Source organism: Peromyscus eremicus, chromosome 5 (assembly GCF_949786415.1).
Source record: "Peromyscus eremicus chromosome 5, PerEre_H2_v1, whole genome shotgun sequence".
NCBI lineage: Eukaryota > Metazoa > Chordata > Mammalia > Rodentia > Cricetidae > Peromyscus > Peromyscus eremicus.
In genome coordinates, this window is record NC_081420.1 from 62,395,461 (window position 1) to 62,539,639 (window position 144,179).

At 41.8% G+C, this 144,179-nt stretch overlaps 2 protein-coding genes across 2 annotated transcripts; both read right to left on the bottom strand.

Moving 5' to 3' along the window:
- Positions 1–3,802: 3,802 nt before the first annotated feature.
- LOC131910525 (serine/arginine-rich splicing factor 3-like) lies at positions 3,803–4,263 on the bottom strand. Its single transcript, XM_059262439.1, has one exon. It carries the CDS (start codon positions 4,247–4,249, stop codon positions 3,803–3,805), a length of 447 nt encoding a protein of 148 aa, XP_059118422.1. The 5' UTR covers positions 4,250–4,263.
- Positions 4,264–14,392: 10,129 nt separating this feature from the next.
- On the bottom strand, positions 14,393–99,007 carry Bend7 (BEN domain containing 7). The gene is made up of 9 exons (XM_059263569.1): positions 98,602–99,007; positions 96,292–96,375; positions 72,487–72,789; positions 68,760–68,882; positions 65,321–65,589; positions 52,899–53,124; positions 26,997–27,116; positions 18,268–18,321; positions 14,393–14,581 (listed from the first exon to the last, which is right to left on the bottom strand). Exons 1-9 carry the CDS (start codon positions 98,660–98,662, stop codon positions 14,520–14,522), a joined length of 1,302 nt encoding a protein of 433 aa, XP_059119552.1. The 5' UTR covers positions 98,663–99,007; the 3' UTR covers positions 14,393–14,519.
- Between the last annotated feature and the right edge of the window lie 45,172 nt (positions 99,008–144,179).

Consider the following 144,179-nt stretch of genomic DNA (forward strand, 5'->3'; position numbering starts at 1 on the left):
GGAGCCATGGGAGATGCTTATTGTTGGTGTCTTGCTCACTGGCTCAGACTTAGGTAGCTTTTTTATACAGTCCAGTCCCACCTGCTAGGCATGATGTTATCCACAGTGGGCTGCACTCCCTTCATCAATTAATAACCAAGACAATCCCCCAGCAGACTTGCTCAAAGGCCAATCTGATCTAGGCAATTCCTCAATGGGTAGACTGCGTCAGATTGACAAGTAGGTTAAATAAGACATTCACAAATATGTTTTTCCAAATCTTGACACTTGTGGGGCCAGTGCAGAATTGCATAGATAAGCAGCCGGAAGAGAGCTACCCCAGGGTGAGAACAGATCAGGTCCCTGGTCTCATGGGTTACAACCACCCAGCTCGTGTTTTTCTTGCATTGCTTTCCAGACCCCAAAGGCCCTTGTGCCATTGGCTTTTGACTAATGTGTCAGATGCCTCCACGGTTCCGAGGACTTTCTTCTCACTGTGCACCTAGTACATTTTTTATAAGGCCTAGTCTCCAGTTCCCTCTCAAGCTGCAGAGGATCTCCTCTTCCTGCCACGCTGCAAGCTGACTGCTCTTCCTTCAAGGTAAAACATTAACTTCCAGTTCCCTGAGAACAACTTTAATGTACATGTCGTTGGAGAAACAAGGACCTGGAAGACAAAGTTTTCACTGGAGCTTATGTGATACCTGAGAATCCTGGACCGCAAGAGTTTCAAGGTATTTTGGGGGCTTCGTCACAGTATCCAAACACCAAGAATTTCTTTTCCCTGATCTGTACACCACTCAACATTCTATTATTCTATTTTTCATTTTAGAAAAGCATACATGCATTCCTTTAAAAATAGAAAACATATGGGGTTGGGAAAATGATTCAATGGTCAGATGCTTGCTTGGGGAGGACTCAAGTTCAAATCCCTAGGACACATGTAGAAGTTGGGATGTCTAAGCATGCCTGTACCCCAATTGAGGTGTGGAGACAGGTGGATACTGGGAGCTCACTGGAGAGCCAGACTACTAGAAACTGCAAGTTTTGAGTTGAGTAAGGAACCCTGTCTCAAAAAATAAGGTGGAGAGCATTAGAGGAAGACATCCACAGCCCTCCTCTAGTGGCCAAACCTGCACACACGCACACATCTACAAGTATCCACATTCACATGTGCATCTCCCTATACAGAGACACACATATGCACATCATTAAAAATAAAAATAAATCTTTAAAATTTGAGTTAATTTTATCATTAAAGTTTTTATGTTTGCGTGTATGTATCCATGTGTACCATGTGTATGTCTGGTGCCCATGGAAGTCAGAGGAGGGCATCAGACCTCTTGGAATAATAGTTACAGACAGATATGAGCTGTCATGTGGGTACCTGGAACTGAACTTGGGTCTTCTGCAAGAGCAGCAGGTGCCATTAGCCACTGGGCCGTTCTCCATCCTTGACTTTACCACTTACTTACTTTATTTTTGAGAGGTGGTTTTATTATGTTGCTCAGGTTGGTATTGAAAGTGACCCTCCTGCCTCAACTTCCCATGTACTGGGATTACAGGGGTGTGCCAGTCTGTACAGCTACTTGTAGCATTTTTTGTTTATTAACCATTTGATTTATGATTTGAATAATATATATATATATAAGTTTTCAGTACAAATTTTATCTTGCAAATATGTTTCTCATTTTATAATTTACTATTTAATTTGGCAAACTTTTTGATACATGACTTAAAACTGGTACTGAATAAAGTGAATTAACTTTTACTTGGTAATTTCTATTATGTCATGTTTTTAATTCCCTTTCCCCCATAGCTTATGGAAATATTAATTATAACATTTTAAACATATTTTTATGGCTTTATTTTACTTAAATGCTTGGAACATTTGGAATAAACTGTCAGATGGAAGGAGAACTTAACATTATTATATTTCCAACAGCCTCGTCGAGAGAGAATGAAGACATCATGAGACTTATGCTCTTACAGTTTCCATCTAGTGTTCTAGAAGATATCGACAGTGCAATGGTCACTGTTACTTTATTTCAGACATCTTCATCATTCCAAAAGGAAATCCTGTGCCCATCAGCAGCGATCACCTCCAGCCTTGCTTCTCCTTTCAACTATTAGCACCACAGATGCTCTGCGCCTCTCTGGACTTGTCTGTCCTGGTGACTTTCGAGAACTGCACTTACACAGTGTGTTGTTTTATGTGTCTGGTCGTTTAAACTTAACACCGTGTTTTCAAGGTTCATCTGTGTTAGTGTGTGTCATCATTTCCTTGCTTTTCATCATCAAATTAATATTCAAAGGCAGGGACATGCACTTGGTGTCATATTCATCAATGGACAGGCATTTGAATTGTTTCCAGTTTTCAGCTTTGGTGAACATCTTAGTCAGGGTTTCTGTTGCTGTGATGAAACACCATGACCAAAGCAACCTGGGGGGGGGGTGAACGGTTTATTCAGCTTATGCTTCACCATGACTGTTCATCATCAAAAGAAGTCAGGACAGGAACTTAAGTAGGGCAGGAATCTGGAGGCAGGAGCTGATGCAGAGGCCATGGAGGAATACTGCTTACTGGCTTGCTCCTTGTGGTTGGCTCAACCTTCTTTCTTATAGAACTCAGGACTACCTGACTAGGGGTAGCATCACCCACAATGGGCTGGATTCTCCTCCATCAATCACTAATTAAGAAAAACGCCCTATGGGCTTGCCAACAGCTGGATCTTATGGAGGCATTTTCTCTGTTGAGACTCCCTTCTCTGGGATGACTCTAGCTTGTATCAAGTTGACATAAAACTAGCCAGTACAGGGAATAATGTTGCCAAACACATCTGGGTACAGGTCTTTGTGTGGCCATATGTTTACATTCTCTTGCATAGATGACTAATGTTGTTAGATTATATGGTTACTGTCTACGTTTTTGAGACACTTCAAAACGGTTCCCCAATGCTGCACTCTTCACATACTCAGCAGCCGTTTCTGAGGAGGGCTCCAGTTTCTCCAGTCTTGCTAACGCTTGTTAATTTCATTTTGTTGATTATAAACAACCCAATCATTATGAAGAGGGATTTCTTTTCTTTTCTTTTCTTTTCTTTTTTTTGTAACCAAAACTTTAATCCCAAGGATTCTCACAAACATATTACAAATGACAGCATGAAAAAGAAATCTTGCACGGTAACTCAAAGGTTCAGTTCTACAATGTATCCTTAAACTGATAGGACACTGCTAACTTAAAGCCTTCCATTTCCAAATAAAGAATGTTACAAACAGCTATTCATCCATCTATAGTGATCAGTGAGGAACCTCTTTGCAAGCCTTTGGAGAGCAGTTCCCCTCCTTTACCTGTTGGCTTGTGTTTGCAGCAGCATTTAAAGACTGCTTATCATTTCCCCACAGCTCCACACATAGCCCAGCTACTAGAGAGACAACAGTCTTTTCCATTTCTGCCAGTGGTTTCCGTATCATTAGCACATCACACTTTAAGTGGGCGGGATCTAGGTTTATTTCAGTCTATGAAAAACTAAAGTTCAAAACAAATTCAATCTTGCTTAAGGGGACATTGTAAAGTAACAATTCTTGATGTTACATGCCTCATAGGATCCATTTGGAACCACAAAGAATTACATCGTTATGTGTGTGCCACTGGTCCAGGAGACAAAACAAATCTGGACAGCTAAAACATCTGAAAAATGCACCAAGCTTATGAAGTCTCAAACCAAACTTGAATTTCCTGTACCTACTCCTGTCAAATGAAGCTATTTCCTGTACATCACTTCTTTTGCAAACTGGTCTACTTCCTTTCATGTGACCTAGATCAGCTACGAGACCGAGAGAAGGATTGAGATGGCTTGTGATTTCTGTCACGAGACAGAGACCTTTCTCTTCTCCTATCTCTAGAAAGTGACCTGCTCTGGCTTCGAGAGAAGCTTCTCCTTCTTGGAGATCTTCGCCGAGGTGGAGGATGACGACGACCCCAGGAGGGAGGTGGGCCACGGTTCCGACTTCTTTTTTCACCATTTGAAAGTTCCACTCTTATGCGGCAGCCGCATAGTGTTCTTCCATCTAACGCTGGGACAGCATCAACGGCATCTCGGGGACCCTCAAATTCAACGAACGCAAAGACAGGAGGGTATCGAGCAACCCACACATTTCGGAGTGGTCCACAATAGCCAAAAGCCCGTTCTAATTCAGACTTGTTCCCATTGTTTCCAAGATTACCTACATACACCTTACAATCTAACGGGCAGGAATCACGATGCATTTCGAGATCCTGGGTTCAAAAAGCAGAAGCCCAAATCCCAACACTCCAGCAGGCCCACCCACGCCCTTTGGAATCTGCTGTTGCATATGCTCTCTGTTCCCTGTTATCCACCAAATGGCGGGTAAAGAGGGATTTTGTTGTGATTTTGTCTTCCATTTCTCTGATGGCCAATGATGGTGAGCATCTTTTCACATTTATTGGCCATCTTGCCCACTGTGCATCTTTTCTGGAGAAGACTGTTCAAAAATCTTGCCCATTTTAAATTAGGTATTTGTCTTTTTTACTTCTGAGTTGCAAAAGTGCTTTACATAGTCTGAATACAAGGCTTTTCTATGAAATGATTTGCAAATATATTCACCCATTCGGTGAGCTTTTTTCTGTCCCGGATTATTTGTTTACACTGTGAAGATGTGGTTTTGCCAAGGCGCCCTCTGATTGGTTTAATAAAGAGCTGAATGGCCAATAGCTAGTCAGGAAGAGGGTAGGTGGGACTTCCAGAGACGAGAGAGTCTAGGAAGAAGAAAGGCAGAGTGGCCAGCCAGACATGGAGAGGAGACAGAAGGTGAAAGATGGAAGAGAGTTAACACCATGTACAAGAGATAGTTGAGACAAGCCTAAGCTAAAGGCCAAGCTTTCATAATTAATAACAAGTCTCCAGGTCATTATTTGCGGACTGGCAGTCCAAAGATAGTCCGACAGGAAAGCTTGCTACATTTTTCCTTTTCCTTTTTTTTTTTTTTTTGCATGTCTGCACCTGTGTGTATGTTTATGTGTGTTCACATGTATGTGTTGTGTGTGTACTCATGGAGGTGATAAGCCGATATCAAGTATCTGCTTCAGTTGTGCTCCATGTTACTTATCAAGGCAGGATGCTTGAAGACTGACCTGAAGACTGACAATTCGGTTACTTTCCCCAGCCAGCTGGCCCCAGAACTCCACAATGGCAGTCTCCCAGTGGCTATGGTTATTGGTGGGGCCACTACACATGCCTGGCTTTCCTGCGGCTTCTGAGGAACTGCAACCTTCACACCTGTACAAGTGCTTTTATCCACTGAGCCGTCTCCCCACCCCATGCTGCGAGTTCTCTTTCAGGTTCTTGAAATTCTCCACAGCATAAAACCTTTTTGTTCCTAACATGTCCAACTTACTTATTTTTTCTTTTGCCATTTGTGATTTTAGCATCATCATATAAGCAACTGTTACTTGACCCCCAAAGCATGAAGATATGTGTCTGTATTTTCTTCTAAGAGCTTTATAGTTTTAACTCTTATTTTGAGTTGATTTTTGTATATGTTTAACTTTATTTTTTTTTACAAATGACTTTGTCAGTTGCCCTCAACAATATCCTCTTCCCAGCAATTAAAATGGCATCGGTGACATGATTAATATCATGCCAGGCATTAACTCTTCTCCTTCTTGTATTACTAGAACCAGTTTTTTTCTAAGCATGGAGCCATCCAATTCGAGGCTCTGTGTCTTTGCTGCTCGATGTAGCCATCTGATCAAGTTCCAGCCCAGGAATTGTAAGCACAAGTGAGACATACAAGCCCCGGCGGGAAATTTTCACAAAGAAATCGCTTCTTCTTTGCTAACCTTTCTTCTCAAAGGCTTTGGTATACACGCACGGGAGCCAGTTTTGAGGATGCACACATGGGTATCTCTAAAAGGTTGACAGAGAAACAAAATGGACCAAATCGTGTTTCTGGATGACCCCCAGGGGTCAGCGAAGTGCTGACTACTACTCATCCACTCAGCTTTGGCCTATTACAAGCTAGAGAGGAAAAGTTTGCAGTAATGCTACCTCTTTCTGGGGTTGGGCTTTGTCCTAGCAGCTTACACATGATGCTGATGGTTATGTCACCTTTAGTGTATATTTATATAGAATAGGTTTTGTCTTCTGTCTCCCTCTCTTCATCCCTCTGTGTGTGTGTGTGTGTGTGTGTGTGTGTGTGTGTGTGTGTGTGCACATGTGCGCACGCACGTTGAAGCCTGAGGACAGATGTTTTCCTCAGACGCTGTCTACCTTGTTTGAGACAAGGTTTTTCATTGGCCTGGGGCTTGTCACATAGGTGAGACTGGCTGGTTAGTGATCCCTAGGGATCATCCTCATCCTGTCTCTGTCTCCCAGTGCTAGGATTCCAAGCACACATCACCGTGCTCAGTTTGTTAAATTAATTTTTTTTTTGATAAACATGGGTACTGGAGGTACAACCCAGGCCTTCCTGCTTATTTATGAAACACTGGAATGACCGAGCCGTCTTCCCAGCCAATGTCTGTCTGTCTTTCATACGGCGATCGAAGTTTCCACTTCTGCAGTTCCACAAACCACTTGACTGAAGGTAGTGGAAGTCTTTCACAGTCTTAAAATTCATTTGGCTCTTTACCTGCATAGGCCAATAGACTTTCAGACTAATTTTGTTTACTCTGTCATCCTCTGCTTTCTGCTCCCAAAGTTTTTGGATTTTCATTTTCCAATACTCTGTATTATCACAAGAAATAGCTATAATGGCACAATCATGGTGTGTGTCACAGTCTGTGGCCCATGTACAGGAGTCAGTCCAACATTTATAGTATGGTCACACTCAAGACTGGCTGGCCAGTCCCACTGCAGGAAGGCACAGGACCTGCCTCAGACACCCTGACATTAATGGGATGGGGGAAACAAACCTGGACTACACACCCATACCTCTTGACTACTGCTGTACCTCTCTACTCAGGAGAGCCAAAGCTTTCAAAATTACTGGTCTGTTTTACGAGGGGCATCGGTGAAGGGCAGGAAAGGAGGGAGTGGGTGTGGTTATATGAGGTGAGGAGCTTCCCCTTCAGGATGGGGCAGCATGATGATGTTCATAACCAGAGTGGGGTGGGGCCAGTCCAGCGCTTGTTAATTGCCTTACTTCTGACTTTCCTTATGAGGTGGTTAGAAATACATCGCCGTGGGATGCTATTTAATTTGGTATGACACTGGGTGAGTGCCCTCTATTATAACAGCCTCTTTCCCATTCCTGCTAGAATAGAGCAGAAAGCGGTTTTTCTAACAAAATATGCAGTTGGCATCAGTCACTTAGTTGTAACAATTTAGGATGCTCCATTTCCCCTGTAAAATTGATTTTCACTTCATATTCACCAGGGCCCTCCACCTTTTCGAAATTGTCTCAGCCTTGAGTGGAAGAGTTCACATAACAGGAAGAGAGGGTTGGTCAGAAACCGTTCAACACACCTGCATCGGCTGCACTTCCAGAGGAGTGGTTAAAAGGAATGACCTAAAGTATATTATATGTAGGCTTTAAAACGGAATTTTATCTGTCTGTATGGGTGTTTTGCCTGCATGTATGTCTGTGTACACCCGGTACCTGAGGAGGCCAGAAGTCATCAGATCTCCTGGAACTGGATTTCCAGGTGTTTTGAGCCACCATGTGAGTGCTAGGAATTGAACTGGGTCCTCTGGACGAACAGCCAGTACTCTTAACCATGAGCCATCTCTCTAGCTCCAAATTTTAGTATTTAAAATGTCTAACTTCTCAATCTACAAATCCAAACGATACCAAGTAAAACAATGAAAAAGGCCTTTGAACATCGATACCAAGTAAAACAATGAAAAAGGCCTTTGAACATCGACTTAATTCGGGTTATAAGTTATATGTAAAATGTACTGGGGCATTACATCATCTGAATTCTGTTTCTAGAGCATTCCTTGGCCTTTTAACTATCATTCTTTGAATGTTCATTTTCACTAATAACAAAATAAGCACTAAATGTATATACATATGCATGTAATATACATCTCTATATATTGCTTTTTGGGGGATGCCCAATTTCATGCACTTTGAGTTACCAAATATAGGAGTTGATCTGTGTACACCCAGAGCACTGGTTGAAAGTCTGAGTTGTGCAATCCTCATCAAACATGGCCAGTGTCTCTTTGGCCACCAATTGTCACAATTTTGCCATTGTTTATGGAAGCAGTAGGTGGGTGACAGAGTAGCCCACATGATCTAAACTATAGGATGAAAAAGGATGGACAGTGTTGTGTTAGGTCTCTGCCTTCCTGGCCTTCCTGCAGAGAAACCAGCATAGCGTAATGTTGCCAGTGGTCTGGTTCTTCTTGGTTCTCTCATAAAAGGTTCAGCACTTGGGTTGGTGAGAGGTGAGCTGCTTTTTTAATGGGTGGTACTGGGGGTGGGGGTGGGGTCTAGAATCTAGGCTTGGACCTCAGAGCAGTTTTCAGAGGTGGAGGTTGCTGAAGGGGTGGCTGGACCTCCACTGATGAGTTTATAGATGGATAGGCTAGTCAGAGTGAGCCTAGGTAGAAGAAGGTCACTGAGGGCATGCTTTCTAAAGGTTTCTCCCTCCATCTCTCCCTTTTCCTGCTTCCTGGCTACTATGAGGTGAGCAGTTACACTCTGCTATACACTCTTTTTTAGAGGGAAGTTTCTTGGTCCTGCCTAGATTTGTCCCCAAGGTCTGGATGAATCTCTCCCCTGAGCTCTCGAAGCCACTTATAAAATACTAACTCAGAGGCTTATATTAATTACAAACTGTATGGCCTATGGCTCAGGCTCTTTATTAACTAGCTCTTATAACTTAATTCAACCCATTTCTATTAATCTGTATGTTGCCACATGGCCATGGCATTACCGGTCTGCTGGCACCTTGTTGCTCCTTGGGCGTCGGGTTGGCATCTCTTTGACTCCACCCTTTCGCCTCCACCTTCAGTTTTACTGTACTGCCTAATGTAGCATGAATTGTTAGAAGGTCTTATTAATAAAATCAAACCCGGTGCCAGTTATTGGGGTGAATGCTGGAAGATCAGAGAAGCAGAACAAGCCACAGCCACCTCACCTTGCCAATTCCTCAGCTGATCCTGTTTCCTCAGACTGGAAGCCCCTCAGTCCCCATCCAGAATGAATCTCAGCTGAACTGTTGCTCAAAAGCCTAAAAGCTTAACCAGGCCCTAGTTCCTGGTTTTCACACCTTATATACCTTTCTGCTTTCTGCCATCACTTCCTGGGATTAAAGGCATGAGTTACCATGCCTGGCTGTTTCCAGTGTGGCTTCGAACTCAGAGATCAGGATGGATCTCTGCCTCCCAAGTGATAGGATTAAAGGTGTGAGTGCCACCACTTTCTGGCCTCTATATCTAGTGGCTGTTCTGTTCTCTGACCCCAGATAAGTTTATTAGGGTGCACAATATTTTGGGAAACACAATATCACCACAGCCTAACCTTATTCTGCCTCACCATTGGCCAAACAGCTTCATTTATCAGCCAATGAGAGCAACACACATTCACAGAGTACAGAAAGACATTCCACGGCACTCTCTCCCATGATCCTCTGCATCAACACAAGCCACAGCAATGTGGGATCTGTTAAATGTCTGAAACTGTGAGCCAAAATAAAAATTTCCTTCCCTAAGTTGGTTTACCCCAAGTGTCTTGTCAAAGCCAGGGAAAGACGAGTCATACACCAGAAGACAACAATTTGCTGTGGGCAGGATGACTAGATTGCATGTAAGTTTCTTAGCCAATTCACTCTTGCTGGGAAAGCTGGCTACGAATGTTTTCAGAGGGCCAAAAATCTTAATGGTCTCCTAGATGAGCTCCCTGACATCATGAGGCCTAGATTCCAGCAGAACATTAATAACCAAGTACACACAAATGATTCCAGAGAGCATTGAGCAACCTGGGTAAAATCTGATTAGATGGAGCTTGGTGGCTACTTGTGAGTGGATAGTCCTTGACGATTAGCTAAGAGATGAATTGAGAGAAATGAATGGTACTACAGATTGTAATTGCTCCCACTTTGGGACAAAGCTTGCAAGTTGAAAGCCCCTCCTTTCTGGTAAAGTTGTTTAGGAATACAAACAGGGCTTAAATGTAGCTGTTTCCCACAGGGTTCCTCTGGATGTCCCAATGGGTAACATGGTGTTGAGCGAGTCCTTAATGAGGGCATCTTAAAAAACTATTTTTTTTAACTAATTCTCTGAGACTTTCATACAGTGTCGTTTGACCATATTCACCCCCTCCTCCTCTTAGATTTGTCACTACCTTCCAACCCCCTCCCAACCTCATGCCCCCCCCTTTTTAAAAAAAATAACCCACTTAGTCCATTTGTGCTGCCCAGATACTCATGGGTGTGAGGTCCGTTCCCTGGAGCCACGCCTTTAAAGGAAACAGACTCTCCTTTCCCTAGAAGCCATCAACTGCCAATCAATAGCTCCTCAGTTGGGGGTGGGGACTTGTGACCCCCCCTCCTCCATGCTAGAATGTTGACTGGTTTAATTTTGTACAGGTCTTGTACAGGCAAGTTCATGGATACAATGGTCCTGTCATGTCCGAAGACAGCTTGGCTCCAGTCTTCCCTCCTCAACCTCTGGCTCTTATTTTTTGTCTCCTCTTCCAAGAAACGAGGACCTCTTCCCCGTCCCTCATTTTCATGATCTTGATATAGTTCCAAGCATGTTGTCAATAGTTACAGAATGAATCACTGTGTTTATATGTAGATGAGACTCACCTGTCCTTCTCGGAACCACTACCTTGTGGTCTGTATCTGGGCACAAATGAGAGCCCAGCTAGCACCTCCCTCCACTGTCCAGGCCCAGCTAGCACCCCCCTCCACTGTCCAACCCCAGCTAGCACCTCTCTCCATTGTCCAGGCCCAGCTAGCACCTCCCTCCACTGTCCAGGCCCAGCTAGCACCCCCCTCCACTGTCTAGGCCCAGCTAGCACCCCCCTCCACTGTCCAACCCCAGCTAGCACCTCTCTCCATTGTCCAGGCCCAGCTAGCACCTCCCTCCATTCTCCAACCCAAGCTTGTCACTTTTTGTTTCCTCCTCTTGCGCACGCACGTGGCTGGGTTTGCCCTGTGTTCCCTTTCTCTCTCCATAGCTCTTCCCACAGTGGACTGACCCCTACTTCATTCAAATGGATCAGCATAAGATACTAACCAGGACCTTTTATTCAAACTGTTCCAGTGGCTGACCTGATGTCCTAATGTCTTGGGAGGGAAGGAGCCTGGTACAGTTTGGTGCAAGGTACCTCTCCAGTTTGGCCCTTGCACCTCAACCTGGTTGTCCAGAAGCCATCACAGGACTGACCTGGTTGTGATGGGTACATGGTGGCGATGAACTTGGGTGGAGCTGGGAAATAAGCCCATGGAACCAGTCAATCACTTGGTAAGGCTGGGGCACTGGAGGAAGACCACTGACGAATCTGTTGGCCTTCCTCTGCTAGGGGGTCCTCCTACTGTGGACACTCCCTTGTTCACACCAGATTAGAAAGGCCATTAGAGGCCCTCTGCTAGGACCAGTCCTTGCCAGCGTAAGGGAGCAAGTGCATCCCAGTGACTCTGGGCACGTAAGCATCACACGGCTCCTTCAACAAGTATTTTCATGGATACAGGAACCCACAAAGGAGAGGGTGTATGGCGGGAGCGGATGGCTTGTGGAAGGCTCCCAGCTTCAAATAGCAAGAAAAGGGTGTGAAGACTTATATGGACTGCAGATTTTCTTTTGCCAACAGCTCACTCTGCTGCCTCCTCTCCTCCGGTCCAGCTGTGTTCTTAAGCAACAGCTACCCCGTGCCACCACAAGTCACCACTCCAGTTCTAAACAGCTCAAAGCCTTCATTTTGGAACAGACCCTGAAGTAAATCCCCAGTGGAGCCAGATCCTAGCCTGGAGTGCCACATGCTCTGAGCAGGGGATTGAGTATGCACTTGGGAACAAGACTGGAGCAGTGCCAAGCGAGGCACAGCGCCCCCCTGTGCTGAGAGAAGAGAACAGCGCAGTCCGCTTTAGCGGCCACTTTACATTGGCAGAGATTGATCTGGCCTTCTGGTGTGTTGTTTCCATAGAAGCAGGGCTTAACCTTTTAAGTGAAGATTATAAGGCTACCTAATTCATTTAAAATTAGGCTGTGAGCCTCTCACTACTTAATGCCCGAGTGTTTCAGTGGGACTTGCTGTAGCCATTGATTCGACTGCCAGACAGAGCTGTGACTCTAACATCTACCAGACTCTCACTCTGCTAGAAATCTGTTTGCATGATTTGTAAACATAATTTTCCACAGAGGCATAACTCCTAAGAAAAATCATCAGAATATTCATAAATACCTTTTAATTAATGAACAGCATAGACTTCATAAACACAGAAGACTGGGATGCAAGCAAGACACGTGTGTATTCAATTAAAGTAATTTATTTTATTTTTCCAGAATGGACATAAAGGGCATCTTGGGAGTTGATATCACAACACAGTGTTACACACCATTTTCACAACTAGCTTTGCATTGAATTCTTTTTAAAAGAACATAGTAATTTTAAAAAATCTGAATATTTACATATTAATAAAACATATGTACAGAAGATTGAGACACATCCATAGATATGGACCTTTTTTTTTTTTGCTAAGAAAGCCTATAAAAAGGGTTTCTGAACAAAGCTGAACAGTAGTCACAGTAGGTTAACACAAATACAATTTAAACTTACAAAATATGATTTTACTGTTGCAGTTTTGATCTGCCTTTCCAATTTGTGAATCCATTGCACTTATCTGTGAATTGAACGATGCCTACCCTCCTCAAGTGTCAACTCCAAACTGTCACCGAGGCTCCGAAGGAAGTGTGTTCTGAAGGTTTATAGCGCATACTGAACAGGCCTACAGTGGTGAGTATATGTTCTCCCTGTACTGAAAACAAATTCACCACCATTTCACAGACTGAAGGGTACTAACTCAGCTTCTCTATTCCCTTGAGGAGTAATTCATTCTAGAAGGCAGATGACTCTTTTTTTTTTTTTTTTTTTCCTTTAGGAACTGTTGCAAAATTAAATGAAAGTCCTGGTATGTCTGCCACTCACCAGTCCACTCAATAAAACAAAAGGTTTAGGGCCGGCTGGAAACAGAAATCAGTAACTAAAGGATGTGATAGGAAATTTCCAAGCCATCCCTGTTGCTCCAAAGGAGGAGACATAGAAGGAACACATAGGAGATGCCGCTGTCTAGTTGCTAAATGGACTACAAGCAACACCTAAAAGCACATGTCGTCACATTCCAGGGATATCACACATCATCCTCATTGATTAGCTGGTCTCAGTGGAGTACTGCCCTAGTCCTCCGATCTTTAGTACATGTTCAGTATGAGGTAATACGGTACACTGGATGTCCAGGTTCTATGTCCAGCTGGCCAGGAAGGGTGAGCTGACCCCAGGCAACCGCATCCCTATTTCTCAGTTCTGTCGGGCAAAGCAGGGGGTGGGACTCAGCCCCAGCAGCACTAACTGGTGGTTCTAACCTGCGGCTGAAACAAACACTCGGGAAAGGCTAAGCGTCTGTCATGGTAGTTTTTATCCCTGGGGTTTTGTGGATTGACAGTCACATACATGACTTTTATGGCAATTTTGGCTTTCTGTGTCAAGTGCCCAAGATTCAAGGCAATTGCTTTACATGATAAATATGGTGTAAATGCGAGGTTTTCTGAATGAGTCGTATTTTCAATGCACTATTTCATTAGCAAAACAAATGTGGAGGTAAATATTTCTGTAAGACAAATTTCCACACAACAAAGATTTCTTTAAAATAAACCCAGATTTTTCTCATATTTAGTTTTACATAAAGTGGAAGGCAAGTGTATGAGGGACCACATAGGCTATAGAATGAACATGAACACAGGGTCAAAGCCACTCCGTTTAAACCGCAGTCAGATGCTTGACGGCTGGTTACTTTCACTTTTTTGCCACTACATCATCATAAATTATGTGAAAGTGCTTTATTTCCTAAAAACTCCTACATCACTGGTACTTCAGTTCTGAATGACTGTTTTGGGTTACTATGACTGACGTCATACATGACTTCACAGACCAGGTCAGAGCTATCCCATCACCCAGAACGGCCTTTCCTTCTCTAAGCTGAAGGGTTAGTTAGGGCTGCTTCGTAACCTCCGTCAGTCCTAGAAAGAGGTTTCCTCTGCATGCAGCTACGCAATTACAATCAAATAAATATGTTTAAAAAGACTGTGTATCACACAGAGACTGTGAATGAATAGAAACGGGAAGAGAACTGCTTCTTTATGATGGGTCACACGCTGGACTTTTAAAAGGTAACAACTCTAAGCATGATTTCTTTTAAGAAAAGATTATGCCAAATCGGAGTTGTGATACCACATGTTACAAAGATTATTCAGACAGGACAAGCCACCACAGAACACCCACACTGCAGGAACCTCAACTCCTCCGTGGACCTTTGTGGAAACGCAAGAGTATGCTACAATCCAAGTCTAGGCGTTGGAACCTGGCTCTGGGTCCTCCACGGTGTCTCTCCTGGTGACAAACACACTACCTACGACAGAGACAACACAGTGAGGGAGCTGTGTCTACAAGGCAGAGCTGTGCATTTTCTCACACAGCCAGGGCTGGGTGGAGAAGGGATTGGGGGTGGGGTACACACCTGTGCTGTCCAGTTAAGTCACTAAAGCATCAGCTTTAATTGTGCTAAATGAATAATTTCAAGAATTAGGAATTTGTGATGATTTTAAAACAAGAAAGCCCATGACTAGATATTACCATTAGTGATGTATTGTCCAGCAATAGAAAATAGCTAAGTATGACTTACCTGAAACACTATTAAATAGCTAGTAATGTGTGTGCAGACTTGGAGGGTGGGAAAATGCTTCTTAGATGAAAGCCAAAGAACTCAGGAGACAAGCTCCGTATATTTGATCTCCATTAGAGAAATAAACCAAATAGAGAAAAGTTGAATGTGGGGGAAACAGCACTAACAGTGTCTCTGAGTAGTAATGTTAAGTGCATTTTCTTACTCGGGCTTTCTAAAACACAAAACCCACAAAAGAACGCTGATTGGTAATGTAAATTGCTAAGTCCAGACACACATTACCCTGTCAGATCCAGAGGCCTAATCTTCAAACTGAAAAGGAACTACTTTGATTCGACTTTACACACTTTTTCTTTAAACGTCAATTGTTCCCAGATTCTGGGAGCAGTTCCTGCTCCTGCTCCTCCACATCTGTCTCGCCCCTGTCTGAGGGCGGCATCAGACCCAAGGACGGTGCTGACTGCTGCTCACAAGGCTCACTGAACAGGGTAACACATTTCAGCAGGGTGTGATGTCCATGCCTATGTCCCAGCACTCAGGAGGCGGGGTAAGAGGATCAGGAACGCAAAGCCAGAGGCTAGCCTGGGCTACATGAGGCCCCCTTTGAGGCTTAACTGTGGCTGGAAACAAAGGCCATCTGACAGACTGAATGTAATTCTGCCCTGATCATTACAGGCTCACAGCAACATCTTCCCTCATCTCTCCTTGATACAAAATTTAAAGGAACAAAAAGACATTTAAAGTGAAAAATGTCTGAATCTTCACAAAGGATCAACTTTTGTCAGCTCAGATGAATGAGGAGCTGGGGATGTAGTCTGAATGTGTTGTTTCCACAGTTCTGCAGGTGAGGCTGAGCCATTGCAACTATGTGTATATGACAGGCATCCACTGCTTTGGATGGCCCTGTCAGAGCATGTGGAGGGGTGATGTGCAGCAACACTGTAACCATGGCAACCCGGCCACATTGTGGATTTTACTTTAGAAGGCAACCATGAAGTGTGCTATCAAGATTATTTGATACTCAAAATTTAAGAACCAATCTATGACCTCTTTCCCTCTTCTTCCAAAATGATAAATACTTTAAAAACATATACTGTGCCGCTCAGTAGTTTGTATCTGTATTTATCAATAGTCTACTTCCTTCTTTATCACCTCCAAGCCTCAACAGAACTTAAGAAAGGAAGTGAAGAAATGAGCTTACACTGGAATGAACTTTGGGTAGACTGATGCCAAACTTTGTAATGTGAAGACTGAACCACTAAAAATGGAACCCTAATGGGACTGCACGCCCATCGTCTCCTGGGATCTTTAAGAAACACAGAGAAAAGCTGGTTTTGGGTTAGGTATAAGAAAGCCCTATGCTACAGTGGCTGGGAGTTGAGGGGACTAGGCCCAGCCATGCTATCACCAGATGTGACACCTTGGAAAAGTCATTTAATGTTTCTGGGCCTCGGGCTTTTTTCCCTGGAAAATAAAAGGGCTGGATAAAAAGGAGGGATTGGTCCAGATGAACTCCCAAGTTCCCTTCTGTACAGGAATAACGCTCCTGTACACTGTAAAGATTTGTCACTTGAATTGGTTTAATAAAATGCTGATTGGCCGGTAGCCAGGCAGGAAGTATAGGTGGGGTAAACAAACTAAGAATTCTGGGAAGAGGAAGGGCGGAGTCAGGAGTTGCCAGGCAGATGCAGAGGAAGCAAGATGAGAATGTCACACTGAGAAAAGGTACCAAGCCACATGGCTAAACATAGATAAGAATTATGGGTAAATTTAAGTGTAAGAGCTAGTTAGTAATAAGCTTGAGCTACTGGCTGAGCATTTGTAATTAGTAAAAGCCTGTGTGGTAGTTTGGGAAGCAGCTGCTGGGTATTTGGGAGTTGCTGGCAGGACAGAGACTTCTGACTACACCCTTCATTTTCAGGTTCCTTTGCAGCTTGTCAGTCTTGTGAAACTCCTCTAGCATTACTGGGCTGTCTTTTCCTCTGAAATATCTCTGCCTCAATCTTCAAACAGTTAAATGCAAAGGTATATTTGCAAGATGCACAGTCTTCAATAATAAAGCAAAAGCCCACTATGTCATGTGACACAGGACAGCTGCTACAGATGCCCAGGGGACAACTAGAAAGTATGACATTCCTCCCCAAGGCCCCTGAGCCATAATTTCATCATTATGATTAGTATTTCCTTCACCTGCTGGGAATGGGTCAAAGATGATAGAAGTATTGTCAGTATGAGTTGTCCTGGTACTCAGAGGGTGGTAAGGAACACTAGAGATCACACACTCTACTCTCTTCACTCACAAGTACGGAAACACAGACAAATGAAGAGAGAAATAAGAAGATCCCAAGAACTAGATATACACAGATTTTCTGTGCACTGTTGTGGCTCATTTATCTGTCCATTGATCTGTTATTTGGCTACTCAAGGCAGAGAAGCAAGGTGTAATTTACATGGCTGGGGCTTCTGGCAGCTCTGAGTTTACCTATGAGCTTCACTTTAGCGAACACCCCAAGATCCATGTTATCAAGACCACGTGACCACTAGGGACTCTACCAAGAGTTCCTGAAAATATACTACATACTCCATTCATATTTTCTCAATTTAATTCAAGTCTCACTGCCACAGATCTAGGAAAAACAGACAAAAAGCCACTGAATTGAGCTTTTTTTTTAAAAATAGCTTAAGGTTTGTTTGGATTATCTGGATTTTATGGATGGAATATTCAGAGAATCTTTGCAGGGCAGCGAATAAGGAGTCCCGGGACTAAGTGAGGGATACATGGTTTGACACATGGCTCACTGAGCAGGCACCTATTCTTTTACTCTTGGGTGTGAACTCATACACAGGCAGGAAGTCAGGGTCAGAGGCATCACACCAGAGTCTTGTGATGAGGTCACAATCAAGCCCACAGTTGAACACAAGTGTGCAGCGAATGCTTCAGTGCTCTGTTGCATTTTCTGATCTGGTTCAAATACCAGGAGTGTGCCATTCACAATGGATGGGCTGGCTTGTTCAATCACACTTAACTCAGGACTTACTAAGCAAAGAGTGTGGAGGATGCCTCTGAAAGGCCTTTTGGTGGAATAAGATAAAATCGGCCTGAATTTGGTCACACGAAGTTGACAATCCTGGTTTAAAGCTAAATGTTGTTTTATATTAAAAATGCCTTTTAATGTCTTAGGATTTGCATTTCTGAGATTTTTATGAATATGAAATAGGGTGTGAGAAAAACATTGCTTTTCATATCCAATGTAAAAACAGCTCTGAACCTAGGCCCCCAAGAAACTGGGGACTGTGAGGGCGTGGGCCTGTTCCAGAAGCAGCTTGCTCAAGCCCTTGCACCCCTAATGGTAAAAGCATTTTCAATGCAAATGTTTCCTTGCAGCGGGCGATGAAATGGAAATGTGTTTTACCTGTTGGAGGTAGAGAAATGCCGTCCAGTCTTTCATCACCGTCAGCTGCCTCTGCTGGTCACAAACATAAAACACAAATCTCATTAGGTGTAGGGAGCACATTCATTTTGCTGAATACAGGAACACAATTAAAGAGACTCCAGTGTACACAGTGCCTTTCATCTGTCTTTTCACCGTTCACTTCGCTCGGTTCACATTACAGCTTTGAGCATCATTATTTAAACACAATTTCGTTTGGATGATCATGACAAGAAGTCAACCTTCCTGTATTAAAACTTGAAAACTCTCTGACCTTATTTTGTCAATCATGGGTGATTTCAGTTTATTTTGTCTTGTTCTCATATGCTTAAACCTCCAAGCAGCAGTGGATGGCCTGTTCAACCACACACCGAAGGCCCTTAACCTACTGCCTTCTGGCTGCAGAACTGTAATTTTCACACACACCCAGCCCACACAACTCCCCAAGCCACTCATAGTTGGAATTCTCAGAATGAACTTTCTCTGGAGATGCCTGGTTCTGGAGCTGTCAGTCTAACTCCTGGATCCATTTAGTCATAAGGAAACCATGGAGAGAAAATCTGTATTTTTTCAAAAGATTCCTCTCTTTTGTGATTTAAAACACAAGCCTTGCTCTACTGATATGTTTCAGTCTCCTTAATGGTTTTGCAAAGTGTGATCCTTCACACACACACACACACACACACACACACACACACACACACACTCACACAAACCTATTAAATGTAAAGAGAAGCAGTTTATAAGTCTCCTGGTAACTCAAGGGAGTACCTTTCCTAACATACTAGGGACAGAGGAAGCATTCGCATATGGCTCCTGGGATCATTCTGGTGGCATCCTCTATATCCTTTCCGCGCCCCCCCCAAAGTCCCTGCTGACTGTACTGTGTGCCCTGAGGTTGCCTTTTGTTCCACCTTGCTGTGTGGAGACAGCAGGAAAGCCAGAGCAGCGCTATATTCTCATTTCACTGTTGGTGCTTTAAACACACCAGGGACAGACACAGCCAGAGATGTTCCAAGCGCTCTACCTCTAGTTTAGTCTCTAATATCTTGTCCTTAGGTGAGTAGATCTGGCATCAGTGTCTGCTGGCCCACGTGATTCACCAGAAAGAAAACAGAGAAGAGATGGAATAGTCACAGCCAATTGTGATTGGAGTAGAAACTATTAAAAATGATGTTGATAATATTTAATAGCTGGGTAAGGTGATTCACAGAAAATTTGTGAGACATACCAAAATTCTCTGGATAAAAGGCATTAGGTATTCTGGTTGGACTCTGTGTGTGCACATGCGTGCATACATGCCCTTGCACACTCGGAGGCCCCAGGTTGTCGCGTGTCTCCCTCTGTCATTCTTGACATTAATTTTTGGGATAAGTTCTCTCACTGAACCTGGAGCTAGCAGTTTTAGCTAGACTGGCCAGTCAGTGATCCCTGGGGTTTGCCTGCATCTACCACCATCCGAGTGCTGGCGTTACAGATGTGCACCATCACACCTGGCTGCTTTATAAGGGTGCTGCTGGGGATCCGAACCCAAGTTTTCCTGCTTGTGCAGCAAACACTTTACCCATGGATCCAGTTCCTTAGCTTGGTTCTTAGGGTTTTTGAAAAAAACTTTTTATATGTTAAGAAACAATGAATGCCTTTTCTATTTAGAAATCATCATTTCCTTCTGACTGGTTTCAATGAAGCCGAAAGGCAGGTGGTTTACATCGTAGTTGTCTTATTAGCAGAGCTTAAAAATTCTTCAGTAATAATAAATGGCCTCAATAATAATTGAGTACTTTGTGTGCAATTTGTCATCTGACTGACAGAAAGTCTTATGGGGTATGTCTGATGCTATGCTTGGGTTAATACTAGGAATCGGAGGTAAGGAAACCAAATTATGGCTAGTAAGGGACAATGCCAAAGCTAAGACTGGCTTTGATCTGGACTCTCAACCTCCGGCTCTTAATAATACATATATAGCCCATGTGCAGTTACAAGCTAATTTTTTAAAGTCTTCAAGTTCTAGTTCACTTTATATTTTAGTAATTTCTTCTACCTTAACATACATCTGCTTTTTGTTTAGTTTTGACAAAAATTAGTTTGGGGTCTGAGGTGGCCTTCCTTTGTAATTCAGCTACCCTTACTTAAAAATAATATATTTAAAAAAATTTTTTTTAATGTTTTGCTTGCATGTATGTCCATGAACCACTTGTATACCTGAGGCCTGTGGAGGGCAGAAGAGGGCAGGGGATCTCCTGGAACTGGAGTTATAGCCTGTTGTGAGCCTCTATGTAGGTCTGGGAATTGAACCCAGGTTCTCTGGAAGAGCAGCCATAGTCTTAATTACTGAGTCATCTCTCCAGCTCCTACCCATATTTTTTGTGAGCCGTCATGTGGTTGCTGGGAACTGAACTCAGGACCTCTGGAAGAGCAGCCAGTGCTCTTAACCTCTGAGCCATCTCTCCAGCCCCACTCATACTTTTTATATGCAAACCTCCACGATCATGTGCTTTTGTTAGAACAGAACGTATATAGTTTACGTATATAGTTTACGTTATATATTTTGTCAGAATGTATAACCTAAGTATATGTACATTCATATACATTCATATACATTGGCTGCATGTGCAGGGCAAGTGTCGTGGGTGAAGAACGTCAGGGTGTTAATTATAACACCGTCTGCAACATCAAGCTCACAGCCTCTCTTCTCTGGCGATGATCAAGTTGTAAAATTTGGAAAAGACTGAGCAAGTCCAATAAAAATTTAGTAGCAGTGACAGCTTTACCCCTGGATCTAACGCAAACAATAAATTGTGATTTCAGCTCTGAGGAAGTAATCTAATAAAGATGATAAAAATCCACACCAGGAACGGAATTCTAGTTATAGAAAAAAATTATTACATGTGATGAGAGCCCCAAATGAATTTGTTTGGATTTGCATAACGACCTTTCCAGTCGTGTGGGACATCGCTTTCTCCTCCAGGCAGCACAGGCTTCCCTACGTGGTGAGCTGATTAGCTCCGTCTGGTCGGAGTCTGGACCCAGTTCTAGGAACTGAGCCAAGGATGATGAATAAGGCTGGGGAAGTTGTGGAATACCTTTAACACACTGTATTATCATTTTGATGGAAAATAATCAAGATGAAAACCCCAGAGCCAGTCACATTCTAGAGCCTGGCCTCATTCAGGAAGGGCAAGTGGTTCTCATCTGTTTGCTGGAATCTCAGCTTTGTGCTACTGAGGAAGTGGACCAGTGTTTCACACACAGAGACAAACCCTGTCTGCCATGGCTGAGTTTTGATCTAGTTTGGCCTAGATGTCAGGGTGGTTCTTAGAGGCACCTTTCTTCTCAGTGGTTAAGACAGTCTACTCAACACATCATAAATGTCCAGGTAGAGCATGTGTGTAAACCTGCTCATCAAATGTTCCAATGTCTCAAGTCACATCCTTGTGCTGATGTCTCAAGTCAGTCTCCTGAGCTAAGCAGTGAAGGGCTTCCATAGGAAAGGGGGAGTTAGGGAGCATGCAGCAGTCTGGGTCTCTTTCTGGAGAAACAGGTGTGTGTGTGTGTGTGTGTGTGTGTGTGTGTGTGTGTGTGTGTGTGTGAACATTTGGGATGCAAATTATGAACAGAAATGCTGTGATGCTTAAGAAATAGTCACTGGCCAGTGTGGGGTAAGGATGGAGGAAAATGCAGGGGCGCATCCCTTCTGTGTGCAGATGTGTGTGCTGGTGTGAAGAGTGGAAAGGCAAGAGAGACAAGGACCCCTGACCCTGGTCTTAGCATCTGACAAAGGAAGGATTCAGGTCTGCAGCCCCCTGCCCCGCACTGGCCTCCTGTGTCTGAATACTTGCTTCCTAGCTGGTAGTACTGTTTTGGGAGGTTGTGACACCTTTAGGAGGCCTGGCCGGCAGAAGGAGGTAACTGGGAGTAGGCTGATGGGCTAGAGCCTGGGCCTGGTCTCCTGGTTCCAACCTGAGCGGCTCTGCTTTCTGTTTCGTAGAGATGTGAGGCGATGAGGAGTCCCAGTGACATTCCTGCCATCAGAAAGTCACCTTCCTCATCAAGATGGCTACATCTCTTCAGACTGAACCCAAACAAAGCCTCCCTTGAGTGGCCTTTGTCCTGTGCTTGGTCACAGTGAGGAGAAACCCACACAGGTGACATGGAGGATGCACTAGAATGAAATTTAAATGAACAATTTTCACCTTGTGGTGTAGCAGGACTGTGCATCTCTTTTCCATAGGAATAGCCTCCTCCAGGGTCCTGACTTTCTATAACTCCCGCCTTTACAGATTTTCTTAAAATGTACCATTTTTATGTCTGACAGGAATTTCTTTTCCTCCAGAGGTGCCAGCCCTGGGACACAAAAACTCTGTCTTTTTCCAGGCAGTCCTGTAGTGTTGTAGCTAGGAGCATCATTAGTCTGGGTCCAGATATTTCCTTTTCCTTAAAATCTCAAGGAGCGATCCAGGCCATGGTGGCCCACGCCTTTAATCCCAGCACTCGGGAGGCAGAGGCAGGTAGATCTATGTGAGTTCAAGGCCAGCCTGGGCTACAGAGTGAGTTCCAGGAAAGGCGTAAAGCTACACAGAGAAACCCTGTCTCGAAAAACAAAACAAAAGAAACAAACAAACACACACAAATCTCAAGGAGCTGACACAATTCTTACAGTTTCCTTTTCATTCCCACCAGTCCCCAGGAAATGGAAAGGGAGCAGCCGCATGCGCAGGTAGTTGCTGGCCTATCCGGGGACGTCTGAAGTCAGTATTCATCTGGCAGCAGGGTGTGCGAGGCAGTAAGGGGGCTGACTTGTCGCTCGCTGGTCCTCTCTTGCCTTTGGCTTGCTGATACTAGATTTATCTCTCTTCCTCATGACATGTTTATATTTCTCTCAAATCTGAATATTTGGTGTCTTTGTATTTTGGGCCAACAATTTCTCCTTTCAGATTAACAGGTACATGGATGAAGTCCTTACATATCCAACAGCTGAGCCGTTCAAGGCAGAAGCTAGGAAACACAAACCAACTTCATACTTACTGGCACAGGTGCCTCTCAGGCCCAAGGCGTGACACCTGCCTTCCTATAAAACGGAAGGAACACATCACTGCTCAGTCAGGACTAACACTGGGTCGATCCAATGGACCACTTACGGGTCTCTCACCTGTGCGTTTCCTCTTTCCTTTCTTCTTCTTTCCTTCCTATTCCTGTCCCAGTCCCTCCCAGGAGTGGGAGAGGGGTACAAGTACTACAAGGGAGGGGCTTTTGTGATGTGACTTAGGGCAGAAGCATGCACTCGAGTGGAAAGTCACGGTAGGAGGTTCATCTCCTGTGAGGTGAGTCCACGGATACGAGACTCTGAATCTCTGGGGGAGGACGGGAGAAGAAAAGAGACCGGAAAGGAAGGACAACAGCTGAACCGAGAAGGAAGTGAGACAAAGTGCTGATGAAGCAGAACAAGGAGGATTCTAAGATGACGCCATGAAGTGACACTAGGAGTCTGAAGGACTTTCCTCCAGGGGCCAGAGTTCAGGACACTGCTCCTCGTGGTCTACAGGGAACGGAATCAACATGTGAACCGTAAGTGAGAAAGGGCACTGCTCTGCAGGATTTCCTCTTCTGACCAGGAAAGCAAGGTGTTTGTTGTGGACCACTGTGGATTCCTTTTTGTAATTACTGACGTGTTCTTGATTCACTCAAATATTTCTTGAGAGTCAGCCCTGGCTCACACTGTCATGCGGGACACAAACCTTACTTAGAAGCAGACCCTGCTCTTTGGAGGAGTTCATCATCCAGGGAACAGCAAAGGGACTCTACAGGCGACAGGAGTCAGTGTGTTGGAGCCTCTATCTACTAAAGGTTCAGGAGAAGGGAGACTCTGCAGTGCTTGTGAACGGCGGGCGAGAGCAGCCAGTTTTAGTGTCACAGAGAAGGCCAGTTTGGCTGTCGAGTCCGAGGCCGGGGGACAGGGCTGCACTGGGAAGGATTCGACTAACATGCACCTGTTACAGATTGCTATGGTCTGAAAGTGTCCCCAAAGACGAGGTACTGGGGGCTCAATCCCTGGATAGCAGAGCTGGGAGAAGGCTGGTGAGAGGTGGCAGGACGCAATCCTGCCACTGAGGAAGGGTGAGTTTGTCCTCCCTTGTCCTTCCTCTCTCTCTCTCTCACTTTCTCTGCACCTTTCTTTCATGGGCTGATGCAGCAAGAAAGCCCTCCTCAGTCTTCGGTTTCCAGCCCCCGGAACTGTGAGCCAATGAACTTCTGTTCACTAAAATGAATAGACTCGGTTGTTCTGCTATGGTAGCGTCAAACACTCAGGGATGCGGTGTGTAGCAGTACCCTCACACACCTCCACAGCATCTCAAATGAGGGGCACCTCAGTCCCCAAGTCTACCTTCCAAACTTTCTAACGCTCCAGCCACGCAGATCCCCAAGGCCTGCTGTAAAGGTGATCTGAACTTCATTTTCATTTGACAAATAAAAATCATGCATAAATTTAATAATAATAAAAAAGAAATAAACTAAGTTCATGTGTCAAGGCAGTTCCTTTCTGCAGGAGGCCAAATGGTACATGAGTGTGGTGTTAGCTTGAACTGTCAATGTGACACACCTAGATGAGCTTGGGAAGAATCTCAAGGCACTGTCAAGATGATGTGGCCTGTAGGAGACCACCTTAATTATGTGGGAAGATCCACTCTGAATGTGGGCAGAACTTTCTAGTAGCTGCTTGGATAAAAGACACAAGAGGAAAGTTTTTCCTCTCCTGGCCTTCACTCTCACTGGTGAATTCATCTACCTTGCTGCTGCTGTACCTTGCTGCTGCTGGTGGTACTGACTCCTTTTGCTGACATTAGAAACAGCTTCTTTAGGATTCCCACGTGGACTAGGGATGAGATGCTCTCCGGGAATCCCCAGCCTTCATTCAAGGTAGGACTATGAGGGCTGGGTGGATGTGGGGGTGGGAGAGGGGAACCTAGCCCCAAGGACCGAATAACCATTGGGTTCTGAGACTCTCTACTGTTGAACCATTCTAAACATATTATGGAAGCAAACCTAATAAATTCTCTTTTAATATAAAAAAACATGCATATTTATGATATACAACATGGTATTTTTGAAATCATACACATGGAGAATGGGTAAATATGTGAATTAATCTATGTATCATTCACATACTTTATGAAGATACATGATATGAGCTCTATTATTTTCAAGGATATTATAAATAACCCTGTGAGTCATGACGTCACATAATCACTCTCACTCCTTTTGTCTAACTGAAACTTTGTTCCTTTGCCCAGCATCATCCCAGACCCCCAGGCTCTTGGTGACTGATCATCACTCTCTGCTCTGCTTCTGTGAGTCCAACTTTTTCAGATTCCTCAGCGCGAGTCCGTGGTACCTGCATTTCTGTGCCCATTCACTATCCTTAACATAATGCTCCCCATGGTGACGCAAAGCAGGGCATTCCTTCTTTTGGAAGATACATATATACAGCACATTTCCTTTATCAATGATCTAGTAAAGTGGATGCTTATGTTGATTCTATGTTTTAGAAGCTGTTAGGAAAATGCCTCCATGAACACAGGAATGCAGATGTCTCTTTAAAACACTGAGTCTGTTTTACTAAAGTTTTTGTGTGTGTGTGTGTGTGTGTGTGTGTGTGTGTGTGACCAGAGGACAACATCAGGTACTGTCTCTCACTGGCTCAGAACTCATCCAGTGGGCGAAGATGGCCGGCCAGCCAGCCCTATGGATCCAGTGCTGAGATTACAAGGACATGCTTTATTATTTACTTATTTTCTTATATGGGTTCTGGGAACTTAACGCCTTATGCTTACAAGGTAAACAAATTACCAACAGAGCTATCTCCCTGAGGCCCTATTTTTATTATTTTTGAGAAATCTCCCTATTTTTTTTTATAACAGATATACTAATTTACATGAAATTTAGAAATAAAACCTAGAGACTTGTGATCTAGTAGAGATAACTATTCTTGAATGATAGAAAACTGACTCCAAAGGGATTTCTAACTGGTAAGATGGTATACACAGTCAGATTTGAGAGGCTGAGACACACACACACACACACACACACACACACACACACACACACACACACCCCTTAAATTCCTTCCAACTTGATGTGGTATTGCTGACAGGATGAATTTTGCTTATTTTGGATTTTTGAAACAGGGTTCCTCCATATAGCCCTGGTTGTCCTGGAACTCACTATGTAGAACAGGCTGTCCTGGAACTCACTTTGTAGATCAGGCTGGCCTCAAACTCACGGAGAGCTCTGTTTCTGTCTCAAGTGCTGGAATTAAAGGCGTGCACCATCCTGCTACTCCCCCCACCCCTTTTTAAACTTTGAGCAATTAGTCCCTTAAAAAACTCATGTAGATATAAACAAACAAATCAATAGTAAGATAAAAGCAAACCACAGAAGACTCAATTCTGCATGTGAAACATATTAGGCCACAGATGAGATTAGCAATCTTTTCCTCTTATACTATTAAAAGCAAATGGTCTACATAATTTTTACTATTCAATCTTAAGATAACTTTCAAAATTCACTCGAGCCAACCAGAGCACATTACATAGAACATCTCCTTCAAGAGGCAAAGGACGCCACAATGCCCGAGAGAGGAAGCTCTGTGCTTTAAAAGGCAGATGGTTCAACAAAGTACTTCCACAATGGCTTCTTTCCCAGCTTATTCATACCTGAGCCTCTTTTTAACCTTCTTCTGGCCAGTTTAATCTGATCCTGCAGAATCTGTACCCAGTCTCTTGGGCCAGGAAGTTTATCCACATGGTTCGCAGTACAGTACTTTTCTGTAAAGACTGAAAGAAAATATGAAATGCCACTAAATACCTTAACAACAACAAGAGGATGCAGAACAAAATAGGAAGATGGTGTAAGGACAAAACAAGTCTATGTCTTTTGTTGTTTCTTTCCTGGTGCTGGAAATTTATCCTAGGAACGAGCACATGTGCTCTACCACACGCTTCTTCCTCAGCCCTGCCCTGAACTTCTAAGGATGTCAGACCCACAGGGCACATCGTCTGCAGTGGCACTATGCTCTTTTGGTGAAGATGGCGAGCAGCTGAGCACTGGCTATCTATGATGGCTTGTGCTTACCATGAAACTGCTGGAAACACTAAGCAGTTTGTGTGCAAACTGCTCTTTTTGTGTGTGCACGTGTCGGATGGGCAGAGAGGACAATACTTCATGTGGCTCTGCCAGGCCCATTCATAACAGAATTGAGCAAATGTGCTAAATGACTTCGTCTGTGGTGTCAATTCAAAATCAAATGCAGCACTGCACAGAGATGTTCTCACTCTGATCCCTAAGAACTCAGTACTCAACGTAAATAATGTTGCTGTCCATCTTGCTGAAAGAATTCGGTCTAGGTAGGACTTAACACCCTGCATACTGCATTAGATATGAGGAAAGACTGGCCCTACTAAGTGCTAAGAATCACAGGGCAGGACAAAAGAGAGGCAGAAAATGATCCCAGGAAAGCCACATAATATGTGAGTTGTGGAGTTAACATTTCTGCCTGGGCTTTGTTCCTGAGCACTAGTCAATTCTTCTTTTTACCTTGCTGCCTGTGAGGTCAGTAAGCAGTCCCAGCACACTGCCTTTGTGATATTTAAAACATTGCTAATTTCAATGTGTTAAAAAGGTCTCTTTCAAAAAGAAATGGCACAGGAAAATATTGACAGATTTAACTATACAAAAATTGAAATTCCCATTCAATGAAAAACGAACATTTTAAAAGAGCTACAAAACCTGGTCACATTATATATGCCTCAGAATGTTCAATATCTTTAAAGAGTGCACTCAAATAAAAGAGCAAGTTCAATAATCCCATAGATCAATAGTGTATTTGAAGTATAAAACACTAGGGAAAACGTTCAACTAATAGGAAAATCAAAGAACTGAAAAGCACACATTGTATACCTATCCTAAGTTAGAAAAACAAGGTCAAAAAGGCTGTATTTGATAGTAGCAAAATTGTGGTGACCTGGCCCAGTCAAACATTACTATTAGCATAAAAATGGGATTTTTTTCTTGAGAAATAAGAATAAAATTAATGAGATCTATAAAATGGTTACAGCACTGATCAGTAATGTTACTTCTAAAATCATGTCCTAAGGAAATACCAGGAAGAGAAAAAAAACTGTGTGTGAACTCAGATGCAAGCAGTTCCAGTGTCCAGGGTAGATCTGCAGGCCACAGGGAGAGGGGGTTCCCTTTCAGAAGCTAATACTTGTCCCAGTTAATCAAGCATCTAGGGCAGGTAACTGACACTCTGTGGCAAAACACATGACATAATCACCACAGAAGGTGAGGTAAAGGTGGAACACCACAGACTTTGGGTGGACTGTTTGTGGAGCAACTACATGATGTGGCCAGAGGAAAGGTAGACAGAGCAGTGCAGGGAAAGAGGCTGGTCAAGGATGTTGCTATTTCTGCGTCTATAGGAATCAGTTCCAAGACCCTGGAAGATAATCTTTTTTTCCCCATTTTATTTATTTACTTATTTTTTGAGACAGGGTTTCTCTCTGTAGCTTTGGTGCCTGTCCTGGATCTCACTCTGTAGCCCAGGCTGGCCTCAAACTCACAGAGATCCGCCTGGCTCTGCCTCCCGAGTGCTGGGATTAAAGGCGTGCACCACCGTCACCCGGCCAGAAGATAATCTTACAAATGATGTATCACCTATGCCATCATCATATACTTTAAATCAAATTTAGATTACTCAATGTTAACTAATACAATGTCAATACTAAGTAAGTTATTGTATTGTTGTGTTATTTAGGGAATAATCATGAGAAAAAAGTCCATATTCTTGGAACTCTCTCTGCAGACCAGGCTGGCCTTGAACTCAGAGATCCATCTGCCTCTGCCTCTCAAGTGTTGGGATTTAAAGGTGTGTACCACCATTGTCCAGCGAAAGTCGACATGTTAAAACATGTACTTTTACACTGAGCTATGCTGCCAGCATCAAGGTAAAGTCTGTGTATGTGTGTGTGACATGCTGGGTTTTTTTCCTCCTTGAGTATTTTCAGTCCCTGATTGGTCAAATCTGTGGATGCGGAACTCACTGAACATGAAGAGCCCGTTGTACATGTGGTAGTTAAAACAATGAATAGAAAAACTTAAGAAGAGAGAACATACGGAGTGAAGGGCACCTGGCTGAGCACAGGCTGTGGAGAACAGTGCTTAGGAGTAGATGATGGAGGCAGAGAAGCCCACAAGGAAGACCAGGATGACTGCAAAGCCAAGGGACTCAGGAACAGTTTTATCAAGGTGACACGTGGCTCCAGAGCGCAGTGAAACAGTGGCGTGGCAAGTGTCTGCTGAGGGCCTCTGAGGGAGGAGCCACCAACATCACTCCTGAAACACTGGACTCAGGGAGAGGAGGGAAGGAAGGATAAGGGTGTTGGTAGGCTGTGTGAACAGGCAGCATGGCAGATGGGAAAAAGGCGGGGATGACTCAAGGAGCCATCCTGGAGGAACTGGGGTGATGGGATATAGGAGTGAAGCAGAGAGGCCACCTACAAACAAGATGGAAAGCCAGAGGATGAGGAGATGTGCTGATAAGAAGTGGCTCTAGATGGGAGGATCTAGGCTCCAGAGACTCTGTGAGCTCGGTGCTGAGCCGCCATGGAGATGAAGAGTGTGGGAAGGTTTGAAATTGTTGCTGACCATGGGCCAGTAATAGACTGAGGACAAGCAGTAAGGTGCTAAGCAGTGAATGGGGTACAGCAGTCTACAGGGGGCTATTAGGTGGAAGGGATGGCCTAGGGTTAGGATTAGCTGAACAGTTTCAGCAGCAGAATGGGGGCTTAAAGCACTTGAAGATGTTAGGAAAATGACAGCAGAGAGGGACTGACAGACTCTGAGATGCCACCCACATCACAAGTGGAGATACCAATGGGTTGGCGGGTAGGGGTTATACGGTAATAGCAAACACTCAGAATAGTCTGATGGGATGCTGGAGTATGAAACAGCAGAGTGGTGTGGAAGGATGCTAAGGTATGTTGAGTGACGTGGGCTAGCAAACAGCAGTGAAAGGCACGACTACTGAGCTCCTGACACCATGTGGCCAGGGATCAGACGGATTTTCATGTGTGCACGGGAGTGAGTCATACCGAGTGACACCAAGTTGTTGGAGGGAGATGTACAGATCTCCTAAGAACCTTCATGGAAAGGTCCATCGCAGCCTTACATGAGTGGGGGCTGGAGCTGGTTAGGAAGCAGAATGAAGGAGTAGGGCAGCAGGAACCAGGTGACCGACCCACTAGAGGTTCCCACCGTAGGGCAAAGGAGAGCAGAGGAAACAAGCCACGTTCCCGGGCAGAGATGCACTTTCAACTTCCTACACCAGCTCCTTCATTTCTCTGTCTCCCTCCAAGTAGCCAGCATAGTGAAGAAGCTCAAGAAACATGTGGTGAATGAATCAATAGAGTTCCCAGTCTTGTTTCTAATGTTAACAGATAACAGAAACTCAAAAATGTAGACTAATTAGAAAATGACCTATCGGAATTAGCAGGAAGTCTTAATTAGTCAAACCTATTTAAATAAAAAGGTTTTATTATACTCAAATGCTCACAATAACATTTACTAACTGAAGAACTGTCAAAAGGTGCTTGAAGTTCTGTTTTAATAAATAAAATTATGAAAACAATGCGTTTGTATCTAGCATTCTATTCACTTATATGAAAAAGCATACTACAAAAACGACTGAATAGACTATCTTAATGAGGTAAACATCTTGCCACTTATAATGCTATGTATACAATTAATTTCCATAGCAACCTCTTTTCTTAGATTGTGAAATGCTTGTGCTCAAATTATCACACATTAGCAAGTTGTGGTTCCAAAATAACAAAGTAGTCCTGGGCTATGCCAGTGCCCGCAGGGCTCCATGTGTGCCCACAGCGGTGTGTAGGAGACCCGAAGTGAAGGCTGGGGATGCTCTCTCTCACTCCACGAGAACTTTACACTCTAACCTTGAGCTCAGGAACCCATCGTTCAATTAAAAAGGCAACAGCTTCTGCTCACCTTTTTCTTCTTTCAGTTAAAACTTTTCTGCTTTCAATAGAAAAATGCTAGAAAAATCACTGTCCCCTGGGCCTGTGACTAAGATCTTTGAAGGCACAGCACAGACTTCTCAAAAAAAAAAAAAAAAAAAAAATGCCTACACAAACAAATACTTCCACCAGGCACATTATTGACATTCTGATTCATGGATTACATCCAAACTTCAAAGGGACTTTTAACTAGAATTTACCTATTGAAGATGAAATTCTATTCTCTCCATTACAATCGCAGATGAGACCTTAGAACAAGGCCCAAAGACGACATTGCATTGATGTAAAAACAGCTGATATGCTATGGGAATAGAGGTATGGAGTAAGCAGAATATATTTTGCTATCAGAATCCATAGCTAAAGGTCAAGCTATTATCCTGGTAACAGTTCCATTAGGAGTAATGATGTGAAAAGTGGCATTGCATTAATGCACTGGGCTTCCTACTATGTTAATAGTGGGTCATTAAGAATCATAGTAGGATAATTTGCATTCATCCTCAGAATGCAATGGGTTCTAAAAAGAAATTTCCCTCCTTCCTATTTTAATGCATCAAGGAGACAGGAGGGCTAATTTGAAATGAGCCCAAATAATCTGAGCAAGTGGAATGAGACCAACGATTAAACTAAATAAAAGAGTTTAAGCATCTACTTTGCTTAATATAATTTGAGGTCCCAAGGCACAGGGAGGATGTTAAGTCACCAGGGAAATGACAAATGCTTGAGTAGATTTGTACATGAATAATGACTTTCCCAGATGCTTGCATTCATTTGAACCATGCCCTTTAATTGTTTATAAATAATGAATAAGCTTGTGGTGGCTGAGCAGATCCTACCCTGGGAATGCAGCTTTTAATATAATTGTCAGTGAGCTTGGTGCTAGGGAGCGTGTCTGACACACCAAACAGAGAAGACTGGCCTTGTTCCCCCAAACCAAGTTCAAGGGACTTCTTATGTATATTTTTCTGAACTGGAACAACAGAGTAGAGTGTGGCCTTTTAAAGACATCACTGTGTTATGCAGACACCTGAGGGAGTGCGAGATTGGTAGAGATTCAATCTCTCTGGGGTTTGTTTAAGAATCCTAGCCAGCAATGACAACATGCTTTCAGCTATAATGACTCAGCTATAACTCCAGCAGCCAAGTGGGAACTAAAGTTTGCATGGAGATCTGAAAAGTGGGTCTTCATTAGACACCAAATGCCCTAAGCCTTTGAGGGGCTAGACCCAACGGCCTATGTAGTAGGATCCCGACTGGGGACCACTTGTAGCGAAGGGTCTTCAGAAGCAGAGTGAATCTTAGGCATTGATGTTAAAGACACTATATCCTTCTGAAATCTTCCTCTGTTCTCTTAAGGCTATTATTTTAGCATCCCACATGCTAAGCAGTTTATATAGTCATTTAATCTTCACAATAACCAGTAGGGTGGGTATCATGATCTTAATTACAGATGACAAGATCCAAGTATGGGCAAGTGAAACAACTGATTTGAGATTGCACAGCCAGAAAGGACTGTTTTCCATAGAAATAATTAGGTTTTTAATCTTTGATTTTTGTAGGTGAGTATACAGGTAGTATAAGAGAAAAATGGTCAAATCCTAAACAGAAATAATGCAATGACTAAGTAATTATTTCCATGCTGAAGATGAGTGTTGATGTTATTTTCAACCTCACAAAACAGAAGTGTGGTGACATCTAGGGAGAGAACACTGGCAGATCTCCTGTTCCTGTGGCCCACAATCCCCAGACCAAGGAGGCCAGTCAAGTTAATGAGGACAAGCCACACATGGGTACTGGACCCTGAGGGGACAGATGTAAGGAGTTTTGAACTCTGAAACGTGATGATGTGCTGCAGATGTCCAGTGAAGCAACAGTCCAACACTCTAGCAGAGGGTGAGAGCTGGACCTACTTCTTCTACCTTCCCCTCAGAATAGTGGGCAGTGATAATGAAAACATGGCATGCAGAGCTGAAAAGTCATGGTGTGAAGAGTCCTGTTGTATCAGATGTAAAACCAGAGCTGGGGGCTGGGGGTGGGGGAGATAGGAGGAAGAACCCAGCTGATAGAGAAAAGAAGGAAGGAGTTGTGCAGAGAGAAGCAAAGTCATGGAGTTGCAGGGAATACAAGATACAGAATGCAAGCACGCAGACCAGTCCTAGGGCAGCCCTTGTCCTTCCCATGTTTATACACAGACTCACAAAGACAGCTTGTCCCCAAGGGTACCTGAGCAATACCCACTTCTGGAAACCAAAATGCCTCCATGAAGAGTGTTTCATATAGGTTGGGGGAAAGCCCAAGTCTTCATGTACCATCAATTACATCAGAGCACACACTCTACTGCCACCGGACCTCTGGATGCCCTAACTCTTTCCTATCACTGGCCTCCATGCATCACGAACCTTAGAAGCACATCATGAGACACACAGTCACAAAAGATCTTCTGAGATGTGATTGCTTCAGCATACAGTTTCTCTCACCCGTTTCTGTGGCTTGTTAGGGCCAGTTAAAGTGGATGATGTTGTCTGACCCTGTACACAAACAGGGTGATGCTTTTTATCTTGACTCTTGACACCATGTGGCCTTATTATAAAAATCACATGCGCTCATTCAGGAAATAATTATCCAGTACCCATAATGTTCCAGGATAGACTAGGTGCTAATGAATAAATGGCCTCTTGTTCTCAAAGAGTCTGCAGTGGAGTGGAAGATGAAGGCAAATAAGAGGTCAAGAACAGCAGAGGGCTGGGCATGGTGGTGCGTGCCTAAGAGTTAGGCAGAGGGATTGCCAGTTCAAAGCCAGGCTGAACTACCCAGTGAACAACACAGCAGAGACCAAACCAATACAACAGACACCTACACAGGATCAGAGAGAAGCGGGGCATCTTACCATGCTTGGGCTGGAGGGCAAGCAGCTGGGAAAGCTTTTGTATAAAGTGATGGCTAAGCTGAACCTTAGGGAAAAGTAGATACTAAAGAAAGACAAAAGCAGTCAATGCAGAGATGATAACTGATCAAGTGACAGTTGAGTGCTCAGCCCTAAATGGGACGTGTCTAGCCCACCCTGCAAGGCCCACAGAACACCACAGAAAAGGTAGAAAGCATATAAAAGTGCCATGAAATGCTATCTTTTGGACATGACATGACCATTCCACTCAGGAGCCCACTGCAGCTTGGGTTACCTGTATAAGACCTAGCCAGTGAACATTCCATCACGATGGGAAAAGGCTCATGAGGTCTCATCACCAGAGGAGCTATTATCAGTTGATGACTGCTGGAATAGATGACCCCACACCCATGAGCACACAGGCAGCGTGCAGGGTAGGGTCGGGGTGGGATGAAGGTGGGAGAGGGGATCTGGGTTGGCTATGATCAAGATACATTGTATACATGTATGAAACTGTCAAAAAATAAAACCAGTGTTCGGAAGAGTTAGGAAGGAAGGATGGATGAATGGGTATTTCAGACACTGGGAAGGTTATGCAGAGGTGAAGGCACACCATGAGGCTATCCCAGGTGGCTGCAGTCTCTATGGGGGAGCTCAGGTTTCATGCTGATGAGGGAGAAGGAAATGAGGTCCTGGGAGCATGAGATAGAACCCAAGCCTTTGCATGAAGCTGTGAAGACAGTATGAGAGGCCAGTAACACAGGGAAGGAAGCACAGGCAAGCTCCCGCTAGCCTTTGCAGGCAGGAGACTCTTCTCTTGTAAATTATAAATGCCAGCTTTTATCTTAGAGAGGTCTGGGGTAGGAGGGGATACTGAAATTATCGAGGAGTAGAAGCATTGCTGCTGGTATTCCTAGCTCCAGACAAAAAGGAGAGAAAGGGAGAGAAGAGTCACTTTGAAGAGAACTTCTGCGGTCAGTGTCACAGAGAGAGGGGAGAGGAGAAGCAGCCCACTACACACAAGTTCTTCTTAAACAACGAAGCATGCAGGAAACAATCTGGCTGGAGCCAGACGCAAGAAATCAGAGTTAGACTCCCACCAACTTAAGACAAGGATAGTAAGGAGGTTTGTTTAAGACGCTGAAGGAAGGACTTCATTCATCAAGAAAACAGCAAGGCCTGACTGGAGAAAAGGCTCAGTCTGTAAGGGAGCTTGCTGCCAAGCTGATAACCTGAGTTAGATTCCATATGGTGGAGTAGAACCCCTGACTTCTGTAAGATGTCCTCTAACTGCACACATGCACTGGTTCATGTACACACACACACACACACACACACACACACACACACACACAGAGAGAGAGAGATAGAGATAGAGAGAGAGAGAGAGAGAGAGAGCAATTGTGAATAAAATATAACTTAGAGAAATTAAAAAGATGAAGTAGTTGAAATAAAAAAAAAACAAACAAACAAACAAAACCAAAAAACAGAATGGGGCCAGCAAGATGGATCAGCCCGTTAAAGGACTTGCTGTTCAAGCCTGATGACCTGGGTTTGATCTCTTGAACAAAAGAGAAGAATTAACTTCACAAATTGTCCTCTGACTGACTCTCTCTGTTTCTGTCTCTCTCATAAATAAAGAAATACAAGCTTAAAAAAATCAAAGATCGGTTAATTAAAAACTTAATTATTACTGAGACGGGGGCAGAGCAGACAAACGCTCAGATTGTAATGCAGCAATGAAGAGACAGAAAACAGACAAATGAAGATTCAGGAAAGAATGAAAAGGTCCAACAAACACAGATGATTCAGAGGGAGGGAGATGAGAGAACAAAAGAAGGAAAAATAAACTAAAACATCCAGATCTGATGACTCATAAACTCTGGGTCTCAAGAAGCATACCTACTAAGCAGATTTTACACACCTATACCTGGAGTAAAGAAACGAAACAACACTGACAGCAGAGTCGTTTTGGAAGCAACTAGAATGGACAGAGGCCAAAAAATGCCACAGGCTGAGAGCAGCCTCACAGCAACTGATCTTAGAAGATACTGGAATATCTCTGGTCACTCTAAGAAAAGCCATCTAAAAGAAAGAGCTCACTGGAACACTGTTTGATGGGGATGATGAAATAAAGAGATTCTCAGAACAAAGGAGAAAAGTTCATGTAGATTCCTGTGCAAAGAGATACTCATGTATCCCACGATGGTCTTAAAGCCACCGTGTGATCAAGGATGACCACAAACGTACTCTCCGCCTCTACCTCCTTAAGTGCTGAGGTCCCAGGCATGTACCATTACATGCAGTTTTGTCTGGCACTGGAGATCAACCCCAGGGTTTGTGCATGCTAGGCAAGCACTGTACCAATCGAGAGACATGTGAACACACACACACACACACACACACACACACACACACACACACACACACACACTTAAAAAAATCTCTAAATGTTTGCTGGGGGAAAAAATAAGAGAATATATTAGATTGTATGAGCAGAGGTGATTTTTCAAAAATGGGCATTAGGAAACACAAAGCCTAAAGGGAAAGAAACCCGGCGGTCAGATCCCAAATCTGCTATGACAAAAGGTAGCATGTGCCGTGCTTTCCCAAGTGGAGAGATGAGTGGCAGTGTTTGCATCACATGTGACTTCCAGAAGAACTCAGAGAAGACAGCGAGAGAATGATGACCTGACAGAAACAGGAAAACACTGACATTCACCCAAGAGCAGAAGCAATAAGGGAAGTGGACGGCTAGCTGACTCATTAGTAATCAGGGCCTCAAGTGTCAGCTGAACTTCAGATGACAGGTGGAAATGAAGTCTGGCGACACCGGATATCGGTAAAGAAGAGGGCCAGCAGGATTTCTTACACACTGCTCGTGAGACCACTTGGTAACGCCCAATGAGGCTGACAACCATGTTCCCTGTTAGCATTCTACTACCCAGTGTATCCCTGAGGAAAACTCAGCTATAAACTCCAGGAGACAAAAGCTGACCATCGACACTGCAGGGGAGGGGAGGGGACTCACTCACTGTCTCAAATAAAGGCCACAGAAAGGAAAGGCTTTACTGTGCTGTGGCTGGAAGTTGAAATCAACAATTTAGAATAACACTGTTAAAAATAACATATATTTTTAAAAACAGGACTTTTGAAGTAAAATCTAGTGGTGAAAGTCCAGTATGAATCTGTTTACATCAGTTTGTTAAGTATATAAAACAACAGTAATGCCATGTGTGGATACACTGTTACATAGTAAAATTAAAACCAGAAATGGGAAAGATACTCATGAACCTCAAGTTACTTTGAGACAGTAAAGAATGAGAATGGAAGATACAGGAGCATTCTGCTTCTTAAAATGTAAAGAGAGAGAGAGAGAGGCAGGCGGATCTCTGTGAGTTCGAGGCCAACCTGGTCTACAGAGTGAGATCCAGGACAGGCATCAAAGCTACATAGAGAAACCCTGTCTCAAAACAAAACAAAACAAACAAAAAACAAAACAACAACAAAAAGTAAAGAGAGGCTCTACAGTAACTATAACATCAGTTCCAAATCTGGGAGGAAAGGCAGAGAGAAACACAAACGTCCACAAATGTCTTCCCTATGTTTAAGATGAAGACTATTAGTTTACTTCTTAGTCTCAATACTATGCTAATGGGGACAAGTGTTATACTTCAGTCTACGAGACAATCAAAATTTCTCCTAGGATTTGCCATAGAAAAGTTAATCTTGACCAACCCTCAGTCACACACGGTATAGACATGGGTCAGGAGAGAGCACGGAAAACTATCTTAAGAGGGAGCTGGGAGAAGGCTCAGCATTTCTCTATCGGGAACACCAGGAGCTACAGTGTCTACCTTACCCCTCAGAGCTCCGGCTTTCTCAGATAAGCCACCCCCCAGTTCCTGTGCCAGAGGGTCCCCCCAGCAACAATGTCTCTTGTTCATGTAGACTGCAAACTCAACAAGGGTGTCTCTCATTCCCTGTTGTCCCACAAGAGACAAACATGGATGTACTGCTCAAGAAAGAATATGTATGGAAAACTTCTGGCTCTGGTGTATTACTTATCCCGAAAGAACTAAGTGGGGGGGTTCTTTTATCAATTTTCACGTTTCTATTTGTATGTGTGTTTTGTGTATGTGCTCATGTGTGTGCAGGTGCATGAGCTTGTGTGCATACACACAGAGGCCAGTGGGGGACAGCAGGTACCCTGTTCCATTGCTCCCAGGCTTACCCCTTATTTAAAGCTGGGGCTAGGCTGGTGGCCAGCACACTCCAGCCATTCACTTGTCTCTGCCCCTACAGTGCTAGGGTTATAGGCACACGTAGCCCGCTCCAGCCATTCACTTGACTCTGCCCCCTACGGTGCTAGGGTTATAGGCACATGTAGCCATGCTCAGCCTTTTATGCAGGTGCTGGTATCAAACTCAAGTCCTTATGCTTGAGCAGTTAGTGCTCTTACCTGATAAGCCACTAAGCCACCTCCCAGGCCCAAAGGAGGACTTCTTCACTAAATGCCATAGGTCTCCAATCATACAGTGTCCAGAAGCTCATTTCAGGTTTGATTAGGTAGCAATGATTTAGTATACTTCACACACTAACATATCCTAAAATTAAGCACTGTAAGCAATCATTAATTTAATGATATAAGAATGTTCTCTGTATTATATAACTGAGATTGATGGAGGAACCAGCCATGTAGTCTACTGTACAAGGCCAGCAGGCAAGTATGGTAAAAGCTGGTCCCAGTGACCACCTACCACTCACAGCTGACTGCTACTGTATGGGACTATTAAGTTGGTGGCCATTATGAAAAGGGCCTTAGACACGTATAACATTGATTCCCAGCCATATTTAGTTAATTCTATAGGTTTACTACTGAGAACTGGATCAAAATTTCTGAACCATAGAATTACTGACTTGGAGACTTTAAAGACCAGTCAACACACACTCTTTCATAGAAAAGGTAATGTTTCCAAAGTTTAAATGGTGCCCAGGAACAAACCTGCATGCTTACAATGCTCCTTCCACTGCCCTCAACCTGGTGGGAAATGTGAGGTTTAGACAATCTTGTTTAATCACAGTGATTCTCAAAGCCCTGAGACCACAGACCTGGAGGAAAACAGCCATATCCTCTGCCTGCCCTTCCTCTCTTTACTACAGTTGCATCTCTGTCTGGAAGGGCGGGCTGAGAAGTGCCTATAATGAGATCTCAAATTAAAGAAAGCTAATTTAAATTTATATCCAGTTAAGAAAGCCCACAGCAGAGCTCATTTATAACACAATGATTGGGAAATATGATTAACACTTTCCGTTGGCAAACTGTGATACAGCATACCGTTGTTTAACGCATCTGGTACAGTTCAAGGGAATAATATCTGCAAAATGTTAATACCTAGAATAATAACAAGCTTTGATGCATGTGTAATTTACTGTTTAATTCATTTTTTCCTTCAGCAAAGAAAAATGTTTCAAAATGACAGATTTATGGAACCTTCCTTGAAAAGTACCTTGGAAATCTTGAGTATAACTCATTTATTTTATAGACCAGGAAGTCACATATCAAGCAAAACAAAAACTTAAAGACTGAGAATCATCAAAAAGGCAGGCAAGCGGCAGAAAATGGAATGCATCCTACCATCTCTTTTTGCCCAAGCACTGCGCCATGGAACTCGCCTATGCTTGTCTGCTCTTGAGACAAATGTCTGAATGAGAATGTAATGAGTTTTTCTCACTTTTTAAAGCTAGGGCTTCCGGGTAGACGAACTTATGAAGTCAGTCCATGGGTTAGAGTTCACATCATAGCTAGTAAGTCTGCAGTTTGACTCTGTGAGAAAAACGGATCACCAGCTGGTCCTCACAGCCATGCAAATGCAAATGTGGGCTGGAGGGATGCACTTAAAGAGTACTTGCTGCTCTTGCAGGGGACCTAGGTTAGTTTCTCACCACCTGTCCCTAAGTCCAGTTCTAGTGCATCCAGTGACCTCTTCTGACCTCCACTGGCTTGAGGCACACATGTAGTGTACATATATACATGCCACTAACATACACATTCATTCTCATTCTCTCTCTCTCTCTCTCTCTCTCTCTCTCTCTCTCGTAACTGCAGATGTGACTAGGCCAGAAGAATAAAACACTGGAAAGGTTCAGCCCCCAGGACAGATGAGTGTGCTCACATCATGTCTGTGCCACATCGCTGCACGGGGGATGTTAGAGCAAAGACAGTGCATCTCATTGGAGGGAATTTTTTTTTCTTTTTTTCACTTTTTTCTAATTGAGATTGGCTTTAGGAAAATTTTGGGTTCATATTTTGAGTCTTACAATCAAGTTCCCACACTTTTTTGTTTGATACCCTGTCTTTGAGGCACTGATTTGCTATGATGAGGAGTGCTAAGGGAAACACGTGGCTGCATGTGTATAATGATACATACGAAGTCCTGAGACAGAAAAGACAGGAAATAACCAAGTAAGCCTGACTATGGACACCATTATTGGCTTCACTCAAACTCAAACCCTATAGTAAAGTTACTGTATATCACCTTTTCTAGATGATCATTTGCAAATGAGAAGAACAGACTCTCTTTTGCTTATGATAGAGCTTGTTCTTGGCTCTCACAGAGTAACACATTTTCAGAGCCCTTGTTGGATACAAGTTTGGTTTTATATTTGGATTTCCTTGATGCTTTTATCAATAAGATTTATACATACTTGATCAAGATACATCATGTGATCTTTTGTGTTATTTCTTTTACTCTTCACACTTACATTCCACCTTTTAGAATTTCAGCTGCCCTTTCCAGTTGGGTATGGGAAACTATATTGCCATCTATACTCAATGTCTATGTATCTAATGTGGAGTTGTGTTTGACTGTGTATGTGTGTCTAGGGTTCATGTGAAAGGACATCCTTCTTAATCACTTCTTCACCTTTATTGTTGTCTTGAGACAGGGAGCTCGCTGAACCTGGAGCTCGCTGTTGGACTCAACTGGCTAGGCATTGAGACCCTGGGATTCATTGGTCTCTGGAATTCACTCCTCACAGTGCTGGGGTCACAGACACACCACTACCCTGAGCTTTTATATGGGTACAGCAGACCCAAATTCAGGTCCTCAATCTCACAGAACAAAGACTATCAGCTGAGCCATCTCTCCAGCCTGTGTGTAAAAACAACCCTTCTGAGGGAAGATAAACTGAGTGCTTGGTTCTTTCCTTCCTTTCTGGGTTTACTGGGCATTTGTTATATGAGTGTCACAGTTTCATGTATCAAAAAATTTAAAAAGTAATACAAAAGCATTCTCTGCCAACAGGAACTTCGAGTCTTTATTAGGAAGACCACATGCTCAAACATCAAAAGGATGACCACAGATCCTCATTTATCTGTTTTCCCAATGAAATTACAACAGCACAGATTTGATTCCTGAACTGTTCCAATTTAGGCCATCTTCCACACACGCCATTAAGACTTACAGCTACAGCACATAAAGGCTCCAGTACTACTGGGATTTAGAGCAGGCTGCAAACAGCACAAGTGGACGTCTTGAGAGAGTCTCACGGTTGACATGATGATACCTGGGCCTGACCAGGAAAAATGACTCGATCTGTCCAGAAAGAATTGAAAGAGAGAACCTTAGAGAGACTATAAAATCCAGAGTAAAAACCCAGGAGTGTGCAGTATCTGAAGGATGGTGTCCAAGCTTAGGTGGCCCTCCCAGTAGGAGGCACTGGGAAACACAGTTACAAGGAGAGAGAAATGGAGTGAGACTGGACTGGACTTGATTTAGTCTGGAAATGAAAGCTGAGTATGGAAAACAACATCACAGAATTTGGTTTTACAAGTACGACTTGACTGTTAGTATGCAGTATAAAAGAGAAAAAGAACAAGGGTAGATGCTGAGATTTGGGGGGGAGCTTTGGAGAACAAAGTGATGTACAGATAGAGGGGGTCAGCAAAACTGAAAAATAAAAATGAATACGAGACAGTGGACAAAAAGATTGAGCAGACTCGGGTCAGGAAGCAGGATGAGTTGCAAATGGACAGAGGCACTAAACGTGACTAAGTTTTCAGCCCTGAAGGGTAGAGCACGTCAGTGCTGCTGCTAAAAACAGCGTGGCTGAAGCAGGTGTTAGGAAGGACAGCTATGTCAGAGGTTAAAGCAGGCCCTAAACACTGTGATTAAGTCACAGTGTCCCGTGTGGCTTGTGCTGGGCTGTCAGCTGGCTCATTTGCTTCTAGCTATGGCCACAGGTCTAACTGGGATGTGGTCCTATTTAGTTGTACCCAACTCAGCTAATTCAACATGGTACATTAGGCTACAGAAGGACAGGGGAGGGAGGCACTGAAATATCAGACTGGCTCCCATCAAAGGAACAGGGTAGGTAAGAAGCCGTTAAGTCTGAGGATGAAAAGGGTTCTGAGAACTACTGTGAGCTGACCATTGAGAGGGGCCAAAAGCTAAGGCAGAACAGCGTGCAAGCATGCAGGATGATCCAGCAAACACAGCCTGGAAGTCGTGTTTGCAGAGAACTGTAGGTAGGGAGCAGTGGTGAGAAGCCCAGAGTCCTTACAGAAGGCCGCGGTCTTTTCTTCTATCAGGGCTTTTAGCAAAACGGATACAGCCATGCTTCCTCTTATAGAGAGGTAGGTGTGTTTTAGGGGCAGCCCTCAAGTCAATGACAGACTTTGGTTCCATTTTAAATGACTATGGATTTTAAAAAGGTTTTCTTATTCAAAGCTTACATACAACTGTAGTTTTTCTGTGGATTTACCATCAGTCTGTAATACTAGAAAGACAACAAATGTTCCATGATCATTTGTATATACACTTTTAGGGCAGAAATACTAGCAAATACCAGTTTTTCTGAGTCTCATATTTTTGATGCATATATTGTACGACCCAGTCAACACTGGCTTATGAAACTGAACTTAAAATGTTACTGACATCTGTTTTTTAGGTCCCAGATAAAGCTACAAGGAATGTGACTGACCAATTCAGGACTTACTATACAATTCTGCCAGGAACATCTCAGCTACACAGACAATTCAGCAAGCAGCAAAGAAAGGTGGCTGGCTGTGTGGGAATGTCTACTGCTGATTGTTTGGGACCACAGTTAACCCATGTGGGAGGTACTCTATGCAGATAAGAGAAGAGTCCTTCTTCAAGACACTGCTCTCACCTATGGGGAAACTTTTATGATAAATATACAAACTGGCAATGTTAACAAGAGCAATGGTGCCCACCATGCTATGCAACTCAGCCATGCCTCAGTGGCCCTGTTTATTTGATGGAAACTTCTCTTGGCAGAAGGTGGTCTCTGTGAACCTAACAGTAGTGTTAAAATGCAGGCTTGGTGAGAATTCAGCAACTGGGAATTACAATAGAGATTTTGGAAATTAACTGTGGGAGACAAGCCCCCACACTTATTTACCCCAGGAACTCTTAAGGATTGAGGGATAAGAGACTTACTTAGAAATAGAGGGGAGAGAAACAGAAACGCAGGATAGACTCGGGTGGGTCTAGATCCTTATCCACCGGCCCAGAACTTTATTCCTAAAGTCTATTTATAAAAATACCAAGGGGTGAAGCAAAAGACCTCCCCCTTGCTAGTTACAGTCACCTGGTACCCAGGCCCATGGTCCAATCAACCTCTTATGCAGACCTGCTGGTTACAGCAACTAGGAAACCAACTAGTGGGCTCCAACAATTAACCAAAAATTGTTTCTAGCCATGTAAGAAAGGCTGAAGAAAAATCAAGAAGAGATACCAACTTGTTAAGTTTGTCCACATCTCCAATGGCTCCTTACACAGGGAACAGGTGGAGCAATAGTTAAGGAAGAGGAGAGTGCCCTTTGAGCTTACAGAAGACCAGTTATAGAGCAGGACACACACTGAGACTCACTGTAGCCCCAGTCTCCAGGATCCTGATTCACTAGGGATGAGATGGCACCTCTGTAACTTTAAGAAGGACCACTCAAGGAAAACTTTTGTAGGTAAACTATGTCTGAGTTCATTCCATTGGTCTTATGTTTCTGAAGTTAAAATAATTTACAGTAAACTGGTTGCTGAGGACTCAAGGTTCAATAACTAGAATCAGCGTTAACTAGTTCTGGAGGCAAAAGGCTTTCATTGCATGTTATTGATAAGCTTTATTAAACAATTCCATAGCTAACTTCACCCATTCCCTTTGCATTTGACAGGTTGCTCATCATTCAAGGTCTATTTTAGAGACACCTATTTGGTGAGTCTTCTACTAAGGCTCGCATCCTTTGTGCTTCTTTCCCTTTAGACAATGGGCATGTGGCATTTATTTTATTTTGGCTTGGAATATGGGTCTATGCTATTGGATACTGTTGACATGCCTGTAGCTCTACCAAATGGAATGTTCCCTATGGTCAGGGGCTAGGATTTTACTCATCTTTATGTGGCCCGCTCCTGGCTCACGGTACTGGGTACTAAAACTAAAGGCTTGTGTTTTAAAGAAATTCTCATGTATGCTGACGATGTCATAAGGTTTATGAAAAGCTGTTCTTCTCAACTTCTACAGAGTGTGAACAGCAACAGAAACCACTACTCTGCTTGGTGAAGAAGTCAGGAGAACAAGTGCTTCACAAGTAATCAAGGGAGCTTGGTCAAGAGACTGCCAAGGATGGAGAACGTGATGTTAAGACCAGGAAGACTACTACTGACATGTGTTTGCCGATTCCTACATCCGGATCTGGAAATGCTTTTCCTTCTTCTTGGTGAAATGAGGGAAGTAGATATTGTAGAGTTGTTCAGTCTACTCCTGGAGAGTCACTTCAAGTGTGCTGAAATCAGGACCTTTGTGTAACACAAGATTAAATAAAAAATCTCTTTAAGCCAGGTGGTGGTACATAGATAGTTCCAGGCCAGTCAGGGCTATACCATGAAACCTTGTCTCAAACAAAACAAAACAAAACAATGAAAAAGAGAATCCTTAAGTTCAAAGAAGGAAGAAGAAGGACTTGAAATAATGCTATGTTATCATTTACTCCAGATGAGAAAAAGAATAGTCTTTTTGTTGTTGTTGTTTATTTGTTTGTTTTTCGAGACAGGGTTTCTCTGTGTAGCTTTGTGCCTTTCCTGGAACTCACTCTGTAGACCAGGTTGGCCTTGAACTCACAGAGATCCACCTGCCTCTGCCTCCCGAGTGCTGGGATTAAAGGCATGCGCCACTACCGCCCGGCAGCAAAGGAATAGTCTCGAACAGCTAGGGACACTAAGTTTCTCGGGTGAGCTGATGTGTGCTGCCGTGGTCATTTTCTCAAAATCAAGATTTGAGGACTATCTCCCATTTACTGAATTAATCTCTGAGGGTGGAGCCCCAGGACCTAGATTTTGAACCAACACCCTAGATGACGTTGATGTATATGGAAATATAAGAACCACTCTGAAAGGAACTGAAAATTGAGGGCTGCCCATATAGGACTGTTGGGATTCAGTAGGCCCCATTTGTCACCGAGCCTCCATAAAAGGTAGGAAAATATAAACAAAAATTAGGTGAGGGCTGCATATGAAGCTTCCGGGTGGAACAGTTGCCTAGCATTCGTGATGCCATGAAGCCCTAGGCTTAAACCCCAATAATGACCCACCAAAATAAAATGCAACAAAACATCTCAATGATCCAAGCTTTCTACATGTAATACTGTGACTGCTATATAGTTATGTCCTGTTTTAAGCAGATTTGTATATCAAAATACCAACAGGTAAATTAGTAGTCGATCACTCATCTTCCAAAAGGATTCCTGAAGCAAAGCATTCATTAACTGGCTCTTGTTGCCTAACATTTAACCAAGAATTTAATTTACATACAACTTGGGGAGATAAGCTTTATGCAGTATTTGCTTTCAAGCTTTTGTTAAATTCAGTTCTATGCACCAGACAATATTAGAAGTGTTTCTTTCACTAGAGAAGGAATCAACCTTCTATTTTCTTCCCTAGCCTCATAGGATTAGTTCTCAATATCGTCAAGAAAAGGCCTACACTTGAATCTAGGAAATAAATGGAAACAGAGCTATTGTCTAACTGGAAATTCACTTTGAATATGCTTTGCATCAATGGTACCTGACTGGTTCTCTTAGACCACCAGTAGAGCCACCTTCCCAGCAAATTTTACAAAGATCCAAAATGCTCAATTTTAAGAGAGAAATGTAAGGGTGGGATACTTTATTTTCAAACATTTCTCCATGAAGAACACATGCTAGAAAATGACTTTGGAGTCAGAGAGGACACTCTGATGTGGAAGTTCAATAAATTTACTTAAATGTCTTATAGCCTCTGTCCTCTGTACAAAGAGAAGTAAGATCATCACCATAGGAATATGCAAATTAAAGCCAATGTTTCAGGGAGTTCTGAGAACACAGGAAAGTTACCATCAAAAAATAAGAATAAGCCAGAAACAAACTCCATGTCCATATTATTTCAAATCTTTTGAGGTCAAATAATAAATAATAAACTTTAAAAATAGTATGTTTAGCTAGAGAAATATGACAAAGAGTTAAGATATTTGTATCCCACCTATACTCCAAATAGCTTTTCTTTTCTTTTTTTTTTTTAAAAATCAATTCACCATAAAATGAATTATTTGCAGTAACTGTGGAAAATTGAGATCCTATCAAATAATAGATATGGACTGCAAGTGTCTCGAGTCATGGGATGAAGTAGGAGCTTTTGATGGACATTCCTGTAAGTCACGTGACAGAGCGACATAAAAGATACTGGGCATTCAACTTTGAATTATTTGGAATACCAAATCTATAAGCTGTCTCTCCCACAGTTCTGGGTCCTTGAGGCTCCCTAGACAGCCCAGTGCTGACCTCTCAGGAGAATGGCCGGGTTGTTCAGGGGTGGAGTGATGGGTACCAACCATCTCTTCCATTTGACATACATAAGTGGTATCAGTTGAATGCAAGGAGATTCAAAACTCCAGCCCAGTTACATAGCAAAAACTTTCTTACCTGATTACTAAAAAGCCAAATTAAGAATCAGAACTAGGGTTCTAAAAATTGCTTTGTTGTAATTGTTTTTAAAGAGCATCCAGACAGTTAACGTCACATATAGGTAACTTTTAAGTCAAACTGCATGGTCTGCTGATCATACCACAGAAACAACTAATAGCAGGTCAATGACAGCCTTAGCAGGGACAGAGTGCTGTGAGGCCAGCGAATGGAGTAGAAACCTCCACTCTAGGTTTTGGGTACAAAACCAATTATGAATCCCATCTAAGCTACTCAGTTTTACTCAGCACTGCCCCTAAGTCTCTAGTTCATGAGATAAGTTGTTTCCTGCTGCTCAAAATATTAAGATGAAGTTTTTATTTCTTTATTTGTTTTGTTTATCATTCTGGGGATCAAACCCAGGGCTTCACAAATGCTAAACAAGTGCTCTACGCTCCCAGCCCTCAGGTGAATTTTTCCTAATTAAGGGTCCTTTCATTAGCAATACCCTAGTTCATACTTATCCATTAATTTTTAATAGATTATCATTAAGTCGAAGTCCCTATTAACCCATAAAATTATGTGAAAAGTACCATGTCTACAAAGAGGCTTATGTTTTCCTTTTGAGATACTGTCATGGGGAGAATTATCACACAAAAAGCTTTGTTAATCATCCCCTAGGAACCTTATTTCCCTGATGCATTTTATTTTTAAATGAACGACGGTCAAAGCTAGTTTATTTAAGAAAATAAATATCACCTTGTATAATCCCTCTCATAATCTGGACTTCTCTTAGGAAGGTTGCGTAATACCAACAGTGAAACCAGAAAGATACACAATAAAAAACAAAACTATAGACCAATTTCACTGACAAATACAGGTGACAAAAATCTCACTAGAATGCCTGCAGATTGGAGCCAGACAGAAAGGCCAGAGGTTAAGAGCACACCTACTCTTACCAGCTCCATCTGAAACTCCAGTTCCAGGGGACCTGACGCCCTCTCCTGAGTTTCACAAGCACTGCACACATGTGATGCACATATATAGACAGAGGCAAAACACTCGTAAACATATAATAAAATAAATAAATCTAACTTTAAAAAACACTTATGTGGTAGTTCCAATGTAATTGGCCCCCATAAGCTCAGGGAGTGGTACTATTAGGAGGTGTGGCTTTGTTGGAGTAGGTATGGCCTTGCTGGAGGAAGTGTGTCACTGTGGGGATGGGCTTTGAGGTCTCATATATGCTCAAGACATGCTCAGTGTCTCAATTCACCTCCTGTTGCCTGTGGGATCAAAATGCAGAAGGACTCTCAGCTCTTTCTCCAGCATCATGTCTGCCTGTGTGCTGCCATGTCCAGCCATGATGATAATGAACTACTAAACCTCTGGAACTGTCTCCGTTAAATGTTGTCCTTTGTAAGAGTTGCTATGGTCATGGTGTTTCTCCACAGCAACAGAAACCCTAAGACAAATTGCAAACTGAATCTAAGAACACATTAAAAAAGATCATCCATCATGATTAAGTTGGCTTCATCCCAGAGATGCAAGAGTTGCTCAGCATATGTAAACCAATACATGTAATCCCCACGACATCTCTGTTCCTACTTACAGGCATTTTACAGAATGTCATCATTTCACAACTGCTGTTTTAACCAATCTAATCACTTTTGCTACTTTTACATGTAAGAGTCTATAAAATTATCCACGTATCTCTTCCTAGTTTGTACAATTTTTCAAAATAACATATAGCTGGTTCACTATCTTATAAGGGATAGAGTCAGAATGCATACTAAATGTACACAAAATTCTTTCTCAAATATGAGGCAGACAATGACAGCAGCAATCCAAAGAACCTCGGGATTGGTATGTAGGAAGAAATCATTCTACTGCTTCTCCAGATAACTCAGATTTAAAAGACTTGAGTTCGGAGAATGTTTCTCTCTACCGATAGTAAGAAAAACTAGAAATAGCTATTATTCTATAGGATTTTCAATACCACCTACTTTCAAATCATTTATAATATGTATACTAAGACCATATAGAGAGAAACATGGCAAAGAAAGATGTATGGGGGGGGGAGGCTTAAGAGATTTATATTAAAATTTACAATCCATTTTGCTTTCTACTTTATAATTTTCACTGGCAATTTATTAGATAACTTGATTAGACATTTACAAGTATACTTTGATGTCTCTGATTCCAAATTGGTTATGAGAAGACAGAATACTTAGCACTAAACCTATTAGGTTAATAAAATAAGGCATAAGTCAAGATGAAAAACAAAAACCTGTGTCTACTCACTCACTCAGCGTGTATTTACAGTGTGTAGAGGAAGGAAATGTTTCCCTATATCCCATTAAAATTCAACGACTGAGGCTATAAAATCAACTGATAACAGGCAGGTAGGTTAAGAGGACAAGCATACACAGAAAGAAGAGTGAATACCCCACCCAATGGGGCCTAGAAGCTTCTACCCATTCTTCTTAGGAGAGAGAAAACGATTTGGGGGCGAGTCCAATAGACTTAAAGAACAGTGCTAGCTTGTCACTGTTTGGGTGTGAGGTCACTCTCTAGTCCTCTTCTATGACCTGACATAAAATTATGAAGGAGTTACATGGACATAATGATAATGGACTCCTTGTGGGGGTGCCTGTCTTAAGGCACTTGACGGAGTTCCCACAAAGCTCTTGCTGGTGGGTGCTGCCTGCCAAGTGCCCCTAGTTGAAGCCACCAGAGAATCAACACATTTGGCAGTGGTATAGTCTGACTTCCTGCGAGTAACACAGGCAATGCGAACATTCAAGACAAAGCTTGTTTTCAAGGTGCTCGTAAGAAATCAGAAAGGATAAACAAACGAGATGTCTTACAAAGCCCGTAGATGCCACCATCAAAGTTGAATAAAGACTACAGGAGGCCGCAGGGTAATCTCTGAAGAGGGAAGCCTTTCAGTTTTCTGGACTTACGATTTTTGTCAGCAAGAATTATTTTTTTAATTAGAGAAAGAAATAAAATTGGTCTATAATTAGTTATGTGTTTTGTCACAGCAACAGAATAAAACCAGAACAGAGTTTTAATAAAAGTAGTATATGGGAATTTTGAGTTATTTGATTAAAATAATTTGCTTATTTTGTAGTAGGAGTAGGGGTCTTGTTGCCATATTTATTGATAGCTAAATGTAGAGCTTGGAAAAAATTAAGGCATATCTTCTTTTTTTTTATTATTATTAAGAAAGTTTCTATTCACTTTACATATCAACCACAGATTTTGCCCCCTCTTTTCCTCTCCCCACCCCCCAATCTTCCCCCCAAACCCACCCCACATCCCCACATTTCCCAAGTCAAGGTCTCCCATGGGGAGTCAGCAGAGCCTGGCATACTCAGCTGAGGCAGGTCCAAGGCCCTCCCCCCTGCACCAAGGTTGTGCAAGGTGCCACACCATAAGCACTGGGCTCCAAAAAGCCTGCTCTTGTACCAGGGTTGGATCCCGATCCCCCTGCCTGGGGGCCTCCCCAAACAGTTCAAGCTAAACAACTGTCTCCCATGTCCAGAGGAAGGCATACCTTCTTTAAGGATCTGTAGTGTATTTTAAACTTTTGTCTGATGTCTAGTCTATTACTCGGTAACAGATTTTTAAAGTCTTGTCTGATGTATCAGTCTACTTGTAATGATGTATTTCATTACCATCTATTATTAATCTAGCTCTCCTAATGTCACTAAGATGAAATGTGGTCATTTATAGTTCCCCAATTTCAAAATGCCTCTATAATGTTAATATGCTGTCCTGGAAAAAGAAAGAAAGAAAGAAAGAAAGAAAGAAAGAAAGAAAGAAAGAAAGAAAGAAAGAAAGAAAGAAAGAAAGAAAGAAAGAAAGAAAATCAAACCAATTCCTATGTGTATTTTGGAAATGCATCAGCAGCCTTGACCCTCATGTTTGAGAGGCCCAGTCTGTGGAGATGGAAACAGCCCCTTCTCTACTTCAGTGATCCTAGTTATATCATTGACTGGTTTTCAAATTCCATAATCTTGTTTTTAGTGTCACTGCAGGCTGAATCATCCTTTTCATAAATGGCAGGGACTGTGATCCTCTGTGGCGCTTTTTATTTAATAGAACTCAACTGTCATCCTAAGTGAAAAAAATTTTGATGGACTATGAGAAATTCCTGTTAATGTCCTTCTGGCCACGAACACAGGGTGTCCAGTACTTGCTAGCTCCATTTAAAAATTGAATTATTTTGTAAAGTTAATTGTGAATTTCCAAGTATCCTTTAAGCATTATTGAATTCATTTACTCATTCTGCAGGGTAACGGCCAGCAAAGGAGGCGGGGCAGCTCTGAGTCAGTCTCCCTGACAATCACAACAAAGTAGAACAGAGTCGGTGAAGAACACTCAGATGTTTGAGTTTAAGTGAAGCCCCAATTTAAGGTTTCATTTTCATGGTAGTGTTTACTGAGACTTGGAGTATATTTTTTTAATAATAACATTTACATCCTTCTCTTCCTAAAGTTATAATCATCAGAGTCCTGAATACAGATACTGAACAGTGAAGAACTAGGTGTAAGATATGGAAATGGCCAGGGATGAAGACATACGTATCCATATACTTCCCTGCTGTGAGATGTCCTGTATGCTGTAAATATATGTTGCTATGATTGATTGATAAATAAAACGCTGATTGGCCAGTAGCCAGGCAGGAAGTATAGGCGGGACTAGCAGAGAGGAGAATTGGGGGAACAAGAAGGCTGAGTGAGACAGATGCTGCCAGCTGCCATGAAAAGCGAGATATAAGGTACCGGTAAGCCATGAGCCACGTGGCAACTTATAGACTAATAGATATGGGTTAATTTGAGATACAGAAACTAGATAACAAGAAGCCTGAGCCATTAGGCCAAACAGTTTAAATAATATAAGAGTCTGTGTGTTTATTTTATAAGTGGGCTGAGGGACTGCCGGGGCTTGGCAGGAGCTGGAGAGAAACTCTTCAGCTACACTTCCCAAAGCATGGTGGAACACAGACACACATTCAAAGGAGGTAAAGGAAGAATGTAGGAAACAAAAGGAACTAAGTTGGTTAGGAATGTGTGGGAGGGAGTTAAGTGGCTTCATGCATACATATTTAAAATATTTTCAGATGTAATGTCTTGATAACACAGTTTCTGAACTTTTCAAGAAATGTACTCCTTTATTTATTTACACTTAAAAATTTAAGTTTGCCGGGCGGTGGTGGCGCATGCCTTTAATCCCAGCACTCGGGAGGCAGAGCCAGGCGGATCTCTGTGAGTTCGAGGCCAGCCTGGGCTACCAAGTGAGTTCCAGGAAAGGCGCAAAACTACACAGAGAAACCCTGCCTCGAAAAACCGGAAAAAAAAAAAATTTAAGTTTAAAATTTGCCAAAATCATATTTTAATGAAGTTCTTAGAAATTACTAGAAAAAGTACTTTCACTTCTCAAGTCTTTTTGGTTCTGCAGCAGATAAAATTGGCTCTGAGTTCAGCAATTACTATTATCTTGAGTAGTATTCTAGTAGTATCTGGGGTGGGGACTTACAGACAAGAGTCATACCCAAGGGTAAGTTGCTAACAACAAATTAAATTAACCTCTAGTTAGCTCAGCATCATTTTGCCTATACCTTAATGGCATAGAGGCAAAACTCACCAATAACCCATAAAATGAAATGGCACAGACCCACCTTTGATTGCACCCACGATGTTCTGGTCTAGTCCTTTTCGGTTGTCATTGAGTCCTCTTTTCCTCTTCCCATTGGGTAAGGAGTTAGCCAAAGTCTTGTCATCAAAAAATGCACACACCAGTTTTCTAAACAGAAGGCTTCCTGAGCGAGTGTAGTTTGACAATATAGAGTCCAGCTGAGACTTAGGCATAAACACATCGAAGCCTTCAGCAAGTTGCACTTCTGGCTACCAAGAGAACAGAAATGTTTCATTAAAAGCAAGATTGTGAAACCTGTAACCTTGGGCGTAAGTGCGGCAAAAATACCAGTGGCTACTGAAATGTCCATATCCAGTAAATTACACAGTCCCAGTTATGTGTGCTAGAATTTACAATTTATAAAATCAATGACCACTTATAATTTGCAAAATGGGATGCTGTAATTCCAATAGAAGTCTTATCCAAGTACATCGAACACACGCTTCTATTCACACAAACATTTCAGAGAAGGCTGGATAATACACAGTAATACAATTCTATAGCTAAGGAGACGTGAATCACCTACACCCCAAAGCCTCATTTTGTAAATGAAGAAACCAAGGAGAGTCTACCAAAAATGACTTCAAAATAATTTAAATGCCAAATAATTTCCTTCACTTAAGGTTACAAATACAGGACTACGCCCACAGGTCCCCTACTCCTTCTATTAGCTATAAATTTCATTTTACCACAATGTATCACTTTACATAAAGTGATAATGCAAAATAAAAATGGCAGCTGGTCCCACAGTTTCAATCTACTCCCCACACTAACTTGTGGGAGCAATGTCCCAGCACACCCTGGAACACCACTGCACCGGCTTCCTTGCTTGTCAGGAACTTCCTAAAGTCCTTTAGAGAACATTCTGGATGTCTTCAACCTGCCTTTTCACCTTGCACTTCTGCTCAGGGCACTTCCTTCCCAGAGCTTTTAACTCCTTCCTGCCCACAGATGTAGCCACGCACTGTTATTGTTTGCTCTTTAACATAAGCACATTGGTATTTATTTATGCTTTGTATGTCTGGTGTCTACATAGTACGCACTTAGTAAACTTAAAATTTCATTAGCCATAATCTAAATTATTTTAATATTTATATTAATAATGTTTATGTTGTTTCAATGTTTGTATTATTATATTTATGTTATTTCAATATGAAAACTGCATTTGGTAGATTTAATCAGAATGAAAGGAATGCCCTACTTACACAAGCTGTATATATAATCACAGCTCACCCCTTAATGTTATATTGGCAACTCTGTAAAGAAGTCCCCTTAGATGAGAGGGTCTGGGATCAGTTTCTCTCCTGGTCAATGGAAGTTACTCTTTTTTCTGTCTTACTGTGTTCAAATGCTCAGCACATTGTAAAGTCAAGAATGTTCAGAAGACAGCCCACATCATTCTGATAGCGAAGGAAGGTGCCTGGGCCTTGCCTCTTGAAAAAGGAACTTTGGACTGGATTAGCTGGAAAGTGATCTCATTCTTCTGCTCCACTCTGCCATTTAATGTCTGGCTTCTGAACCCCTGGCAAACATCACTGTGAGGACAGAGCTGTCAGACTGTCCCTGGCTTCTGCATCTTGCTGCTTGCTGGTCAAAGGTACAGAGGGAGTCTGACAGGAGCCAAAGGCTGAACACCTAATTCCTGCAACGGAACGGGCCTACACCGAGCATCAGGAAACACTTGTCAGGTGATCCAATGTGGAATTGTAAGAATGGAGAGAATTCTCTCATAAGGCTGACATGAGGGTCTATTCAAAATTGAAATTTTATTTTGCATATCCTATGAACTTTAATTCTAAATAAGCTTATCTTGAGTTTTAAAAGGAATTCCAGGATCATGTAGACCCCATGAGACACCCCCACGAGTGTATCCTGCAGTTATTTGACCACCGTGGGTGATACAGGAGCTCTTAAGTTGCAAGAAAGGAGAGGGAAAGGCCTGCAACTTATTTAATGTAACTCTGGGTTGGATTCTGTAACACTCACCTGGTGCTTAAAACTCAGTCACCTGACTTCTGAGATTTCCAGAATTTCCCCTGGAGGACTTGGACCCTAGCTTCAGAAACACTGACCTGAATAAAACGCCAGGCAGCACAGCCACACCCTTCTTCATGCCTGCGGAGTACTTTCTATGGAATGTGTTTACAGCACTTTTTCACTGCATTGATTTAGTTGGGATGTACAGCTCTGAAGTTCCCTGTGCCAAGAATCTAGTTGGCATCCAAGAGATGTGTACCAGAATAAACAAAATGCTCCATAGGAATTCAGCACAAAGACTAGGTCAGAGTTTTCTTTCCCTCTATGGAGGAAGTGGTCTGCAAGTCTCGGACATGCTGTGACTAGGCACACACCAGTGTCTTAGATCGCTCACGTGCCAGCTCCAAAAGGAGGAGACTTGGAGAAACTGACCACCTGACTCAGTACCTACTAAGTACCTTCTGTGGGGAGGGATTCAAGGCTGGCTCTGCAGCAGAGACTCACGCAAACCACCACACACACACACACACTGCACGGTAAGAACACTAGCCGAGAGGTTCTGAGCAAGGGCTCTAAGTGCTAACATCAGGCAGGATTGGCTCCTGGAGCTGGGGGCAGAGGGGATACTGGAGGCTGAGGAAGGAGTGGGGCAGTACCTTAATAAAGTCTTGAAGATAAGCTTTAGGAGACTACAGTATAGTTAGTGTTTGTGGCACCTTCTATGACGCCTAAACTAGACATCTGGAGGTTTCTGAGGAGCCAAGCCTTCTTATGACACTGTAATCCTATGGTGTGTGACTGCAGAGGGGCCATCAGGGGCCAAAACCGTCACTACTTTCTGTTCTGTCTCCCACTGCCAGGCTAACACTGTTGTTCTGAGCTATCTTTCCAGTTCCAGGAACATGAACTCACCCACTCACCTACCTTACGGAGGAGTAAGTAGTCTGATTAGCCTGATGAGGGCAAAGATAGCTGAGCCAGCTCCTCCCTGCCCGACCCTGCCTCCTATTCAGACTTCTTAGCAGGTAACAACAGAGCACTAACTCTTGCTTAAAGGTGCCACAAATCACCACTTCCTTTAGAGGAAAAAAGAAGAGGGGGAGGGCTGGCTTTACGCTGTGAAACATGATACTAATGATCTTGTTTTCACTATGGAACCTTGCTGTAGATGAATTGCTAAACGGTCTTATTAATAAAACCCAGAGCTAGATATTGGGGTAAAAAGCTGAGCAATCAGAAAAGCAGAAAGAAGCCAGCCACGTTCTTACCACTTGGAGACCCTGCACCAAAGAGACCCACTTCCTGTATACCTACATCTATGTGTCTTTCTGTTCTGCCATCTCACTTCCTCTGTCCGCCCAGCTACATCACTTCCTCTTTCTGCCCAGCTCTGTCACTTCCTGTCTGTCTGTATAGACCTCCAGACCTTTATGGTTAGTGCTGGGATTAAAGGTATGCACCACCACGCCTGGCTCTGTTCCCAGTGTGGCCTTGAACTCACAGAGATCCAGACAGATCTCTGCCTTCTGAGTGATAGAATTAAAGGCATGTTCTACCATTGCCTGACCTCTATGTTTACTATAGTGGCTGGCTTTTTCCCTCTGATCCTCAGATAAACTTTATTGGGATACACAGATAAAATATCATCATATTTCCCCTTTTTTTGTCTAAATAAAAGTTATAACTAATGTAAGAAAAACTATGTAAGTACAATAACTACATATAATATATACAAGCAATAAATACATCAACAATGTCTAGTCCATTTGCATTTGACAAATTCAGTGAAAATATTCCATTATCTATCCTATTTTTGTGAATCCAAAGGATTGTATCTAATTTACCTTCTATCCTAATTTGTATTACCAAAACTATTTTTTGATGTCTTTCAACTTAAACACTTTACACCTCTTAGTGAGTTTCTTTTCTGAATTTCTTAACAAAGAAAACTATAACTATCTAATCTTCAAGTCCCCCAGAGACCCGAGAAGGAAATAATATTACCTAGTAAAACAGGAAATGCAAACAAGTGACTTCCAAAAAATGTGAGTTATGACAGAAACAGCCAGCTGTTTCTGGACAGTCACCTGAGGTTTGGTCAGGCAATGGTAGAACATACCTTTAATCCTATCACTGGAAGGCAGAGATCTGTCTGCATCTCTGTGAGTTCAAGGCCACACTAGGAACAGAGCCAGGGTGGTACATACCTTTAATCTCAGCACTAACCATAAAGGTCTGGAGGTCTGTACAGACAGACAGGAAGTGACAGAGCTGGGCAGGAAGAGGAAGTGATGTAGCTGGGTGGAAAGAGGAAATGAGATTGCAGAACAGAAAAGCATATAGGTGTAGGTATACAGGAAGTGAGTCTCTTTGGTGGAGGATCTCCAAGTGGTAAGAATGTGGCTGACTTCTTTCTCTGATCTTCAGGTAAAATATCACCACACCTTGCTTGCCCTTTATTCTACTTTATAAGCATAGTCATAGTACATTATTACCATATAAGAAACCACAACTCTGCACATATATTTGAAAACAGGTTAAAACTTCTCTAGTTGTAGAATCATTATCTTTTTGTTTATTGGCTTCAGTTTAAATGAATCTGTTTACTGATAATAGTTACAAAAGCAAACACTTCTAAATAAGCATAAAAAAAACCCCTCTAGACTTTCCTTGATAGATGCCTTATTTGATGCTCAAGCCAAGACAGAGAGCTAATATACTAATTTGCAGAGTCTAATGTTATGGAAATAAGATGATGATTAAATGAAGACATCCAAATTATGAGCACAATTTACAATGTTTACAGTAATTATTTTTAGGGTTCACTACAAATTTCCACTATGCAGTATCTTACTTTAGGTACCTCAGCCACTGAGTTCACTATATCAGTACTGGAAATTCCTTATCCAGTGCGATTTCATCTTACACTGGTGATGTTCTGGAAGCAAAAACTGCTCCATCTTAATGGTTCTTGAAAATGTCCCTGGACCAAGGACAGCTACATTGACTGTGTTGTTTCTTTGCATTTCTGGTGCAGTGTTCCTTCAGCTTAGATGTAGTTGGGGTTAAGATCCAGTTTAGGGATAGATTTTCCAACCAGGTAACTGGAAAGACACCTCCCCACCCCTGCCACCCACAAGTCCCTATGAGCATATCAGAAGATACTTCAAGAGATCATATAAATGAATCACTCAGAGAACATATCTCATACAGGTTATTTTATATAAAATATTAAGAGCACTACAAAATTACAGTAAGACATTTAACAACTTTCATATTATAATTGGTTAAGAGGAAAAAGTAGTGCATAGATGCTTATGTTTGGCATTAGCCCCAGGTTTTCAACTGTAAATTAATAAATGATACACAATAATTTTCAAGTTCTATGTTGTACAAGACCCACATTTATAGGCAAGTGCACAAGGCTGTGTGAATAAGGTGATGTGAGATGGGGACTGGGGAGTCAGGCCAGCTGGTAAGTCTCTGAATGGCTTAGGATAGACTTTTAAAGAAAACTACAAATTTGAGGCCAGCATGGTCTATAGAGTGAGATCCAGGAAAGGCACAAAGTTGCACAGAGAAACCCTGTCTCGGAAAAAAAAAAAAAAAGAAAGAAACAAACAAACAAAAAAAAAAAAACAAAAGAAAGAAAACTACGAAGGTGAAGTCTGCTGAGTACAATGGATTTATATAGTGAGCCTTTGTCCTTTTTATGTAGTAGTATATTTGATATATTTCTAGGAAAATGAGTTTTAGCTTATGAAAGAAAAAATTTTAAACAAATAAAACCCATAACATTTGTTTTTGTTTTGCTCGTAAGTGTTAACACTGTATCCAACAAATCAAGTTGGCTGGGGTAGACTCACTATTACCATTTTTTAAATGCTACCTCAAAGCACTTGGCCAATGAACATCTGAGACGGGGGTCAGGTCTGCTCTGACTGGCTAGAGTCGGTCTGCTGTTGTTAAGCAGTCTAGCACAGGTGGGGCCTAAGGCTGTGGCTGAGCAGAGAATTCCCAGGGTTAATGGAACCGAAGTCACTGGCTGTACTCCACCAAGACCAATACTGTAAGACAGGTATTAAAAAGTGCTTAGCCAAATTTCTATGAAAAAGCAAGTGTAATAACACAGTATAAAAAGAAATCATTAACGTTCTAATACTTTTAAGTTTCTTTGATAGAATTCTGGTAGAATTAAGAATTTTAGAAAAGATAATACAATTTGGTATCTTCATGCATTTGCATAATGAGTTTCTAGCTTTTCAGAAATGTGGCTAGCCTTTTCCTTCTCAGGCAGTAAATTCACGATGCTGAACATTAACTCCTGATTTATGTTAAAGATGACTGAACTAAATGGACAAACGTGTAAGGTTTTAACACCACACTGTAGCTTCTCCCCCAACTCTACTGAAATTGCTCTTCTGAGAAGATGGCCATGTTGAGAGCCCTGTCTTTGACCTTCCAGGTAGAGAAGTCCCAGTCTCCCCAGTTTTCAGGAGACATTCTGACTGCCTATACTGCGGCTACAGCCTAAGGTACTGCAAGGACTGCTTGTGAATTTCTCCCTGTGCGCTTTAAAGAGCAAAGACTATTATGTTCTCTTTAGAGCACCCAGGAAAACAGTGGGATAATTGATATTTATTTGTTACTTACTATATTCTAGGCCTAGGGCAGTTGTTCTCAACCTTCATAATTCTGCGGCACTTTAATACAGTTCCTTATGTTGTGGTGACCCCCAATTATAAAATTATTTCACTGAGACTTCATAACTGTAATTTTGACAATGTTATGAATCGATGTAAATACATGATACGAAGGACATCTGATACGTGATTCTTGCGAAAGGGTTGTTCGACAGCTAGGTTGAGAACCTGCCCTAGAGTAACACATAACACATCAATTTTCTAATTTTTCTCATTCTATGAACTGGCTGCCATCATTAGTCCAAAGTTTCACATGCGAAGGCCCAGGGAGGTTGAGCAACTTGTTAAAGACCATCCAACCAGCGTGACGAGGGAAGCACTTGAACCCAAGCAGCCTGCCATAGAATCAATCCTAGGCTCTCACACACATGCCTCATGTCAATGAGTAAATGGAATAATATGATTTCCACGATTTACCTTAACTGATCCTAGCAGAATATTATATCTATTGAGATAAGATGGTATCAAGAAAGCACTCTGAATTAAGAACCTATTTTTGTTGAAGGCACCAATGCATTTAAAATTATTTAAGAAGCATACAAAATCAGAATTAACAAAATTATCTTAAACTGATGAATATTCATCATTTGTCTTCTGTTAACTTAGAATTTTTACCATCTAGAATTACTGGAGAGTATTTATAATAACTCCACCAAATAAAAACATTTTCTATGATTAAAAATTATGAAATAGTTTTTAAGAGCTTCTCTGAGTGGTTCAATAAAGGAAAGCAAACAAAACAAAGCAGAAGTCAGCCGTCAACCAAACCAAAGCTAACGTAGTTCAGGTCCACCTGCCTTAAACAACAAATCAACAGACCCAGCATCGAAAAGCAGGGGCTATAAGAAATGAGCAACTGTTTTGTCTCAGTACTAATAGAACACTGTGCTGTGAATTCAGAAAAAAGAATTAAATAATGTATTGGAATCTCAGAATTGGTTTTGGGTTTTGCCTCTGTGTAATTTAGGTCTGAATTCTATTTAAGTGCTAATTTTAAAAGGGTCAAATAATCATGCTCTACACGTGAAGCCCCACCCCCTAGCTATTTCCTCCTCCGAAGCCCTATTTGTTCACGTGCGTCTGATCATTTATACAGACAGCTAAATTTACTTAACCGTATTTACATTTGTTCCTCTAAAGTTACTTAGGTAGGAACAGTAAGGTTAAAAAAAGAACCATTATTTACTGAGTGCTTGAAATGTGCCAGGCACTGTTCTAAGCTTTACATAGAAGGCTTCATTAATTCTTCCGGGAGACCAACTTTGTGAAGAAAGCATTGTTATCCCCATTTATAGGGAAGATGCTAAGTGAGGACCAGGGTTCACTTGCTCAGGGTCACACAGCTGAAACGCTATTCCAGCAGCCTGCTCCTTTAACCACTTACTTTCCCCCTAAAAAAGTGCCAAGTAAACAGAATGAGAAAGTCACAGTCTAACCACTTGGTTCTCTTTCACATAATGATCAGCCATAGAGTTACTGATTGCTCATCATGTCTAGGAAGTGTGCTGGAGGGCTGGAGATGGCGGCTCAGTGCTTAAGAAGAACACTGGATGCTTTTCCAGAAGACTGGGGTTGGACATGGTGGTTCACAACCGTCTGTAACTCCAATTCAGGGAGTTCCAACAGTTTCTTGTGGCCTCCATGGGCACCAGGCATACACATGGTGCACATATATACATGAAGACAAGATACCCATACATATAAAAAATGAGAGATTCAAAAAAGGAAGTGGACTTGCGTGGACACCCAATGTCTTTCCCACAGTGAACCAGGGCAGATGGTGACTGGCGTGGAGACTTAGCTGGACCTCCCCTGACCCTGCCCACTTGCACAGGCTCCCTTTAAGAGGATAACAGTAAGAAGCCCTCCAAGAGTAAGGATTAATGAGATGACTTATTTCACACAGGATGTCACATGAGTATTATTACTCCTAACATCTGACCCTGTTCTTGAGGATCTGGGATGGAAGGCTACACAATCATGAAAATAATTAAGAAAAAAAAGAAGGTTCCATAAAGGAGAATTTCTCAACCTGGATCAGAGCACTGACATGTCTGGGGCAGAGAGAGGGGCAAGAGAAAGTAGGTGGCAGTTATACTGAGGAGTGGGCTGTAACTGATGCCAAATCTGGACCCAATGTTTTCTAAGTTTATTTTGTACAAGGTGTTTCATGCATGAGTAAATATTTTGTCATTGTATATTAAGTAAATTGCATTTATCAAATACCTTTTATATATAAGGCATTGCAATAGGATTTTCTCATATATGACATATCATTAAATGCATTGGTATTTCATTGGGTCTTGGCTGGAGCTTCGTTCATTCCTGGACTTGAGAAGGGACAATCATGATTCAGAAGATGTGAGTTACCTAGTATTTCTACAGATCCACATAGGCTCTTACATTTGGGGTTGTGCTATGAATACACACAATTGCATTTTTGTGACTGAACAAGTTCATGCAAAAAGAGTAACTCAATACATCGCAAATCTTCAAAAATAATTCAGTTTTTAAAAATAATTTATTTATATTTACTTTATGTATGTTGGTGTTCTGCCCACATGGATGTCTGTGTGAGGGTGTTGGGTCCCCCGGAGCTAGAGTTACAGACAGTTGTGAGCTGCCATGTGGGTGCTAGGAATTGAACCTGGGTCCCCTGGAAGAGCAATCAGTGCTCTTAACCGCTGAACCATCTTTCCAGCCTAGTTTTTTTTTTTTTTTAATTTAGCAATTAGCAGAGGTGTGATGCTTAACACTAGTCTTTCTCCTGTGCTAACAGGGTCTAAATATTCGAAGACACTAACCTGACTTTTCCTTCCTATCCAGAGCAGAGCACTAGCTCTGTGCTTGTTCCTCTTACCGTGGGTAAAGCTGATGAGGGAACAGCCAGCCACCCACCTCCTTCCAAGACAAAGAGCAGGGTTTGCTTTGCCTTCAGCAACCAGGTCTTTCCTCAATGGCTTATCACTCTTGCCTGGTTAACTAGAGGGATCCTCCTCTTGTCTGCATAGACTCTACACGGGTGGTTCTCTACCTTCCCAATGCTGCAACCCTTTAATACAGTTCCTCATGCTGTGGTGACCCCAACCATAACATTTTCATTGCTACTTCCTAACTGTAATCGTGCTACTGTTATGTATCGTAATGTAAATATCGGTGTTTTCTGGTGGTCTTAGGTGACCCCGTGAAAGGGCTGTTCAACCTCCCAGGGGGTCGTGACCCACAGGTTGAGAAGCACTGCTCTAGTATTTCCTTTCTTCATCTGTCTGTCATTCATAATGTGACTCCAGTCACTACTCCCATTGTTCCTCTGCATGAAACTTGCACTGACTCCCTATTGCCCCCAAGATGAAAACGGAAGGGACCTCACGTGCCCTATCAAGGTTTCGCTCCTGGAAGCATTCTACTTTTCCAAAGCCAGTCAGCTATTCTAGGAACAATGGACAATATGCTCTATACTATGACTTTGAACTTGGTCCTCTGAACACTGAGGATTTTTCAGAGACCATTTTCAAATAAATTCCTATCTCCCTATATTTTCTTCAACTTGTTTTATAGAATAATTGTTATAAAAATTAGAAGAATTATTTCCTCTATACTTCCATTAAATATTTTATAGCCTTAGAGTTAAGAAATATTAAGATTAGAAAAGGACCTAAAGTTGGATACTTTAACACAGAGAGTCCTTTTTAAGGGGATTCAAGCTCTGCCCCTCATCCCAGGAATTACACAGGCCAGCCTCATGAGTGTCTATGAGCACCATCCACGGACAGCATTTTCGCAGCCAGTACTGAGACTCACTGCCAAGTGCTCTTGGTGCAAGTTTAGTTTCCATCAAAGAGATGAGTCCAACAGTGTTATCAGATGGGTTCTGTAAAGATGACATACTCACAGCTTTCCGCCTTGTTTTAAAGCATGCTATCGTTCAAAGACAATTATCATCTGAATTTTCACAAACAAGTCTGAATGTGCTTAATCAAACCTAGTAGCTAGCTCTTGTTACTAAAGATGGCCATGAATAAAATGTGAACTGTTTTTATGTATTACATAAATAAATACTGATGTTGATAAAAATAATAAAAATTCTATTCTATTTTGTAAATATACAGAGTCTTTACCAGACCTCCAGTTTATAGTTAAAATACACTTGGAATTTAACAATAAAAAGGGAGAATTCAGTTATTAATGGCAGTAGACATCCCTATATCGGAGATGATCTAGTCTCAATTACTGTTCCTAATATATCAATGCCTATCAGAAAAGAAATTTAAGGAAAATATGACAGTGTGTCCAAAACAGCTTAACTACTTTGTGGAATAATTTACCTGTTTTCTTTTGTTTTTTGTTTTTCGAGACAGGGTTTCTCTGTAGCTTTGCGCCTTTCCTGGAACTCACTTGGTAGCCCAGGCTGGCCTCGAACTCACAGAGATCCGCCTGCCTCTGCCTCCCGAGTGCTGGGATTAAAGGCGTGTGCCACCACTGCCCAGCAATTTACCTGTTTTCAAATACATGATTTACCTAGGGCTTGAACAAGGCCTTAGCTGTAGTGATGACACATACCATCAGAAGAGGGAACTGGTCCCATACAGAACCTCATTACCACAAAGGATTTTGTAAATTAAATAGTAATTCACAAGAGCTTAAGTATATGGCTGCAGCATATACTTAGGATGAAAACGAAATGCCTCGTTCACACTGAGGATTGGATGAAAGTGCTACAAATTTTCTAATCTGAAAATATAGTGAGATAATTATCTTCATTGCTTCTCTTCACTAAGGACCAAAACGTGGATCTATGCCAGCAAACTGTGCTCCTATAATTCAAAATATACGACTTTAAAAAATTACAAATTTATTTCTTATTTAAAGTTTAGAAGGTAGGGCCAAACTCCAATCCTATAGGAGTCTGTGGGAGTTCTCAGCAGGAGCCTCACTCATCCTATGCAATCTGCTAATAATGAATCGCTTTTTCTTGTTTATTTTAAGAACTCTGCCAACAAGTTGGGGTTCACAACATAAATGTACTTTAGATAAAGATATTGTAAATAGAGTATGCAGCTGCAAATTCAGCACATTATGATAGAAATTCGTCTATGGTCCTATGAATATAAAACAGCAAGTCAGATGGATATCTCAGATGCAATCTACCATCCTAGACTGCAAAAACATTCTAGCCATGATATTAAAATAGCAAACCTTTGCAGAGCGTTAACCTATCATTACTCGGAGTAAATGGCATGACACTGCCACCTAATTAGCAGTGTGGCTTGCATCTATAAAACAGAATTAGCACCACTGCTCCTTTTTTATTCTTAGTTTGTGTTTCCACAAAGGTATGACCTTATCTGTATGCTTCTCTGTTCATTTATGCCCATCTACAAAGGATTTAATTATGTTCTTTTGGTTTTCTACACTGAGGAAATTGAAAACTGCCACTTGGAAATTAAAAATCTTAAAGAAATTAGTGAGCAGATTATTTACAACACACCCTCCTTTCGGAGATAAGGAACGGAATGCCTTTGATTAAGGGAGGCATACATTTTTCAGAGAAGGAAGCCCCAGGCAAGGAGGTTCTTACTAGTCTTCTCTTCCTCTTCCTCACATGAATTCCTCCAAGTTTCTCTACTTGTTTGGGCCAGAACTAGTTAAATGGAGAGTGTCTTAACACCCTAAGGTTCCTAAAACTTCTATCAACTGGGTCGGCAGCCAGGAATCATCAACTTACATCTGAGGAAGGCGATTCGAGAACAATGCCAAATCCCAGGACGTGGCTCTCCTCAGTGGAGGTGTGCTCTGCGGCTTGGAGACCAGATGGCCTTGTGGCCACGGCTGCTGGCTTCTTCTCAATTTCCAACGGAGTGGGCTTTGGTTTCACAGTCACAGGTTCCACAGTCTTTGGGAGCACCTTTTTCTTTTTATTTCTCTTGCGTGAGACAGCGGTTCGCTGGGAGCATATAAGGGAAATTGGGGGTTGTTGTCTGTTTTGAGTTCCAACTGTGGACAATAAACACAAATATGGTACAGGCACTTGTGTCTGAGGAAAACCTACCCGGGTCTGTCTCTGTGATTTACAAACTGACAGTGAAGTGAGGTTCCCTCAGGATGAAGCACAGGTAGGTAAATCTCACTCTGCACAGCAGGGCTGCCAGAGGCAGCCAGGGCCACCTTACAGTCCTAACCGCAGAGCATCATCCAGGAGAAAACCACTCTGAACACAGTGGATCATGGACCACTACAGCATCCTGGCTTCGATGGAAGAAAGGGTTAAGAGCTATGGAAAAATACAGCTTCATGAATCATGTGACAGGTTGGAATGAGAACTCCAGAACTTAAATTTAGTTACAGATGCTCATGCTCTCTGGTAAGCTCATTTCAGCAAAACCCCTACTGTCCCTTAGAGTTCAGCTGATCAGTTACAGTCTACAAGGGCTGAAATGATGATATTTTGGGCAAGACTGGTTGAAAGAAACAGTTGGGAAGAATTCTATCTAGAACAGGGCTGGGTAAGCACATGGGCAAGTCATGTTGATCACTTAATCTTGCCAAGTCTTTCTTTCCTCATCAAGTATCCTCTACACGTCAACGACCTTCAGTGTGCTGTGTTCCACGGCATCAGACGAGGCCGCTGCTTCTCCAGCTCTCACCTTTACATAGTGAAAAGTAGGAATGACATGCTGTGAGCAGGTCAGGTCCATCAGCAAATCTACAAATGGTACAGCAGCAAGTGTTCACAACGAACACTTACTTAAGGAATCCAAGATGGCAAGTTTACTTTTCACAGGGGTGCTCTGAGAAGGAGAGTGTATCAATCATTCTGATAGAATGTGAAACAGGAAAATATGGCTTCAATTTGCATCAAATCCTCCCCTATCAACATGGCTTCCTAAATAAAGACCACAAGGTGTGCCTGCTTTTTTTTTTTTTAACAGAACGAAACCTATAAACATAGCCACATGAAAACTAAGTCTTTAAATGCACATCAACACAGCCTACTTCCTCTTACTTATTTCCTATAAGTCTGGAAATCAAGACTATTTACACTGATCCAAATATTTTTACCTCTGCACTAGAAGGTAATTTCCAAGTTTTACTAGCTGGATTGTTTAACTATGCACATGGTGATTTAGCGGCAATGGTTCTAGATCTTAACGACACATTAGAATCAGTGTGGAGTTTTGAAAAGTACTCCTGTGCCTTAAGAACCTGTCCTGGACTCAGTGGGTCAGAATGTCCAGTGGTGGGGACAAGGCATCAATATCATTGCAAGGATTCTCCAGAGAATCCAGCACACAGCCAGCTGCATTTTAATTCCAGGTAAGCCTGTCTTGTCCACAGGGTCAAATGGACTCCAGAAACCGTGAGCAGGAATAGCTAGGCTGCAGCCCCCAGACCCAAGCTCTTTCTAAGCTCAGTTGTTGAAATGCTTTTGGTGTTCAGACAGGGATACTGAGTCTCGCTTCTGCAAGTCTTGAAAGAGCCCAGTCTTCCTGCGCTCAAATCTGCTTGATCTAAGTCCTTGCCTTCCTGTAAAACAAAGGTGAATCTTTCAAAATAGAATTTCAATCTAAGTCTCATGGGCAATAAACTTAAAGTAAATCTACCCACATAACATGAATTTTTAAATTGGAGAAAATTAAAGGAGACTCGTTTATTTAGTTTATCCTTTTTGTTCTCCACAGCTCTGGAATCATTTGCCTCGCTAATCTGCAAAGGTTCAGAAGGGAAAACATGGCGACAAAATGGCATTTACTTAATAGATTCTAAAAAGGCTCCCGTCAAGGATTTACATGGGTGCAATTTGTAGTCTGCCATTTCAGTAGTAAGGAGCTTAAGTAACAAAATAAATCATTACAATTTCATATGCATGTTTTTTAAGTACTAACAAATTCCCTCTCTGCGAACAGCACCTACAGAGTGAAGTGACCTTTCTTTCTGAGGCCCTCACACAGGAGATGGCAGCCTCTGCCGGCTAATATGGACACAGGGTGTCATGGTGGAACAAGTGAGTCAGGTGCCTACTGACTGACTTGACAAAACACTTATTTCTGCCTTGGGACAAGACCAAATTTGGTCCTTTAAAATATGTTGCCTAGAAATCCTTTTGGTTTCTCTATAAATTTGATTGTGGGTGACTGATACATCTAAGTATTGAGCTTTGTATATCAAAACCACATCACAGAATGTGAGGATTTTACTAGAATGCACTGGCTGGTACCAAGTGCATTTTCTGAGGGATGACTTTGTAAACATAACCATGATGGGAGTCAGAAGGGCCATCAGCACAAGGCTGGGCTGCTTTCCTACATTAACATCAACCAGAAGTTTCCCCATCAAGAGGGATTTGTTATTTTTTGCATATGTGACAAAATAAAAATTCCAACTTTCTTACTAACTGTGAAGATTGGAAAATAAACCACTAACCCTTGACTTCCAAACTTCTACAGAGTGCTGAGGGACCTTTAGAAGACACTGAGGTGTGCAGCCTACCTTACAAAATCTCATTTTCTGTTGCTATCTCCTTCACATTTAAAAACAACCCCAAGAAGTAGATATTAATAGTCCATTCAGAGGTGAGAATGGGGAGGCCTAGACGTCGTCCAGCTAAGGGTGATAAACTGGGAATTCAACTGCCAGCTGTACACACCCTGTTCCATTGTTCACCTTCCCCAATGACAAAGAGAAGAGAAAGTCAAGTGAAAGAAGCGGACAGACACGAGGTATGTCTGATCATCTACACCCTGGTGCAGGCAGAGAAGTCACAAGCAGAGCCTGTGGCTTGCCACTTCTCATTTGCTCACGTCCTTGAGCATCTTCAACAGGGAAGCTTATATTTCCTGAAGGGCTCTTTCACATAAGATATTCCAAAATTTAATTAACTGGCATTTGTGAAGTACCAGGAGATCATGGGATGAAGTACGCTGAGTTCATGTGCATAAGCCTGACAGCAGTATTAGGGGCAATAACAAAATTTGTTTGATTTGCTAAAAAAATAAAGTAAGACAAAATCACAGGTTGTTGAAAAAGTTGAGAAAATGAATAGTCGAAAAGGCACAGCAAGACAGCAAGAAGGGAGGAGTGTGGGACAAAAGGACAATGCACACGACTGAAGATGTCAGCTCCACACTCACAATCAAAGGATGCATTTGGAGGGCTGAGCTTTGTACCTGCTTGAAACTGCATTAATTTCCTCATGGTCTTGAGTTCTTGGAGAATGGCCTGCAACGTTGACTGGCAGTTACAAGTACAACAGTTGGATCCAGCTGATGAATTCACCCCTGGAAGTTCTCCTAAGCATGAAAGAAAAAAATGATATACTTCCAAAGCATGCAAAAAAAATAATTATAAAGAAAAGAAAAGAAAAAAACGTATCTTGACAGGATTTTGAAGTATGTACAATTATCATCAAACTGTGCCAGAAGAAAATGTACCTAGTAATTTTCACAACCTGAATTCGGGGGTCTGACTTTATCTAATTATCCAGCCTTCTGTTTGTAAGGAGCATGCTGTGTCACAGGTAGCAAGGTCTGTGTGAACACAGGCCCACAATGCTCTGCGCCAAGGCAGGCCTGTCTACTGCGAGGCCAGTTCATCTTGGAGAACACTCTGACAAGTCGTGATAAACACTCATGCGACTTTCTCTTACATTTCTGGTTGTGAGCCTAGCCTTAAATGGCTGGGCCATCTCTCCAGCCCTCATGCTATCTTCTCAAACAGTAAAAGCAAAACCAGAAAGTCCCAGGTCTGCATCAGCCTCACAAAACCACTGCTAGCATGCATGTTACCAAGTTCACATTAAGAACCAAAGCAGCCTAACGGAAACTAGTCTTACTGGTCGGCCTGCCATGTCAACAACGAAGAGCTGTGGCTACACAAGAACTTCTGCAATATTCTCTGGCTGGGGTGGGGAGAAGCAGGAGGCAGGTGGGAAGGCCTGAAAGCTCTGAGGTGTCTGTAGGTTGCTTTTCTTCTTGAAGGAGTATCCCTCTTTTCTCCACCCTGCTTCTTACAATCTCCATCACGAGTCTCCTTCTCACTGTTTAAATTGAATGTATTTTCCTTAACAAAGCTACTCTCCTGTTTCCCCTGTATATGCACAAGTATTTCCCCATTGTTTGTGAACTAAAACAGCATATTTGGAAAAAAGCTCCGCAGTTGGATCTCTCCAGCCCCAGGTTATCGACCATGAATTGGGGCAGTCTAAGGGGCAGCTACTTAAGTTTCCAACAGGCAGGGGAGGTCAAGTTCTAAAGTTTTGTTCCAATTCTGTGTTTTATATATTGGCTATAATCCAACTCCTATAATACTCATTATTTGTAGATACTGAAGTTTACCACAGCAAAACCACAAAAGAATTAAAGGTTACTTCTGCAGCAGTGCAAGTATTAACATTCAAATGCCAGCAAAGAGAGGTGGCCCAACTTTAGTATTACCAACTATCCCAAAGAAACACATGGCAGTCACAGCTGTATCCTAGTGACCCTAGAGCAGCTCCCGGAGGTGGCAGGGCATAGCCCCAAGTGAAGCTGAAGATCCCACTCCACTTTTAACTCCCCACAGTGGTAACAGGAGGTAGCTGAAAAATGTACATTTGTTTACATTTCTCTTAACTGCAAATCACATCATGAATAGTCTACAGTGTTTGTGTGCCTAAGTTGTAATAAATCTTGATTTTTTTTAAAATAAGAGGTGTATGTATTTTGGTAGTAAATGATAATGGTAAACAATAAATGATATTATCTACATATTTTATGCATTGATGACATGTCTAACTTTCCCATGATTTTTTACTCTCTCTAGGCTCTGAGGTCCATCTGAGAATTTGCACAAACTGTTGCAAATCTCTACAAAACAGCTTCCTACAGGCAGACGTGCATAATCCCAATGTATGTTATTCAAAGGCCAACTGTATAAAACATTTATATGTCTATGTGTGCATGGTATGTGTGTGAGTATATATACAAAATCATATGAGCGTGCATGTGGGTGTGTGGAGGGTAGAGATTGATGTCAGCTGTCTTCCCTGAACTCTCCCCACAGTTTTCTGAAACAAGGTCTCTCAATGAACTTGGAGCACACTGATCTGCTCAGACTGAGTGGCCAGTCTGTTCTTTCTGACTTCATCCTGCTAGTGCTGGGATTACAGAAGCTGCATCTGGATTTTATGTGGGTTCTGAGGATTTGAACTCAGGTCTCCACACTACGTGACAGACATTTTAACAACCTGAACTCTCTCTTCAGTCCCTTGTATAATATATTTTTACTGAAATGATATAAGCAAGAAACATGAATGATCTTTTTTGACTCTGATTTGGAGGAATTTTTGGTTAACTTTTAATATTAGTTACAGTTTCTAAAGTAAATCCAACATTCTTGTATATTGGTGAGTAGAATGTTACCCCAAAATCACTGACGCGAGAGGATCACATTTACTGTATACCCCAAGTACCCCCTTTTTCTCGTATTGGCAGTAGAGTGAAGAGGGCTTTTACAGAATATTCCTAGGCACTAACCTGAGCACTATCTTTATGATTTTTAGAGGACAAAACGAGCCCTGCTCAGCTCATTATAAATCATTTTCCAATTTTAAAAAGAACTGCCTTTTAATTTTTATGGAGGAGGCTTTAAGGAGCGACCGTCCTAGAGCCTGGAAGTCTGCCAGCATGTGAACTTGATACTTGCCTATGGAATACTGAGAAGAGAAGACACCGTATAGCTCTAGGGTCCCCTACTGTCTCATCAGTATCTCAGGATGGCTTCTCAGTCCCCTGAACTGGTTACTGTGAATTGTGTTTAAGGAAAAAAAAATCATAAAATGAAAACAAAGGGGAGAAAATTCTTAACTTTTCAAGGAATCTGAAATGCCTTATTTTTCCTTTGTTCTCTGTGTAAACTATAGATCTGCACATCCATACATAATTTATAAAGCAAGTAACATCCAATGTCACTAGATGAGAAATTAATATTACCAAGAAAAACATCAATTATTTCCCTTAAGCTCTGAAAAATTTTGGAACCCCCACTCCCTACTTAACTAAATTAGAGATTTTAAAGAAATTTTACCTTAAAGCAGTGGTTCTCAACCTTCCTAATGCCGCAACCCTTTAATACAGTTCCTCATGTTGTGGTGACCCCCGACCATAAAATTATTTTGTTGCTATTTCATAACTGTAATTTTGCTACTGTTATAAATTGTAATGTAAGTATCCACGTTTCCCAATGGTCTTAGGTAACCCCTGTGAAAGGGTCCTTCAACCTCCCCCACAGGGGCCATGACTCACAGGTTGAGAAACACTACTTTAAAGGGATGAGTTTCAGCATTGGAATACAGGTAAAGGACAGGGCTTTTATAAAAGTAAGCTGTGAGGCCTCTCTAACTAGGACTCTCCCGATGATGATGTGAAGTGAAGGGATAAGCAAGAGCATGCATTAGTAACACAACACAGGACCAGGAAGCTTCTATTAGTGCTAACGGGAGCTGCTGCTGCATTAATGTCCAGTCTCTGGTGACAACCCTGTCTGTGTACTGGTGGGTAAGAATTCTTACTTCATTAAAACTCTACTAGGAGCCTGCTTTTATTCAGCACAGACCCGCTGACTTTCCTGTCAAGTCTGGAGCTCTTTCTTATGCACTTAAGACTTTCTCTCTACACCTTCCCCTTCTGCCTCTTAAAACAACACGGCAAAGGAGTGGAGCTGCTGCTGAGTAGAAGAATACTTGCCTAGCCATGTGAGATCCTCAGTCCCACACAAAGAAAGTAAAAAGAACCCAGTGAGGTGGGTGACTAAGGGAGGCCTTCATAAATCGATCTCCAAGAACAAACTCAGTATTTAGGAATGAAACAAGCCAGGATACCTGCCCACAAGGATATTCTGAATGTTGGACAATCATACCATTGGAACTTGCAGAGGTGTGGGGCTGATTCTGGAAGGTTCTAGAACGGGTACCATACTGCCCTGAGAACTGCCCGCTTTGGGTTGGTAGTTCATTCCATGCCCCACGTGAAGAAGGGTGGAGGCCCTGCGGGGCCTCGGCAGCGGAGTTCAGACGCTGAGGCCAGACTAACTCCAAATCCTGGGGCTCTTCTTTGAGTTTTTCTCCTTCTTTGCCAACACGCTGGTATATCCTGCCAGTGCTGTCGTTCAGCAATCTTCTCATCCCTGTAATCTGTTTTTTAATTTCCATGTTTTCATCTCCTAATGGAAACAGGGTCAAAGTTAGCACTATAACTCAGCAGAAGAGAGAAAACACCAATAGTCCATGGCCATAATCTCCAAAGCAAACAGTACTTCTTTGGAAATGGGAAAGAAGACTGATCCCATACTCTTAAATAATTCACAAAGTGGAAAGGAAGGAAAACTGGCTATGGCCTAAAGATTACAGTCCTGACACATCTCATTTAAATGACTTTCTCACCAGGTTCACGACGAGAAAAAGCTTTCTTTAGTGTATGATCAGAAACCAACTTTCAATGTCCTCTTTGGAAGTATGTTAGGAGTAAGGGTTCATAGGGGAAAAAGCTGAGACAGAAGACCGAAGACGGGGTCAGCAGGTTCAACCACAGTCACCTGTGTGTAACTGAAATGGATGGCAGGTAGGGAACCAGTAACTTCTCTGCACCCTTATCTGTCAGCCTCAGTGAGCAGAGGCCAAAACAAAGAAGGTTGGAAGCAGAGTTGTTTAAAGCAGGTATTTTCTAGGATGGTATACTGTTGGTGGCAACATTGCCTTCATAGGAGATAATGGGAGACAGCAACACTGAGGGCCAGCATAGCAAGCAGGGAGGTCTTTGCTTCTCCTGAATGAGGCTGTTGCATGGATCCCTGCTCAAACACTGGTTGTGTCAGCCTGAGAAGGGAAGTGCAGCCTCTCTGCTCTGCCTTCTGCTAGAAACCCAATTCATCATGCTGGACTCTCTAACCCAAATCCAATGCACATTCCTCGAAATGCCAACTTGGAACTTTGTGCAAAAGGTAACCACTGTTTCTAAACTTCATGTCACTTACACTGACTTCTTTTGTGATGATGAAAAAATGTGTATGTTCTAAAATTCACCATCTTAACTACTTCCAAATTTACATTTCAGGAACACATATTTACAACATTGTGCAAATAGTCTCCAGATACGTTTTTTGAATTTCAACTTCTTTATTAAGAATCTTTTTCCCCCAGGGAATGTTTTAATTTTTTTTTTTAACCTAGGCACTTCAGCTGGGTGTGGTGGTGCACGCCTTTAATCCCAGCACTCAGAAGGCAGAGGCTGGCAGATCTGTGAGTTAGAGGCCAGCCTGGTCTACATAGCCAGTTCCAGGACAGCCAGAGTTACATTATATCCTTCCTCTATCCAAAACAAAAAACTAAGCTATCTCTACGCTATACTTATATTTAATAAACACAATTATAAAATTGTACAGATATTTCAAGCTGCTACAGACACACTGTCTTCTCTCCTTTCCTGTGGTGCTGGAGGAAAGCCAGGGCCTGCTCCATGCTGGATGCATGCTACACCACCGTGCTACCTGTCCGGCCTCTGTGACCTTCAACTCTGCAGTAACAAGCATCATCTTAGAAATGAAGTGTGCTTTTTTCTAACATAAGCATTGAAAGTCTTATTCCATACTACATACTTCACAGCCTAATAAATGCTTGAAATTTAAACCATGAGGAGAAGAAAAAGACAGAAGAAACTATTAGGAAAAAGTGTAGCATCACAAATAAACATATAATGATGTTTTAATAAATCATATAAACCAAATTTTTCAGGTAGAACCTGGTGGTTTCAGAAAAAACTATGACCTCTATAGTATCTAGTTAGATATTCAGTTCATTAATGTATTTTACTACCAAATGTTGTGCGAGGAAATTTTATAAGCTATTCTGAAATAAGTAACTTCAAAATTTGGGGGGTGGAGCCTGGGGATCAACTCATGCTAAACATGTGCTCTACTGCAAGCACCCTAGCCCCTTCGATTTTAAAAATGGTAATAAAAATATTAATTCTGCCTTTCATATTGAACAGAATGCAGGAAAAATTCCTAAATTTATATTATTATGTGCTAACATATGACTGAGAGGAGAAATATCTTAATTGGTTATAAATTTTTTTCTATTTCAAACTCCAGCAAAATTATAATTCAGAAACAATAAATCACATTCCAGATTTTATGAGAATGAATGACCAAGCACGATTTAAATAATGCAGAGTCAACGAAATTTATATCATTCTCACTATGTCTGTGGAGCAGGGTGTGTCTGGAAGAGCTCCCAAGGAATTCTGGAAACAGCCTCCTGGCAAACGTAGACTCTCAGTGCTGGACACTGGCTTTCCCGGCCACTTGACAGCTCACCCTCAGCAGGAGGAAGCACCTTTCCCCGTGTATCCACTCTGGGCCCCTTTGCTCAGACTGGCCATGAAGTACTAGAAGCTGTGCACAGGCCGGTCTCCACTGGCACACGCTAGCTGCTGCCTTTCCTTTCACTTGTGACTCCCAGGAAAGGAGGCTAGCTAGGCTAACAGGTTCTTGAGCGAGTGCCAGGCCACCTCTCGGCACTAACCCTATACATAACAGGAAGAGAGATGCTTCTTGACCAAGGTTCACCTGTGTTTGGAGGCTAGCATTCTATGATAAAGTGCTACCATGGGGGTGGAAGGAAATCATGAGGATTCTGGAACCGAGTAAGGGCAAAGATGCTTTGTCATGATTTAGTTTCACAGTTCTACAACTTGGGCCTGTAAAGATTAAGACTGAAAATAAGTCGGGCAGTGGTGGTGCACGCCTTTAATCCCAGCACTCAGGAGGCACAGCCAGGTGGATCTTTGTGAGTTTGAGGCCAGCCTGGGCTACCAAGTAAGTTCCAGGAATGGCACAAAGCTACACAGAGAAACCCTGTCTCGGGAAAAAAAAAAAAAAAAAAAAAAAAAGAGACTGAAAATACAACTCAAGTTTTGCATACAACAAAATACAACCTTGGTTGTGCTGATGTCCAGAATCCTAAGCAGCCTGGAGTAAAGAAAGAAGAAGGTGGTAGCACACAGAAGGACCTGGGGGTGGGCAGCCCCTCCGAAGGTCAAAACACCTTCCAAAGGAAGGATAAGACTGAGCAGAACCAAAACCTGAAGTGCCAGGGGAATGGCGAAAGCAGGGGAGCTGGGAAGGAAGCGGGTTCAAGGTCCAGGGATTGCAAGCGCTTTAGAGGACAGAAAACAGAAAACTGCACACGACTGCAGAACTCTTCCTAAAGTAGTCAAGAGACCAGAGGGAAGGCTGGAAAGGACTGGTTGAGGGAAGTGTCTTAGAAGAAGCAAGTTGGGCTCCTTAGTGGACAGCTCGGCATTCAGGAATGGACTCTGGATACTTCTTATTGTCTGGAGAAAAGGTGAGGAAAAGCTGAGGCTGTTGACTCTGACAGTGTTCCCAGGGTGAAGGGAACCCTGGGACTCTTGGACAGGCAGTTTTGGCAGAGAGAGCGAAAGAGCTTTGCTTGCACATTCAGGAGAGATGGGGCAGAAGGTCAGAAATGAGACCCATGACTAAAGTAGGCACCACAGAAAAGCTGAGTCAATCTCCAGAAAGTGGAGGCAGACAGATGGGCCGAGACACGTGTGCCCAGACAACAAGTGTTAGCCTGTAGAACGGTAGATTAGGATGGTCTTCTGAAGATCTAGATTCACTTCTCAACTGCACTGACTTACCATTGGCTATTAACAAGTTATTTTAGTTTCTGGAATCATAAAGGTTTGACTTAGAACTGAACTATAATAACCTACAATAACCTAAGAGGTGTGCAGAAATAGTCTAGCAAGTGTTCATGCAGTTCATAGTTTCCAAGATGTTAATTAAACACCTAATGCTTCTGGAGGAGACATGCATCTTCAGATAAAGGGGCCTAATCTATCCTAGTGGATTCTAAGTGCTTTGATTAAAATAAATGATAGAAAGTATGTAAGAGGTTGAGATTAAGGTACTGGTTGACTCCTCGTCTTTCTGAGTCTAACACATCAGTGTCTTTTCTGTGAACAGGTATCAGAAACAGTCTCAAGAGCGAGGTACTATTTAGAGACACAAGATTCTATAGGAAAACCTGTGACCTCCTGATATCGTTCCAAGCCCATGTATATCTTCACTTATACTCAACTCCAAGAGACTACTCTACTTAGGAAAGACAAACAAAAGAAATCACATCCTAGTTGAGCTACGCCATGCGGCTGTCTTGTTGGCCTCAATTTAACTCCTTTTCAGAGTATATAGTAATGGAGTCCAGGAGTCAACTCAGTCAGAAAAGCACTTGCTCTGCAAGTGTGAGGCCCTGAGTTCAGATCCCCAGACCCATACAAAAGCTGAGCACGGCAGTATATACCTGTAACTCCGGTGCTGGCGTTGGGAGGGGGAAGACAGATGAGTCCCAAGAGCTTACTAGTGAGCCAGTCCAGCCGAGTCAGCAGGCTCAATGGAGGGTCAGTAAAAGATTCTGTCTGAACAAAGTGAGGTGGAGAGTAACCGGAGAAGACAAGGTCCAGAAAACAACAGAGGATGATCTACTCTTCACTCAGTGTCAAGACTATTAGATCACTTTCCTTCACATAAAAAATTCATGTGATGCATGATGTGATAAGTACGAGGACAACATGGCAGTCTCCACACAGACCCTCTCTAATTTGGCCAGGTTATACCTGACAGGACATAATTATTCACTCTGGGTACTACAAGAAAAAGATAATAATACGTCAGTCACCTCCATGTGTCTTGTTCTCTCATGAAGGCACCAAGTGCTAGTATATAGTAGACATTCTTCAGGCCTTTCTTAAGAAGTTGAAGGAACTGGCTTATAAAACAGAAAGAGGTCTAGTGGAAATAGAGGCCGACACAGAAGTAGTAGGACAGAGTGAAAAGGCACTTGACTACAGTCAACAGACATTTGTCAGGGGTTCAGAGACACAAAGACCACCGGGGACAAACTGAAAGACACTCCCCTCCAAATTTCTCAGCATCTTTCCCCAAATCCTTTTGTACTGATTGGTTGCTCTGAAAACCATCCCCAGTTCTCCCTGGCCCAGTGACCCCTTCTCTTCTGTGTCCTAGAACTTTGGTTAGCGGACTGCCTATTTGCAGAGCACATTTTCAGCCTGCTTCCTGAAGCTGGGACACGATTCTTCCCCCAGACGCTGCTTTCTTTGCAGTCCCCTGGATTAATTCATTCTCCCTGGGCGGGGAGAGTGAAACTGACTTTCCTCTGGCTGCGAACACCGCCCTCTTCTAGCCTCAGAAAGATGCCCACAGAGACGTGCCACCGCCCACTCTTGGTGAGTAGCAGCTCTGTGTGCCAGGAGTTTCATAGTCCTAAAGACATGGCAGGGGAGGGGAGGGGAGGGAGGCACAGTGAGGCCACCATCGCACCGACGGCCTTACATGCCAGGTCGAGGGAGAATCTTTTCTCTGGAGACAATGAGTTACTGTACTGGGTAACTGAAATTCACCATCTTTTTAGTAGAAAGATAAGAAACGATCAGATAAGTCCTTTAGAAAAACAACCTGGGAAGATATGGTGAAACTCATGTGTGGAGAGAAATCCGGGTGAGTATTGCTAAAGAGTGCATAGATGAGTTTTTGACACAATTAGGGGTGGGAAAGGGAAAGAAGACACTAAAGGAGTTTAATCCAAGGGTTTAGTGATGAGCTTCTGGGAGGGATGGGGTGGAAGGATGTCAAAGAAAAATCGATGACAGATAACTCCCAGGTCTCTGGCTTGTGTATCTGAATGGATATTAACAGCAGCCAAAGAATTACAAAAGCCTTGTTTGCTTATTTGTGGTGCTGGGGACTAAAGTCACAGCCTTAGAGTCTGCTGGGTCTCTGAGCTATACCACAGCCCCCAGAACCTTGTTTTGATAAAGTCAGGCACCTGGAAATGCAAACGTGTAAACTTGACGAAGGAGGCAAAACTTCGGCCCTAGTTCCCAGGGATTGTTGGACCCCTTCTAGGGACCTGGATCTTCTCTTAGTATATAATAGGAGGCAGACAGCTCAAAATGCGTATTCAAACATTAATGGGGTATAACTACATTTGTTTCTAAGCTAGAAGGTGAGTGAAACCTTTTCCTTCTGAATTCCACAATCTTGAGGCAATCAACAAATTCCATTCCTCACTCTCCCCATCCCAGTATGGAATGCACCATGCACCACTCACTTGCTTTAGCAGAGCCAAAGGACACAGTCAGGGGTAGTTGGTTATAATCTTAATGTGCTCACTGTTGTTTGGGTGTTTATTACACTGTTGTGTTCAGTTTTGTCTTAAAGAGGCTGAAATAATGAAAAACTCAACAAAAAAATGATTAAAAGCAGCAGCAAAGAGGTTAAAGGAGTTGTGTTGTTTCACTAAGGAGTAATAGTTACTGAGTGATTTAATTATCTTCAAACACACGAAGGGCGTTATGAGTAGGACACTGCTCTTTATCAACAAGGAAAAAAGCAAACTGAAGAAACAGCTTCCAGGCTAGAGGGGAGGACTGGATGGTCCTGAGGGCTGGCCTTCCCAGGTCATAAGTGCTAGCTAGCATCAGTGCGCAGAAGCCACTATACAAGAGGCAACAATGAGAATACTTTCCTGTTGGAGATGATAAACGTCCTGAAACCAGGTAGGGACGAGGGCTGCACAACACCCCAAGTGCTTTTTAAAAACGTGCCTAAAACTCCTCGCATTTTTCAGGTAATGGCATGCTAAAGCAAATACAAAAAAGTTGAGCTTATCATTGGGAAGCAGTATGCTGACAGAAATAGCATAATGGCCTAACTATTTCCTCTCAGACACCTGCACAGGCTGGTGAGGGACCATGTCTTGGGGGGGACTAAGCTATAAGCTGTCAAACGCTAATAGTGAGCAAAGGGCAGAGAGAGACAGGCTCCTCATGTCTACAGTGCAGTTCTTTCTCACCACAAATCTCAGCCAATGAACTGGAAGAAAAGGAATCTGAAGTAGGCTCTGCTATGAGAGGACTTGAGATTAGCACCTCATTCCAGACTCATATTAACGTGCAAATATTATCAAGGCTCCCAACAGGCATCCCTCAGGTGGGGGTAGGGGGTGCTTACCAGGAACATGCAAGACTTGGGTTCCAACTCAGCAAAACATGGTCTGGGAAGCAGCAGTTGACAGGAGAGAGCAACGGTTTTCTAAGTGAACCTTTTGTAAACCACAGTCTTTAGTGAAAGCCCAACACATAAAGAAGAGTGAGCTTCTTTATGAAGAGGCTGTGCCAGGTCCCGGCTTCCTGTAAGGCCTTGGAGGGCATTCAAGAACTAACTCCAAGGGCCCCACACAGCATAGTCTGAATGCCACTGAACAGGAAAGAGGCAAAGAGTGGCCACAGATTATTACATTGGTGAGTCAGATACTTTGGGAAGGGCATCTAGACTCGAGATATGCTGTCACATGTTTGAGGGCTCCACTAAACTGAAAACTAGACAAGTGACACAAAGATAATTCACAAGAGGAATACGTGATTTGCTAAATATTTACATTTTTATGTCTCTGATGATTAATATAATGAAAATTAATGTGAAATTCATTATCCTTTAATTTGGCAAATATCATCTCAGAAAGCCCATTTTTGAATAGGGGTATACCTATCTTAATATGCTCCTGGTAGGTATATAATGTGGTAAAACAAAACAAAATACCTTTTTGAAGTGAAATTTGGCAAGCCCACTTGTAGGAATTAATCCTACAAGAAACAGTTCAACAACCATCTATGACAGTGCTGACAGGATAGTCACTGTAGCATCATTTCCTTAAGGAAATACTAGGGACAACCCAAACATTATTGACGGAGCATTTATAGAACGCCATTACAGATAAGTAGGGAGTGAAACAGACCATTGCATAAGAATCTGAAAGCATGTATGAACTCCATGAAGGCCATGTTCATAATGACCACATTCATGACTGGATAACCAGGACCTACAACTGCCTGGCTGGTTTAAGGTAGGTAATAATTATGAGAAAAATAAATGCAGATTTAGTAAAGTGAAAAAAACTGCAACACATGATGATGTAATTCCATTTTCCTTCCTGGTAATATATATATACATTTACAGACGTGTATTTCCACAAACATTATTATTAACATTGAGGGTGCAATGGTGATGGGATCTTTCACTTTTTACCCCATTTTCAACTTCACAAATTTTACCTTTCAAAAGAACTTTCAAATATGCATTGCTTTTTTGAAGAAAAATTATTTAACACCCCCTCCCCCAACTTGGTATCTAAAACTAAGTATAAGGTAACTGGTAGCAATAGCTTTGGGAATGAAAACATGATGATGGAGTTAGGCAGAAAAGACTGATGTAGCTAGGGAATGCAGCAAAGAAAGCCAGGAAAGGAAGGTTCTGGGGTGTTGTATGTTTTGCAACACATGGAATATGTGCTTGAGATCATCTTCCATTGAAATTCCATGTAAGTTCTGTGTTTTACAAAGGAATTTGTATGTATTTAGGGGAAATAATGTGAAAGCTACTTTTTATAGAGCTTTTACTATGGCGTAGGCCAAGAGTTCTCAACCTGTGGGTTACAACCCCTTTGGGGGTTGCATATCAGATGTATATCCTACACATCATATTTACATTATGATTAATAACAGTAGCAAAATTAGTTATGAAGTAGTAATGAAAATGATTTTATGGTTGGGGGTCACCACAACATGAGGAACTGTATTAAAGGGTCATGGCATTAGGAAGGTTGAGAATCAGGTCCTAGGCCCTCTAGCAAGTATTCTCTTCAGGAGTGTCTAATCTCTAGCCATTACAACATGGTATTATCATCTAAAATACATTAAACAGCATTCATGGTTATCCTGAGATGTATAGTGGCATCAGAATCAGACACACCTGCTCAGCCCAAGAATAAGCAGAGAGTTTCCAACTTTGTATCTGCACTTTCCTCAGGAGAAACTGGAGGAAGTGTTAGAGAATTGAACTGGATGTAGCCAGGTTCTAGGTCCATGGGCTTCACTACATGCCAGCCCACTCAAGTAGACAATAAAAGGCAGAGGGAACTCTGTGCCAAGTTCACGACATGTAGTGTTCAGGGAATTGCTGTCACATAATCTGGATGCAGCTTAGTATCTTGGTCACATCACTATGTCAACATATGATGGTAACCATGGAATCCTTATAGGGCCACCTTTATGCGTCTGACTTGGCTGTGCTACTCCAGACTAAGAACAATGAGACTCATACATTTCTTTTTAAATTAGAAACTTGATTCACATAAATCTGATACTTTTATGAAAGACAAATGTTTTATTGGGAAAAGCAGAATCTGAATGTACTTATGTTAGTGATTCTATGACACATATAGCAAAAAGCTGATAATACACATAGGACAAAAATAACAAGATTGTAGATTAAGAGCTGTCTCCAATTCCCAGCACTGTGAAGGCAAAACAAACCAAAAGCAACAATAAACACACAGAAGCAACAATAAAAATGAGATGCTCCTGAATTCCTATAGTAACGTAAATAAAAACCTTGCCTTCATTCAGTAAAAGATGAAATATTCATAACTTACTGTTTGGAAAGAGACAGCCTTTTCAATATAATTTGAAATGCTGATCCTCTAATCTACTATACAGAAATCTTCTGACAGAGCTCTAATACACAAGTGCAAACTCTGTTTCCCAAGATGTTAATTTCCATATCTACATCATGGATCAGTTAAATGTGAACATGACTGAGTACTGGCTGTATTACATTTCTTCAGTAATTAGAAAATTTAAAATATTGCAAGTTAAGTACACACGCTATCACACAGTTTTGTTTTCGATGTAAATAACATAGATGATGCTGTAAACAGGTCTCATTTGCAGTCTTTTTCTTTAAAGAGCTCATGAATTCAAGTAACCTTGCACCCAAAGGCACCTGGAGGGTGGTAGCTTTCCATGAGTGAGACTAGTGGGAAATCCCTAGAGTTAAGCAATGGTAGCTTAAATGAGTAGTTTCCAAACTTCCTGACCATGGTTCAAGTAAGAAACACATTTCCATGACAATCTAGATCATGGATAGCATGCACACAAATATGATGACAGTTTCATGAATTTCATTAATTCATTATGCTTGCATGCAATGCACTTTGATATTTTCTATTTATAAATTATTATTATTACTACTACTGCTGCTGTTATTGTTCTCAGTGCTGGTGATAATCCACTAAATTGATATCACAACCCATTTCTATGTCAAAACCACTGGTATGCAAAACAGTCTTTAATGTATTAGTTTTACAAGAAACCTGTTAGGGTATCTTCCTTCCCTCCACGTTCTTTCTGGAGTTACTGATTCTCTCTGGTCTCCACTAACCATCTGTATACAGAATTCCAGTGCAGACTTTACTTCAGAGCCTCAGACCCATATATTCAATCATCTATTAGACAGTCTCTCTTAGATATCTCAAAATCAATCTTAACAGCATATCTCCAGCTTTATTTTGCTATGACTGTCCCTATCTCCAATCCTTAGCAAATGGTACCAACTCAGCTGCCCAAGCCAGAAACCAGGGAACTACTCTTCTCTCCTACTCCTCCAGCCATCCAACCATTAAGTTCTGTTTCTTGTCATCTTTCAGTTACTTTAGGATGCTTCCCCATCACTACCACAACTCCATTCCTATCATTACTTGAGGTTTCTACCCAAAAGCCTCAGTGCTATTTTTCTTGAGTCTATTCCACCCTGACATTAGTGGGCTCTTTCAACAATGCAAATCTAATTATTCTACCTGCTGCTGTGAAAAACCAGAAACTTCAGGATGAAGCACCAGCTCCCCGACATGGCTCACCAGCCTCCCTCTCTGGCCTCCTGGCTCCTTTCTGGAGTCTTGCTTCCTGCCACCTCTCCCCTGATGTCTATGGCTGGGCATTCAGGTCTAGCTGCACATTGGAATCCCATAGGTAATGTCTGCCTCCCTTCAGAACAACTCAATCAGAATCTAATTAGTGACTGTCACATCCAGCCAGCAGGCCACTGCTCTAACTACAGTGAAGGGCTTCCAGCAGTTCTGAAGCTCCTCCATGTCTCAGCTTCTACTTAGGCCATCATCTCTCTGAATGCCCAGCTCCACCTACACGCTCCATCTTTAGGTCTCAGCTAAAAGGCCACTTTCTTTCTTTCTTTTCCTTTTATTGAAAAATAGATTTTTTCCCTCGCATAATATATCCCCATTATGGTTTCCCCTCCCTCTACTGCTCCCAGTTCCTCCCCATCCCTCCCATCCAGATCCACCCCCTTTCTGTCCCTCGTTAGAAAACAAACAGACTTCTAAGGGATAATAAAATATAATAAGATAAAGCAAAAACTAACATACAGAAGGAAAAGAGTGCAAGGAAAGACAGAAGAAACACACACAGATGCAGAGACCCACTGGTTCGCACACTCGGGAATCCTTAAAAACACTCAACTGGCCGGGTGGTGGTGGCGCACGCCTTTAATCCCAGCACTCGGGAGGCAGAGGTGGATCTTTGTGAGTTCGAGGCCAGCCTGGGCTACAGAGCAAGATCCAGGAAAGGCACAAAGCTACACAGAGAAACACTGTCTCGAAAAAACAAAAACAAACAAAACAAAAAAACCACTCAACTGAAAGAAAAGGCCACTTTCTAAAGGGCCATGTTCCTGGCTACTCTGGAGTCCCTGCTGCTCTAAGTACCCATAGTAGCCTTACTTTCCATATCTCAACCAAGTGGGTTTAACATCTCTTAGTCCGGCATTAGTGGCTGTTCAATAGACAGCCACAAAATGAATACAAAATAAATTATATTAACAGATATGTTGGAAAGATTCAGTTAAGGAAAGCTTTAAAAAACTGATCTAGAAGAAGTAAACTGGTGGGGACTGCAGAGGTGGCTCAGTGGTTAAGAGCACTCTGACTGCTCTTCCAGAAGACCCAGGTTCAATTCCCAGCACCCACACGGCAGCTCACAACTGTCTGTAATTCCAGTTCCAGGGGACCCAACACCCGTGGCAAACACCAATGCACATAAAATAAACAAAAATAAATAAATTAAATAAAAAGAAGTAAACTGGCAACTGTGGCATCTTCGAAAGAACCTCTCCTTTCTATTGAGCAAGTATGAGATGGCAAACAGGGCCACTGGGTGCCTCTGCCCCATCTTGTCTTACGGAAGCTTTTCCCAAGGGGTATCTGTCTCTTCTCCCTGGTGCATCCAAGGTGGAAGATGTTAGAAAGAGTTTCCTCTAGTTGACAAATAAAGAATGGCCAAAGTAAACCAGGGGGAATGGGGTCAGGTGGGGGCCACACATCTTTGTTGTGTCCCAGCACCAGGCTCTCCCTTCCAGAGGAGCTTGATCAAAGGAAGAACACTGAACTTGTGGAGAGATCCTAAAGCCAGCAGCTCGCCGGCCATGGTTCATGCAGTGCATATTAAGGTGCCCATTAAAGTCTGGCTGTAATCGAAAAAATTATATATGTGCAATGAGAATGAGGTAGTACTAATGGAAGAACCTTAACTTCTGCCTCCCCTGACTTTGTACTTTTTACTTGTATCTTAACCTTGCATTTTTGTGGGATTCTGTACATTTTATATGTAGGCATAAAGTCATGTTTGAGATATAATTCCATTAACCACATATGCAACTTCATAGTCTATTATGTTGCATCAACTTTTTCTGTAAAAATAAATTGTTAAGAATATTATTCCTGGAACAGAATAAATTCTTGGAATTACTGAGTAACTTATGTACCGTACCACTGTTCCAAGAACACATTACTTATTTTATCATGACAAAGTAAAGTTATTAATCTTCTGGCTTCCACTTCAACAATGAGAAATGCTGTAAGATGCACAGACACCTGCATTCCATTTCAGTTCAACTTTATATCATCCATAAACATCTCTGTTTTGGACACCTCATCCAAACAAATGCTCACAGCATACTCTATGTAGCACTCGATTTTATGAAACTATAAAAGTTCCTTGCTGTTAATTACAGAGACAAATGTCTCATCACACATTTGGTTACCAGATAGCATAATTAGTTTTCTCCATTAACCTTTCAGATATAAAATTTGATTTCCAAGTAAAAAACATTATAAAAACCTTGGAACTCAAATAACACAGTATATTTGTACATGCTTGGAAAAAAATTTAATACTCAGAGAACAATTTTATGGATTCTTATTTACAAGGATACTGATTGTCTGGAATAGGGAAGAAAACCTGTCTCAACTTTGTAATGATTTTAAATACATTGTCAAGTACAGATGTAATAAGCCATCCTTTGTACAGAAAGGAGGCACAGCAACCTGACCATCAAAAGAATATGCCCTCCATCTCTCTCTGTTCATCACAGTCTCTCATCTGTGAAACAGACAGACAGACAGAGAAGGATAAGACAACAACCAAACCACCAAGGGAAGAGTGTTGGGCCGGCTAATGGTGACAGGACAGTGCTGTGCCACATAACAAGGTTTCCGTGAAGAAACCACAAATGAAACAGCGGACGAGACTGGATTAGGTCACAGTGTTGTAGCATCCTAGCTTTGTAAATATGTCCTAAGACTGCTACACAATGACAGGCTTTTCCAGAGCTGCACAACTGTCGGCGTTTTTTTTTTTTTTTTTCCCAGTTCAAAGCTAAATTGCCCGCAAATGACTTATCCCACACCATGGCCAGATAAGGATTATGCTGTAAGTCACATACGTAGGAGGCATGTTTGACTGTTCTAACATGTGTCTAGGATCTACTGACATTTATGTACAGTTACGCTGCCAACATGTTAAGGATCGAATGAAGGCTTCTGCACCACTCCAGGGGACATTCCTATGCAAGAAAACTGTCTCTGCTCAATGTATTGTCCCATTCAGACTAGCTGACAATAGGAAAAAAATCTATAGTTAACATGTTTCAACGTGGTACTCATTCACTCAAGAATGGTTATTAAAGCTGGTGGTGGTGGCACACACCTTTAATCCCAGCACTCAGGAGGCAAGGGCAGGTGGATCTCTGTGAGTTCGAGGCCAGCCTGGTCTACAGGGTGAGTTCCAGGACAGCCAGGGCTACACAGAGAAACCCTGTCTCGAAACACAAACAAACAAACAAACAATGGTTATTAAGAGCCTGTCCTGTACCAAATATTGCAATAGGAAAACAGTAAGCATTTATACTCAGAAGTCTTGTCCTTAAAGAGACTTAAGCTGAGCCTGGAATGATAAATAAAGGAGGACCATACAGAGGGTGGAAAAGGTCACTCTAGACTGAGACCAGCAGTGGATCTGCCCAGAAACATGCACTACAATATCTGAGGGCACCTTCACAAGTGATGTGAGTATCTACGGCCGGGGAGGTAGAAGGTTAACACACAGGGTCACAAACAGCATCCTGTTTCAGAGGAATAGGTTGGGGGTGGAGGGCTCTTATTAACCTAGTGAAATAGGAAACAACTCTATTAAAACTAGACATCCCATTGTTAGGGTTGACATATTTTACTTATGAAATGAGAGTTCCAGTTAGTTAATCAATGTGTCACCAGGGTAAGAACTTTTAAGAGGTCAAGGATTTGAGTAACAAGTTTTAAAGGGGACGGTTTGACTTCAAACCAAGTTTAAAATCAGACTCTTCTTTCCTTCATTCTTCCATCAGCTGTTGATGTTCTGGGCAGAGCTGACCCTTAGTCTATGATGTAGCAGGAGAGGTCTATGAAGAAACTACTTACGTTTCTACTTTAACAGGGATCCCAGGAATGCTGCGGGGCAGAGGCAGGGGAATGAATGCATGCTGACTACCTAGAGGAAGCTCCAGGAACGACATAGAGAACCAGGGAAGAGGAAGATGGGTGTCAGGGAGTGGTGGGAAGGTGCATGGCCTGCTGCCTGAGGAAGCAGGCCCGTTGTAAGAGTGAACAGTGGCTGGGCCAGCTGAGTACTGACTAAGAAGGGCAGTGTCGGGAATAAGTGGGAAGGAGACATGGTTTGTGCTGGGGACCATATGACGCTAAGGTGTGGGCCTTAACTAGAAAGCATTAAATGAAGGGGTAATATCAGGCAGGGGAGCAAGCCAAAGTGTGTGTGATACAGGAAGGAAACTAAAGGTGTCCCCTGCATCAACTACTCCATGTGTGGGCTTCTGGCATGCCCAGGCTGTCTCCCCTGCTGCCGCTGCTACATCCCAGTCTAGGTTGTTTTCTCTTTAATAATCGATTACTTGTAAGAATAACAGGTTTTCTGTATCAATGTCCTATGTCTATTTTTAACTTTGAGATGCTAAATACATTGTTCCAAAATCTTTACTTTTCTTATGGAAGTCTGTGTACTTCTTTTAAAAGTATAAGCATTTTGTCATTGGAAGCAGGAAGGAGAAACTATCAATGTTTCAGAGTCTGCCCTTTGAGGACATTTTTAAATGAATCACAATCAGCGTAGGACAAGTAAAATGTGACATCTACATTTCTCATTTAGACAGCAGTTATTGAAAGACACAGTCTTTCTGAGAAAGGCAACCTTCCCCAAGACAAGTATTGCCCCCATGTGGGTCCTCAAGAGTGGGTGCAGAGGATGTCAGCCTCACTTGTCCCTTGTAGGGCACCCATGGGAAGTGTGACTTGAGCAGCTATGCTCATGGCCTCTGTTCCCCCAGAAAGGTAATGTCTGATAGGCTTATTGTTGGAATTGTATACTGTATGGCTTTACTTTCTTTTAAGTTAAAAACGTGCTTTGTGTGGACTCTGAGAACTAGACAGAGTAAGCCCCAGGTTGTAATGGGCAAGTCTCATCTAGGGCACTTTGCCTCTATGAAGTGGTTCCAATGTCATGGCAAGGTTCAACACAAGGACAGCACACGACCTTTCAACTTTAGTTTTCAATATGTTACTGGCTTTTACATGCAAGTTTCTCTCCTTTTGAACTTCTCTAGATTTTTTTAAAAGAAAATATTTCTAATTGTATCTCACAGACCAACATCAGAAAATCCAAATTTTAGTTTTAACGTGTGTGGTGGTTTGAATGATAATGTCCCCCCATAGGCTCATACGTTTGAATGTTTAGTTCCCAATTGGTAGACTGTTTTGTTTAGGAAGGATTAAGAGGTTTGGTCTTGTTGGAGGAGGTGTGTCACTTTGGAAGTTTCAAGCCAGGCACAGTCTCACTCCCTCTCTGTCTCCTGACTGAGGGTCAGGATGTAAGCTCTCAGTTACTGTTCCAGGACCATGCCTGTGGCCACTACACTTCCCACCGCCATGATCATGGACAAACCCTCTGAAACTGTACGCAAGCCCCCAATTAAATATTTTCTTTGTTTGTTCGTTTTAGAGACAGGGTATCTCCATGTAGCCCTGACTGTCCTGGAACTCACTATGTAGACCAGGCTGGCCTTGAATTTAGAGATCCGCCTGCCTCTGCCTCCCAAGTGTGGGGATTAAAGGCCTGCACCACCACCTCCCAGTTAAATACTTTCTTTTATAAATTGCCTTGGTCATGGTATTTCATCACTGCAACAGAACAATGACTAAGACAGCATGGTGGATTTTTTTTTTTTTTTTGGTTTTTCGAGACAGGGTTTCTCTGTGTAGTTTTGCGCCTTTCCTGGAACTCACTTTGTAGACCAAGCTGGCCTCGAACTCACAGAGATCCGCCTGCCTCTGCCTCCCGAGTGCTGGGATTAAAGGCGTGCGCCACCACCGCCCGGCTAGCATGGTGGATTGTAAGGTCCTTGTAAGAACCTCTGCAGAGAGGTTCTGTGAGACACTAAAGTTGAGTTCACCAGCTCTTGCAGAAGTTGCAATGGAGTAGTGCATTTTAAGATGACTCTTCTTCGGTTTGATGTAAGAGCGTCTGATACATCCATGTACTTCATGAGTATCCAGAGACTGACCAGGCATGAGCCATTACAATCCCAGCACTATACTCAGTGCTTCTGAGGACTGGAAGAGGAATCCAGGCCACGCTTGCCTCCAGGATTGGACAAGCTACATCAGGACAGATTAGGAGAGGTGGTGAAAATAAACCAACAGTTCGATGTGACAACTGTTAAAAACAGGGCTGGGGAAGGCTCTGCACGGTTACCTAGACCACAATAAAGCCAGACACAAAGGTAAAGATGAGGCAGTACACAGTGAGCACTGGAAAGGACTGATGCTGATCTCCAGTAGTAAAACATTCCAAGAAAAACACCTGGACTTTGGAGGAGACGGGGGAAAGGAATAATACAAATTACGAGCACAGTGCTTCCCAGTCTGAAAAGATGTTATTTAGGACTCTATATGCTGATGGAGAATCTGATGAAGTAGTTTGGCAGGCAGTATTACTCTATCACAGGAGATACAGCTAATTCCTCAAGAGTTTTATTCAGGTGTCATTAATTGTTTTAATTTTATTTTTAAAATGTGTGTGGGTGTTTTGCCTGCATGTATATCTGTGCACTGCATGCATGCAGTGTCTGTGGAAGCCAGAATGGGAGGTCAGGTCCCCTGGAACTGGAGTTACAGAGGGTCATGAGTGTCATGTGGGTGCTGGGTCCTCTACAAGAGCAGCCAGTGCTCTTAAGCCCTGAGCCATCTCTTCAGCCCCCACCCCCACCCCCTGAGGTGTCATTAACTGCTAACCTGAGATCAAACCGAAGTTTTCTGAACCGAAGTCTGCTTTTTCTCTCCTGTGCTGTAACTGAAAGGGCTTGTGGCACAGGCAACATTGGAAGCGAACTTTAAACACCGTCAGGACAGCCAACATTTCGACAGTAGTCTGGAGACGGGACAAGGCATGATAGGACAGTGGAGACCGCAGAAGCAGCCACAGGGCAGAGATTAGAACACAAGGAGCTTCAGGGGCTGTGAGAACAGACCAGTCTGACACAGAACATGTTTTCAGTGAGCATAAGATAGAAGAATGGAAAAGTGAGCTAGGAGGACAATGAGCAGGACGATGATGATGAGGAGGAGGCACACTTTCTCCACGAAGCAGAAGCAGAAAGAATCTGGCCAGCCCACATTCAAACCCAGCTCTTGTTACCGGCTCCAGGGCGAGTAAACACTGCTTCAGACCCACTTCTTCATCTACAAATGGACATGTCTTCTCAGAACCAGTGCGAGTTAAACTAGGAACGTGTGGAAGTACACACAGGAGACCATGAACACCCTCCTCTTCCTCAGTGGTTCCTGAGCTTCTCCAGCTCTGAGCTATCACCAACCTCCTACCCGGGGTGCCCCTCTTCATCTGCACAAGTCCCACTTGCTGGGGAGCGGGCACTTGGAGGCAGGGAGGTGCTGGCAGGATTCGACTATGGATGCTGAATGCTCAGTTAAGAGAAACAAACTTGACTCGACTGAGCCTGCAGAGAAGAGTCAGTCAGTCAGTCAGAGCGGCTCACGTGAGCAGACCGGGGAGCGAGGGATGCGAGGCAGCCCTGCCATGCCAAGAAGACCTCAGAGCGGCTGTCTAGAGACCTGATGTCAAGTATGGTCAACTGCTAACCACTGCATGGCTTTATGCAAGTCACTTTTATCTATGAGTTAAGGTTCTCATCTGTAAAATAGGCGAGGACCAAGTCTATTTCCTAGTCCAGTAGTGGTAGTAATTATGTGATTAATGAAAGCCGTGAGATAAGACTAACTACAAATGCCCTCCTACTCCAGGGAGCCAGTAGCAGCTTAGGAATGACCAAGTCTGCACCCAAAGCTACAATGGATCTAATATACAACAGAAGCAGGTTGCCAGTGTTTCTGAAGCCTTTGGGGGAGCCTAGAGCAATCACATTTTGGTGCTGATTGCCATTAGAAAACATGGAGCTCAAGGTTTACTGAATGATGACTGCAGTACTCCAACAACCTAGAGATTCAGGGGACCATAGGGGGCATGTGAGGTTCTCTGAGTCTCCTTCACCCTTCTTGGGACCGCTCTGCTTTCCTTTCACAGCAATGCATGCTGGGGGCCCTGCAGGGGAGTGCATCTGAATAAGCACACCATGTGGTCAAGGGCAGGATCTGGGGGAGACACTGGTTTACATCCTAGTTCTCTCACTGAGCAACTCTATAAACACTCAGATTCTCCAACAGAATAGAATGACAGTACTTTTATTAGGACAATGAATGGAATAACACACAAAGTTCTTAGTATTATATTGCATCTGGCTTTTGGTAAGTGATACCTACATTTGTCATATTCCTATCACACAGAGATGTCCCCTCACTGCACCATCCAGGAAGAGAAGCAGATATGAAAAGGGGCAGGTACACAGACTGTAACTGGGTGTGGTTAAACTTCTGCTAAGAAGGATAAGTGAATCATTTTAGATTTTCAGTGCTGGTATTTAAGGGTTCTGCCTTTTTCCATTTTCTTGGTTCCCTTGCTCCCGAGGTTACATCCAATCCTTGCCCTGCTAAATGATGAAACATCAAGAGTTCTCTCCTTTAGGGATGGCCCCAGGCAGTACTTTTTGAGGCCATCTTTGAGGTGGGACCCAGGCTATCTAGTCCCTAGGGAGAGTGGCTGTCCAGAGAGGAGCACTGCACTGTGGTCAGGGACTAAGTTCCTAGCTTGAAGAGCTGTACGGAAGTCTCAGCGTGTTCTCTTGAGGGAGGTTCTGGAGCCCGTGGTAGGGGCGGTTCTCATCAAGAAAGAGATTACAAATTCAGAGATCTGGAGCCCCAAACGGCATTACTAACAAACCATGTACTTCTTCTGCTGAAACCTGTGTTACTGAATGAAATATAGAAGAAAACAAAACAATACAAACGGGGGTTGGTACAAATGCAAATGGAGCTCAAGAAATATTTACTAAATGAATAAATTAATGAGACTTGAAAACCTGAAGAAGAAATATGCCTCAGATTTATACACCACAAAAGTAAATCTGAATTGAAATCTAAAGTATAAAAAGAGACTTCGGTTATATCACTGTTACAAAGTAACCGTCTCATTAAAAAGTGTCTTATTACTGTTAAAGCCTCAATAATCCTTGACTTGGCTTGGTAGAGGGGACCTTAGGTTCTGTCACTAGTGGTACATGTTGTCTGTTTTTGCTCTTTTGGGGGACCCACCACCCAGCTCCCAAGTATATACACATGGAGGCTTATTATTAATTATGAATGTCTGGCCTTAGCTTGGCTTGTTGCTAACCAGCTTTCCTGAACTTAAATTACCCTATCTATCTTTTGCCTCTGGGCTTTTCTCGTTCTCATACTTCTGTAAATCTTACTCTTAACTCTGTCGCTAGCCCCTGATGTCTTCCTCCTTCTCTGGATCCTCCTTTCTTGATTTCTCCTTCTATATATTCTCTCTGCCTGCCAGCCCCACCTATCCTTTCTCCTGCCTAGCTCTTGGCTGTTCAGCTCTTTATTAGACCATCAGGTGTTTTAGACAGGCAAAGTAACATGGCTTCACAGAGTTAAACAAATGCAACATAAACAAAAGTAACACACCTTAAAATAATATTCTGAGCCGGGCGGTGGTGGCGCACGCCTTTAATCCCAGCACTCGGGAGGCAGAGCCAGGCGGATCTCTGTGAGTTCGAGGCCAGCCTGGGCTACCAAGTGAGTTCCAGGAAAAGGCGCAAAGCTACACAGAGAAACCCTGTCTCGAAAAACCAAAAAAAAAAAAAATAATAATAATAATAATAATAATATTCTACAACAGGTACATCCTTTCACTCTGAGCTTTCGTTCTCATTATTATGGGAATAATAACAACTCCCCTGATTATTCTCAGATAACAGGAGAATATACTCTCCAAACTAAAGTACAACACTCACTTAAGGTCTAACTGTAAAGATACCTAGCTGCTTATCACTGTGTTGGCCAGTACCATCCTTCTTACCAAGAATCTTCTGCCTATGCAAACCTCTGTAGTTCAAGGTCTAGCTCCCCACCCTACCCTTCCAACCAGCTCTTGTTCCTTTCCCTGTTCCTTTCAACTGTCATTTAATCACCGTTCAGGAAGAGAGAGACACACAGTACAGTGTTTAAAGCTCAGGCAGAATTTGCCCTAAGCCCTATCAAAAATGAGGATGATGACGCTGTTACAGATGTGCTGCTACAGATGTGCTGTGAGGAGTAAACGAGAACATTCATACAAAGAGCCTTGCAGACTGCTCTCAAACCTCCACGGTGTGATTGCTGCATACTGCATGCACCTCGTTGCTTTCAGAACTGTCTTATCCCCACATCCCCCAAGGGACTTTAGTCCGTAGAGAAGGGTCCCTGTCCTATTCATTTCTGATCCCATTCACATTCCAGAAAGGGGCTTGGCCCACAGTATTTCCCCCCCAGAAACACTTGAGTTCCCCTTCAAACAGTGCTCAAATCTTCACTGTAGTTTCATAGAGCTAGCTTGAGAAAGTCAAAGTCCACAGGGTAAAGTTACCTCTTATAACCCTTAATCAAATCAAAAACATGTGAGTAATTCCCAAAGCACTTATACAAGCCATCATTCTTGGGCGCTACTTTACCATGCTGATATGTTACACTAGCTAGCTGTCTAAAAATATTCCAAAGAAATAGATTTGATGTGGGAAGCTCTGCCAAACTAGGGGCTCTATTCCCCTGAGACACGTATTTGAATCTTATAGATGCAGAGCATTACAGAGAACATACACGTCTGAATACAGAAAGTCCGATGTAAATCATGGTACTGTATGCTAGTACTTTTTTTTACAGGTGTACAGTTCTCAAGTATTTAAGTATCACACTCTCCTAGATCAACACCCTACGAATAGGCTTCTGCAAATGAAATAAGCCTGATATAAATCTATGTTTTAAGAAGAGTAACATAAACTGTAACATAGTCAACACCACAACTCCTAATTTCAGATATTATCTGGAGCTATTTCTTCCTCTGAAATCATGCTTCCAAATCATCTGCACTTCTTTTTAATTGACCTGGAGGGTCTTTGAGAACCACAACGGTACTCACTCAATCTCTGAGTCGTTGTTGTCACAAGCCTTCTACAAACCACTTTCAAGATGAACTCCACACCTGGTTTTTTAATGATATTCTTTTATCTTCAATTCAGATAAGGAAGAAAGAAGATTTGCCCTGTCCAAGAGCTTGCATTTTACTGAATTCCAAGTACCAGCACCCTGCTTTTCTCCATCCTTTCTTTCAGCCTCACAATTCATTACTATCTAACATCACCACTATTTTTCAAGCAACTAATAAAGGAAGGAGTTTCAAAGAGACCTTTGCTGCACAAGAACTGAATCCAGAACATGATGTTCCACTTACATGAGAAATGTAAAATTTCTACCAGAAGGCAAATTCATTTTCTCAAATGGCTAAATCAAGTGGTCCTTAAGGAACTCCTCTGACCCAGGTTAGAGCTCTGAAGAGTCCGAAATGTGGTCAGCGCTCCCAACAGTCAATAGGTGCTGGGAGTGGTTGGGGCTGGTCTCGGGAATAGTCTCTGCCTGACCAGAAAGAGCTGAGGGCCTGGGATGACCCTTCTGGTACGAACTGCTCACGTTTCCCGCTTTCCCCTTTGTGAGTGTGACTTCTGCCTGGTCCTCTGCTCCCTTTGCTCCCTTTCTCTTCCTTAGACCAAAACAGAGAGGATGCACACTCCACTCTTGAGCTGTGAAAAGGTTTTCATCTGAAAAACCCACCAATGTGGGTCTCAGCAGCAATCCAGCCACAGGCATCCCCATCCCCGGTCATTGGTTTCGGCCCTTGCTCTCAAGCCCTCTCACCTGACTTTCTCACATATTCTGCTTCCTGGTTAGGCAGGACCTGGCCCTCACCCTACCACCTGGGGTTGTACAGAGTCCAGGATGGGCACAGTTGAAGCTAAATGTCATCATTTACCTGCACTTTGCCTTGTTAAGCACTTTTAGAGGAAATACCCTAGACAGTTTGATTTTTGGCTCAAAGGCTGCAGATAACAACTGTATATGTAAGATTCTTCATGTATATGCTTTACGCTCATGCTACACCTGGCAAACAGGCTACCCTTTTGGGTACAGGGAACACCATTTGTCAGAAGGGTTAGAGGAGGCTGCATTTGCTGTCTGACCCTGAGGTAGGTAAACCAGGAAGGATGGTGGCAGCTCTCCTGTCTGACCACAAATGTTAGTGAGAAGGACACAGCCAGGAAACAAAAAAGCTGTTCAGTAGTAACTGGCACTATCAGGAGGTGGTTAGGCGGACAATCGCACTTTTATCCTCCTTACGCTTTTTGACTATAGATTTAATTTAATTTTGTCATGGCAGGATTAGCAACCAGGCCATAGAGGTGAAGGGACATTATAATAAGACAGCACATTAATCCTCTATCCCACCCAAGGCAGAAGCAAAACCAAACAAATAGCAGCTTCCTGGAAATTGAATTTCTGTTATCCAGATGTCAAAGATGTAATACCCCAATTACACAAACTATTGCCAGTGAAGCATGCCAGCGAATATGCAATGTAAATGGGGTGAGCACCGAGCTACAAAACTGCGCAGTCAGCATCTGGCTCCGTGACTGAGTGATAATTAGCACTGTGTGTAGACACTAATAAACATTTATGTCTGAAATTACAACTTTTAGCAATGTTAATAAGGGATATATTGGCAATCTGTAAAATAAAAGGTCTTGAAGAGAATGTCATACATTAAGCAATGGCAGACATTTCCCGTTCTTGCACAATCTCTCCCCCCTACCCTGCCCCTGAAATTGCAAATGGCCACGCCATGCTGTTTTGCTAAAAAATTAATTGACATAGGAACCTACCTAAAAAAATGGGTTGTGTCTCTTTGGTCTCCCCATTAACATCGTTGTTGAATTCTGAGATCTTATACACCTCATGGTGATAATCTGGCACGAGAAAATAACTGAAAATTAGAATTTTAATGACTTCAAGAAGTAGGAATAAGCAATTAAAGACTCCCGTTCTCTATATGTATAATTTATAGGTACATTTTCAAGAACTCTCACAGAAATTATAGTCAACCACTCAAACTTTGCTCACTGCAAAGCACACAAACTTGAAATATTACCTTGACTTTACAAAACAGCTATGCTTGGTTACAGTTTTCACAGGAAATTTTGCCCTCAGATACCAATGATCAGGTTTCGTTTCTTTGAGACAGCAAATATATTTGTACGAAAAAGAAAAGTCTTGCCCAATTATAGGCCAGGGGAGTTTCCCAAATTCATTTCCACAACCCATTTTTGTGAACATATCAATGGTGGCATGCTTCAGAACTCCCTCTTTACTCAGTTTACTCTGAAAATCTCGGCTTAAAAGCACATTAAAAAAAAAAAGATACTGATGCTTTATTTTTAAAAAAAGTACACTTTGAAAAGAAGCAAGATTTTTACTTTTCACATAAGTGAGTCTTTTGCATTCAACTGCTGCACTTTATTGAACATGCCATAGTTTATCTTGCAAAAAAAAAATTGAAAAGCACTGCACAGCAGAATCAGGCTCATCATAAAAAAAGAAAAAAAGCAAAGGAAGAACTTGCTATGTCAATCAAATTTTCCAATACAACATCTTAGAATCTCCTGTGGAAGCTACAGCACTTTGGTAATGTAGTCCTTTACAAAGCGGGATCACTCGGGTATGAAAACGGAGGTCTCTTTTCCTCAACTATCCAAGCTTTGGGTGGGTTTGTTTGTTTGCCTTAGATGTCACAGGACAATACAACAAAACTACCCTCTCTTTTAAGATAGAGTAAGTCCTCTGAGGTCATAAATAAGATAAAGCAGCCTGATTCCTCAATGGAGCACACTATATCAACTGGGCCATCACACATGGACAGATTTACGAAGTACAAAAAACGGAGTAATCAACATCCTTGTTGGTGGGGTGGGGTGTACCAAGAAAGGGTAGCCAAATATTTTGAATACATACACTATTTCAGGCCTCTATCATTAAACAGTACAAAACTAAATTAGGGGAAACACAGATGAGCAGATCCTCAAAATGTCTATAATTAAACCATTTCCAGACTAACCAGAAGTGGGCTTTCTAGAATCCTCATTTCAGCTTAGCTGAGTTTGAAAAACTTGATGGCTTGAAATCGCCCTCCAATGTCCATCTGTTTACATGTGACTTCTGCAGGTCCCTGGAACAATCACGTGCCCCTCTACTCTGATGCCAACGCTAGATAAAAATCACTCAGGGAAAGTGGACAGGTTCTGTGATTCGGCTTTGACCTCAAGTTGATTCAAAGATATTTAAAGAGGGTGGGTTGAAACAAGTATTAGGACTTGTGCCATTACTACAGGAAGGGGGGGGGTCACCTCTCTCATTTATTAAGGTGACACACGACATTTTGACAGGTGTATTCCTTATTTTGAGTCGTCATCATTTTTAAAAAGACTCCAACCAGGAAGATAGCTTCGAACAAGTAACAGAACCCAGAGGAGACACTATTCAACTTTCTCCTCCCCGGACAAAATAAAGGCATAAAGAGTGTGCTGTACACCTGTTAGTCGGCAGGACCTAGTTGGTTTTTTTCTTTCTTTCTTGTAATGACACTTGTCTGACTGGTATGCAAGCTAGTCTTAAGACACCTTTCCACCCAAATCACTCAACTAGAAAAGATGCTGTATGTCAACAATTTCTGTTTTGAGCTTGGATCCCTAATGAGCTGATTCTTCTTAAAAAGAACAATGATCATCTTGCCCCCACCCCCTTCTCTTTGCGCGGTGGGGAGGAAAAAAAAAACGAAAACAAAAACAAATCCCAGTATATGCTCGGCCTGCCGGCCAGGCAAACCCTCAGCCACCCCAGCCCGGCGGCGGCGGCGGCACCCCCCGAGCGGGCTCGGCTCCCCGGTGTCATTGTTTGCTAATTTCCTGACGTGCCCTCCGACTTGTTTACCTTCAATAGCACCCCGTGGGTCCCCTCAGGCACAACTTTGCCCGCGGCGGGGCGTGTGCGGCCCGCGGGGCCCCGGGTTCGGGCGGGGACGAGGGGGTCGTGGCGGGCGCGCCCCCGGCGTGGAGCCCGCGGGCGGCCGGGGCGCGCGGGGCCGAGTGCGCGGAGCGCGGCGCCGGCTTCCCGCCGCTGTCCCCGGGCCGGCCGCTTACCTCGGCTCACCAGTTTGAAGCTCTGGGATTTCCTGCTTCTTTTCCTCTCGGAGAACTCCATGGTGCGGGCAAGGTGGCGGCGCGGCAGGAGACCGAGGCGGCGGCTGAGGCGGGCTCGTGTCACCGCCGCGGAGCCGCCGGGACCAAGGTCCGCCGCGTCTCGATCGGCGGGGGGGAGGCCGAGCGAGGGACGGGAGGAACCACCGCGAGCCCCGGCCGGGGGCTGCGGGCGCGGGCTCCCGGGCGAAGTTGTCCCCTCGCGCGGCGCCGCCTTCCCGGTGTCTTAGGCGCCCCCTCGGTGCCCCCTCATGCCGCCTCGCTCTTTCCCGAACGCCGCCCGCCGCAGCCCAACTTTCCGCGGGGAGCGGGGCCGGGCGGGGGCGCGGAGCTGCGGGGTGCTCGCCGCGGCCCGCCTGGGCTCAGCCTGCGGACGCGGCCCGGGGGACGCGGCGAGCCGAGGGAGGGCGGCGGCGGCAGCGGCGGCGGCGGCGGGTGCGGAGCGGCGGCCGGGGCGCTGACCGCCCCCGCGGGAGGAGGGGCCGCGCCGGCGGAGGGGGCGGCGCCGCCGGGACCCCGGGGCCACCTGCTGGCGGAGTCGGGCCGCCGCCATCCCCCGGGGGCCGCCGCCGCCGCTGGCCTCGGCCGCACCGCGCCCCAACGAGGCACGGAGGCCGCGGCTCAGCGTCCGTGGCGGCCCGGGCCCACGGAGCTGCCCCCGGGCGGACGCTGCGCTCTGCGGGGCCTCCCTCCGCCGCTCCGGGAGGCGAGCTTGCCATTAGAAATAAGCCAGGGATCGCGGCTCCTCCGTGGCCAGCCTTCGCTCTGTCTTGAGAGCCGGGCGGTGCCAGGGCCAGACACCGATTTTAGGCAACTTTTAGTAGGGGGTGAAGAACTTACCCATCCGCGTTCTGCAAGCACACGGGAAGAGATTTGAGAATGTGCTGCTGAGAAGACTATGGGAAAAGAGTGAAGTTCGATTCTTTACCCCCATCCTGGGGGCTGTAGGGGGAAGTTACATGCTAGGGGTCTGCTTGGAATGGGGCTTGGGGGAGGGGAGTACAAGGGGCGAGGAACACAAGGGGTACACAGGCTCTTAGGGAAACAGTGGTCAAAGCAGGTGCAGGGGACTCTGCCACTTGACGCAGAAATACCAAAATAATTGACATCCACAGATGGCCGTTGGTAGTTTTATGTAATATTCTTCCTTGAGGAGCTAAGAGTGCACTCACCGTAGGCGCCATTTCTTACAACGTGTTTTAAGCGGGAATGGAAAAGATTTTTATACCATCTGGGAATGGTAGTACGGGAACATGATCTGACACGCTGAAAAGTACTGCCTCCAAATCTACGGTTTCTAGACCAAAGTACAAAGGGAATAAAGGGATGGGCTGCTGCTCCAGCATCGGTAAGGTCAGGTTGCTCTAAAGAGTAGAGAGGAAAAGTGGGGGCCCGGGGGGGGGGGTTGTCTTAGTGAATGAGGTGAGTGGTTCTCAAATGAGACCGCCGTTCAAAAGCCACTCTGATGTAACAGTGACATTAAGAGCAAGACTACCAAGGGAGGGGAATGTTGGAAGCAGCCAGTGCAAACATGCCTGGGAATAAAACCAAGGAACAAGGATCAGCAAACCAACTGGAGACAGGATAGACATAGGATGGCAAAGTGGTTACATCTGCTATCCTGGGGTCGCGACCTAGAGCTTTCATTCAGCTCAATAAAACAAATCTCTCTAAGAGATGTTTTTTTTTTTTTTTTTTTTTTTGCCTACTCCTTTTGAAATTATATAGAGGCTGAGTCCTTTTCCCAGAAAAGTGTATGGGAGAAATGAAATTGTGTTTGGTGAAGTTCTTAGTTATCTTTAGAATTCTAAGAGGTGGTAAAGGGATTAATATGATAACGATTTAAGCAATTATACCACTTGGTTCTTCCCCCACCACCTCCCTTTAAAACCAGGATTTAAAAAACCTGAAGATATCTGAGATGTTTTTAAAGTAAGGAAACATTCTACACCTCATCTGGGACCCAGTCTTGTGTGTGTGTGTGTGTGTGTGTGTGTGTGTGTGTGTTCCCTTGTCAAATTTTATCCCAATAGCCACAAGGCTGACTACTATGCTGATTGAGTAATGCTGAGTATTGTTCATGCCTTGGAGCATAAAATAAGATTTTATTATACTTGAAATATGATGAAATCACTCCCAGGAAGCAAATCCCTAAGGAGGATATTAACAAATTATCAACTTTAAGTACAAGTGGAAATGTGAATTCTACCTGCTGAAGGGAATATTTTTTATAAAGTTAAGGCAATATTTTTAAGGGAATATCTAAAAACAGTGGTAACTATTTCTTGTCCCTTTTGACCAAACTCTCTGAAGATGGTTGATGTGTAAAGGATATGAAACAGCCTGTCATATTAAATTTTAGAGAAAATCAACAAATTTTATTTATTTTCTACTTGGTACAAACCACTGTGGCTTTATCTAACAAATTTATAGGGCTATAGTTAGTATTAAGAAATACTAAACTGAGATTGCCTTGAGTGGGTAGGTATCTATAGTAGTCTGCTTTGGTTAACTTAATAAAATACCACAGACTGCCTGACTTAAACAAGAAATTTACTTTATCACTTCGAGGATTCCAAGGAGTCCAAGATCAAGGTCTGATACAGTATGTAGAAAGCTTTCTTGTCAGACTATCTTTGGACCACCAGCCCCAAAATAATGACTCAGAGACTTCTTATTAATTATGAAAACTCAGCCTATAGCTTAGACTTGTTCCTAACTAGCTCTTATAACTTAAATTAACCCATTTATATTAATCTACCTTCTATCACATGACATTACCTCTCTTCCATCTTGTACCTCCTGTTCCCTCTCCACATCTCCTGGCCTCTCCTGCATACCTAGATTCCTCCTCCTCTTCCTTTCTCTCCCTGGAAATCCCACCTATACCTCCTGCCTAGCTATTGGCCATTCAGCTTTTTATCACACCAATCACAGCAATACATCTTCACATAGTGTATAAATATCCCACAACAACAGTGTGTTTCTGGGGAGGGCTCTTTTCCTTCCTTGTAAATTGCTGCCTCTTTTGCTGTGTGTTCTCAACTGGTAGACAGGTCTCTCTTTTATTTAAAAATAAGTTTTAGTTTTATTTTATTATTTTATGTTTATAAGTTTTTTGCCTGGATGTATATATGGGCACCATGTGTGTGCCTGGTGCCCACAGAGGTCAGAAGAGGGCCTTAGATCCCCCAAAACCAGAGTTATGGGTAGCTGTGAGCTTCCATGTGGGTGCTGGGAATCAAACTTGGGTCCTCTGCAAGAGCAACCAGTGCTCTTACTTGCTGAGCCAGTTCTTCAGCCCTCTTTTTGAGGAAAAAGAATCCAATAGAGGCCACAGAATCTATTGCATTAGAGGCCTGCACTTTTGACTTCTTTTAACCTTAATTATCATCAATTAAAGGCCCCATCTCCATATCCAGTCATATTAGGGGTTGGAGCTTCAACATAAGGATTTTGAGGATCAGAAGTGTTTATTTTGTTTGAATATAGTGTCTGAGTTGAGGTGTCCTGGCAAACCCTTTAGATTTTGTAAGGCCATTGCTGTGCTCAGTACTTACAAGTTCCCAGAAACTTCAGAACTACAGGTTTACATGTTCTTGGAGCTGGGGAAGACTGCAAATATTCCATGACATCATGCAGACCAAACATCTTATTATATGACCATTCCAAAGGCCAGTTGCTTATAAAGATTAAGCATAGGCTTTAATCTCTGACAAAGACAGGTAATTTGGTGAGATAACATTAAATAACAATAACATAAATTCTTAAAATTCTCTGAAAACTCTGTCCCAAGAGAAATAAATAGCATTATGAATTTTTCAATTTTATTTAGAGCTTTCTTGTCCAAAAAGATATGTAACACAAGCCATATGTATAATTTGGATTTTTGTATTAACTACATTAAAGGATAATCAAATTAAATTCATTTCATTAATACATTTTACTTAACTGAAACCATTAAACTATTATCATTTTGACATGTAATCAGTAGAATGTTCTTGAAATGTTCTATAACCTTTTTGTACAAAGTTTTGAAACTGGTATGTGAGGTGTATTTAATACTTGGAGAACAAATCAATTCAAATTATATAAACTTCCAATGCTTGATAGCCTCAGGTCATCAGTGGCTACCTTACTGGACAACTTATAATGAGAGGAACTGCAAGATTTGAACTGGCTGTGTATACAGATGTGACTACAACATGGTTAACCCTTCAACTGTTACATTGACCCTCACACAGAAAGAAATGAGTGAAACGTCATCGTCAAGCTTGAGCTATTCATATCCTTGGATTTTCTGGAACTGAAAATATAGTTCCTAAATAGGTTCTGGGAATCCTTAGTATCAATCTTAGCTTTTCAGTTTTATGACAGTCATTCATCCTACGAATTATAGACAGAATAGATAACTCTACTGTGCCCCATGTTTCTTACTTTATTCTTGGCCTCATACAAGTTCACGTTCTAGTTTACTTTTAGTGATGGTAATTTAAAATAATGGAGAAAGTGTTAATAAGAGATTATATCAGTGAAATGGGATTTGGGGACTTTTGTTTCAAAGTGTTACCTTATGTTTATGTTTCTTTAGGAACTCACTGTATTTATATTGGATCTAATGCTCTGAATCATTCTCCATGTTTGGTTATATTAATGCACCAGTTTTGCAACCAAAGAAAACCTGTTTTCCTAAGATCATTTGGTCTTGGTGATATTAGGATGACAGTCCAGTTTGCAAAATCTTAGCAAGTGAAGGTTAGCCTATCATTGTCCCATGTCTTTAAAGTTTTCTGTTCTTTTTTCCTTAACACAAAGCTTATGTGGACATTTCAGTTTATTTTACTAATATAAATATTCATGTACTCACCACCCTAATGAAGACATGGAACTTCCTAGACATGCAAACAAGCTCCCCTGAGACCCTCCTCAGTACTTCCACCCCCCGCCCTGGGAGACCACAGTTCTAACTTTTGTCCCCATAGCTTGGATGTGCCTATTGATGGACTTCATGTTTGTGAAATCATGGATTACATACTCTATTGATCTTGCTGCTTCTGCTTAACATGTCCCAGAGATTTACTCCTCTTGTTGGCTGTGATTGGTAGTTCATTTCCTTGCTTTGCTGTTGTACATTGTTTTATTAGAGGACGACAACACTTTTAAAAACCCTTCTACTCTGTTGATGGATATTATTAATTTTTGCCATGGCTTTTGGTGCATATAAACATACTTTAGCTTATGTATATATGAATAGAGTTGCTAAACTGTAGTATGTGCATATTTTGAGATTTAGTAAATTGCAGTTTTTCTAAGTAGTCTTTTCAGTTTGCATTTCCACTATCAGTGTGAGAGAGTTCTAGTTATTCTGTATCTTTGCCAACACTTAGTACTATTAGAACTCTTTATTTTAGTTGTAGGGAGGTAGTGGTATATTGTTTTGTTGGGATGTTAATTTACATTCCCCAGTAATTAACCAGTGATGTTGAGCAAATTTTCATATGCTTATTGGTCATGCAGGTCTGTGTGTGTGTGTGTATGTGTGTGTGTGTGTGTGTGTGTGTGTGTGTGTGTCTGTGTGTGATGGCTGTTTTTATTAGTTTGAAAGAGTTTTTTCTATATTCTGGATAGAAATCTTGTAGAATGTTTGTATTATAAATGGCCTCACCAAATCTATATCTTGTATTTTTATTCTTAATGGTTTTAACTTTAACGAAGTTGAGTTTTTAAGTCTTATGGCATATTAAGATATTATCTTCTACCACATAAACTTTCCATTTAAACTTTAATTTTTCAGCATATTGGTTTCCTGTGGCTACCATAATGTATCACTATAACTTGGCAATAACTTCTTTTTCTTTCACATTTCTAGAGGATAGAAATCTAAAATCAATACTACTAGGCTGAAATCAAGGTTTGTACAAGGGTGAGCTTCGTCAAGAGTTTCCAGAGGAATATCTGGTTTTGCTCATCCCACCAACTCTGGAGCTGCTGGCTTTCCTTGGATTATGAACTCTGATCTCTCTGCCTCTGTCTTCACACCACTTTTTGTATAACTCTCCCCCTGCCAATTTTCTAAAATACATTTTTTTACTAAGTGAGAATTTTGTATATGCATACAATTTATTTTGATCCTATGCACCCCTGACACCTCCTGGATCCACTCACCCCCTCCCAACTGTGTGTCCCAACCCAACTCTCTCTTTTTAAAAGCCGGTCAGATCCAGTGTGTGTTTCCCATATACTTTTGCCTGTCTTTTATAAGGATGACATTTAGGTCACAACTCAGTAATCTCCCTTTACAATGCCCCTAGTTTGATTATACCTGATCTCTCTTTCCTACATAAGGCAACATTCATTGGTTCTGAAGATTGGGATGGGAAGATCTGTCAGTGGTCTGGTTTTTCCATCTTCCCAAGCATGTTGTTTCTGGAACAAACAGACTTTAAGGCAAAGGACTGATGAGACTCCCAGAACTCTCAACAGGATTTAGGCGACCTGCGTACAACAGATTTGTGGGATGTTTTGATGTTTGTGAACCTTGATTTTGCTGTAGCAACAATTACTGATACCATACCAACATCACAGACTTCTTTGAGATGAATTCTGCATGTGAAAGTAAATTGAAAAGTAAAAATTGAAGATTGGACAGTGTCAATTCATGCCATATATGAGAAGATTGGATGAAGTTGTTTATTTGCCCTTTAATTATAGGTCTCATTTTTGCCATTGAACAAAAGCCCTGGGTCTTTCCACATCTGAGGTGTTCAGGTGGTAGTGAATGGTAATCTGAGTGTTACCCCAAATGCTGGAGGCCAGGTAACATGCATAGTAGTTTAGAGAATATTCTGTTATCAGACTACCTGGATTTGAAACTCAGATTTATTGCTTCCCAGTGGCACAGTCTTGGGCAGATGAGGGTCTAATGTGATATGGTACCCTAATAATACTATATCTCGGGAAAATGAATGTAAAGAGATTGACAACTCACAGATGGCATTTGGTTACTAAGCAGGATAAAACAAACAGCAGCAGCAACAACAACAAAACAAAACAGGCCTGGGGGCTGGGAGGTGGAGGCACAGAGATCCTGAGTTCAGAGGCAACCTGTGTTAATGAAAGAACCCTGAGACCCTGTCTGAAATGAATTAAAAATAAAACTGGGTAAATAAAGTGGTACCTAAATGTTGTCAGTAGCAGATTTAAAAAAAAAAAGTACCCATTGCTTTTTGGCTAAAGAAAAGTAGACAATAAAGGAACTAAAAGTGGAATAGGGCCCTTATTCCACTCCAAGACCGGGATTCTGGACTTTTTGTTTTTGTTTTTGAAGAACACTTAGAGTGCTGGTAGCAAAAGCCTTTGCTAAGTGGGGATGACAACTCCCTGTAAGGACAGGGTGGGCTGAGCCTATAACCCTTCCAACATGGCCGCTCTGCTCCAGACTCTGAGGGCAGAGGAGGAGTGTCTGTTTAAGGAGGGTGGTCTGAAAGTGGAGGCCCTGCAGACATCTCTCTGGTGCCCTCTGTTGACAGAGCTAAGCATCCTGCAGCTTCAGGACCACAAAGGACAAAGAGCAGATTTAGAGCTGGAAGACCATCATTGAAGACCATCACTGGTGGTAATACGTGCTCTTATTTCATAATTTCATCACCTGACAATTGGAGATAATAATTGTACTTCCCACATAGAATTAGTGCATAAAGAATACATAAATTAATATGTGTAGCAGCTTAGTCTACTGGTTTGGCTTGTTTCTGTCTGCTCTTCCGTTTGGCTCTTAATACCTTATCCCAGCCTGATGTTACAAGCTTGTATAAAAGAAGTGATAACCATGACTCCTGGGCTTGTGGAGTGTCATCTTTTGTACCTTTAATAAGATAGTCCTATTTACATGCTTCCCACTTTATATTTTAAGGCTTCATACCATCTCAAAGCCTACCTTTGTGAGTTTAAGGAACTTCTCTCTGTAGTAATGAATTACTTTTTTTTTTTAATTCTCTAGCTATTTTGGCAGAAATTGTATATCTTTTTTTGTGTATATTATATCTTTAAGCTTGATTTCTTATAGAGAAATAAGTATCAAATTCATGAATTCGTTCCTTTAAAATATTTATTGATTCCCTACTATTTTGGTTAGGGTTCTATTGCTGTGATAAAACACCATCACCAAAAGCAACTTGGGAAGGAAAGGGTTTGTTTCACCTTATATCTCATAGTTCATTGTAAAGAGAAGTCAGGGCAAGAACTGGTGGCAGGAACTGTTGCAGAAGCCATTGAGGGGTGCTGCTTACTAGGTTGCTCCTCGTGGCTTGCTCAGCCTGCTTTCTTACAGCACCCTGGACCACCAGCTCAGGATAGCACTGCCCACCATGAGCTGGGTCCTCCCATATCAATAATTGTAATCAAGAAAATTGGCACAGGCTTGCCCACAGGCCAGTCTGATGGGAGCGTTTCCTCAGTTGAGGTCCTCTTTCTTGAAATGAGTCCAGCTTGTGTCTAGTTGACACAAAACTAGCCAGCACACCTACCTTGGGTGAGATGATGTTCTAAAGCCTGGGTCTACATTGAACAAACTCTCCATCCTCAAAGAGCTTAAATTCTAGACAATAGGTTTGAAGAGATAGGGAATAAATAATACGGGGAAATGTTGGTTCAGTGATAAATAGTAAGAAGAAAAAAATGAAAAGTATTTTTGAAAAATGAAATTGGTAACAGCGACTTAAAACTTAATTCTTAAATCCCACTGATTAGAAAGGCATGGTATATACACCTTTAATTCTAGCACTCATGAGATTGAGGCAGGAGAATCACTGTAAATTTGGGACTAGCCTGTTCTATAGAGACTTTATCTCAAACAAGTCTCTCTCTGTCTGTCTGTCTGTCTGTCTGTCTCTCTCTCTCTCTCTCTCTCTCTCTCTCTCTCTCCCCATTGGTGGCAGTTTCATGTTTATTCTGCCACTCTGCATCAGTTATGAAAATCAGAAACTGTTCCCTTTGAACACATTAAATTTGAATTTCTCTTGTAAAGAAAAAAAATCCTTCGTATTGTAAGCAGTTTTGGGGTTCTTCAGTCACTTCCAATTCAGTGCATCCATTTGCACATATATAGAGGGTGCTAAGGTCCTCTCCCAGTTGGTACCTTTAGTCTCCCTTAACTGCTAGACTAGTGCTGATTGTATCTGACGAGGTGCTAAACTCAATCTTTTTTACCTGTCTGAATTCCAGCATCTCCTTAAATCTTTGCAAGGCCTCCATGTTAAGCTTACTTTTAAATATTCCTAGGAGTGGCTGGCTGATCTCCAACCTTGAAATGTAGTCTGAGACTAATCTCTTCCATTTAATTCCCCTATACCAGAGACTTCAGAACTAGTCCTGAAAACCACAGGAACCACAAATTTAAAAAGTGTTAGTTTGATACATATGAAATTATTGCTTTAATTTATTCACTACAGAATGTGTTCACACATCGCAGTTTTCTGTAATTTATAACATATACTCTTTATTCCAGCTACTGTGTGTGAAGTGTGGTTAAATTAGTCCTAAAAGGGAATATGCAAAACCTTCTATGAGATGGTCTTGGGAAGAGGATCTAACTAAGCATAGTGGGGCAAATTAAATGAAGCAAATTGGAATCAAAGTTTCAGAAGAACTATTAAGTACATAAGAAGTGCCTAATCGTAATAAACACCTCCCAAAAAGGCTGTGTTTAGAGTTTTTCAGAAATGGATTAGACAAACTTATAGAAAAAATATCAGAAATGTGTAACTGTACAGGTGGTCTAAAAATTGGATAAGACAAGCCTTTCCTGTCTCTTATCTTCAGTTTTCTGTCTTTGGTTAATCATGTCAATGAAGGTTTCACATAATGATTAAGTGAACAGCTCTGTAGAAAATCGAGTCATATTTTGTCAATATGATTTTATTTTGTTCTTTTCCTCAGTGAGTACAATGTGTTGACAGGACTTTCACTCATTTTGTAATGCGAATTTAATGCTGGTGAAGGGCCCCAAATGACTAGCTGCAGAGGCTGAAGTCTAGTACACTTCCCTGACTTTGCATGCCAATCTCATTCTAATGATATCTGTGTGAGAACTGTCAGGCATGGCTCTCTCTCTCTCTGTTATTGTTTGATTTTGTTTTGTTTTTTTTTGAGACTAGCAGTACAGGGCTTGTTAGTGTTTTTTAAATGCTAGCTATTTGGAGAGTGTATTGATTAACTCAATCTCTTAATCCTTAATCTTTGTTCTGGGTCTCAAGACTTACAGGAAATACATAGAAGTGAGCTGGAAGGACAGCTGCCCACAGGAGGTAGGTACTTTAGCAAGCTAACCCAAGAAAGAGGCTGGGGATGTGTCTCAGTGGTATACCTAGCATGCATGGGGCTTTGTGCTCCATTTCCTGCACTGTGATAAAATAAAGCGGAGAGTATCTGCTGTGTTTGTAGTAGGCTGTCACTTCTGAAACACTAAAAAGATGGGCGTGCAATTCATTCAGGTCAGCAGTTGAGGGTGTACAGAGGGTGGCAGAGGAAGTTGTTGGGAACCTCAGGTAAGAAGAGGTTAATTTCCTCTCTTTGTGGACTTGACTTACTCCGCATTTTATGTCAGCAAAAGAGCATCCCTTTGAAGAGGAGAACTGAAGATGTGAAAGGATTTTTGGAGTTCCTCAGAGCAGTGATAAAGCAGGGTAAATTTGCTCCCCCTCGATCAAAAGCTGTGGAAGCGTCTGCTTCTCCATTGCCCACCGTATTCTGCTCCCTGTTCTGTCCTCGGAGAAGCGGCTTTCACTCGCACAGCTCTTATGGATTCACACTTCCACAGCATCCCCATACATCCCCAGTAGAGCAGGTCGTAAGAGAAATGGGGCAAGATTTGGATGTGACCAACTGAGACCAGAGTTTCAGGAAAACTATCAGGTATGTATGCCTTAATAGAGTAAGCTCCTCATAAAAGACTTTGAAACATTCAGAGAAAGTCTATAGAAATGGACCAGACAAAGTTCTAGAGAATTATCTGGTAGGCAGAGAATAAAATCTAACCACTCAGTACCCACTGTGGCTACATCTGAGAATATAGAGCTACTGGCCTTGTTGTAGTAGGGTTATCCTTATGGCATTCTTGTTGCAGAGACCAGGGATGACTGTTTCTTCTGCAGAACTATTTACAGTTGAATCTATGCTCAGAAACACTGATGATATCTAAATCTTATGAAGTAATTTAGTTTTTAAAAACAGGCAAGCAACACAAATAAGAAATATGGCATGAACTTAGGTGATTTTTCTGATTTTGTAATTTGATTTTCTGAAAGCAATGATCTATATGGATATATACCTCCCATAATTTTACTTCTTTAATTTCTACTTATGATTATAGAGCAAGTAAAATAGAAATATATTCCATATGGGCATATAAAATGATGACGAGTCACACGAAGCGACACTGTCATAGCATCGATCTTTGCGAAGAATTAGGATGAGGGTCCTTTTTGTTTTTTCATAAGAACCATCAAGTGTGAGAATTAAAAGCAGGAGCCATTAGACCCTGCTTATCTCCTCTGGTGCTCACCTTCCCTTCAATATCTGCTAGTGTCTTTCAACTTCAAAAGAGCGTTCCTTTCACCTCTGGGGTCCTACCCAACTCTTCGTTTTCCTGGTTAGTGTACATTTTGTTGTATCTTTACATGTTTTCTCAATTTGGCAGTGTAGATTTTTGAATATTCTTACAAGTGTTTGGCTTTGGAATTAGGCTTATTTGTACACATTTGCTGACAAGTAAATTTTTACAAGGCTACAACCTCATAGGATCTTTTAAGGACAAGTTGACTTAGTCTCTTGTACTGTACCAATGAATCATTTTCAGCTACTTAAGCATCTTCATGCTCTAGACTGCCTATGTCTGACCCTGCTGTTTTCACAGACTAAATAAAAAAAAACTGTCATATGATTATTCTCTCTCTCTCTCTCTCTCTCTCTCTCTCTCTCTCTCTCTCTCTCTCTCTCTCTCTCTCTCTCTCTGAGTCCATATGTTTCCAGAGGCAGTCTATACCTAATAATTTTCTTTCTTTTTTTTAAACGTCGGAGCTGAGGACCGAACCCAGGGCCTTGCACTTGCTAGGCAAGCGTTCTACCACTGAGCTAAAGCCCCCACCCCAGATACCTAATAATTTCAATTGCCAATCTAGATTGGCAAGAAAAGGTGGCAGAATATGCCCATGAGGAATTGATTCTGTAGATGAAGTGGGGTAGAATGTAGAATGTGGTATGTATGTGTATGCATGGAGGAGTGTATGTATGAAAAAGGTATAGAGGTGGTAGAGAGGATGATTATGGAGAAACAGGAAGAGAATGAAGGGGGTCTGGAGGCATTGTTCCCACTGGGCTCTGTGACATACATGGGACGAGAAGTGAAATTTTGCTGTGGGTTGTAAGAATTGTTTCCATTTGGCATTGTTGACTCCGTTAGTATTTATATTTATTGAAAGGACTTTTTGCTGTCATGTTGATGTTTCCTCTGAGTGTGAGTTAAGCTGAGATTCTTCTAGAAGCAACTCACCTTTCCGTGGCTGACACAAGGTAAGGCTGGAGGAAAGCAGGGTGGTAAGGATCTATTAAATTCTGATCAAACAAATGTTGGGCAGTGAAGCTGGAAAGCTATTGTCTCTTTTCTTCCATCACTATAACATTCCCTGCGAAGATTGAAAATACTTATTTCTGATAGGAGCACTAAAAAACAAACAGGCGTTATCTGTTCATGTCTTTATGACATTATGGATTGTCTACCTCTTTTCTTCCCTTTGTCTTCATAGAGTTAAATGTGTGTGTGACATGAGGTATGACCATGAGAAAAATAAACTTTTATATTTTTGTCATGCAAAATAGAACTTAGACTCCAAATTTGGTGAGAATTTTCCTTGTTCAAAGATGTTACCATGGATGCTAAAGTTTTTATGTCTGCATCATTGCATTACATTGCCTTCGGACACTGCTTTGTTTAAAAACACAGTAATCTCTTACTTTGAAATTACCTTCTGTTAAGTTATTTTGGTTATTCTCAATAATAGAAAATCTTCATCCTTAAAGATACATTGACTCTTGTAATCAATCAAGGATGATTTGGGGCATAGTTTGATAGGTAATATATGTAATCATGACACATTTTTGTAAGAACGAGAGGAAAATTAATGAGTTTTATAGTTCATAAACTGAAAATAATTATAACAAGACATTTCAAATTATTTCTAGTTGGTGAATTTTGTTGAGTAAAAGTATACTCATCTCCAAAAACTTTCTAATGACTTCCATAGAATCATATGTGTTTTCCTATTCATTGAACATTAACAAACATGTCTTTAGGATCTATCAAACCTTAGATACTATCCCTGAGAGTGTCAGCATGAAAAGACTCACTTCTTACCCACAAAGGATTTCTTACTCCATTAAAACCATGTATTAAAACACAAGACTATCATACCTAAATCTTATCTGAAACCTTCGTTGGGTTTTGGAATTTGGAACTTTTATAGCAAGGTAATATGATGGTATTCTAGTTAGTATGGCCACATTAACAGTTACCCCACCCCCCACCCCCAAATATAGTAGTGACTTAAAAACACACACATCCATTTTCTTGTTAATTTGCATTTTGGAGCTATCTGGATCATCCTGGCTTCTCTTTGCTCCACTGGGCCAACAAATGGGATACTTAAGTGCTAAGGGGAGGGACCCCCTGAGGTACTACTCCATAGCATGTCAGAGAGTTGGTGCTAGATGGTAATGGAGACCTTAGCAGGGACTGTGGATTTGAACATCTCCACATGATTGTAATGGAGTCTGAGATTCCTCACAACATGATGACTAGGTTCCTAGGGCAAGCAGTTTGAAAGAAAATAAGCAGAATCTGTAGTACCTTTCACAACTTAGCCTTGGAAATCAAACAATCACTTCTGATATTCATTAAGGCAGTCCTTAAAAGTCACTCTTAGTTTCAAGCATGAGAGGAATGAGACCTCACTAATTGATGAGACTTGAAAATTCTGGAGAATATGTGGGCTGAAAACTATCACATAGACAATTTTTGGAAAAGGAGCCATAGGCCTATGGGCTGCACATCATATATCATCAGTGAAGACTCACTCTCAGATATAACATCAACATTTCTGTAACAAAACTAATGAATAGTCATACAATATGGAATAGATAAGAGAAAAGCTCAGTGAAATGAGTCGATATATTGATTCTCCTGTGAGATGTACCAGGTTGAGCAGACGCTGGGTTTGGTGTCTCCTCTCAGGCTCACAAGGTTATGTTTCAGTTTGAAGAGTCACTCACATGACAAGCATCAAGATGGAAAGTGACTGTTCCTGAGTCTTTTTTGTTTAGTTTTTGGGAAGTAACTTTCCAGAAGCTCTCTACCTTCCTTCCCTTCATCACCCTTTGGTTAATGTGGGACATTTGTGTTGGGTCACCTCTTGTCTACTCAGCATGACCACAACCTCTTCTAAGGTCTCCTCTGCTCTGAAGAGGAAAATCCATGACTGCTCACCAAAGTCTCTTGTCACCCTCAGAACATGCTATGCGGTCTGTCCTATATGTGCTATATAGTCTGCCCACAAGAGGAACACCTGAGCCCATCTGTGATAGAGGACTCATTCTTCAGTCAGCTGGAATCAGAGTTATGAATGGATGTGAGACTCCTGGAAACTTCTAGATGGGTTTTGAGAGCTGCCCATTGGAGTGCTTCCGATTGAGGGTCAATGGTATATTTCTAAATGATGCTTTGGATGTCTCTTTTTCCTCTATGGGGGAGGTGATCCCTATTTTCTCATATCTATATCCTTTAGACTACACAGAGTCATTTCTGTTTCCCTGATATATGGCTCTTCCTACTCATGTCTCTGATGCAAGGTAATGAGTTATAACTTGTGGACAAGTTAGCACTTACATGAAGGAATAGAAGAACACTTTTGCTATTAACTAACACAGGAAAGTTTGGGGCTAGAGGTGAGATGCAAGTGGAGCTACAGTGATTGCAGGACATTTGGCTTCTGGTAAATGTGGGATAAATTAATTGGCCTAATGTTTCTACAGATAACAATGGTAATGTCTCAATTATATGTCTCAAAATATAAAAAATAGACAAATTGAAGACACCAGAAAGAAACTATAAGTGAGCAAAGCCTGTAAGTAAACAGGCTTTTAAAAGAGTAGTGCTCCATCAGTGTGACTTCTGGGTTTTACTTTCTGACCACAGACACCTACTAGCAGCTCAAGATGATGTCCTGGTCACAGTAGATTGTGGTGTCTGAGAACAGTGTTGAGGATCAAAGAGCAGCTGGGAGGATTGGAACCTTAAAAACAGGGGCAGCATAGGGGTAAGGAGCTCTAAATTACACATATAAACACTCACATTCATGTCTGCATTTGGAAGAAGCATCATCAGAAAAACTAAGTGAAAGAGAATTAATCAAGAGATTTCAGCTACAGTTCAAAAAAGCAGCAAGACCTCAGGAGTTTGAGTTCAACCTTGTTAAAGCTAAGCAATATAATGGATCCAAACTCTATAATATGCCATTTATAGAGTCTATAGTAAAACATGGTCAGCCATGTGAAGAAACAGTGGAATGGATTTTTTAACAACAACAAAATAATGGACACCAGCCTTCGGTAATACTTAGAAAAAGAGACTTCAGTCAGTATAGTTATTTTTAAGTGTATTGGAAAATATAATATGTGGAAATCAGTTGCAGTGAAATAAAAAGATCCAAATTTTAGATGAAAAATACTGTAACCAAAATATAAAGTTTAGTGATAAACTTAGTTGCTGTTTGTAGAGCACATGAACATAATTTGAAAATAGATCAAATGGGAATTATTTACATTCAAGGAAAGAGAACAATTAAATATGAGTAAATCCTCAGAAAATTGTGATCTATAACACAAAATACCAAGCATGTTAATTGATCTACTAGAAGGAGAGAAATGGGGAAAGAAAAATATTTGAATAATAGCTACATAGTCCCCCAAACCAACTTATAGAGCGCATGTTAATAAACAATAAAGAACAAATACTAAGAAATGTACTCTTCAGTGCACTGTGCTGTCTGAGGCAAAGCTAAGAAGGCATGTGGTTTGGGGGATAAACACTCTACATTACACAAAGAAAACTAACATATATTCTCATCAGCAGACTATTGTGGTGCATGGCCAGGTAAAAATCCTCCAGTGAGGAACTACCCCAGCAGTGAGACGTGCTATTAGCTGAGAGCCTTCAGCTGTCAGCCCCTGCATAGGTGGCCTCAGCTGTGGAGAGCTACCTCATTCCAGCCATACACCTTCCTGAGGTAACTGCCATCAGTGATCAGTCAGTGCTGGGAAGGCCTGACCCCTTGATCTGATACAAGACAACACTAAAGGGCCATTCTTGTGCCATATCCCCTCTGGGATCAGCTGGGGTTATAGGACAAGCATTATATTAAAAAAAAACTAAAATGATTCCTAATGATATTCTGTTATACTCATATATCAGTACCTAGCTCAGTCATCATCAGAGAGGCTTCCTCTGACAGCTGATGGGAACAGATGTAGAGACCCACAGCCAAACATTAGGCAGAGAGAGAGAGAGAGCACCCAAATTAGAAATCTCCCGTGGAAGAGGAGGAAGAATTGTAGCAGCTAGAGGGGTGGTGATCACCAGGAGAATACTGGCCCATAGAATCAACTAAGCAGGACCAGGGGCTCAGAGAGACTGAAGCAGAAATCACAGAGCCTCGTGGGTCTGTGCTAGTTCCTCTGCATATATGTTATGGTTGTTAGCTTGGTGTTTTGTGGGACTGCTAACAGTTGGAGTGGGGTTATCTATGACTCCTTCACCTGCTCTTGGAACCCTTTTCCTCCTACTGGGTTGCCTCACTCAGCCTTGATAAGAGAGTGTCTTAGTTGGGATTTTTATTGCTGTGAAGAGACACTACTCATGGCAACTCTCATAAAGAAAACATTTAATTGTGGTGGCTCACTTACAGTGTCAGAGGTTCAGTCCATTATCATGGAGGGGAGCATGGCAGCAGGCAGGCAGATGTGCTGGCTACATCTTGGCTTGTAGGCAACAGGAAATTGACTGACACACTGGATAGTATCCTGAGCGTAGGAAACCTCAAAGCCCACCCCCACAATGACACGTTTCTCCAACAAGGCCATTCCCACTCCAAAGCTACACGTCCTAATAGTGCCACTCTATTATGGGGGCCAGTTACATTCAAATTGCTGCAAAGGGTTTGAACCTCATCATATTGTTACCTTGTTATTCCGTGGTGGGTTGATGTCCCTGGAGGCCTGCTCTTTTCTTAAGGGAACTGGAGGAGCAGAGGGGAAACGGTGGTTGGGATGTATTGTATGAGAGAATAACAAGAAAGAAGAAAATTTGTTTTCCTGGCTACTGTTGATTCCTTCTCCTTCCTACAATTTTGATGTCAAGGACACTTGTTAGTAAACATTATGCTAGATGAACTTAAATCTCAGAATCCTTCTTTCACAGGACCCAACTCATGACAACAATTACATGACATCTTTGGCTATTATAACAAGTTCCAATGCAGAATTTTATGTGCAGCAAAATTATCTTTCATGAAAGAAAGTAAAATAGGTATTTTCAGATGAACAAAAGCTGAGAACACATGTCTTACCAGCAGATTTGTGCTCCATAAAGTATTAAATGGAATTCAAGAAGTTGGAGGGAAATTGTACTACATAAGGTAACTTGGATCCAATGGAAGAATACAGAGCAAAAGAAGTGAATATTGAGTAAACGTAAAACTATGCTTTTACTTTTTTAAAATGTCTTGAAAAATCAGTATTATATAACAGAACTCATAATTCTTTATTGTGGGTCTATAACAAATAGTCCTAAATTTATAAGAAAGTTCATAAAATTTAGAGGGGATAATAAGATGAACAAGATTCCTATGTTTTATGTGAATTAACACAATGTAAATTCATGGGTAGTTATATGATGTATATTGAGATCCTTATACTAACTATTTAAAAAAATAAGATAAAGTGACTGGTTCAGTAAGTAAAGTGCTTGCTCAGTTTGGACCCCAGCATCCAAACTTACTAGTTCAGTAAGAAACCCTGTCTCAGAAAAAAAAAATAGACAGACAGAGATTGAGGAAAGCATCTTATATTGAACTTTGGCCTTCACACACACACACACACACACACACACACACACACACACACACGAGCCCACATTGTATATATATATATTCACACACACCACACATACTGTCACAAAAAGTCATAAAACACACTAAAAAGTCACTAAAGAATTAAATGTATTTACAAAATATTTTTTAAAGATCCAAAATGAAGCAAGAAAAGAAGAGAAGGAACAGAGTGAGTTGGATGAGTGAAAACAAATAGCAAAGTATATACCCCCTAACCTACAGATAATTATATTAAATGAATGTTAACTAAAAATTTCAATTAAAAGGCAGAAGTTGTCAGACTGTATAGAAAAGCATGACTTACCTATGTTCTCTACAAGAATCATATTTTCACAAGGTAAGTACAAATACACTAATAATTGAAAGAAGGAAACAGAAAAAGGCCATGGAAAGCAAAAGCATAAAGAATTTGGAATGTCTATATCAAAATTGAATTGACGAGAGGGAGCAGTAGCTGGGATGAAGAGAGACATCTTGTGTGCTACCTAAAAGCTTCACAATAGAAGGAATACTGTCAGAAAGCTATACAAAATAAACTCAATATGTTGGGGGGCCATCCCACCCCCACCCCAACCCCACTTTTCCTGAGAGTACTCTTGAACAGGAGCGGCAGGAAATATTAGACAGAAATTTAGAGGGGAGAGAAACAGATAGAAAATACAGGATAGCCTCAGGAGGGTCTGGATCCTAATCCATTGGGCCCCAACTGTCTCTGCCCTAGGGTTTTTAAAGGAATGCCAAGGGGTGGAGCAAAAGACCTCCCCCCAGCACAGCCAAGTGCAGGCCATCTTGGACACCTGGTACTCAGGACCGTGGTCCAATCATCCTCTTTATGCAGACCTGCTGGGTAAAGCCACTAGGAAACCTAAATGGGCTCCAACAAGAATAGTGCTGAAGAGCACTGTAGATCTTACAGACATCAAACAAATAAGAGAATGTTAAGAACTGCTTTAGGGTTGGAGAGATGGCTTGGTGGTTAAGGACACTTGGTGCTCTTGCAGAAGACCCAGGTTTGATTCCCAGCACACACATGGTGGTTACAGCCATCCATAACTAGTTCCAAGGAGTCCAGTGCTGCCTTCTGACCTCTGTGGCCACCAAACATTCGTATGATACAAATACAGACATGCAGTCAAAATACACGGAAAATGAATAAATCTAATAAAAAAATTTAAAGAACTATTTTAGGCCAATATATTGGTTATTTGGATAAACTATATAAGTTCTTTAAAAGCATTTTCCAAAGCTGAAAAACTAAGAAAAATACCTAAACAACCCTATATTAAATAAACTGAATTTGCTATTAAAAGTCTTCCTAGAAGGAAAATTCTAGACCCAGAAAATTTCAATAGTGAATTTCTTAATATTTAAGGGAGGAGTAATACCAAATATACACTGACTCTTTAAAAAGTTAGAGGAGAAAGAAACATTTGTTTTATGGGACCAATGTTACCCTAATACCAACACCAAAGGAATTATAACCAAAAGACACTAGCCTCATAAAGTAAGTGTAAAAATTATTAGCAAACTTATCAAATGTGGTGGGGATCATGACAAATGAGGTGTCTCCTGGAATTGCAATTATAAAATCAATGTAAGCAATATTAATTTGAAAAACATGATCACATCCGAAGACACTGAAACAGCATTTGAGAAGGTTTCATGATTAAAAACATCTTGACAGAATCTGGAGCTATGGCTCAGGCTGTTCTTGCAGGGGACCCATGTTCAGGTCCCTGCACCCACATGGTAGCTGTGTCATGGGACTTGATGCCGTGTTCTGGCTGCCAGGATCACCAGGCATGAAAACGATGCATTCATATATGCAGCCCAAACACTCACACATAAAATAAAACCTAGATAAAAAAAATCTCAGCAAAGTAGGAGTACCAAAGCATACCTTCCATCTGATAAAGAACATCTACAGTTCTTAATGAAACATCAAATACTTTCCCACGGAAATCAAGAAGATAAAACTGTCTGACTTTTTTATTCCTTCCTATTCAAGGTGAGGTCTCTCACAATATGAATGACAATGAAATGAAAACAGATAGGAAAAGAATTGCAACTGGGTCTATGCACAGATGACACAATTATCCAATGAACAAGTAAAACTTCAAATATAGAAAACCCTTTATAGAAGCAGCAGTATCCTAACGTGAAATTTCTATGCACATAAATAGGAAGACTCAATATTGTCAAGTGGCCATTTTCTTTGTCTTAATCTGTAGACTCAATGCATTCCCAAAGAATAGAAAGGGCCGAAAGAAATCCACATACTATAGCTATATTGATCTTTGTCAAGGGAACAAAGACAAGCAGAAAATGATAGCTTTTTCTGACAGATGGTACTGGAACAACGGGACATTAAAGTAGAAATGTCATTCTAGACACTTTTCATAATGGTTAACTCAAACCTTAGGCCTAAATATAAACTGCCTAACTGTAAGATTTCCAGAAGACAATATAGAAGAAAATCTAGGTGAGCTTAGGTTTGACAATAACTTTTCAAATATAACATCAAAAGCAAATTCTGCCAAGGTGAAGCTTTGTGTTTTATGAAAAACACCATTTTGTAAGATAAAATGGCAGTGCAAATACTGAGAGAAAAATCTTTACAGAATATATCTTATGAGACATTTGGGTTAGAAAATGTGAAGACTCACCCTAAGAAAACAACCCAAATAAAAGAGGAAGAGAGATTGAGCAGATACTTTACCAAAGCAGACAAAGATGGCATGTAGCTCATGAAGAGATGTACAAAGCATTCCATTGAGGAATTACAGATTAAGACAACAATAAGATACCCCTCACTGCTCATTTTAATGGCTAAAATCCAAAGCATTGACAAGGGCAAATGTTAATGAGGATGTGGAGAAATGGGAACTCCCATCCATTGTTGCTTAGAATACAAAAATAATAAACCAGTTTAAAAGACAGCTCAGTTGTTCATTGCAAAACTAAACATCCCCTTACCATATGCTGTAGTGAGTTGAAAATGTATGTCCATGCAGATGCCTGCACTTAGGCCTAGGGATGTAATTTAGTGGTAGAGTACTTATTTGCCTAACATTAAGGAGGCTCTAGGTTCAATCATCAGTATTGCAAAATAAGCAAGAAAAAAAAAAGACAGAAAAACCTGCACACGATGTTTTTGGCAGCTTTCTTAATAATTGTCCAAACCTAGAAGCAACAAGGTGTCCTTCAGTAGACGCATGGATAAACTCACTGTGATGTAGCCATACAATGGGATTTTTAATGATCAAAGAAATTTTCTTTCATGCCATAAAAAGGACATGAAATAACCTTATGTATTGCCAAGTGAACTCTGAAAAGGCCACATATTGTATAATTATAATTATGCCACACACTTCAGAAGGCAAAATGTGAGCACAGTAAGAAAGATCAGTGGTCAGGAGAAAGGGAAAAATGGATGAATAGGTGGAGATTGGGCAATTTTAGGGCAGTGGAAATATTTTGTATGAAACTGTAGCTTTGGGTGTGTGATACACTTGCCAAAAGCCATTAAGTAACGGTTTAAAGTAAAGTATAAGCCTAGTTGTGTGTATATCGTCTTAGTCAGTATTTTATTGCTCTGAAGAGACATCATGACCACGGCAATGAAGGAAAACATTTAACTGGGGCTGGCTTGAAGTTTCAGAGGTTTAGTCTATTATCATTATGACCAGTGGCGTGCAGGCAGACATGGTGCTGGAGAAGGAGCTGAGAGTTCTACATCTTGGTCCGCAAGCAACAGGAAGTGAACTGTGTACCACATTGTACATAGCCTAAGCATATAAGACCTCAAAGCCCACGCCCACGGTGACACTCTTTCTCCAAAAGGCCACACCTCCTAATAGTGCCACTCCCTGTGGGGGCCATTTTCTTTCAAACCACCACATTAACTTATCAGTTATAATAAATTAATTACACTAATATATAACTTAAAGCAGAGATGAAGAGAGAGTGAAGGGGATAAAGGGAACTCAAAATTGCTCTTAAAATAGACTTTTAAGCTAAATTTTTAACTAAGAAGAAATATAAAAATAAATTCTATAAGGAATTCACAGTCATTAGACTATATGTCGACTATGTTGGTGGTTATATAAATGCATATATTCACCAAAACTCATTTGTACACTTAATGCATTTCTACATATATAAATTCGTTAGTTATTTTATTTTGGCTTATGGTTCCAGAGGAGTAGATTCCATGATGGCAGAGACAGAGGGGAGGTAGGAAGCCGAGAGCTCTCACTTTTCACCACAAATGTCAAGCAAGAAAAGAGAACTGGAAACAGGGAGAGGCTGTACAGTCTCAAAGCCCACTCCACGTGATATACTTCCTTCATCAAGGCCACACCCCCTAAGTCTCCCCAAACAGTGCCACCAACTAGAAATCAAGTTTTCAAAGTGCCCAAGTATATGGAGAACATTTCTCACTTAAACCTCCACATTTACATTTCCTTATATGTAAATTTTACTTCAATAATAAAAGCCAACTCTTTACTATCATCTGTTGGCTAATTTAGTTATAGTCAATACTTGATACAACACTGAAAACCTAAAAGGAAGCAAGAGCAGATAGAAATCAATGTTGTAACCTTGAGAAGAAACTGTCCCTGCCACATTCTTGAGCATTTCAAGCAGATGGGGAAGAGCTTTCTCGAGTGTGTTCTTTAGCACAGCTAGCTTCTTTCAGGTTAACTAGCACGTGGGGGCGGGGCTACGGGTCCAGGTTTCATTTCTTTTCATGTGCCTTCTGTTGACGTCTCATTGTATCTTTTTCTTCAGCGGAAGTCATAAGTGAAAACGTCTGAGCACACACACTGCTTGCTTGAGAATCATCACTGTGAGCTTTTTCCTGATGAAGTGGGTGGGCTAGACTGCAGAGGGCCAGGGCTCATGAGAGCGGAGGTCTGCCATGGTTGGCTGGTGAGCGCTTGCCAACAGGAGGAAAAGCCAGCATGTTTCTTGAGTGGATGTCTGTCTTCAGACTTGTGAGAAGTAAGTCCTTGAATATAAGGAAAAATTTGGACTTGGTTATACAATTTAGGGAAAGTCTGGACAAGAGATATTGGTCCCTGTGTCTCCTCCATGCTCAGACGTTGGAGACTGTGACTGGTTTTGTGATTGAGGTAATTTTGTGTGCCAGGTTCCGGCTACAATATCTAATTTTAACACAAAAGCCGTTTACATGTTGCTGTGAAGTTAATTCTTGGATGTGACTAACGTCCAGATAAGAAGACTGGCTGAGGGAAATTACAGCAGTAGTACAGGTGGACCTCATGTAATCAGAGGAAGACCTTCAGAGAAGAAGGCCCAGGCACCTGTAAAGGACAGAATTCTGACTCCAGGTGATGTCATACTTGGCTCCAAAAATACCTTTTTCCTGGGTCTCCAGCCTGTAGGCTGCCTTGCAGATTTTAGCTTTGCTAGGCCCCCTCAGGACTCCTTAAAAATTCTCTCTCCCTCTGTCTCTGCCTCTATCTCTCTCTCCCTTACTCAGCTCTCCAATTATATATGTTACAATATAATCCATATATCAGCTTATACAATATAATTATATATTGATATAAATATTATACATAAATATATAAATATAATCATATGTTCTTTAATATACAGTTTTTACCACACATAGATTATATAATCTATATTATACATGATTATATAGCTTATATAATTAAAATATATTTGTAGATATATAAGATATAATTATATATATAATTGTAATTTCTCTATATTTATAATGAGAGTTTGTATTAGTCAGGGTTCTCTAGAGTAACAGAACTTATAGGATTGATAGATAGATAGATACATAGATAGATAGATAGATAGAGATAGAAAGAGAGAACGAGAATGTATTAAAATGATTTACTAACTGCAGTCCAGCTAATCCAACAATGGCTGCCTGTGAATGGAAAGTCCATTCAGTCCACAAGGCTGGATGTCTCAGCTGGTCTTTAGTAGACGCTGGAATCCCAAAGAAGTAGGCTCCAATGCCAGTGAAGGAATGGACTTGCTAGTAGGTGAGAGCAAGGAGGCAAACAGCAAAAGCTTCCTTCTTCCATGTCCTACAGGCTTCCAGTAGAAGGTGTGGCCCGGATTAAAGGCATGTCTTCCTAACTCAAAGATCCAGATTAGAAATGGATCTTCCTGCTTCAAATTAAGCAAAATCCCTTATAGATGTGCCCTCTGTTTTGTGGTTTTAGTTTCAGATGTAGGTAAGTTGACAAACAAGAATACCCATCACAGAGTTTAAACAGATATTTTGAGAAAGTGTTGAAACACACACACACACACACACACACACACACACACACACACACACACGTTTTGTTTCTCTGGCACACCCGACTAATATGAGGTCTAATTGCTCACGACCACCTCTGACACCCCTTTGCCTCCTCCCAATCTTCATTCCACATCTTTAAGCTGATAGACCTTTACATGCCTTCCAGCAAGGATAATGACTTCAATCAAAAGAAAAGCTGCTGGAAACGGAACTGTGTTGAAGGAGTTGGGCTGCTATATATGTGCAGTTGATTCAACATACGAGTATGCATGTTTTGTTATTCATTTTGTTTTCAATTTGGTGGTCATTTTAGAAGTCAGTCTCTGCCAGCTACACACAGGAGGTGTCCAGCAGGCTGTTTCTCCAGGCCCTGCTTAATGGATTTTCTCACCGTGTGGGTGGTAAGTTAAGAAACCAAATTCACTAATTCCAGATCCAGCTTCTTACTTTAAACCAGAAACTTAATGTTGCTAATTCCCTCAAATAATGACTTCTTAGAAGATTGCCCACTCCTTACATGAAGACCTAGCTGGTGCAGCTGGGCTTCTGCTCTGGCTCCTTGACCCAAACCATCCCATACATTCAGGCATGATTGTTTGGACTGTGATCCTGTGTAGTTCTTGCTGACTCTGGGGCCCACAGTGGCTGACAGTGCACATTCTTTCTCAGCTGGGGTAACCTTCTCTTGGGCTCTGACTCTGGTCCTGCCTATGTGTGTCATCACTCCCAAGTGACTATTGATGTGGTGCTGTCGTTTATTGGATGGGACCCAGGTAGCTACAACTTGAACTGAACCTAAGGTTTTATTGTTGTTGCTGTTCTGGTCCAAACATGCATCTTGAGCCCCAGTATCTATATCTGGGATGGAGTGTTCTAATTTCAGTCCCCTTGGTTCTAGTTTATCCCCTTTTCATGTAGGACCCAGGTTGCTCCACATTTAAGCCTAAGAGTTACAGCACAACTCTCATACCATATGAAAGATGGGCAGATAAACACAAGGGACATCTTAAGATGGCATCATGCAATTGGCCTATGGGACGATCCATCTCCTACTGTTTATACAGGGTGGATAAAATCGGAAGAGACTGGCGAGCATGTTAATCCATTAATTGAGATATATGATACCTACAGCCTAGCCTAGGTAGTGACCATAAGAAGTGATGAATCTAAAACACTTTATGTGAATAAGAGGCTATTTGCATAAAGATGTGTACTGCAGAATAATTTATAATAGCAAAAGCTTTCAGTTACCTAAATATCCAATAGTGAGGGTAATAATTTGAATAAAGTCTACTTCATGAAATATTATATAACTAAACAAACTACTTCAGAGGCTATGAATCAAAACAAGAAAGTGGGTACTAATAGATGTGGTATTATTGTTTAAAGTAAGATACAGAATATATGTTCAGTTGAGCAGTTGTTACAAAGTCTATAAATGTATTACAAAGGTATATATAAATTGTACCAAATGGTAATAGTGCTTGCTGGATAGAGATTGAATTATGTGTGATTTTGCTTTTTCATCTTGTGACTCCCTATAATATGGTTGTAGTAGATAGCATTACAAAGCCATGACTAAAATTCCTGAGTGAACAACTAAGAGGAGAAAGGTTTTATTTTGCCTCACAGTTTCACAGGGCTCATTACATGTTCTCTTGATCCCATGTGCATGGGCAGAACCTTATGAAGGACAGGAATCACATACAGGAGCCAGAGACAATATATCCCCCCAAATCAGTGACCACCTTTGTCCAGCTAGGACCCCATTCCTAAAGTTTCTACAACTTCCTAAATTAGTACCACTAAGGTTAGGAACCAAGCCCCCAACACATGAGCCCATAAGGGACATTTTAGATTCAAACTCTTCCTATTTACTTCCAATTTAAGCCATCATTTTGATAAGTCAATTGGTGCGCTGATAGCTCCCTTCCCTGGAAAGAGAGTTCAGACTTAGACATTTTGAGAAATCATCACTTAATCACCAAAAGCAGGTTTGGCCTTAAAAAAAAAATTAAAGCAGCAGCAAACAGATCTTGTTTTTAGGCATCCCATATTACTTACTTTCTGTTGCTGTGATAAAACATCATGACCAAAGTGACTTATGGAAGGGTTTATTTTGTCTTACAGTTCCAGAGGGGTAAGAGTCCATCACAGCGGGGAGGTATGGCGGTGGGAGCAGGAAGTTGGGAGTTCACATCTCAACCACAAGTAGGAAGCAAAGAGAGCAAACTGGAAGCAGAGCCAGACCATATCCTCTCAAAACCGTGACATACTTCCTCCCCAAATCCACACTTCCTAAGCCTCCCCAACGAGCGCTATCCACTGGGGACCAAGTGTTCAAAGACTTGCGCCTGTGGGGGACATTTCTCATTCAAACCACCACACACCCTAAAGGGGATCTGAATACTGAAAACACACCATGGCTTTCTATTGATTTTTAAGCAGATCTGAGCCCCTGTGCCTTCCAGACCACCATGTGCTTGCTCCTAATTTGGACTCATATTCTCCTTTTATGTTGGCTGTAGTGGGAGTTAATATTAAAAATCAACAAACCTCAACTATTATCTAGTGAACATGACTGTTTTTGTCCCCTAATACTGTTCTTTATCTGTGCTTTGAGGTGGTATTAACTCAGTTAATAAAAGCATAGCTATGGGAAAAGATTGACCAGAGTTCAAATCTGGGTCCTTTGCCCTTACCTATGTGATGGAGCAGGTTACTTAACTACCATGTCTCTGCTGGCTCAGGGGGTGAAGTTACTTACTTTGTAGTATTATCAGCTGATTGGAACAAGGCCAAGGAAGACATGTTGATAGATTGTTTTTCTCCCATGACTTCAGAGGGAAGTCAAGAAGGATAGAGAAGGATTCTACACCCCTCCTTCAGGAAGGACAGAGCAAGGATGTGAGAAAAGGGCTATTTTTCCTGACCACTCACCTTGATCTGAAATGCAGTCTTCATGGCTGGCTTTTCTACAACAGTCTGGAAGTTACTGTCACCCAGAATGGAGATATTCTGCAGCAGAATTTTCTTAGAGGAAGGCAGAACAATTTCTGACGAGGCTGACAAGTGGTGTGCTCTTGTACCCCTTCATGATGACAAGGACAAGAAGGTGAGTAATGCAGAAATGACCACCGTGTTTACGTATATCAGCTCTCTGCAGTCACCTCTCTGGACTAGTCCACGTCGTGGTGTTGATGGCTTTTCTATCACATCTTCCTGATAATATCCAGAACTTCTGTGAACACAGCTACTGTCTAAGAAGATGTAGGAGATCAGATGTCCCAGGATTATCTGTAGAATTCCCTCTAGCCACAAAAGAGACATTGTAACACAAGGCCATGGTCAGTAGGTGCCGCCCAGCAAGGGAGCAGGATTTCACTGGAGGCCCCCTGGCTTTCTCTCTCCTGTTTTGCAGCCGTCTGTGCTAGAGTCTAAGCTACAAAGTTCACAGTTCTTCTTACTTCTTAGGGTTGGTTTTATAGATATGCTATTCCACCCCCAAATTTTAGCACCTGTCTTCTGTCACGCAGTGAAGGGCTCACTCCAACAATCTCTAGTGTGTCTTCAGGTAAATAATGAGTCAAGTTGATATTGCTCACAACCATAAGGCCAAGTCTAGTCCAGTAGGAGGAGCATAGATGGGGAATTCTCTTAGGATAATTTATATGCTCCTTGGAGAGTTAACTCTGCCTTCTGATAAGAAAATCCAGATGGGAAACTGGGCTTATCCTGTTCTGACAGGAGGGACATATTGAAGATATCCTGACCCTCTATCTCTAAACTGGCCATTTACTCCTAGTACCTATGTTCAAAGCTCATTGTAAATGGACTCTCCCTCTGGATATTTTATGTATAGCCTGCAATATGAAATGTTTATTTCATGATTTCACTTTGACTCATGGAAGGCGTTCTGGTCCTGTTGGCTTTGGATCTTTGACCTCTTTCTTATGGCTCTATGCTTACTTTATACTTCCAATTGCCATTTGTTAGGCCCAGCCTCTGACTTCTGTCCACAGCATCTTGTATTTGCCTTTTTTCTACCTTTCTGAGTCAATACCTCTTTCTGGTGCATCACATTCCTTGCAGAATCTGGCATTACCTTCTATGCCTGGCCACATTAATAAGCCCCACATATAAAACAATAAGTTGTAAGTCCACTCTGCTGCAAGGACTGTAGCACCATAGCAAGTTTTCCTCTTCTGTCTCACGAAGTCCTGATCTAGTGACATTGATGAAAAAGGTCTCTTGCAAAGCAGATTAAGAAAGTAGACAGGAACATTTGAAGATTAAACAGGGCACTGGCTTTATAGTTCAGTGATACATGTTTGCCTAGCATGTGTAAGACCCTGGGTGTAATTCCCCAGTACCTGAAAAAGATGCAGCCCCCACAAAACAAAACCAACCAAGCAAACAAACAAACACACACACACACACACACAAAACAAAAAAAAAACAAAAAACAAACAAACAAAAGAGATGTGGAATGCTGATAAAACTAGGTAGCTATAATAATACATACGTCTGTGTCACCCATAGTCCTGATCCCTGTGTCTTGTCACTTATTCTTCTCTTTATCTTTCCTTGACTCTATCTCTTCTTGGATGGATCCAGGAACTTAGGGTCATTCTTCTTGCCTTAACTCTTCTACTTGGTATTTTGACAATGACTCTTATTGTCTTTAGTTTATTAATCTGCTACTCTGCTTGCTATTGTGGGACAATTAGTCTTCTTCCCACAAGTGATTCAGGTTTCCCTCAACCACATTACCCAACACTAGCCAGAAACTATGTTCCTTAGCACACTAACTGTGTTTTGTGGGTATGGTGCTTTGAATGAGAAATGTCTCCATGGGGTCAGGTATTTGAACACTTGGTAACCAGGTGGTGGCACTGTTTGGGGAGCTGGTGCATCCTTGCTTTAGGTAGCACATAACTAGGCCCAGGCTTTATGAGGATAATAGCCTCACCCCACTTCCAGTTTGTGCGTTCTCTTTGTGGTTGAAGATGTGATCTTTCAGTTTCTGCTCCAGCTGCCTGCTGCCATGCCCCCCCTTTGCATTATGGACCCTCCTCCTGGAACTGTAAGTGAAAATAAACTCTTTTTTTCCGTAAGTTACTTTTGGTAATGGTGTTTTATAACAGCAACAACAAATTTGTACAATGGCAGCGGGTTCTTCTCAGTAAAGCCATTCCCGTCTGTGGGAGTTTAAAAGAAAAGTGATGAGATGAAGGGATGAGGCGGAGAGAGTGGGAAAGGGTGAGAATTCAGGGGTGGAAAATGAGGAAGAACTGGAAAGATGCTCAAGTAGTGTTTGGGGGAGCAGAACCCTAAAAAACAATGAGCGTAAATGGTAAATGGAGTTCCACAAAGAACAGAAAGTGTTTGGGTGAGCTCTGAGAAAAAGGAGAAAGAAAGATGTGATGTTCACAAGGAAAATGTACATCAATCAGGTGTGAAGGTGGGAAAGGTGAGAGACAGGGTCATCCCAAGGTCAAATTGTAAGGTCACAGTTAAAGCAATAGCAAATGACTGCCACTAGACGCTGCCTAAGTAGATTTTTTTTCTTTTTGCATCCAAGAAAGAAATATTCTTTAACAAAATACTAATGTATGCATGTGTATATATCTATGTGTGTGTCCCACAGAAACTAGGAGAGTGTGTCCTAGGCCTTGGAGCTGGAGTTAGAAGCATTTGTGAGCAGTCTGACTGTGGGTGCTGGGGGCTGAACTCTGGTCCTCATAATTGAACAGCAACTGCTCTTAACTGCTGAACCATCTTTCCAGCCCCCAGAAAGGTACACTCTTTAAGACAGTTTAGGTAAGTACAGAATATTGCAAGTCAGAAAGCAGGTTGTCACAAGCCTCTAATTCCTAGACTAAGGAGAAAGGAGAATTTCAAGGCCGAAACTAGCTACATAGCAAGACCAACTCTCAAATATGAAAAACCCAAACAAACAGAAATAGCTATAAAACAAGCTACTCTATTAACCACAGCAAGGAAAGTACAAACGAGAACACTTCACCGAAAGGACAGTGTGACATTTGACATTTAGTACCGTGTGTTACAGGGAACAGGCACTCAGCCACCGAGGGACAGAAGCCAGCTTGTGCGGTACACCGAGTGCCCGTGTGACGTCCAACACAACCAACCTTTCACTCTCTACGAGTGAGTCTCAACACTTGGATGCACCCCACCGTCCCCAGGAAACTTTTGAAACTACTATAATGGGTGGGTTTTCTGTTCAGAGGTTGGGGGTTACGCCCAGGAATTAGTGGTTTTCAGATATTCCCAGTTAACATTAGTGAGCAGGCCTGGGGACCTCTGGTCTTTGTGAATATTGTCCCCTGTGGAAGATGAAGCTCTTAGAAATCAAAAAGGAAATGCAAATCTATACCTACTAACTACTATACCTATTAATAAATCTTGGATAATTCCCTAACCCAGTGGAATTAAAATGGAATTTAAACTTGAAATAATACATGATTTCTGCCCCTTAGATTGTTCAAGAATCCTGAGACTGAAATTTAGGAGTTCATTAGTAGGCAATTCTTATGTAAAGATATGTAAAGTTATTTGCATTTCTTATTTGTGCAGTATGTGTGTGTATGGGCTTTCACACGTGTGTATGCATATATGGAGGTCAGAGGACAACTTTTGGGGTCCATTCTCTCCTTCCACCTTATTGAGGCAGGAATCTTATTGTTTCTGCCACTCTGTGAATTCTAGGCTAGCTGGCCTTCAAGTTTCTTCCCATCTCACTCCAGAAGTGCTGGGATTACAGAGGCAAGCTATCACACATGTGGGTACCAAAGATTGAAGTCACGTTATCAGGCTTGGGCAGCCAACGTTTTTACCCGCTGAGCCTCACCAGCCCTGTAAATATATTTAATTATGAAAATCACCAGTAATCAAAACAAAAAGCACTTCTGATAACATACTATGATTTAGAGTTTAGAGTGCATTTATGCATTTTGACATATTTTTGTCTCGTATGTTTCCTTTCAGTATTGCTATCTTAAATATATATATTGCAAATTTTGAGACTTGTAACTTCGTCGGTGAAAAAGCTACCTTGTATTTCTCTTTTATTCAGTCTTTTGTGTTTTTCTAGATCACCGTTGGCAGGCCAAAATCTGGGATATTATGTGACAAGCCAATGTTATTTCTTTGATGTAAATGGTAAGTCTCTGACCCTACTTTGAACTCGTTGCTTAACTGGGATGCTTATGGAGCAAAAATAAAACAGAAGAGAGAGGGTAAGGAAGAGTGGCTGAGGGGTTGACACTGGCCATTTCTAAGAGAATTAAAAAGATAGAGACAACAGCAACAAAATGCAATCAACTGCAGCTTCTAGCAGAACTACTGAATAAATGTTTGTTGAAAGAATACAAGAATGGATAGTTGAATTGGAAAACAGGAATACAGCTGTCCTGATACACAAAATTGTTTGGTAGTTATTGTATGCCCGACTCTGTTTTATCCTTTTGTATGCAGAACTATATTTGTTGTTGTTTTGGTTTGTTGTTTTTGTTTTCCAAGACAAGGTCTCACTATGTAGCTTCGGCTGTCCTGGAACTCTCTGTAGATCAGGGTGGCCTCAGACTCACAGAGATCTGCCTGCCTCTGACTCCTGACTGTTGGAATTAAAGGCATGTGCCACTCTGCCTGGCTTGCAGTATCTCTTTTAAATCAGTACACTAATTCTATCTCACAGGTACTATAATTCCCCATTGTACAGATGAAGGAACTGAAATACAGAAAAATGAAATCATTTCAGTGTAAGGCCCTGCCTGCTGGTGACACTGTAGCCAGTTCTGGATTTCATAATAGCCCTGTGGCCAGTCACCTAAGTTCAAGCCCTAACTAGTCAGCCATACTTCTTGTACCAGCCAAGGGCAAGGCCACCTCATTGTTAGCTCTGGTTTTGGTGCCGCCTGCTGGTCATGGGACCTGCTTTTTACCCTCTTCTAGCTCTTCTTGTGAATAACTGTGCTTCCTCAGACTCAACTAAAGGTAACAGGGCCTTCTCCCTGTTCATTTCCAACAGAACATCCAGGCTCCCGCCCAGTGCTTGGATTGGAGGTCTCTAGACTCAGTTTTACCTCACCTCTGCTGACTTACTGTTACAAACCAAAGCAGATCCTGCATGCCCCCTACCCAGTGTGCAGTTGACAGAGTTTACATGTAAGTTCATGAGATGTTGATCCGCAGTTTTCTTTTTCTGTACTGCCTTTGTTTGGTTCGCATCAGTGGAATATTCACCTCAGAAAAATGAGTTGGGCAGCGTCCTCTCTTCAGCTTCCCGGAAGGAACTGTGCAAATCAGTATCAATACTCCCGTGAATGTTTGGTAGCTTTTCAGTGAGACTTTCAGGGCCTGGAAGTTTCTCTTTTCATCCTGTGGAGTTTATGCTTTGTTTCCAGATTTCTCCAGTTTGAAATGATCCCTCCTTCTCCCCTCCCTTCTCCCTCTCTCTTTCCTTCCTCCCTTCTTTCCATTTTTTTCTACTTTTGAATGCAGAATCTGGTTGTGCAACTCAGATGTATCCTGAACTTGAGATCCTCCTGCCTTAGCCTTACTACCTCCAATTGCTGGGACTATAAGTGTATAACTGCACCCAGTTGTGATTTATCTTTGGACTCTCTGGGATTTTTAGAGGGCTATTACTCAAATTTCCAAGTATTGGGGTATTTTTACAGATATCTTTCTGTGACTTGTATATTAATTGCGTTTTTGTTAGAGAACAGACATGGCATGATTTAATAAATTTTTAAGATTTATTAATATTTTTAATGTCCCTAAAAACAAAAACATTCCTTAGTGCGTGTTCCTGAGCTATGGAAGGGATGCTCTGGTGGTGAAATGTATCAAAAGTATCCGAGTTGCCCACCATTGGCAATGGTGGCTGTTTTGCTGGCCTTGCACTTCCTGGCTTCCAGGACATTCACGCCATTTTTACCTTCCCAAAGAACACAGGCTTGCCCCTCAACCGCTCGGTCTTGGCAATGAGATGAAAAACTGGGAACAATTTCTGTTTGGTCCTGTATTTGCCACGGACAAGATGCCAAGACCTGTCAATGCTTCAAGATGAAGTTCTCATCAGATTTCTCCCATAGATGGACTTGCTACTAGTGCTGTTATGGCGTGTGATGTCAGCACGCTGGCACGTGAATCCTGGAATAATTCTATAAAGCAGAAATCCTTGTAACCGAATCCTCTCTCTCTGGTACTCACAGCACAAACATTTTCCATTGTGTTTGGACGTTTGTCTGCAATCAGCTAGATGCTGCTCAAGGGCTGATCAATAGTGTTAGAGAAAATGGTACGGTTGACCATGACGGACAGCCCGCTGACAGGGGACAGAGGCAGTTGCCACTTTTTCTGATAGTAATATAGCTATTCTAAATTTGCAGTAATGGCTTCATGAGGAGTATTTTGCCCTCAACTTTGATCTTATTTACCTATCTTTTTACCTTTAATTTATGATGTGTCCTAGACAGAGTTATTGTAGACTATATTGGATAGATTTTCTTTTATGAATTCAGTTTGATGCTCTGTTTAGGCAATTTGCATTTTGAGCAGTCTTTCTTTCTCCCTTCCTTCCTTCCTCCCTCCCTCCCTCCCTCCCTCCCTCCCTCCCTCCCTCCCTCTCTCTCTCTCTCTTTCTTTCTACCAGGCTGAACTCAAGATCCTCCTCACTTCTGCATGCAGGGTTTGTAGGATTTCACCACAGTGCCTTGCTGGAAATACTCATTCAACACAATAATTTATGTAAGTAGCAAATTAACTGTTAAAGAAATAAAAAATGTAAAGCCTTATTTCTGTTTATCTGTATCTTTAGCATTTTTTTGTATGTGTGTGTGCTCTTACTTTTTCATAATTTCTCTTCTCTTCAAAGAACAGTCCTTAGCATCTTACATTGCAGGTTTGATGGTAATGAATTCCTTCAACTTTTGTCTGAGAAAGAACTCTTTGTTTCACCTTCCTTTTGATAGATACTTTGCCGAGAATGGAATCCCAGGATGACAAGGTTTTTTCTATAGCACTTTAACAATGTCACTCCTTTGTCTCGTGACTTGCAGACTGAGAGGAAGTCCACAGTCATTCTTTGTTCCTGTTTATATGGTGACTTTCAGAAGGCATCGCTGAGTGCTCTCTTTGCTGCTGCTTCTCACAAAGTTAATTAGGATGTGCCCTAATGGAGTTTCCTACATAAGTTTCTTGGATCCATGTTTCTTCTCATTTTTATCACATTTGGAAAAGAGTGGCCAGATTGCTTAAAATCTCCCACTACCTATGTCCCTAATGAGGCTCCTATTACAGATAAGTTAGACACTTGATCCTGGCTAACTGGTCAGTGATGCTCCCATATTTACTGTTTGCCTTCTTTTCTCTATTTCTTGTTGTGGGATATTTGATTGCACTGTGAAATTCCAAGACTGTGTTCATAAAATTAACCTTGATTCAGGGGGCAGAGCCAGCAACTAGTTGACAAGAATTAGCCATAGAGAGTACAGAGGACTTGGGAAGATGGATAGAGAGACTCACAGGAAGGAGTAGGGAGGGACTTAAGAGACTGGCAGCTTTTTTGGTTTGAGATGAATGGAAACACACTCTCTTGCTGGGTCTCTGGCTGAAAAGGAAGGTCAGCTGTGTGCTTCTTGGCTTCTTTGATCCAGCAGGTTTTCACTCCAACATCTGACTTCCAATCTCTATTGGTAAATAGAACAACTTAGATGAAAACAATTGTTTGTTTAGGATCATTTGTACCACTCTGTCTTCAAATTCAGTCATATTTTCTTCTGCTATGTTTTGTGTGTTGCTAATAGGATATCGAGGGTCATTTTCACCTCACATGATATTTTAAAAATCTGTGTTACATTTGTTTTTATTTCATTTTTCTATTCATCATGGTTTCAAAGGTTCTTTTTAATATTCTAAAGTATTTAAATAGGAATATAATAATTGAGCATATTTTTTGGAATCTTTCTCCATTATGCCTGTGTTTATTCACATTAAACATACATGACATTTATGTTTAGTACTCATTACATAGAGAATGAAATCCTCTACATTCTAGAGCATTGATTCTTAACCTGTGGGTTATGACCCCTTTGGGGAGCTGTTGTGGAACAATCTTTTTGTACACTATGAAGATGAGCCACTCAGATTGGCTTAATAAAAGCTAAATGGCCAAAATTCTGGCTACAGACTTAAAGAAATAAACCTAGAAAAACTATAAGACAGAGCAAGGGGACCAAACACCCATGAAAATGGATGGCCCAGGTGATCCAGCCTCTCAGAGTGCCTCTGCTGCAATTTCCTCAGAGTTCTGCATCCAGAACAGCTTTAATGCTGCTGGCTGAGATGGTCCAACCTCACAGACTACTCCAGCCAAGACTTCAGATACACCTTGCACTTTCCCGTTGCAGAGACACTGGACAACAAATGATACAGCTAGCTCTCCCAGGACTTGACATTTTCTCAGGGTCCCCTAATGATGCCATTACCCCCATACAACAGGAAGTATTTTAAGAACATGATGCTCACATTCCCAAGAGATGGGATGGGTGGTTTTTGGTCCTTTGATGGATGTTTATCATCACTTGTGGAGTTGGTCACAAGATGTTATTGGTCATGGTTGGGAAGGATACTAAGCAAAGGAGATTAGATTCAGGGACCTCACTTTGAAAAGAAAAAGGTGATACAGAAATGATAAGATATAAGAGCATATTATTGTATCTACTTTCAAACTAAAGAAACAACTATTAGTCTCAAATATTTTACATTGGTATAGATTTTTGTATATTGACACAAATTTAAGGTTATTTTTGTTATACTGTATTGTATGTTTCTATTTCTTGTTTAAGGTATTGTACCTATGCAGCTCATTTAAAAATGTAATGTAAAGTTCTAGTCCTTGAAAGCTATTTAGGATAGTAAAGAAATATAGGTTCATAGTTAGTCATCAATAGCAATCAAACTTATAGTCATGTTAGGTATATTTTCAAGGTCAATCAGAGACATATTTTAACTAGATAGATGGTCTCCAAGCACTTTGGAGACCTACAGAATATGGCATTTTGGTGTTTTTAATAACATAGGGATTTTCATGTCAGTGAGACATGTCTGTTCCTGGTAGCACCAATCTACTTCATAAAAGGATGTTGGGCATCAAAGAACCTCTTTATGGATTTTGCTTTCTTTGTGGCAAAAGCTAGCCATCTGGGCAAGAAACTGCCCTTGCCTCAACTGCTGACAGTATGCTGTCCAAACTGGACAAGCAGGACACAAAAGAAAGTGACTGCCAAACTTTGCCAAGACAAGGTAGGACAGTCTTTCAAAAATATCTGCTTCACAGAAAAGTCTTTCAGATATTCTAGGCCTGTAGGCTGAAGATGGATGTACCAACACTACAGAGGAACCCTGGAGTGACAGTCTAGGCAGCCAGATATCTCTGTGATTTTATAGTTTTGGAAATTGCTTTCTCTGCACTTCCTGTTTACTCAGGTAATATTTTATCTTTCTTGGGTCTCTGATGGGGATTGAAGACTAGATAGTTATAGTTTTACAATTTTCCTTGTTACCAAATAAGAAAAGAAACTTATATAAAAAGTATAAAGTTTATAAGGTTGAGAGACATAGAAGCCTAAATTGTTTTATCTAAAAAATATTTTGAGGTCTAAAAAGATAGTTTTAAGATGGTAATACAAGTTATAATAAAAATGCTTTAGGTATAAAATTTTAAATTCATCAAGATATGATAGATAATAGAATATTTTCTCCAAATATGCTGAATACAAATGGACTGGACATTATGAATGTAATTCTTACTTGATAATTGCTCTTATTGTATATAGTTTATTTGTTAAAGTTAATACCTTTCCTTTCTATTTAGACAATACCTGATAATTGTTCTTATTGTATATAGTTTTACTATGTTAGAGTTAAAACCTTTCCTTTTTTATTTAGACAAAAAAGGGGAAATGTTGTGGAATAATCTTTACGTACACTGTGAAGATGTGTCACTTGGGTTGGTTTAATAAAAAGCTAAACAGTCAATAGCTAGTCAGATTTTGGGAGCAGAGAGCATGCTGGGAAGAAGAAGGTGGAGATGCCAAGAGATGGAGAACAAACAAGACATACAGGAGGAGAGGTAACAGCCATGAGACACATGGCAACACATAGATTAATAGAAATGGGTTAATTTAAGTTATAAGAACTGGTTACAAACTAGTCTAAGCTATAGGTTAAGCTTTCATAATCAATAAGAAGTTTCTGTGTCATTATTGGGTGTGGGAGGCTGGCTCCCACTTTTTCCCAGGGTACTCTTGAGGAGAGAGGGATAAGAAATATTTAGCTAGAAAGATAGTGTGGAGAAGACAGATAGAGATACAGGATAACTTTGGGAGGACCTGGATCAATATCCACTGGCCCCTTCTGTCTCTTCAAAAGGGATTTTTATAAGAATGCCAAGGGACAGAGTAAAAGACCTCCCCCAGCACAACCAAGTGCAGACCCTTTCAAACACCTGGTAACCACGCACGTGGTCAAGCCATCCCCCTAAAGCAGCCCTGCTGAGTAAAGCAAGCTCGGATCTCACTCAGAAACCTCTGTGGGCCCCCACAATCTGGGAGCTGAGGGTCCTGACAAAAAAAATCCACCTACAGGGAGAAAACAGCCCTTTCATAGGGGTCACCTAAAAGCATCAGAAAATACAGGCATTTACACTATGAATCAAAACAGCAGCAAAATTAGTCATGAAATAGCAATGAAAATAATTTTGTGGTTGGGGTCACCACAGCATGAGTAACTGTGTTAAAGTCTTGCAGCATTAGGAAGGTTGTGAACCATTGCTCTAGAAGGTCAGAAACACATTTGTGTTAGTTGTTCTGGAGGCTTTCCTATTTTATCATCTCTGTTATTTCCAAGTTTATTTCCATTATTTGATCTTTTTTCTTTCTTTTTATGGGCTATATTCCTTGAATGCCTGATAATTTTGTTTGTATCTCAGGATATTACAGATTTTTACATTATTGAATATTGAATTCTGTTGTATTGCTTTAAAAACATTGGCCTTTGGGGCTGGAGAGATGGCTCAGCACTTAAGAATACTGGCTCCTCTTCCAAAGCACCCATATGGTGGCTCACAACAGTAAATCCTGTCCCAGGGGCTCTGACCTCCTCTCCTGGACTCTGTGGGCACCAGGCATGCATGTGGTACACACATAAAATAATAGTTTAAAAACACTGTTTTTTTTTTATCTAACATGTAGTCAAATACATACAATCAGTTGGATTATTTTGAAGCCTGCTTTTAAGCTTGAGTAGGGTGAGTGAGAGCCAGCTGTAGTTTAAAGATAATTTAGCTCCACTGCTTGGGAGCTAAATAAGAGGACTCCATCCTATACCTGGTATTTACTGGGTATGTATAAGTTCTGGGTTTTATTTGGCTTACTGATATATGAGGAGTTTTATACCCAAATATACAGATCAAAATTCAGTCAATTGTTTAAATAATTCTGGAGATCTCACCCTCTCTTTTCCTCAAAATGCTTATTTACAACTGGACTCTGTTTGAGTTTCCCCTACATGTACTGTATCCTGCAAATTGCCTTGGTGGTAATCCAGGATGAGGGCTCATCCCATTTACAACTCTTCTTTCAGGGACCGTAGTCCTGCTGCTTGTCACACAGTGTGTGAAAATAGTTGTTTCACGTCTTTTTATGTTATCTCCCTCCGTCTACCTGCCTTTCTCTCATTCTTCTCCTATGGTTATTTATGGTAGGCTCTTATAGTGGGTAGTGCTCTGTGATTAAAAACTCACTACAAGCTGGGCGGTGGTGGCACATGCCTTTAATCTTAGCACTCAGGAGGCAGAGGCAGGCGGATCACTGAGTTGGAGGCCAGCCTGGTCTATAGAGTGAATTCCAGAACAGCCAGGGCTACATAAAGAAACCCTGCCTGGCTATTTGGAAGGTAGAAACAGAAGATTAAAAATTTAAGGCCAACTTGGACAATTTAGTGAGACCCTGTCTCAAAATAAAATAAAATAGAAGGGCTGGGAACATAGCTCAGTAATGGAGTACTTGCCTAACACATTTAGAGCCCTGGGTTCAATCCCCAATGTTTAAAAAAGAATCATGCTTTCTCATTATCCTTAGGAATATTATTCAAAATGTACATTTCTGTATGAGTTTTAAAGATTCATTTATTTTATATGTATAAGTGTTTTGACTGGATGTAGTGTGTGCCCCATGTGAGTGCCTGGTGTCTGTGGAGGTCAGAAGAAAGCGTTGCGTCCCTGGAACTGGAGTTAGAGATGGTTGTGAGTCACCGTGTGGATGTTAGGTACTATGCTAGGTACCTCTGTGCTCTGGGAGAGCACAGGTGCTCGTAATTGCTTCGCCATCTCTCTAGCCCCCTTTTGTATGACTTTGAGTATCATTTTTCTTCTGTTATAATACCTTATTCCATAAAAGGATAGTGAAATGTGGGCTTTATTATCATCTCCAAAACTAATTTTATGTTGCTTTACTTTCTTCACCAAGAACGTCTCTTCCTATTTCTTTTTCTGAGTCTTGTTCTCTGTCCTTCATCAGTCTCTTATAAATCTTTAACCATACTTTCAGGATACTTTAAGTTAGTTCTAAGATTTTTGTACCTTTGAATGAATCATTTCCTTACCTCCATCTTCATTCCATTATTTCATATATAGGAAAATGTGGGGCGTTTACCCACCAACCCCACAGTTCCCCAGAGTTTTCTTGAGTGTGAGCAGCAGGAAATACTAGATAGAAGGATTTATATTGCGGAGATAAACAAATAGAAAATAAAGGATAGCCTCAAGAGGGCCTGAAACCTTTTCCAATGGGCCCTGACTGTCTCTGCCCCCAGGGTATTTATAGAGACGCCAAGGGGCGGAGCAAAAGACCTCCTCCCCCAGCACAGCCAAGTGCAGACCATCTCAGATACCTGCACTCAGGCCCGTGGTCCTAATCATCCTCTCTATGTAGACCTGCTGAGTAAAGCCACGAGGAACCTGAAAACGGGCTCCCACAGGAAAATTCATTTAAATTTGCTGTGAGTATGTCTGTCTTACCACATTCTTTGTTACTTCTTCTTTGTGGAAAGTCAATGAGTGTAGGGTTTTCTGGGAAATAATTATGTAAAGAGTGTAATAATACTTTGATCTCTTCTTTACTGCTCCTAGGTATGGTGGAGGAGAAAGTTTATTGTAGATAAAATGGAGAGTGTAGTTAGAGACAGGAACATCCGGGAGAGTCCAGAGTGGACATGTCCCTGAGCCCTGTGAAGAGAGGTGGGGGGGGGGGGAATAGAGGAACCAGGTGCAGCAGCCAGGAGGCCCAAAATACAAAGAAAGTGGGTAACCAAAATGGTTGGATTATATAGGGAAGAGCAGCCCAGCCCCCTTGGATGGAGAGTTCAGGGTGGGGGCAAGGTATGTCAGCCAGGAGGGCCCTGTAACAGGTAGGGATGGAAGGCAAGCCTGGAGGCCAGCATCCGCTTTGCTATGTTAAATAGGCACCTCAGCCATTTGTCCCAGGTTTGAAACCTAACGTCCTAGCCTTTTGTTGATAATAAATGATATGGGTTCATGGGTAATCTTGTCTATGACTATTTCACATTGACATTGGGTTGTTGTTGTTGGGGGGTGGGTCAAGGGAGCTAGAATGCTGGTCATGTTAGGGAAGAGCAAGCTACTTCACTTACTGTGCAGGCTCTGGAGGACTATTTGGGGCTAGGAAAGTACAGGCTTTATTTTGAAGCAGTTTGTGAGGCTTGACGACCTTGGGCTAGTCGCTTTGAGGGGATACATGGAGCTGATGCTGGAGCAGTCGTCTGCAGTTCATCTGAAATCTGTTGGGGCAGATAGACTAGAGAGAAGGTAAAGTTAAGGAGTTTAGGGAAAAGTTTATCTTGGATATACATTTAAAACTTCCAGGCATAAGGTCTAAGACCAGGGAAAGGGGGAGGGATCCGACCCTCAGGAATAGGCCGTAGGCAGGAAAACTTAGGCCGTTGGTTGACAGGAGTAGTTATCCGGAGTCCGTTTGACATGCCAACACTGTATTTTTCACACTTACTTTATTTTTTTGAGAACTTCATCCATGAATACTGTACTTACATAATCTCCTCTTCATACATCCTTCTCCAACTGCACCCATGCCTCCTCTCTATTTCAACTTCATCATCTCTCTCTTCTAATTATTATTGTTACATACCCACTTGGATGTGTGTGTGTGTGTGTGTATGTGTGTGTAGATACAGATATATAGATAACCTGATGAGTCTATTTAGTCCATTAGTGTAACTTATATATGTTTGGACTGGTCACTTGAGATTGGATAACTTTCCACAGGCTCATCCCTAGAGAAGACCAGTTCTCCCTCTTAGCAACAACTAATCACCTGTAGTTCTCATCCATGGGTGCTTTGTGGGATTTTCTCCATCCACTTTGGGACAGCAACTGCGACATTGTGCAAATCTTGTTTAGGTGGCCATATTGTTAACATTGCATGCATGCAGCTCCCTGCCATATACAGAAGACTATCTCGTAGCAGATGTCCTGGTCCACTGGTTCTTACAATCTCTCTGCCCCATTTCCACAATGTTCCTTGAGCCTTAGATGTAGAGGTTGACAACACAACACCTATCATTTGCTTTACTTCTATCACACAACATCAAAAAAGTTGAATTATGACAGTGATGATGTGTATCTTGCCATCTTAACATTTCACCACCTACAACTCTGTCTGCTCTTTAATATTTATCATGCTCACATGATTTCCCTTCTATTTACTTTACTCTGAGTTTTTATTAACAATGACCACTAAATTGTATTCGATGTCTTCTCAGGGTTTTAAAGATATGTAATTACTTGTTATTTCTTGTTTTATTTGTTGATGCAAATCACTTTTAGGTAGATATCCCATAATAAATTCTACTCGGTGTGATTTTATATACTACTAAATTTTCTTTGCTAATATTTTATAAACTGCTTTCTAATCTACATCCATAAATGTAATCATGGTGCATCATTTTTCTTGATCACATCAGTGTTAAGTTTATAATTGTTTCATAAAGTGCAACATAGAGCTTTCCAAAAAATTTTTTTATAGTCTGGAAGATTTCTCAGATCAGTGATCTTTCAAAGTCTGACTGAGTTAGGGGCCTGCTGAAGTGAAAGCTAGTTTTACAATAATGGACAGAATTTGCCCTTTTCACTCTGTTGACATTCACATGGGAGGCACACGAGCAACCCCTTCACATGGCTCTCCCAATGCTCTCCCTCTTCACTGCCATGTGCACAAAGGAAGATAAAAATCTAGCTGCACTTAAAAAGCTTTAATAAAGCAGTAAGATTTATTCATTTTATTAAATCTTGGCACTTGAGTAGGCATCTTTTTCAATATTCTGAATGATCAAACAGAGCATGATGAATGCCCTTAGGGAAAGCATCATGAGCTCCAGTTGCATGTTGAACAGTCTCTTTTCTCATAGAAAGAAGAACCGATAGAAAACTACAGCTCTCAAACTTGGATATTTGGCCAATGTTTTCTTGCAAAAGAACAAAATGGGCCTGTCACTTAAGCATCTGCCAATATTTGCGACTGGTCATAAAGTGTGAGCCATGTGTGAAATGAGCATTTTGGAAAATTGTATCTGCCTCTATGAGCTTGATGTCTTCCTAGTCATTAAAAAGTTTGTCTGGGTCTGGGGATGTGGCTCAGTGGGTAGTGTTTGTCTAGTATGCACAGAGCCCTGGGTTCCATCTCCAGCAATGTGTAAAAAGGGGCATAGTAGTGCACAACTGTAACCCCAGCACTTGGGAGCTGAAAGCTGGAAGCTCAGAAGCTCCAGCTCATCCTTATATACATAGAGTTCACAGCCCGTCTGGGCCACAGGACTCTATGCTGTGGGATGTCTTTCTGTACGCTGTGAATATGTGTTGCTACCACTGATTAATAAATAAGCTGCTTTGGCCTGTGACAAGGCAGCTTAGAGGCAAGGGGGAAATCCAAGCAGAGACAGAGTGAGGAGAAAGGCAGCATCAGGGGAGACGCTCAGTGCTGAGTGCTGCCGAAGAAGCAACATGCCAGCAGACTGGTAATGCCATGGCCACGTGAAATCAGTTAATTTAAGAGGTAATAGCTAGCTAGCAAGAAGCCTGAGCCATAGACCAATAGTTTGTAATTAGTGTAAGACTCTGTGTGTTTATTTGGGACTGAACTGCTAGGACTGGGCAGGCCAGAAACTTCCAGCTACAACTCTACATATGGGGGGGGCAGAGTTTTTTGATGAGAAATGGTGATATTAATGAATGTGGTTTCAAAATATAGTATAGTAAAAGTGACAGTATTTGTGAGATCTACATTTATCAATGAACCAATATTTTCCAAATGTATGATGCCACAAAATCATGAATGAGAAAAAATTCCATTCAAGATAAACCAATAGGTTTTTTTTTTTTTTTTTTTTGGTTTTTCGAGACAGGGTTTCTCTGTATAGCTTTGCGCCTCTCCTGGAACTCACTTGGTAGCCCAGGCGGGCGGTGGTGGCGCACACCTTTGATCCCAGCACTCGGGAGGCAGAGCCAGGCGGATCTCTGTGAGTTTGAGACCAATAGGTTTTTAATGTAGCAGAATGAATAGTAGTTCATCAGTATGGTTTCAGATTTCATACTACAACTAACTGTGTAGATGTGTATATGTGTGTGCGTGCACATGTGTGCATGCATGCATGCCTTTTTCTGTGTGTATGTGTGTGCATATGTGTGTGTGAATGTGTGTGTGTGTGCATGTGCGCATGTCTGTGTGTGTGTGTGCATGTGTGCATGTCTGTCTGTGTGTGTGCATGTGTGCATGTGTGTGTGCATATGTGCATGTCTGTCTTTGTGTGTGCGTGTGTGCATGTCTGTGTGTGCATGCGCACATGTCTCTCTCTGTGTGTGCATGTGTGCATGTCTGTCTCTGTGTGTGCATGTGTGTGTGTGTGCATGTGTGCATGTCTGTCTGTGTGTGTGCGTATGTGTATGTGTGTGTGTGTGTGTGTGTGTGTGTGTGTGTGTGCATGTGTGCATGTCTGTATGTGTGTGTGCGCGTATGTGTATGTGTATGTGTGTGTGTGTGTGTGTGTGTGTGTGGTGTGTGTGGAGGCCAGCAGGCACATTTGAGTGCCATTATTTAGGTAGCATCCACATTGCTTTTTGAGACAGGGTCTCTTACTTACCTGGAAACCACCAAGGAAACTAGGCTGGCTGGCCAGTGAGCCCCAGGGTTCTGCCTGTCTCTGCCTCCCCAGCACTGGGATTACAGTGTGCACTACCATGCCCAGCTTTAAAAAGAGTGAAGAGTGCTCCAGGGTTTGAAGTCAGGTCTTCTTGCTTACATGCCAAGCACTTTTAGACTGAGCTAAAAGTTCTGCAGCCCTGCAATTAACTTTTGAAAACAATTGCTATTTAATTTGGGGAGTGTTATCAGAGAGAGTAGCCACAAGGACCTACTTAAGATACTCTACCTTTTTCCAATTACATCTCTCTATGAGGTTGGATTTTCTTGAGATACTTAGCCAAAATAAGATATTACACTCAGTTGAATACAGATGTAGAAGTGAAATTCAATTTTTTCTATTAGACATTTAACAGGTTTTAAACAATATGAAACAGGACCACTATGCTCATTGAGATTTTGAGAATGTAGTTATTTCTCAAAAAATATGCTTATACTTTATATGTGTACTTTATATATTTATACTCTAATATGTAATATTTTTGTTATATTTCCAAATGAAGTAATTTTTTAAATTTCTCTTTTGATTTCTAGTATGGTAGTCTTAATAGCTCTACTCATATAAACAAAACTTTTATGAAGTCATCAATATTTTTAAGACTAGAGAGAGTGTATGACATTAGAAAGTCTGAGAATAAATGGCTTACCTGATGTTAAAGTTACCTGTTGAAGATCATGTCAATCTCAATA

Excerpts from the sequence above, each read along its gene's own strand:
- Bend7 (XM_059263569.1), bottom strand. The coding sequence starts at position 98,662 with ATGGAGTTCTCCGAGAGGAAAAGAAGCAGGAAATCCCAGAGCTTCAAA. Across the intron at positions 96,376-98,601 it reads CTTCAAACTGGTGAGCCGAG|ATTATCACCATGAGGTGTAT; the intron begins GTAAGCGGCCGG and ends TTCTCGTGCCAG. Across the intron at positions 68,883-72,486 it reads CACCTCTGCAAGTTCCAATG|GAGAACTTCCAGGGGTGAAT; the intron begins GTATGATTGTCC and ends TTTCATGCTTAG.
- LOC131910525 (XM_059262439.1), bottom strand. The coding sequence starts at position 4,249 with ATGCATCGTGATTCCTGCCCGTTAGATTGTAAGGTGTATGTAGGTAAT.